Below are 110000 nucleotides of genomic sequence, written 5' to 3'. Positions count from 1 at the left end.
TGTTACTGAAGGATCAGACTAGACACTGTCAACACACAATAACCATGTTACTGAAGGATCAGACTAGACTACTGTCTGTCAACACACAATAACCATGTTACTGAAGGATCAGTCTAGATACTGTCTGTCAACACACAATAACCATGTTACTGAAGGATCAGACTAGACTACTGTCTGTCAACACACAATAACCATGTTACTGAAGGATCAGTCTAGATACTGTCTGTCAACACACAATGACCATGTTACTGAAGGATCAGTCTAGATACTGTCTGTCAACACACAATAGCCATGTTACTGAAGGATCAGACTAGACTACTGTCTGTCAACACACAATAACCATGTTACTGAAGGATCAGACTAGACTACTGTTACTGAAGGATCAGTCTGTCAACACACAATAACCATGTTACTGAAGAATCAGTCTAGATACTGTCTGTCAACACACAATAAACCTGTTACTGAAGGATCAGACTAGACACTGTCAACACACAATAACCATGTTACTGGAGGATCAGTCTAGACTACTGTCTGTCAACACACAATAACCATGTTACTGAAGAATCAGACTAGACACTGTCTGTCAACACACAATAACCATGTTACTGAAGGATCAGACTAGACACTGTCAACACACAATAACCATGTTGCTGAAGGATCAGACTAGACACTGTCAACACACAATAACCATGTTACTGAAGGATCAGTCTAGACCCTGTCTGTCAACACACAATAACCATGTTACTGAAGGATCAGTCTAGACACTGTCAACAGACAATAACCATGTTACTGAAGGATCAGTCTAGACTACTGTCTGTCAACACACAATAACCATGTTACTGAAGCATCAGACTAGATACTGTCTGTCAACACACAATAACCATGTTACTGAAGTATCAGACTAGACCCTGTCTGCCAACACACAATAACCATGTTACTGAAGGATCAAACTAGACACTGTCAACACACAATAACCATGTTACTGAAGGATCAGGCTAGACACTGTCAACACACAATAACCATGTTACTGAAGGATCAGTCTAGACACTGTCAACACACAATAACCATGTTACTGAAGGATCAGACTAGACCACTGTCTGTCAACACACAATAACCATGTTACTGAAGGATCAGTCTGGATACTGTCTGTCAACACACAATGACCATGTTACTGAAGGATCAGTCTAGATACTGTCTGTCAACACACAATGACCATGTTAATGAAGGATCAGTCTAGATACTGTCTGTCAACACACAATGACCATGTTACTGAAGGATCAGACTAGACTACTGTCTGTCAACACACAATAACCATGTTACTGAAGGATCAGACTAGACTACTGTCTGTCAACACACAATAACCATGTTACTGAAGGATCAGACTGACTACTGCCTGTCAACACACAATAACCATGTTACTGAAGGATCAAACTAGACACTGTCAACACACAATAACCATGTTACTGAAGGATCAGACTAGACTACTGTCTGTCAACACACAATAACCATGTTACTGAAGAATAAGACTAGACCACTGTCTGTCAACACACAATAACCATGTCACTGAAGGATCAGACTAGACCACTGTCTGTCAACACACAATAACCATGTTACTGAAGGATCAGTATAGACACTGTCTGTCAACACACAATAACCATGTTACTGAAGCATCAGACTAGATACTGTCTGTCAACACACAATAACCATGTTACTGAAGGATCAGTATAGACACTGTCTGTCAACACACAATGACCAGGTTACTGAAGGATCAGTCTAGATACTGTCTGTCAACACACAATAACCATGTTACTGAAGGATCAGACTAGACTACTGTCTGTCAACACACAATAACCATGTTACTGAAGGATCAGACTAGACTACTGTCTGTCAACACACAATAACCATGTTACTGAAGAATCAGTCTAGATACTGTCTGTCAACACACAATAAACCTGTTACTGAAGGATCAGACTAGACACTGTCAACACACAATAACCATGTTACTGGAGGATCAGTCTAGACTACTGTCTGTCAACACACAATAACCATGTTACTGAAGAATCAGACTAGACACTGTCTGTCAACACACAATAACCATGTTACTGAAGGATCAGACTAGACACTGTCAACACACAATAACCATGTTGCTGAAGGATCAGACTAGACACTGTCAACACACAATAACCATGTTACTGAAGGATCAGTCTAGACCCTGTCTGTCAACACACAATAACCATGTTACTGAAGGATCAGTCTAGACACTGTCAACAGACAATAACCATGTTACTGAAGGATCAGTCTAGACTACTGTCTGTCAACACACAATAACCATGTTACTGAAGGATCAGACTAGATACTGTCTGTCAACACACAATAACCATGTTACTGAAGTATCAGACTAGACCCTGTCTGCCAACACACAATAACCATGTTACTGAAGGATCAAACTAGACACTGTCAACACACAATAACCATGTTACTGAAGGATCAGGCTAGACACTGTCAACACACAATAACCATGTTACTGAAGGATCAGTCTAGACACTGTCAACACACAATAACCATGTTACTGAAGGATCAGACTAGACCACTGTCTGTCAACACACAATAACCATGTTACTGAAGGATCAGTCTGGATACTGTCTGTCAACACACAATGACCATGTTACTGAAGGATCAGTCTAGATACTGTCTGTCAACACACAATGACCATGTTAATGAAGGATCAGTCTAGATACTGTCTGTCAACACACAATGACCATGTTACTGAAGGATCAGACTAGACTACTGTCTGTCAACACACAATAACCATGTTACTGAAGGATCAGTCTAGACACTGTCTGTCAACACACAATAACCATGTTACTGAAGCATCAGACTAGATACTGTCTGTCAACACACAATAACCATGTTACTGAAGGATCAGACTAGACACTGTCAACACACAATAACCATGTTACTGAAGGATCAGACTAGACTACTGTCTGTCAACACACAATAACCATGTTACTGAAGAATAAGACTAGACCACTGTCTGTCAACACACAATAACCATGTCACTGAAGGATCAGACTAGACCACTGTCTGTCAACACACAATAACCATGTTACTGAAGGATCAGTATAGACACTGTCTGTCAACACACAATAACCATGTTACTGAAGGATCGGTCTAGACACTGTCTGTCAATTCACAATAACCATGTCACTGAAGGATCAGACTAGACCACTGTCTGTCAACACACAATAACCATGTTACTGAAGGATCAGTATAGACACTGTCTGTCAACACACAATAACCATGTTACTGAAGGATCAGTATAGACACTGTCTGTCAACACACAATAACCATGTTACTGAAGGATCAGACTAGACACTGTCTGTCAACACACAATAACCATGTTACTGAAGCATCAGACTAGATACTGTCTGTCAACACACAATAACCATGTTACTGAAGGATCAGACTAGACACTGTCAACACACAATAACCATGTTACTGAAGCATCAGACTAGACACTGTCTGTCAACACACAATAACCATGTTACTGAAGAATCAGAGGTAGGTAGTGGTGGAAAATATCAACATTGATTTTGCTTTGGAAATGGTCATGACTTTTATATCATGTTCATGCCTCTAACTCTCAATTTAGTTCGTAGCTTGTTTCCTTGAAGTATATAAATTAAGGTAAAGAGTTTGAACAGTGGAAACATGTTTATCTGAGGAGCACATGCTGTAGACATAGGAGAGATAGGAGAGGAGGAGAGGAGGAGCACTATGAGGACATACTGTAGAGATTGGAGAGGAGGAGTACTATGAGGACATACTGTAGAGATGGAAGAGGAGGAGAGGAGGAGATGAGGTGCACTATGAGGACATACTGTAGAGATGGGAGAGGAGGAGAGGAAGAGAGGAGGAGAGGAGGTGCACTATGAGGACACTGTAGAGATGGGAAAGGAGGAGAGGAGGAGAGGAGGTGCACTATGAGGACATACTGTAGAGATAGGAGAGGAGGTGCACTATGAGGACATACTGTAGAGATAGGAGAGGAGGACAGGAGGAGGACTATGAGGACATACTGTAGAGATAGGAGAGGAGGTGCACTATGAGGACATACTGTAGAGATGGGAGATGAGGAGAGGAGGAGCACTATGAGGACATACTGTAGAGATAGGAGAGGAGGTGCACTATGAGGACATACTGTAGAGATGGGAGAGGAGGAGAGGAGGAGCACTATGAGGACATACTGTAGAGATAGGAGAGGAGGAGCACTATGAAGACATACTGTAGAGCTATAGAGATAGGAGAGGAGGAGCACTATGAAGACATACTGTAGAGCTATAGAGATAGGAGAGCTGTTTGCCATGAAAAGACCTGCATTGTGAAACACACCTCTGTACCATGTTTTATAGCCTGGGGGCAGATATTTTACCCTCCACATATCTACAGCAGGCAGTTTCATGTTCACCTCTCTCTGTCTGCCTGGCTGGGAGCACCTCTCTCTGGTTGGCTGGGAGCTGGAGCTGTTATGAAAGGGTGTGCTCTGTGTTGTGAAATCTTGCAAAAGGTATAGCATTGACCACACATGTGCAAGCTGGCACTTTTACGAAACACCCAAAATGTACTGTAGGTTATAAGTAGACATGTAAGGTGTCAGGAGAAAGCTGGTGGTCCTGGGTGACAGGGTGTGTGTGTGTGTGTGTGTGAGTGTGTGTGTGTGTGTGTGTGTGTGTGTGTGTGTGTGTGTGTGTGTGTGTGTGTGTGTGTGTGTGTGTGTGTGTGTGTGTGTGTGCAGGGGAGCCTCCCTCTTCTGGGCTTTGTTAGGGCTTGTCAGAGCATTCCACCGCTCAGCTGGTCTGCACTGTATTCCCTGACGGCTGCATTCCTGCTTTTACACCCAAGAGAGAGAGAGAGAACGGGAGGATGAGAGAGGACCATAAGGTCCCTGTTAAAGACCTTGAGTCCACGCACCCGTACACACTTGGACACACACACAAACACACATGATTGTTGCTGATTACATTAGAATCATGTTGCCTTGCAAAATATGATGAAGTGGATACTGTGCTGTGTTTATGATCTGTTATACATACAGTATCTCTCTGATGATGGACCACCAGGACATTTCTCTCTCTTCTACTTGTGTCCCTCTTCTCTCTCCTATTCTCTCTCCTCTTCTCTCTTCTCCTCTCTCTCCCCTTCTCTCTCTTCTTCTATCTCATCTCTCCTCCTCCTGTCCTCTCTCCCTTCTCTCTCCTTCTATCTCATCTCTCTTCCTCCTGTCCTCTCTCTCCCCTTCGCTCTCTCCTCCTCTCTCTGCTTATCTCTCCCCTCTCTCCCCTTCTCTCTCTCCTCCTCTCTCCCCCTTCTCTCTCTCTCTCCTCTCTCCCCTTATCTCTCCCCTCTCTCCCCTTATCTCTCCCCTCTCTCCCCTTCTCTCTCCTCCTCTCTCTCCCTTCTCTCCCCTCTCTCCCCTCTCTCTCTCTCCTCCTCTCTCCCCTTATCTCTCTCCTCTCTCCTACTCCTCTCCTCTCTCTCCTCTTCTCTCTCTCCTTCTATCTCATCTCTCCCCTTCTCTCTCTCCTCCTCTCTCCCCTTATCTCTCTCCTCTCTCCTACTCCTCTCCTCTCTCTCCCCTTCTCTCTCTCTTCCTCTCTCCTACTCCTCTCCTCTCTCTCCCATTCTCTCTCTTCCTTATCTCTACCCCCCTCTCGTCCTCTCTCAAAGAGATACGGAACCTCCTCTCTCCTCCTCCTCTCCTCCCTCTCCCCTTATTTCTACTCCTCTCACCTCCTCTCTTCTATCTCCCCTCCTCCCTCTTTCCCTCACTCTTCCTCTCTCTCTTCCTCTCTCTCTTTTCTCTCTTCCTCTTCTTTATCCCCCTCTCCTCCCTCAAAGCGATACGGAACCTCCTCTCTCCTCCTCCTGTTCTCTCTCACCCCTTCTCTCTGTCCTCCTCACTCCTCTCTCTCCCCTTCTCTCTCTCCTCCCTTCTCTTTCTCTCCTCCTCTCTCCTCTCTCTCCCCTCTCCTCCTCTCCTCTCTCTCCCCTTGTCTCTCTTTCTCTCTCCTCCTCTCTGAGAGAGGATCCTCCTCTCAGGCTGACAGATACATTCTCACACAACTAGACAATTGTTTTTCATTAATTGCATTATGAAGAACATCTGAAATGTTTCATTAAAAAAAACCTGTGAGAAACTATTTTCCAAGGAATTCCTGTGAAATGTATATGAATCAATCATAAGCCTGTTGGTCTGGTTGGTTTCCTCATACTGAACTGTTGAACTGCATCATTCCATAGAGTTGGTGATGGAATCCCCACCAGTAGGGAGCCATATAACCCATGGTCTGTGTTCCATAGAGCTTGTGATGGAGCCCTACCAGTAGGGAGCCATATAACCCATGGTCTGTGTTCCATAGAGCTCTGGTCAAACGTAGTGAACTATATCGATGCGATTTGGGAAACATCCCGTGTCTGTTATGGTTCTGGGTTTTAAGAGCACAGCACGCTAGAGAGGCTCGAGCCCTATGTGAAAAGGAAAGCATTGACCAACTTTAATCAGAGGTCAGGCTGGATTGGCCTCGCCGATGACGAGTCCACAACCTGAACAACTACTGTAATAACTGACTGAGGGATATCTGTCTCTGTAACTACTGGAATAACTGACTGAGCAGTATCTGTCTCTGTAACTACTGGAATAACTGACTGAGGGATATCTGTCTCTGGAACTACTGGAATAACTGACTAAGGGGTATCTGTCTCTGGAACTACTGGAATAACTGACTGAGGAATATCTGTCTCTGTAACTACTGGAATAACTGACTGAGGGATATCTGTCTCTGTAACTACTGGAATAACTGACTGAGGGATATCTGTCTCTGTAACTACTGGAATAACTGACTGAGGGATATCTGTCTCTGTAACTACTGGAATAACTGACTGAGGGATATCTGTCTCTGGAACTACTGGAATAACTGACTGGGGATATCTGTCTCTGTAACTACTGGAATAACTGACTGAGGGATATCTGTCTCTGTAACTACTGGAATAACTGACTGAGGGATATCTGTCTCTGTAACTACTGGAATAACTGACTGAGGGATATCTGTCTCTGTAACTACTGGAATAACTGACTGAGGGATATCTGTCTCTGTAACTACTGGAATAACTGACTGAGGGATATCTGTCTCTGTAACTACTGGAATAACTGACTGAGGGATATAAGTCTCTGTAACTACTGGAATAACTGACTGAGGGGTATCTGTCTCTGTAACTACTGGAATAACTGACTGAGGGATATATGTCTCTGTAACTACTGGAATAACTGACTGAGGGATATATGTCTCTGGAACTACTGGAATAACTGACTAAGGGGTATCTGTCTCTGGAACTACTGGAATAACTGACTGAGGGATATCTGTCTCTGTAACTACTGGAATAACTGACTGAGGGATATCTGTCTCTGTAACTACTGGAATAACTGACTGAGGGATATCTGTCTCTGTAACTACTGGAATAACTGACTGAGGGATATCTGTCTCTGTAACTACTGGAATAACTGACTGAGGGATATCTGTCTCTGTAACTACTGGAATAACTGACTGAGGGATATATGTCTCTGTAACTACTGGAATAACTGACTGAGGGATATATGTCTCTGGAACTACTGGAATAACTGACTGAGGGGATATCTGTCTCTGTAACTACTGGAATAACTGACTGAGGGATATCTGTCTCTGTAACTACTGGAATAACTGACTGAGGGATATCTGTCTCTGTAACTACTGGAATAACTGACTGAGGGATATCTGTCTCTGTAACTACTGGAATAACTGACTGAGGGATATCTGTCTCTGTAACTACTGGAATAACTGACTGAGGGATATCTGTCTCTGTAACTACTGGAATAACTGACTGAGGGATATCTGTCTCTGTAACTACTGGAATAACTGACTGAGGGATATCTGTCTCTGTAACTACTGGAATAACTGACTGAGGGATATCTGTCTCTGTAACTACTGGAATAACTGACTGAGGGATATCTGTCTCTGTAACTACTGGAATAACTGACTGAGGGATATCTGTCTCTGTAACTACTGGAATAACTGACTGAGGGATATCTGTCTCTGTAACTACTGGAATAACTGACTGAGGGATATCTGTCTCTGTAACTACTGGAATAACTGACTGAGGGATATCTGTCTCTGTAACTACTGGAATAACTGACTGAGGGGGATATATGTCTCTGTAACTACTGGAATAACTGACTGAGGGATATCTGTCTCTGTAACTACTGGAATAACTGACTGAGGGATATATGTCTCTGTAACTACTGGAATAACTGACTGAGGGGTATCTGTCTCTGTAACTACTGGAATAACTGACTGAGGGATATCTGTCTCTGTAACTACTGGAATAACTGACTGAGGGGTATCTGTCTCTGTAACTACTGGAATAACTGACTGAGGGATATCTGTCTCTGTAACTACTGGAATAACTGACTGAGGGATATATGTCTCTGTAACTACTGGAATAACTGACTGAGGGATATCTGTCTCTGTAACTACTGGAATAACTGACTGAGGGATATATGTCTCTGTAACTACTGGAATAACTGACTGAGGGATATCTGTCTCTGTAACTACTGGAATAACTGACTGAGGGATATATGTCTCTGTAACTACTGGAATAACTGACTGAGGGATATATGTCTCTGTAACTACTGGAATAACTGACTGAGGGATATCTGTCTCTGTAACTACTGGAATAACTGACTGAGGGATATATGTCTCTGTAACTACTGGAATAACTGACTGAGGGATATCTGTCTCTGTAACTACTGGAATAACTGACTGAGGGATATCTGTCTCTGTAACTACTGGAATAACTGACTGAGGGGTATCTGTCTCTGTAACTACTGGAATAACTGACTGAGGGGTATATGTCTCTGTAACTACTGGAATAACTGACTGAGGGATATATGTCTCTGTAACTACTGGAATAACTGACTGAGGGATATCTGTCTCTGTAACTACTGGAATAACTGACTGAGGGATATATGTCTCTGTAACTACTGGAATAACTGACTGAGGGATATCTGTCTCTGTAACTACTGGAATAACTGACTTAGGGATATCTGTCTCTGTAACTACTGGAATAACTGACTGAGGGATATCTGTCTCTGTAACTACTGGAATAACTGACTGAGGGATATATGTCTCTGTAACTACTGGAATAACTGACTGAGGGATATATGTCTCTGTAACTACTGGAATAACTGACTGAGGGATATCTGTCTCTGTAACTACTGGAATAACTGACTGAGGGATATCTGTCTCTGTAACTACTGGAATAACTGACTGAGGGATATCTGTCTCTGTAACTACTGGAATAACTGACTGAGGGATATCTGTCTCTGTAACTACTGGAATAACTGACTGAGGGATATCTGTCTCTGTAACTACTGGAATAACTGACTGAGGGATATCTGTCTCTGTAACTACTGGAATAACTGACTGAGGGATATCTGTCTCTGTAACTACTGGAATAACTGACTGAGGGATATCTGTCTCTGTAACTACTGGAATAACTGACTGAGGGGATATCTGTCTCTGTAACTACTGGAATAACTGACTGAGGGATATCTGTCTCTGTAACTACTGGAATAACTGACTGAGGGATATCTGTCTCTGTAACTACTGGAATAACTGACTGAGGGATATCTGTCTCTGTAACTACTGGAATAACTGACTGAGGGATATCTGTCTCTGTAACTACTGGAATAACTGACTGAGGGATATCTGTCTCTGTAACTACTGGAATAACTGACTGAGGGATATCTGTCTCTGTAACTACTGGAATAACTGACTGAGGGATATCTGTCTCTGTAACTACTGGAATAACTGACTGAGGGATATCTGTCTCTGTAACTACTGGAATAACTGACTGAGGGATATATGTCTCTGTAACTACTGGAATAACTGACTGAGGGATATCTGTCTCTGTAACTACTGGAATAACTGACTGAGGGATATCTGTCTCTGTAACTACTGGAATAACTGACTGAGGGATATCTGTCTCTGTAACTACTGGAATAACTGACTGAGGGATATCTGTCTCTGTAACTACTGGAATAACTGACTGAGGGATATCTGTCTCTGTAACTACTGGAATAACTGACTGAGGGATATCTGTCTCTGTAACTACTGGAATAACTGACTGAGGGTTATCTGTCTCTGTATGTTGTCTATACCACCTCTCTCTCTCCTTCCGCTCTCACTTTCTCACTCAGAAATCCCACTGTTTCAACACACTCAATTCAAATCGATTCAAATCAAAGGTCTTTATTGGTATGGGAAACATGTTTACATTGCCAAAGCAAGTGAAATATATAATAAACAAAAGTGACAACCAATAAAAATGAACAGGACACATTACACTCACCAACGTTTCAAATGAATAGAGACCTTTCAAATGTCATATTATGTCTATGTACAGTAATTACAGTACAAGTAAAGTACAATTAATGATCTTTTTGTTTCTTCTTTGTGTTGTGTTTTCTCAGAAGTGCCAGTAGGGTTAGTGAGCATGTTAGGAACACTGAGGGAACGCTGAAGGAATTGTGACCTCATCTCTGTGAGATGGTCATCGCATTGCCCACACGTCTTTCCCTGCTGTGAATGATGAGCAGATAGACGCCTGGAAATGCAGAGTAATAACTATGTATGTACTATGACTGAGATATGTGGTTGTCTCACGTAGCTATCTGAAGACGAATGCACTAACTGGAAATCACTGTGGATGAGAGCATCAGCTAAAGGACTCAAATGTAATAGCCTCCTGTCAATGTGCAAATTACAAATGACGGACTCCTTGTTCCCAATATAGAGCCCTACCTCAGACCAGAGCTGCGTAGGGATATCTGGTCAAAAGTAGTGCACTATAAAGGGAATGGGGTTCTGAGACAGAGCCAGTGTAATTAAAATGTTTCCAAATATCATAAAATGAGGAAAGAGTATCGGGTGGGTGAGAAGAACACAGCGGGACAGAAGAAGTAACGCTTGTTTTCTTTAAAAGCTCGAGAACTGAGCTACTTCTATCCTGCTCTCTGAATTCAAACAGCCACTCATTGGACATGAGGGGACATGAGGGGACAGGAGGGGACCTGAGCAGTCCTCCAGGCTTCGGCCTGCCAGTGTGTGTCTATAAGCCAGGCTAGCTGGCTCCTTTACATCTTGGTCTCCTCTGTCCCCCCCCTCTCACTAGCCTGAATGGGGGTTTTGTTGTCATTTATAAAGCCTGAGGAAAGATAGGAGGCTGGCTCCTTTTGGAGGCCGCTCTGACCATGGTGCTGCTTGAGTGTTTCTTGGATGTCAGGGCGAACTGCTACTGAGAGGAATTAATCATGAATAAGCCTCTATTTAGCTCTTTAGTCTGGTGATGATTCAATTCAGAATATAAATCCACCATGATTCCTGTGACAAACACTGCAGGCTGAAACTCTCCCTGTGAGTTTTTAGGCTACTGAACATCTTGTATATATTAAAACATACCCTAATAAAATGTCAAAAAAATAACAAAAAAAGTATTTCTGCAAATACAGTACAACATTTCCACAGCTCCCAGTGCAGAACACAACGTCCATTATGAAAACACATGTTGGACAGTCAGTCTACCTTTGCGTAGTTGTGAGATAGTTGTCCTGTTTAAGCAGTAGCAGCAGGCCAGTCTGATGATGGATTAAATTACGGTTCATTCATTTGTGGTGAAAATGTGTCATGTGAGACAGTGAGAAGTTTGTATTTGTTTTATTTTCTTTAACCTTTATTTAACTAGACAAGCCAGTGAAGAACAAATTCTTATTTACAATGACGGCCCACACCGGCCAAACCTTAACCCGGACAACACTGGGCCAATTGTGCGCCGCCCTATGGGACTCCTAATCACGGCTGGTTGTGATACAGCCTGGAATCTAACCAGGGTCTGTAGTGATGCCTCTAGCACTGAGATGCAGTGTGTTAGACAGCTGAGCCACTCGGGCCCCAATTAGAATTAGAATGTTTCTGAACTAAAGTCATGTTCTAAACAGCTCTGAACTAGACATGAGACAAATCCTATGAGAGCTCTAACTATGAGTGTACAAGTTGTTGGGAGAAATATGTAGCTCACAAATGGTTTACTGTGCTTGTTAGACCTACTAGTTTGATTGTGCTGTTACGCATGTAGATGGTTATAACTCTGAGGAGCACGGACATTACAGCAATATGATACAAATAATGGTAGATGGAAGTGGTCAATGCATATTTATACACAAACACACACACGCATGCAGGCACACACCCACCCACCCATACATACACACCACATACACACCCCCTCACACCCACACATACATACACACCCCCTCACATACATACACACCCCTCACACCCATACACACCCCCTCACACCCACCCACACATACACACCCCTCACATACATACACACCCCCTCACACCCACACATACACACCCCCTCACACCCACACATACATACACACCCCCTCACACCCAGTCTGCAATAATACTGAACTGTTTGACCTCAGAGCAAAAATATCATGTGTAGTCAGTAAATCCCATGTGTAGTCAGTAAATATCATGTGTAGTCAGTAAATATCATGTGTAGTCAGTAAATATCATGTGTAGTCAGTAAATCTCATGTGTAGTCAGTAAATCCCATGTGTAGTCAGTAAATCCCATGTGTAGTCAGTAAATCCCATGTGTAGTCAGTAAATATCATGTGTAGTCAGTAAATATCATGTGTAGTCAGTAAATATCATGTGTAGTCAGTAAATATCATGTGTAGTCAGTAAATATCATGTGTAGTCAGTAAATATCATGTGTAGTCAGTAAATCCCATGTGTAGTCAGTAAATCCCATGTGTAGTCAGTAAATATCATGTGTAGTCAGTAAATCCCATGTGTAGTCAGTAAATCCCATGTGTAGTCAGTAAATATCATGTGTAGTCAGTAAATCCCATGTGTAGTCAGTAAATCCCATGTGTAGTCAGTAAATCCCATATGTAGTCAGTAAATCCCATGTGTAGTCAGTAAATCCCAGTCTAAGTAAATCCCATGCGTAGTCAGTAAATCCCATATGTAGTCAAAATATCATGTGTAGTCAGTAAATCCCATGTGTAGTCAGTAAATCCCATGTGTAGTCAGTAAATCCCATGTGTAGTCAGTAAATCCCATGTGTAGTCAGTAAATCCCATGTGTAGTCAGTAAATCCCATGTGTAGTCAGTAAATCCCATGTGTAGTCAGTAAATCCCATGTGTAGTCAGTAAATCCCATGATGGGTAAAATGAAGTTAAAATTGCAGACGGTTATAAAGAAAACAAATAAACAAGGCAAAATTCATCTCAATGGAAACAAGAGAATGGCGATGTATTTCTTTACAGACTGTCAGTCAGTGGGGGGTAGTAGCTCATAATGCCTTGTCATGCTAACACAACTATCAAATCTGCAGTCATTCAAAGGGGAAGTTGGGCAAGTTACGATTGACCTCTGACTAGGATATCCCCTGAGTTTACCCCACAGCGTCTGTTACAATGGGAGGAGGGAGGACTCAGTGAAGCCTCTCAGAGGGGTCTGTCTGTGACATGAAAGTGACCGGTTGAGGGGGAAGACTTTGAAGTAGCTTGTCGAGGAGATCTGTAAACAAACAGGAACTAGACCCAGGCTGTTTTTCATTCCCCTGCAATAAGAGTGGTTCAGGGGTGTGTGATGTCATCCTCCTTCATATGCTGTCTTTTTGACACCCTATCCCAAATAATATAGCCTACAGCAGTGCACTACATTTGACCAGAGACAAATAGTAAATTAGTACACATGTGCTTTTAGATTTAACCTGTGTCCTCGTGTTACAGTACAAAATTAATCTGTCTCTCAAGTGACGTGAACGTGAGTGAAAGAGTGGTGTTTGTGAGAGAGAGGGAATGCACTGCCCGGCCTTTCATTTCTTAACCTCTACAGGTCAAGAATGCTTCCTGACACTGTGGATGCCTGTGTATTTGAGATCACAGAGGAAGACACAGTTAGACAGAAAAGAGACGGCGGAGGACACAGACCCATGTCCATGCCCAGTTGGATATTATTAGGCAACTGTATCATTTTAACCACATGTAAGATTTATATATTTTTTCGTAATAATTTCACAATATAGGGGAGAACTCTATGCACCAATCCATTGTAACAATTGCATTACAGCAAAACCTAAGAAGGAAGCGCTAAATAGAATTTAACCAATGAGAGAGAAGAACAGGAGACATAGTGATTGACGTGAGCATCGCCCACTTAATTTATTGACATTTTAGATTGACGTAACGTATTCACCAATCACGTACTAATTTCTTGAAGCTACGGACCAATTACAGTAAGCCATTTAGTGAAATGGGCGTTAATGTTTCCAAGTGGCGTTCGGGGCGACCGCAGTCAGTGTATTCTTGTAGCTGACTTGTGAATGTGGCAGCGGCGAGCCAGGGAGGGGTGAACCGGTGTTTGGATTTTTATATTCAAGTAACGACAGCTAGTTTACAGTCGTAGCTTGTGATATATATTTAGAAACAACAACGGAATCACGAATTTTGTTTGGATTATTATTGTCTAACCCGAAGAGAATATGAAAAATAACATGGGGCGTTAGGGGATGTTGAAATGATTATCTGCGAGGATATATAGCTCAAGCTATTTGAATTTTTTTTCTCACTTTGGATTTATTTTACATACCGTGGGAAAACCGGACAAGCCGCCGGACAGCGGGCCGAGAGGATGGACCAGGCGAATATCCTGAGAAAGTTCATCCAAGGGGTTTGTGTTATGCGAGAAGGGGACCAGAAAGGAGAGGATAACTTCGGCAGTGACTTTATGGTGAGACCAGCCAGACATCCTTCTCCCTCTCTCGAACACACACGAGCAGTTCTAACCGGTTTCTCCGCGCTGACCGACAAATAGATGATGTGTCGACTGTTTAGCTTCGACACAATGGATTCATGAGTCTTCAGTCGACAGTGTCTCTGTCTGCGGTAGTTTTTTTGTTGTTTGTTCCTCGTGATGCTTCTTTTCGGCTTTTCCCGTGTGAACGCTCCCTGCTGGGCGGCTTGCTATGCTATCCTGGGGGCGGACGGACACATTTCTCCTGCAATTCCCTTCATACAAATCTCCAGGCTTGTCATTTTAATGCGGCCGAGCATTGTCACCTTTTAGAAATGTGCATAGTCCCTCTCTTCTAATCGGAAAGCGAAGAGTTTTTTTCAGTACAGTACTTTAACGGTATACAGTTGAATAATATAGGCGTGGGGTGCTAGGCCTCCCAAACCAGCCACCCGAGTGTAGTAATCGATGCGCTCTTGACTTTGCGTTAGCAAGAGCTAAACGTTAGCTGGTTTACCTAGCTTGTCAGGCGTGCCTGTCTAACTCACATTTCGTACCACCATGACCTAAAATCTTCATGAACATGTTTGCTGTTTTGAATATTGACAGTTTCATTGGCAGACATCGATTAAGACCAGAAAGCTTTGTCAACTTCCCACCATTGACAGGAGGCTAGCTAGCTAGCATGAGCCGAGTTGGCATTCGTGCTTTTCATCTTATTAATAGCAGCAAATTATTTGCTTGGTAGATTGCTGTATTCAATGGAAATACAAAACCGTTTATACATAGACTACCTTATTTATCAGAAATACAAACTGGAATGTGTGCATGCATACCAGACATGTCTAACAGGGTGGCTAGCTGGCTGACTTTTCCCCAGTCCCACTCCCTAGCTACTTCTTTGTCCATGACATCCGACTTCGTGTTTATCTCAATATATTGATATTGTATTCTCCACATCATATTCTTGATGTTACATAGCTGACATAATCAATCTGTATTCGTATCAATTATCTGCGAGGATTTTTGTGTTGAACAGAAAACGGGTTGGTATGTGGTGTTCTGTCTGGCCTGTCCCAGCCAGTCCGCCAGCTATGTCGGTGGGGTCTGAAATAGGGAGTTGACGGATGTTGCGCAAGGACCAGGGGCAGTGCGAAATTAGGATTGTGAAAGGAAGTGGTTTATAGCAGGGCTTCCCAAACTCTGCCCTGGCCCCCCCTCCCCCCTTCTGGGTGCAAGTTGTGGGGTTTTGCCCTAGCACTACACAGCTGATTCAAATAATCAAACTTGATGACCAAAACGTGCACCCAGGACCGAGTTTGGGAAACCCTGGTTTATAGCACGACATGCTACACATGCTCAAGGTTGTTTATAACTTTTTTAATTACAATCCTCCCATTTAAAATAGTAATGCAGTCTGAAAAGTTGTTAGCATCACTAGAAAGGTTGATTTTTAGGTTAGGCTGTCTGACATATGACCCCCACCCTCAACATGTTACCTATTTTCCCTGGAATATTTTGTTGCTTTTGTCCACTGTCACTTCTACATTCTCCCCTAGCCTTGGCCCTGTTCTATGACTGACTAGATGTTACTAACTTATCACCCAATGACTGATTGTATTGGCAACAACTAAAAATCCAATACCCTGTGTGACAGAAGCCTGTACAGTATTGACATGTTAATGTGTCTGAATAGCAGAATACCACAGTTATCCACCACATGCAAATGAATACCAACAGTGGTTTAGACTTTTTCTAAGCCTGAGGCGCTTGATAGTGGGTTGGTAGTGCACAACTTTTGGCCAGGGCCCATAGGGTTATGGTGAGCAGTAGGGGACTAGTATGTAGGAAATAGGATGCCATTTCAGGTACACCCTAGGGTAAGTTGGAGGGGCGGCTGCAGGGCCCAATTACACATGACATGCCTACTACTGTATTTAACTGCCACTAGCCTCTCCGAAAGCAGAGGTGATTTTAAGACACCAGCACACACTGGAAAGCATGGGTGTCTGGACATGGCCACAACAGTAACAATGTTTCTTTGTGAGACTGTCATGTTCAATGTCGGTTAGCATTGATTGATCCTAACAAGCACCAAGAAGAATGTAGGCTAGGGAGGCTAACTGAGCCCCTTTTATGGTATAGTGCTCGCCTGGGGTATGTGAATGTAGCTCAGCCTGGGCTATATCTTCTGGCCAATCAAAATGAACCTGAGTGAGCTCTGTCTGTCATAGCCAGGGGGCAGGAAGGACAGGGCCTGGGTTGCCACCTGAGTGAGCTCTGTCTGTCATAGCCAGGGGGCAGGAAGGAGAGGGCCTGGGTTGCCACCTGAGTGAGCTCTGTCTGTCATAGCCAGGGGGCAGGAAGGAGAGGACCTGGGTTGCCACCTGAGTGAGCTCTGTCTGTCATAGCCAGGGGGCAGGAAGGAGAGGACCTGGGTTGCCACCTGAGTGAGCTCTGTCTGTCATAGCCAGGGGTCAGGAAGGAGAGGGCCTGGGTTGCCACCTGAGTGAGCTCTGTCTGTCATAGCCAGGGGGCAGGAAGGAGAGGGTCTGGGTTGCCATTCGTGTAAAGATGACATCCAGTGCTAGAGCTGTTGTTCATCACAATATGAGGCCATTTCTGAGGCTAAGTGTGTCATTGTGTTATCTTATATTATTCACACCCAGACCCGACCCGTGTGACCGAGAGACCAAGGCCCGTTGATGTGGTCTTGACACCGAGGCCACATGACTGAGTCTCTGCCAGAGAGACACTCAAGAACATAGACCTGCCTGCCTACCTACCCACATCTGCTGCAGTGATCAGGAGACAAGAGTTCCCTGACATCTACAGCAGGGAATTCAATAGTGAGGCAGGCCACACCAAACTGGATAGAGGGGGTTAAATCTCCTACTGTCTGTCTGCAGTAGTACCACCCTCACTACCATTAAACCAGTATAGAGCTAGACAAGAGGCTATACCAACTAATAAAGCCCTGTCTGCCTGTACCACCCTAATTACCATTAAACCAGTGTAGAGCTAGACAAGAGGCTATACCAGCTAGACAAGAGGCTATACCAGCTAGGCAAGAGGCTATACCAGCTAGGCAAGAGGCTATACCAGCTAGGCAAGAGGCTATACCAGCTAGGCAAGAGGCTATACCAGCTAGGCAAGAGGCTATACCAGCTAGGCAAGAGGCTATACCAGCTAGGCAAGAGGCTATACCAGCTAGGCAGGAGGCTATACCAGCTAGGCAGCTAGGCAGAGGCTATACCAGCTAGGCAAGAGGCTATACCAGCTAGGCAAGAGCTAGGCTATACCAGCTAGGCAAGAGGCTATACCAGCTAGGCAGAGGCTATACCAGCTAGACAAGAGGCTATACCAACTAGACAAGAGGCTATACCAACTAGACAAGAGGCTATACCAACTAGACAAGAGGCTATACCAACTAGACAAGAGGCTATACCAACTAGACGAGGCTATACCAACTAGACAAGAGGCTATACCAACTAGACAAGAGGCTATACCAACTAATAAAGCCCTGTCTCTGGAAGGTGTAAGTGTGATATGAATCACTATGTTCATAGCCCTGTGAGACATGTATCCAGTCAGTTTTAAAGGGAAATGTCATGCTGAGCGGAAGGCATTTAAGGCTTGGGAAGGAAGGCCTCTTTTCAGTGGATTAGTTACAGGGAGCAGGCTAATGATGCTCTTGTTAATCTGAGTAGATTTGTTTTTCTTTGTGTGTTTGTGTACACTAACATGTCGACAGATGGATTGAGCTTTATTTTTGAGGAACTCCTGAAAAACAGGCTGCAGTTGAGCAACTACAGAGGCTGGCATCTGTGAGAAGTAGACTGGCTAGCTAGCTACTGTGTGTGAGAGATTGCATTCCGGTGACTACAGCACTTAGCACATGATTCAGGAGCTCTTGCATCCTACCCCACGTATTTGTCAAGCTCCTATCATCACACATGCAGAGCTGAGCAGGGAGGAAGCTCCCCTGTTACACACTGGTATAGAGCCCCATATTTCCCCTGCATGGAGAGCCCCATATTTCCCCTGCATGGAGAGCCCCATATTTCCCCTGCATGGAGAGCCCCATATTTCCCCTGCATGGAGAGCCCCATATTTCCCCTGCATGGAGAGCCCCATATTTCCCCTGCATGGAGAGCCCCATATTTCCCCTGCATGGAGAGCCCCATATTTCCCCTGCATGGAGAGCCCCATATTTCCCCAGCATGGAGAGCCCCATGTTTGTGCATGGAGAGCCCCATATTTCCCTGCATGGAGAGCCCCATATTTCCCCTGCATGGAGAGCCCCATGTTTCCCCTGCATGGAGAGCCCCATGTTTCCCATGTATGGAGAGCCCCATATTTCCCCTGCATGGAGAGCCCCATGTTTCCCCTGTATGGAGAGCCCCATATTTCCCTGCATGGAGAGCCCCATGTTTCCCCTGTATGGAGAGCCCCATGTTTCCCCTGTATGGAGAGCCCCATATTTCCCCTGTATGGAGAGCCCCATATTTCCCCTGTATGGAGAGCCCCATGTTTCCCCTGCATGGAGAGCCCCATATTTCCCCTGTATGGAGAGCCCCATATTTCCCCTGTATGGAGAGCCCCATATTTCCCCTGTATGGAGAGCCCCATATTTCCCCTGTATGGAGAGCCCCATATTTCCCCTCCTCCCCCTCTGTATTACTGCTCTCCTCCACGTCCTCCTCCATGTCCGCATGCTAAGTAAGCCCCCAGTCACCATGGATATAGGAAGCTGGCTAGTTAGCATAGCGATGTGCTACAGTTAGCTGTCTTTGATGTGCTCCTGGGTAATCAGCTTGATGAGGTGGAGATGACAGGGGAGGAAAGCTGCTATCCCAGCACACATATGTACACACTAGGGGTGTAACGGTTCACCAGGTATTGCGGTTTTTGGGGTCACGGTTGTCTGTCTGTTGTGACATCATTCACTACGTCCCTGGCGTTGTCTGTCTGTTGGGACATCATTCACTATGTCCCTGGCGTTGTCTGTCTGTTGGGACATCATTCACTATGTCCCTGGCGTTGTCTGTCTGTCTGTTGGGACATCATTCACTATGTCCCTGGCGTTGTCTGTCTGTCTGTTGGGACATCATTCACTATGTCCCTGGCGTTGTCTGTCTGTCTGTTGGGACATCATTCACTATGTCCCTGGCGTTGTCTGTCTGTCTGTTGGGACATCATTCACTATGTCCCTGGCGTTGTCTGTCTGTCTGTTGGGACATCATTCACTATGTCCCTGGCGTTGTCTGTCTGTCTGTTGGGACATCATTCACTATGTCCCTGGCGTTGTCTGTCTGTCTGTTGGGACATCATTCACTATGTCCCTGGCGTTGTCTGTCTGTCTGTTGGGACATCATTCACTATGTCCCTGGCGTTGTCTGTCTGTCTGTTGGGACATCATTCACTATGTCCCTGGCGTTGTCTGTCTGTCTGTTGGGACATCATTCACTATGTCCCTGGCGTTGTCTGTCTGTCTGTTGGGACATCATTCACTATGTCCCTGGCGTTGTCTGTCTGTTGGGACATCATTCACTATGTCCCTGGCGTTGTCTGTCTGTTGGGACAAGGATTGTTATGTTGGGCCTCCAACTAGAAGTCTAAAAAGGTGGACCAGTTCTGAAATGGCCCTAGGTTTAGTTTAGTATTCTCTCTGTGCGTAGTGTATTCTCTCTGTGCGTAGTGTATTCTCTCTGTGCGTAGTGTAATCTCTCTGTGCGTAGTGTGATCTCTCTGTGCGTAGTGTAATCTCTCTGTGCGTAGTGTAATCTCTCTGTGCGTAGTGTAATCTCTCTGTGCGTAGTGTAATCTCTGTGCGTAGTGTAATCTCTCTGTGCGTAGTGTAATCTCTCTGTGTGTAGTGTGATCTCTCTGTGCGTAGTGTAATCTCTCTGTGCGTAGTGTAATCTCTCTGTGCGTAGTGTAATCTCTCTGTGCGTAGTGTAATCTCTCTGTGCGTAGTGTAATCTCTCTGTGCGTAGTGTAATCTCTCTGTGCGTAGTGTAATCTCTCTGTGCGTAGTGTAATCTCTCTGTGCGTAGTGTAATCTCTCTGTGCGTAGTGTAATCTCTCTGTGCGTAGTGTAATCTCTCTGTGCGTAGTGTAATCTCTCTGTGCGTAGTGTATTCTCTCTGTGCGTAGTGTATTCTCTCTGTGCGTAGTGTATTCTCTCTGTGCGTAGTGTATTCTCTCTGTGCGTAGTGTAATCTCTCTGTGCGTAGTGTATTCTCTCTGTGCGTAGTGTAATCTCTGTCTCCATGTGAGGCGGAGGTGTGCAGTGTAAACACATGAGTGATGACAAGAAGACTGTCTGCTGGAGGTAATGCATCACCACTGCCATGATAATCTGACGCCTGCTCAGCCCTGCAGAGCCTCGCATACAAACCCATGAATATGACCTTCAGAGAAGGTGTGTCTGGGGTCGCTGTGCACGCCAGAGTATGTGTGAGGATTCTTCCTCTGTGATACTCACTACTGACTGTGAGATTATGGTAGTGACTACATGAACAGCCTTAGTGCTGAAAATAGTGCTGAGCAATTTAAACAGGCTGAAAAAAACAAAAAACATCCCAGAAATATTCCATACACACAAGCTTATTCATCTAATTTGTTTTGCACAAATTTGTTTACATCCCTGTTGGTTGTCATGTCTCCTTTGCCAAGATAATCCATCCACCTGACTGGTGTGGCATATCAAGAAGCTGATGAAACAGCATGATCATTACACAGGTGCACCTTGTGCTAGGGACAATAAAAGGCCTCTTTAAAATGTGCAGTTTTGTCACACAACACAATGCCACAGATGTTTTGAAGTTTTCAGTTAGCATGTTAACTGCAGGAATGTCCACCAGAGCTGTTGCCAGATAATTGGATGTTAATTTCTCTACCATAAACTGCCTCCAGCTTCGGTTTATAGACTTTGGCAGTACGTCCAACTGGCCTCACAACCGCAGACCACGTGTAACCACGCCAGCCCAGGGCCTCCACATCCGGCTTCTTCACCTGTGGGATCTTCTGAGGGGGGTGCTAATGAGTATTTCTGTCTGTAATAAAGCCCTTTTGTGGGGGGAAAACAAATTCTGATAGGCTGGTCCTGGCACCCCAGTGGGTTGCCCTCCGAGGCCCACCTATGGCTACAACCCTGCCCACTCACGTGGAATCCATAGATTAGGGCCTAATGAATTTGTTTCAATTGACTGATTTCCTTAAATGAACTATAACTCAATAAAATCTTTGAAATTGTTGCATGACGCGTTTTATATTTTAGTTCAGTTTACTTTCCCTTCTCTCGTAGATGTTTATCCCCCCTGGACGACTCCTGAAGTGAGATCCGGTCGGTAGTTGAGCGGGCCATGTCAAACACAATGACTGTATACACGGAGTAGACCAAACATTAAGACCTTCCTAATATTTAGTTGCACCCCCTTTTGCCCTCAGAACAGCCTCAGTTCATTGGATCATGGACTCTACAAGGTGTCAAGAGTTCTGGCCCATGTTGACTCCAATGCTTCCTACAGTTGTATCAAGTTGGCTGGATGTTTCTTAGGGTGGTGAACCATCCTTGATACACACAGGAAACTGTTGAGCGTGAAAAACCCAACAGCGTTGCAGTTCTTGACACAAACCAGTACCCCATTTTAAAGGCAGTTAAATATTTTGTCTTGTCCATTCACCCTCTGAATGGCACACATACACAATCCATGTCTCAACTGTCTCAAGGCTTAAAACTCCCTTCTTTAACCGGTCTCCTCCCCTCCATCTACACTGACTGAAGTGGATTTAACAACTGACGTCAATAAGAGATCATAGCTTTCACCTGGATTCACCTGGTCAGTCTGTCATGGAAAGAGTTCTTTGTTTTGTACACTCAGTGTATCCTGTATATCAATAAGGAGTGGGGTTGCTTGTGCATTGTTAAGCAAACCAAAGGCAGCATTAACGATAAGTAATCAAATCAATATGGAACTTCTATTTCACACCATAGCCTGCTGAATTTGCAAGTCAACTTTTCTTTCATTTGGATTTTGTCACAAATGAAAATGTGACTGACTGGACCGTGGATTGATGGTCCAGTCTTGTTTCAATGCAGAGTTGTTTGTTTACATGCCTGCTAGAGTTCCCAGCAGGTGGATAAATACCCACCGTCGTGGTACTGATGAAGCCTGAGCTGGAATGTGAAGCTAACTGAAGCTGGTGAGCTTTAGAAGACCCAGGGTAGATGAAGCTTCGTAGGATAACCCCTCTGGAAACAGGTGTTTACTTGCTGTAATGTGTGCAGATACCCGGCTATTAAAAGGGACAGGTGGCTATTTGAGACTGCGTTTGAGTTGAAGTTTTACGGTATTTCCGCTGTGCGAGTGATTAGATTTCAGTGTGTGTGGACGTCACAGCGTGTCGTTGGAAGCTTTAGTGGGATCAAAGCCGACCCATAAAGTTAGAACCGTCCCAGAGCCTGTTGGAGCTGCACGGATTCTAATCCCCAGGAAATGATGCTGTAATGCCTCTCTGTCTGTCTGACCACTTGCCCCGTGCTGCTCCGTGCTTCCTCATGATCAGAGAGAGTCTGAGATGGAGGAATGTGAACTGATTCACTAAAGTGTATTAATAGATGAATGGGTGACTAGGCCGAGGTCTGTTTGGATGTTTGTTGACCTAGTCTGAGGACAGAGTACAGTACGGGTCATCTATTTGACAAGGGAATGAGGGAGATGGAGGGAGGGAGATGGAGGGAAGGAGATGGAGGGAAGGAGATGGAGGGAAGGAGATGGAGGGAAGGAGATGGAGGGAAGGAGATGGAGGGAAGGAGATGGAGGGGAGGAGATGGAGGGGAGGAGATGGAGGGGAGGAGATGGAGGGGAGATGGAGGGGAGGAGATGGAGGGAAGGAGATGGAGGGAAGGAGATGGAGGGGAGGAGATGGAGGGAGGGAGATGGAGGGAAGGAGATGGAGGGAAGGAGATGGAGGGAAGGAGATGGAGGGAAGGAGATGGAGGGAAGGAGATGGAGGGGACCAGGCCATTAGAGACGGTCTGTGGGACCTCCAGCACCCTCTTCCTCCTGTTCTTTTCAGCACTGCTTTGATTTCTGGGCCAGTGTGTCCTCTCATGAGTTCATTCATTTCTTCTAAAACACAATAGCACACCTACTGATGCTGTGTGTTAGAGTGTATGTGTTTATTGCCTGGGGCTTTGTCTGTCTGTCTGTCTGTCTGTCTGACTGTCAGTCTAGGAGAGTCTAGGACTGCACACTGCTGCTCCCTCTCCTCCTCACTCTGTTTCCCTCCTATACTGACTGAGTGGATATTTAGCTATATTCTACTGTATAGACCTGACTGAGTGGATATTTAGCTATATTCTACTGTATAGACCTGACTGAGTGGATATTTAGATCGTATATTTAATTCTACGGTATAGAACTGAGTCTGAGTGTTTTTAGGTTGGCACTGCAGTCAAGCTGGGCTACAGGGAGAGGGAAGGAGAGAAGGGAGGATAAAGCCCCTGCACCGCTCTGGTCTGTGTGACTAACTTCCTGTGTTTGGTCTGAAAAATCCCCCCTCCTGAGAAAATGTTGACACATTCATCCTCTTTTCCTGTGCTGCTCATTCCTCCTTTCTGTTCAGCCCGCTGTGGACTCCTCACACTAGCTGGTCCCAGCTAAGAGAGGAAGCTATAAAGTCTGTCTGCTGAAGGTTCCCTTTCCTCATAGTGTTGCCCCTCCAGTCCACTGTCATGTGAGAAGTGACCATTCTAACCTCTAACCCCCGTCAATGATAGCCTAGCCCGTGTAACTCCTCTTCTCTGTATGCATCTCACTCACTCACTCACATTTATTTATACACACACACACACACACACACACACACACACACACACACAGTACCAGTCAAAAGTTTGGACACACCTACTCATTCCAGGGTTTTCTTTATTTTTGACTCTGTTCTACATTGTAGAATACTAGTGATGACATCATAACTATGAAATAACACATGGAATCATGTAGTAACCCCCAAAAAATCTGTATTGACTGACCTTCATGTCTTAAAGTAATAATGGACTGTCATCTCTCTTTGCTTATTTGAGCTGTTCTTGACATAATATGTACTTGGGTATTTCACCAAATAGGGCTATCATCTGTAAACCGCCCCTACCTTGTCACAACACAACTGATTGGCTCAAACGCATTAAGAAGGAAAGAAATGCCACAAATTAACTTTTAACAAGGCACACCTGTTAATTGAAGTGCATTCCAGGTGATTACCTCACAAAGCTGGTTGAGAGAATGCCAATAGTGTGCAAAGAGGTGATTCTTGTGATTCTTGATTCTTGCAAATTGTGGATTCTTTGAAGAATCTCAGATATACTTTGATTTGTTTTACACTTTAAAAAAAAGTTACTTAATGATTCCACATGTGTCATTTCATAGTTTTGATGTCTTCACTATTATACTACAATGTAGAAAATAGTACACATTTAGAAAAACCCTTGAATGAGTATGTGTGTTAAACTTGTGTGTGTTTGTGTCAAGTCTGTCTGTAACCAGGCCTGTAGTTGAGTGGTGTGCTCTCTGCTCTCTGTGTGTGTGTGTTAAGTCTGTCTGTAACCAGGCCTGTAGTTGAGTGGTGTGCTCTCTGCTCTCTGCTCTCTGTGTGTGTGTGTTAAGTCTGTCTGTAACCAGGCCTGTAGTTGAGTGGTGTGCTCTCTGCTCTCTGTGTGTGTGTGTGTGTGTGTTAAGTCTGTCTGTAACCAGGCCTGTAGTTGAGTGGTGTGCTCTCTGTGTCTGTGTGTGTGTGAAGTCTGTCTGTAACCAGGCCTGTAGTTGAGTGGTGTGCTCTCTGTGTGTGTGTGTGTGTGTGTGTGTGTGTGAAGTCTGTCTGTAACCAGGCCTGTAGTTGAGTGGTGTGCTCTCTGTGTGTGTGTGTGTGTGTGTGTGTGTGTGTGTGTGTTAAGTCTGTCTGTAACCAGGCCTGTAGTTGAGTGGTGTGCTCTCTGCTCTGTGTGTGTGTGTGTGTGTGTGTGTGTGTGTGTGTGTGTGTGTGTGTTAAGTCTGTCTGTAACCAGGCCTGTAGTTGAGTGGTGTGCTCTCTGTGTCTGTGTGTGTGTGTGTGTTAAGTCTGTCTGTAACCAGGCCTGTAGTTGAGTGGTGTGCTCTCTGTCTGTCTGTGTGGCCTGTGTTGAAGTCTGTCTGTAACCAGGCCTGTAGTTGAGTGGTGTGCTCTCTGTCTCTGTGTGTGTGTGTGTGTGTGTGTGTGTGTGTGAAGTCTGTCTGTAACCAGGCCTGTAGTTGAGTGGTCTGCTCTCTGCTCTCTGCTCTCTGCTCTCTGCTCTCTGCTCTTGTCTGCTGGCTCAATAATGGAACACTTTGCCCTGCGTGTCTTTTTCTTACAAACACACCAACAACATTCCTTCGTTTTATGTTGCCTCCTGCAGTACATTCCTGGAGCATAGAGGTCATGTTTCTGGCCTCACCTCCTGCTGCGATGGTCCTTCTACTGACACACACACACACACACACACACACACACACACACACACACACACAGAGAGAGAAGAACTTTGCAGATCTTCAGGGACGTTATACTTTTTCAGTCAACAGTGTAATTTAATAGTCAAATCAAATTGTATTTGCCACATGTGCTGTATGCAACAAGTGTAGACTTTACCGTGAAATGCTGAATACAACAAGTGTAGACTTTACCGTGAAATGCTGAATACAACAAGTGTAGACTTTACCGTGAAATGCTGAATACAACAAGTGTAGACTTTACCGTGAAATGCTGAATACAACAAGTGTAGACTTTACTGTGAAATGCTGAATACAACAAGTGTAGACTTTACCGTGAAATGCTGAATACAACAAGTGTAGACTTTACTGTGAAATGCTGAATACAACAAGTGTAGACTTTACCTTGAAATGCTGAATACAACAAGTGTAGACTTTACCGTGAAATGCTAAATACAACAAGTGTAGACCTTACCTTGAAATGCCAAATACAACAAGTGTAGACTTTACCGTGAAATGCTGAATACAACAAGTGTAGACTTTACCGTGAAATGCTGAATACAACAAGTGTAGACTTTGCCGTGAAATGCTGAATACAACAAGTGTAGACTTTACCGTGAAATGCTGAATACAACAAGTGTAGACTTTACTGTGAAATGCTGAATACAACAAGTGTAGACTTTACCGTGAAATGCTAAATACAACAAGTGTAGACCTTTCCCAAAATGTGCTAAAGTAGTGTAGACTTTACCGTGAAATGCTGAATACAAATAAGTGTAGACTTTAATGAAATGCTGAATACAACAAGTGTAGACTTTACCGTGAAATGCTGAATACAACAAGTGTAGACTTTACTGTGAAATGCTGAATACAACAAGTGTAGACTTTACCGTGAAATGCTAAATACAACAAGTGTAGACCTTACCTTGAAATGCTGAATACAACAAGTGTAGACTTTACTGTGAAATGCTGAATACAACAAGTGTAGACTTTACCGTGAAATGCTAAATACAACAAGTGTAGACCTTACCTTGAAATGCCAAATACAACAAGTGTAGACTTTACCGTGAAATGCTTACTTAGGAGCCCTTTCCCAACAATGTGCTTAAAGTATGAAAATTAACAAATAGATCCAAATGAAATAACACCAATAAAATAACAATGAGGCTATATGCAAAGAGTCCTGGAAACGAGTCAGTGTCCTGGGGTATAAGGTAGTTGGGGGGGTTTGATTGAGGTAATATGTACATGTAGGTAGAGGGTGAAAAGCAGGAAGTCCAGGGAGCCGTAGGATTCAACAGGATGGTTCTGTAACAATGCTTCCCTTATTCCAATCTAAATCCTTTATCTAGGAGTTTAGTGTATTCTTGTCAGGCGTTTAACTTAATCTCTCCTATTCAACCCTTCTCTCCTGTCAAAACCTGCTTACCTTTGTAGACATGCACTCCTGTGAACCTGCAGAAACGCACTCCTGTGAACCTGCAGAAACGCACTCCTGTGAACCTGCAGAAACGCACACCTGTGAACCTGCAGAAACGCACTCCTGTGAACCTGCAGAAACGCACTCCTGTGAACCTGCAGAAACGCACTCCTGTGAACCTGCAGAAACGCACTCCTGTGAACCTGCAGAAACGCACTCCTGTGAACCTGCAGAAACGCACTCCTGTGAACCTGCAGAAACGCACTCCTGTGAACCTGCAGAAACGCACTCCGGTGAACATCAAATCAAAGTTGATTTGTCACGTGCGCCGACCACAACAGGTGTAGACCTTACAGTGAAATACTTACTTACAGACTCTAACCAATAGTGCAAAAAAGGTATTAGGTGAACAATAGGTAAGTAAAGAAATAAAAACAACAGTAAAAAGACAGGCTACATACAGTGGAGAGGCTACATACAGTGGAGGGGCTACATACAGTGGAGGGGCTACATACAGGCACCGGTTAGTCAGGCTGATTGAGGTAGTATGTACATATGGTAGATATGGTTAAAGTGACTATGCATATGATATGATGAACAGAGAGTAGCAACAGTGGAAAAACAGGGGTTGGGCATATATTTGCAGAAACGACACACATGCAAAAACACATGTGTGTCGGGGGATATGTATGTGGGTGTGTGTGTGGGGGGATATGTGTGTTTGTGCATGCTTGAGTGAGACTGGGTGTGTGTGGGGGGGATATGTGTGTTTGTGCATGCTTGAGTGAGACGGTGTATGTGAAAGGAAGTCGGAATGTGTGTGCCAGAATGCCGATGTAGGTTGGTGTGTAGGTCTAAGCATGTGTACAATGCATTCTGAAAGTATTGAGGCCCCTCAACCTTTTCCACATTTTGGAACGTTACAGCCTTATTCTAAAATGGATTCAATAGTTTTTTTCCTTCCTTATCAATCTACATACAATACCCCATAATGACATCACAATAGCCCATAATGACATCACAATACCCCATAATGACATCACAATACCCCATCATGACATCACAATACCCCATAATGACATCACAATACCCCATCATGACATCACAATACCCCATCATGACATCACAATATACCCTAATGACATCACAATACACCCTAATGACAAAGCAAAAACATGTTTTTATACATTTTTGCAAATTTATAAAAATAAAACATATATTTACATAATTATTTTCATTTCTTTACATAAATGTTCGATCTGGTTTAAGTCCGGGTTCTGGCTGGGCCACTCAAGGACATTCACAGTCTTTGTGTGCTTAGGGTCGTTGTCCTGTTGGATGGTAAAACCTTCGCCCCAGTCTGAGGCCCTGAGTGCTCTGGAGCAGGTCATTGTCAAGGATCTCTCTGTACTTTGCTCTGTTCATCTTTCCCTCAATCCTGACAAGTCCCCCAGTCCCTACCGCTGAAAAACATCCCCACAGCATGATTCACTGTAGGGATGGTGCCAGGTTTCCTCCAGACGTGGCATTCAGGCCAAAGAGTTGAATCTTGGTTTCATCAGACCAGAGAATCTTGTTTCTCCTGGTCTGAGAGTCCTTTAGGAGCCTTTTGGCAACCTCCAAGTGGGTTGTCATGTGCCTTTCACTGAGGAGTGGTTTCTGTCTGGCCACTCTACCATAAAAGCCTGATTTGGTGGAGTGCTACAGAGATGGTTGTCCTTCTGGAAAGTTCTCCCATCTCCACAGAGGAACTCTGGCGCTCTGTCAGTGACCATCGGGTTCTTGGTCACCTCCCGGACCAAGGCCCTTCTCCTGCCAATTGCTCAGTTTGGCCGGGCAGCCAGCGCTAGGAAGAGTCTTGGTGGTTCCAAACTTTTTCCATTTAAGAATGATGGAGGCCACTGTGTTCTTGGCAACCTTCAATGCTGCAGACATTTTTTGGTACCCTTCCCCAGATTTGTGTCTAGACACAATATTGTCTCAGAGTTCAACAGTCAAGTCCTTCCACTTCATGACTTGGTTTTTGCTCTGACATGTACTGTCAACTGTGGGACATTATAGACAGGTGTGTGCCTTTCCAAATCAAGGCCAATCAATTGAAATTGAAAAGGATGATCAATGGAAACAGGATGCACCTCAAGTCAGTTTCTGCTATGAGACTAAAGGTTTTTTTTTATTTTTAAGACATGTGCAAACATTTCTAAAAACCTGTTTTCACTTTGTCATAAAAAATAAATAAAACAAATGATTTCACCTTTATTTAACCAGGTACTTAAGTTGAGAACAAGTTCTCATTTACAGTTGCGACCGTGCCAAGATAAAGCAAAGCAGTTCGACACACAACAACACAGTTACACATGGAGTAAAACAAACATACAGTCAATAATACAGTATAAACAAGTCTATATACGATGTGAGCAAATGAGGTGAGATAATGGAGGTAAAGGCAATAACTAGGCCATGGTGGCAATATAAATACAATATAGCAAGTAAAACACTGGAATGGTAGTTTTTCAGTGGAAGAATGTGCAAGGTAGAGAGAAATAATGGGGTGCAAAGGAGCAAAATAAATAAATAAATACAGTAGGAGGAGAGGTAGTTGTTTGGGCTAAATTATAATGGGCTATGTACAGGTGCAGTAATCTGTGAGCTGCTCTGACAGCTGGTGCTTAAAGCTAGTGAGGGAGATAAGTGTTTCCAGTTTCAGAGATTTTTGTAGTTCGTTCCAGTCATTGGCAGCAGAGAACTGGAAGGAGAGGGGGCCAAAGAAAGAATTGGTTTTGGGGGTGACCAGAGAGATATACCTGCTGGAGCGTGTGCTACAGGTGGGTGATGCTATGGTGACCAGCGAGCTGAGATAAGGCAGGGCTTTACCTAGCAGAGACCTGTAGCCAGTGGATTTGGCGACGAGTATGAAGCGAGGGCCAGCCAACGAGAGCGTACAGGTCACAGTGGTGGGTAGTATATGGGGCTTTGATGACAAAACAGATGGCACTGTGATAGACTGCATCCAATTTATTGAGTAGGGTGTTGGAGGCTATTTTGTAAATGACATCGCTCGAAGTCGAGGATTGGTAGGATGGTCAGTTTTACAAGGGTATGTTTGGCAGCATGAGTGAAGGAGGCTTTGTTGTGAAATAGTATGACTGGTGTGATCAACTGGTATTTCCATCACTGAATGACCTAAAAGGCCTTATTTCGCTATGGGATGTTTCTTCTCCCAGACAATTGTCCGGTGCAAATTTAATTTATTAGCGTTTACATTGGGGGGGCAAAATCCGTCTGTTACTGGCTAACACAAATCTTGGTGCTATAGTATGTCGTGAGAGGGCATGTGACGAGGTGCTGAGAATCTAGTCACTTTGCTGTGGAGCTGACCAGACAGGAAGTGATGTTCCGGAGGGCAGAATATCACGTCACACCAGAAAACACCCTCTACTACAGTACATCCACAGGTGTTTCCTGTGGCCTGGCTGGCACTGAGCGCTGTGAACGACCCTTCACTAACACATTGAGGTTCACACACACACACACACACACACACACACACACACACACACACACACACACACACACACACACACACACACACATCCTTCCTGTGCCCACTGCTACTCTGCCAAGTGGTATACAGTAGGTCTACAAACCTGCCTTTGTAGACCTCAGTGGAAAATCTCAGTAACCCACAGGCAACACACACTTGTCCAGCAGGCTGAGGTGTGGTCCCCTACTGATTTGCTGATGTAAGGAGAGACCCTGACTCAGGACAGTAACTACTGAGACTACTAGAATAGTTATCTAACGGAGGTCATCTTGGCTATAATGTCAAGTCAAAACAAAGTTTCTCTTTTTTTTCCTCTGCCGAGTATGTTCTGTTTTCTTCCTGGTCCCGGGGCTGCTGGGAGCTGTGCTGGAGAGGAGGATGATGGATAATTAAGCAAAGCACTGCACTTCCTCCTCTGCCCCGTGCGTGATGATGGGGACCTATGGGGACGTCAGTAATTGGTCTTCTCGCTCTACCCTGTTTCCGCCTCCCAGGTTTTTAGGGCGATTAGGGAAACCAGATTTTAGCTAGTGATGAACAGTCTTTTTTTACTGCTGTGGTGTGTGGGCTTGTGTGGGCTTAGGCCAACGCACTTACACAGTCACTCAAACACGTTCTGCTGTAGCTCAGTGATTTTCCATTGAAGCAGATGTGTGGAGAGAGAAATGTTCCAAGCTCTGGGTTGGTTATACTCCAGTAGTACAATGTGAGTTCTGAGAGTCTCCAGTCAGCACTTCACACTCGGCATGTTCTCACTGTGGCCTGCTGGGTACAGCAACACCTGACCCAGGCCCAACACTGTGGCCTGCTGGGCACAGCAACACCTGACCCAGGCCCAACACTGTGGCCTGCTGGGCACAGCAACACCTGACCCAGGCCCGACACTGGCCTGCCGGGCACAGCAACACCTCACCCAGGCCTAATGACACTGTGGCCTGCCGGGCACAGCAACACCTCACCCAGGCCTAATGACACTGTGGCCTGCCGGGCACAGCAACACCTCACCCAGGCATGACACTGTGGCCTGCCGGGCACAGCAACACCTCACCCAGGCATGACACTGTGGCCTGCCGGGCACAGCAACACCTCACCCAGGCATGACACTGTGGCCTGCTGGGCACAGCAACACCTCACCCAGGCATGACACTGTGGCCTGCCGGGCACAGCAACACCTCACCCAGGCATGACACTGTGGCCTGCCGGGCACAGCAACACCTCACCCAGGCATGACACTGTGGCCTGCCGGGCACAGCAACACCTCACCCAGGCATGACACTGTGGCCTGCCGGGCACAGCAACACCTCACCCAGGCCTAATGACACTGTGGCCTGCCAGGCACAGCAACACCTCACCCAGGCCTAATGACACTGTGGCCTGCCGGGCACAGCAACACCTCACCCAGGCCTAATGACACTGTGGCCTGCCGGGCACAGCAACACCTCACCCAGGCCTAATGACACTGTGGCCTGCCGGGCACAGCAACACCTCACCCAGGCCTAATGACACTGTGGCCTGCCGGGCACAGCAACACCTCACCCAGGCCTAATGACACTGTGGCCTGCCGGGCACAGCAACACCTCACCCAGGCCTAATGACACTGTGGCCTGCCGGGCACAGCAACACCTCACCCAGGCCTAATGACACTGTGGCCTGCCGGGCACAGCAACACCTCACCCAGGCCTAATGACACTGTGGCCTGCCGGGCACAGCAACACCTCACCCAGGCCTAATGACACTGTGGCCTGCCGGGCACAGCAACACCTCACCCAGGCCTAATGACACTGTGGCCTGCCGGGCACAGCAACACCTCACCCAGGCCTAATGACACTGTGGCCTGCCGGGCACAGCAACACCTCACCCAGGCCTAATGACAGAGGTGGAGTGTCCCACATTGTAGAATGACGCTCTTTCTCACTCACACACACACACACACACACACATACACAGACCCACTCAGACCTCACGCTTCAGGCTCCATTAGTGTGTAGACTATATGTCCTCTCCCAGTAGCTAGCACTAGGCTAGCCTGCTGATGCTAATCTGCTGACTATGTTCTCTCCCAGTAGCTAGCACTAGGCTAGCCTGCTGATGCTAACCTGCCGACTAATGTACAGTAATGTCTCTGTTAGATGTTCTGACTGGGGTAATGTTGACAATAATAATCATCATCATTATGTTTGTCCTAATGCTGCTGTTATGTTTCTGTTAGATGGTACAGCTGATGAAAGTGAGCGTAGCGTCCTGCTGGCCTCATCTGACTCTGCTGAATAGAAGCCTGCGCTAGAATGGCCTCAAATAACTGGGGAATGTCTGGGGAAACCTTATCCTGGAATCTATATGCTCTAGCCAAGTCCTCTGACTATCAAAAACTGTCTGTGACAACAATAGTCTCAACAACAATAGTCAGCCGGAGACTTGACCAAGTCAGCTAGGGAGTGGATGTGACGCTGCCTGACATAGGTTGACACGGAATGTGAAGGCAAGGGGCAGCATTCTATCTCCATGCAGACATGGGTCCTATCAAAATAGGCAACTGGGTTTTATTGACATAAAGATAATAAACGATGGTGGAAAGGTACAACACTCCATATAGGCCTGAACACTCTCCGTTTCTGTCTGGATGAAGATCAAACATAGTGGTGTTTCAGTCAACCATAACCCCATCAAACAAGTCTCCCCTCTGGACCCTGACTCACCCCAGAGAGAGAGAGCCCAGGGAGGGACTGCAGGGGGGAGACGGGGAGGGAGGTAGGGGGGAGGTCCGCATCACTTCCCCCTCTGCTTCTTGTATAGCGGTGACTTCACCAGCAGGGCTCAATTAGCCCAAATGTGGCTCTGCTGCTGCTAAATATAGTACAGTGACTCTGCCTGGAAGTACAACCCCTCTAATAATGATGCTAAAGTTGATTACAGTTCTAATAAGTGGAGAGAGAGAACAAGTTGACAATAGAGGCAGATGTGCAAGCCGTCACACACACTCCCCCATATACCTTAGTATAGAGACCGATGTAGGGCCCTTGAACATCTGAGTTACGGAAAATCTGGACGGTAACACGGAATCCAGACATTAAAACGGAATTCAACAATGTGTTGAACTTAGTAGATAATGCTAGGATATGTTATCATGTAGTCTGATATAGGACTAGGATGTATTATCATGTAGTCTGATATAGGACTAGGACGTGTAGTCTGATATAGGACTAGGACGTATTATCATGTAGTCAGCTATAGGACTAGGTCGTGTAGTCTGATATAGGACTAGGACGTATTATCATGTAGTCTGATATAAGACTAGGATGTGTAGTCTGATATAGGACTAGGATGTGTAGTCTGATATAGGACTAGGACGTGTAGTCTGATATAGGACTAGGACGTGTAGTCTGATATAGGACTAGGACGTATTATCATGTAGTCTGATATAGGACTAGGACGTGTAGTCTGATATAGGACTAGGACGTATTATCGTGTAGTCTGATATAGGACTAGGACGTATTATCATGTAGTCTGATATAGGACTAGGACATGTTATCGTGTAGTCTGATATAGGACTAGGACGTGTAGTCTGATATAGGACTAGGACGTGTAGTCTGATATAGGACTAGGACGTGTAGTCTGATATAGGACTTGGACGTATTATCATGTAGTCTGATATAGGACTAGGACATGTTATCATGTAGTCTGATATAGGACTAGGACGTGTAGTCTGATATAGGACTAGGACGTATTATCATGTAGTCAGCTATAGGACTAGGTCGTGTAGTCTGATATAGGACTAGGACGTATTATCATGTAGTCAGATATAGGACTAGGACGTGTAGTCTGATATAGGACTAGGACATGTTATCATGAAGTCTGATATAGGACTAGGACGTGTAGTCTGATATAAGACTAGGACATGTTATCATGTAGTCTGATATAGGACTAGGACGTGTAGTCTGATATAGGACTAGGACATGTTATCATGTAGTCTGATATAGGACTAGGACGTGTAGTCTGATATAGGACTAGGACATGTTATCATGTAGTCTGATATAGGACTAGGATGTGTAGTCTGATATAGGACTAGGACATGTTATCATGTAGTCTGATATAGGACTAGGACGTGTAGTCTGATATAGGACTAGGACATGTTATCATGTAGTCTGATATAGGACTAGGATGTGTAGTCTGATATAGGACTAGGACATGTTATCATGTAGTCTGATATAGGACTAGGACATGTTATCATGTAGTCTGATATAGGACTAGGACGTGTAGTCTGATATAGGACTAGGACATGTTATCATGTAGTCTGATATAGGACTAGGACGTGTAGTCTGATATAGGACTAGGACATGTTATCATGTAGTCTGACATAGACGTATAGAGGCCCATTATCAGCGACCATCATTCCTGTGTTCCAATGGCACGTTGTGTTAACTAATCCAAGTTGATCATTTTCCCAAGAAACTGAAGATCTCGTATAACTCTGTGTACTACTCCCTTCACAGAACAGCACAAACGGACTCTAACTAGAATAGAAAGAATGGGAGGCCCCGGTGCACAACTGAGCAAGAGGACAAGTACATTAGCGTCTAGTTTGAGAAACAGATGCCTCAGAAGTCCTCAACTGGCAGCTTCATTAAATAGTACCCGCAAAACACCAGTCTCAACGTCAACAGTGAAGAGGTGACTCCGGGATGCTGGCCTTCTAGGCAGAGTTCCTCTGTCCAGTCTCAATGTCAACAGTGAAGAGGCGACTCCGGGAGGCTGGCCTTCTAGGCAGAGTTCCTCTGTCCAGTCTCAACGTCAACAGTGAAGAGGCGACTCCGGGATGCTGGCCTTCGAGGCAGGGTTGCAAAGAAAAAGCCATATCTCAGACTGGCCAATAAAAAGAAAAGATTAAGATGGGCAAAATAACACAGACAGTGGACAGAGGAACTCTGCCTATAAGGCCAGCATCCCGGAGTCGCCTCTTCACTGTTGACGTTGAAGCTGCCAGTTGAGGACTTGTGAGGCGTCTGTTTCTCAAAATAGCCACTCTACTGTACTTATCCTCTTGCTCAGTTGTGCACCGGGGCCTCCCACTCCTCTTTCTATTCTGGCTAGAGCCAGTTTGTGCTGTTCTGTGAATGGAGTAGTACACAGCATTGTATGAGATCTTCAGTTCCTTGGCAATTTCTAACATGGAATAGTCTTAATTTCTCAGAACAAGAATAGACTGATGAGTTTCATAAAGTTCTTTGTTTCTGCCCGTCTTGAGCCTGTAATCGAACCCACAAATGCTGAGGCTCCAGATACTCAACTAGTCTAAATTAGGCCAGTTTTATTGCTTCTTTAAATCAGCGCAGCAGTTTTCAGCTCTGCTAACATAATTGCAAATGGGGTTTCTAATGATCAATTAGCCTTTTTAAAATGATAAACTTGGATTAGCTAACACAACATGCCGTTGGAACACAGGAGTGATGGTTGCTGATAATGGGCCTCTGTACACCTTTGTAGATATTCCATTAAAAATCTGCCGTTTCCAGCTACAATAGTTTTTTACAACATGAACAATGTCTACACTGTATTTCTGATCAATTTGATGTTATTTTAATGGACAAAATAGTGTTTTTCTTTTAAAAAACAAGGGAATTTCAGAGTGTCTCCAAACTTTTGAATGGTAGTGTATGACTGGGACATGTTATCGTCTAGTCAGATACGGGACTGGGACATGTCGTCTAGTCAGATACGGGACTGGGACATGTCGTCGTGTACTCAGATACGGGACTGGGACATGTTATCATATGGGTACAGCCAGGGTTGAGACTGTCTGTTTATATGGGGGGACAGATTGAGAGGCGTTAGTTCGGATTAAGCTGCCTGACTGAGTCCATCTGTCTCACTGTCTGTGTGGGTGTCCTCTCCTCCATCATACTACTTCCTACTGCTATATCCCCAGAGCAGGGTGATAGTCCTGACTGAGACTCCCCTGGAACACAACAGAGAGGTGTTAGTAGTTACTGAGACTTCCCTGGAACACAACAGAGAGGTGTTAGTCCTGACTGAGACTCCCCTGGAACACAACAGAGAGGTGTTAGTAGTTACTGAGACTCCCCTGGAACACAACAGAGAGGTGTTAGTTGTTACTGAGACTCCTCTGGAACACAACAGAGAGGTGTTAGTAGTTACTGAGACTCCCCTGGAACACAACAGAGAGGTGTTAGTCCTGACTGAGACTCCCCTGGAACACAACAGAGGTGTTAGTTGTTACTGAGACTACCCTGGAACACAACAGAGAGGTGTTATTAGTTACTGAGACTCCCCTGGAACACAACAGAGAGGTGTTAGTAGTTACTGAGACTCCCCTGGAACACAACAGAGAGGTGTTAGTAGTTACTGAGACTCCCCTGGAACACAACAGAGAGGTGTTAGTAGTTACTGAGACTCCCCTGGAACACAACAGAGAGGTGTTAGTAGTTACTGAGACTCCCCTGGAACACAACAGAGAGGTGTTAGTAGTTACTGAGACTCCCCTGGAACACAACAGAGAGGTGTTAGTAGTTACCGAGACTCCCCTGGAACACAACAGAGAGGTGTTAGTAGTTACTGAGACACCCCTGGAACACAACAGAGAGAGCAGGGTAACCTTCTTTCCTCCTGACTAGTAACCACATATGTGTGTGTGTGTTAGGGTTGACCTTGTGGCAAAGTGCCCACTGCTTCTGGGCTTAGCCCTTCTCCCCCAGTGTATTGTGGGTCAGTGATGGGGAAGGGCAGACTGCACTTGGAGTTAGTTTCATCTCATCTCTCTGTCGTTGGGCTCCTGAATGGTGCAGCTGCACTGTATCTCAGTGCTAAAGGTGTCACTACAGACCCTGGTTCGATTCTAGGCTGTATCACAACCGGCCATGATTGGGAGTAGGGCGGCGCACAATTAGCCCATCGTCGTCCGGGTTAGGGTTTGGCCGGGGTAGGCCATCATTGTAAATAGAAATGTGTTCTTAACTGACTTACCTAGTTAAATAAAGAATGAATAAATACCTAAAAAAACAATAAATTGTCTCTCTCTGAAAGCTGAAAGCACAGAGACATTCCACATTATGTCCTCCGCCATGTTTTTGTGTTGACACATGTACTTCTGCCCCATATAGACTTGGACTGTTGTAAGTTTGTGGTGGTTGTTTAAATCCCTGCTGTTGTCTGACTGCCTGTCAGCCTGAGGACTTCAGTCTGGGTTGTGGTACGATCAGTCTTTGGAATAGTAGCTAGTCACGTGAGATATTGATGTTATGCTGAAATAGAGAGCCAGAGAGACTGACCTATTTTTCTCTCTGTGTGTTTCTGAGTGTGTGCCTGTCTCTGTGTGTGTTTATGTGCCCACTTGCACCAAGGTGACCCAGGATGTGTGCCAAACCCCCCCCTCCCCCCGCACACACACACCCATCCTGGCTACCCGCCCACCTTCTGTAGTTTCCATGGAAACATATAGCCCCTGCTGCCAACCACCTCTGCCTTCCTACCGGAACAGAGACATCGCCTCGACCAATCAAAAAACTGAGCCAAACAGCACATGTACAAAAATAACCAATCAGACCACAGCCTGTGCTACCTACAAAGCCACATGGCTGTGAATAATTCAGGAGAAGGAAAACACAAGTAGTTACTGATTTACACACACACGCACACACAGGCGCACACACAGGCACACACAGGCACACACACACACACACAGCGATATTGGTATGTGGTTACTTATTTAGTCAGAAGGAAAGTAGGTTACCCTGCTCTCGTTCTGTCTGAGGTGGGTAAGGTGGAGAGAGATGCGAGGAAGGTGGAGAGAGATGCGAGGAAGGTGGAGAGAGATGCGAGGAAGGTGGAGAGAGATGCGAGGAAGGTGGAGAGAGATGCGAGGAAGGTGGAGAGAGATGCGAGGAAGGTGGAGAGAGATGCGAGGAAGGTGGAGAGAGATGCGAGGAAGGTGGAGAGAGATGCGAGGAAGGTGGAGAGAGATGCGAGGAAGGTGGAGAGAGATGCGAGGAAGGTGGAGAGAGATGCGGGGAAGGTGGAGAGAGATGGCGGGGAAGGTGGGAGTGAGATGGCGGGGAAGGTGGGAGTGAGATGGCGGGGAAGGTGGGAGTGAGATGGCGGGGAAGGTGGGAGTGAGATGGCGGGGAAGGTGGGAGTGAGATGGCGGGGAAGGTGGGAGTGAGATGGCGGGGAAGGTGGGAGTGAGATGGCGGGGAAGGTGGGAGTGAGATGGCGGGGAAGGTGGGAGTGAGATGGCGGGGAAGGTGGGAGAGAGATGGCGGGGAAGGTGGGAGAGAGATGGCGGGGAAGGTGGGAGAGAGATGGCGGGGAAGGTGGGAGAGAGATGGCGGGGAAGGGGGAGAGAGATGGCGGGGAAGGGGGAGAGAGATGGCGGGGAAGGGGGAGAGAGATGGCGGGGAAGGGGGAGAGAGATGGCGGGGAAGGGGGAGAGAGATGGCGGGGAAGCTGAACTATGCCACGGAGAGAGAGACTGGGCCCAGCCACGGAGAGAGAGATGGGGCCCAGCCACGGAGAGAGAGACGGGGCCCAGCCACTGAGGATGGTGGTCTGTCTCTCCAGTCTACCCTCAGGGGAGGGTCTTTGATTTTGGCAGACACAGCCTTAGGGCGTCGCCCCATCTCGCCTCGCTCCGATCCGGAGCAGAGAGGGGGATTTGGAACTGTGAAGGCGGAGGGAGGAAATTAGATGGCGAGAGGTGGGGCAGAGGGGAGCGAGTTGAGGGTGGTGGGGGGGTAGAGAGAAGCGTTGAGGGGGGGGGTAGAGAGGAGCGTTGAGGTGGGAATCGCGGAGGGGAGAGGAGGTGGGAATCAACCGAGGGAGGGTGAGTCTGCTCAGGGGGTGAGGGAGGGTGAGTCTGCTCAGGGGTTGAGAGGGGGCGTGGGAGGGTGAGTCTGCTCAGGGGGTGAGAGGGGGTGAGTGCTCAGGGGGTGAGAGGGGGTGAGTCTGCTCAGGGGGGTGAGAGGGGGCGAGGGAGGGTGAGTCTGCTCAGGGGGGTGAGAGGGGACGAGGGGTAGTGTGTGTCACTGGTCTCCCTCATTGTTGCTCGGTGGCAGAAGTATTAAAGTGGTCGTGCAGCTCACAGGAAGCTGGCCCTCACGCTCTCTCTCACAACAACACTGCCACTTCCTGTTGCACAGGGCTGAGAGGCAGGTTCAGAAAGAAAGAGGGAAGAGAGAACGAGTGAGAAAGAAAGTATTGTGGAGGAGCATTACATATTTCCCTGTCTTTCTTTTTTCCTTCTACTGACCTCGTCATTCTGTCTCTCTGCTCTTATGAGTGTCGTCTGTCAGCCGTAGCCCAGAAAGTTCTCCAGGAGCCAGACTGAGACCATGTTCGTGGAAATTGATCGACAGATAACATAATCAATTTACTGAGTTAGTTAGTTAAAAGCTCTGACGATTGTCCCTCCTTTCTCTCCTCCTCGCTCCTTCTATTCTCTCTGTCTCTCGTTTGTTTGTTCTTCTCTAGTTCCACTCGTTTCCTTTCGTACTGCGTCCTCCAATGGGCTTCTCCATAGTGTGTACTTGCGTCCTGTTCATGTGTGCACAACGTTTACGTAACCACGGAAGAGAGAGCAATAAAAAATGGTGGTCTGGCGTGGGAGCAGCAAAAGGGGGAAAAAAAACGTTTTTCTTATGACTCCACCGACAATGTTCAGATTTGTTAAAAATCTGTTTGATTTGGAACCCAATAAGAGCCTCCTTTTTATTTGCCAGGAAAAGACTTGGTTTATGAAGACGTGATTCTATAAACTGTCTGACTCGGGGGGTTTTATGCAACACAATATGATTGGATAGATTTTTCATTTTCTGTGACCAAAATAATTCAACTTTTTACAAGCCAAGCAGCTGTATGCCCCAGTAGGGGGGGGCCTAAAGCCGGGCATCGTGGGCCCAGGCAGCACAACACACATGCAGATGTATGCCCCAGTAGGGGGTATATTTGGCCTAAAGCCGGGCATCGTGGGCCCAGGCAGCACAACACACATGCAGATGTATGCCCCAGTAGGGGGGGGGTATTTGGCCTAAAGCCGGGCATCGTGGGCCCAGGCAGCACAGCACACATGCAGATGTATGCCCCAGTAGGGGGGGGTTTTTGGCCTAAAGCCGGGCATCGTGGGCCCGGGCAGCACAACACACATGCAGATGTATGCCCCAGTAGGGGGGGTATATTTGGCCTAAAGCCGGGCATCGTGGGCCCGGGCAGCACAACACACATGCAGATGTATGCCCCAGTAGGGGGTGGGGGTATATTTGGCCTAAAGCCGGGCATCGTGGGCCCGGGCAGCACAACACACATGCAGATGTATGCCCCAGTAGGGGGGGTATATTTGGCCTAAAGCCGGGCATCGTGGGCCCGGGCAGCACAACACACATGCAGATGTATGCCCCAGTAGGGGGGGGGGGTATATTTGGCCTAAAGCCGGGCATCGTGGGCCCGGGCAGCACAACACACATGCAGATGTAATGTCTAAAGCGTTTCTCTAACGGCTCTGCATTACATGACTGCAGCAATGAGAGCTGATGTGCAAAGAGACATTAAACTGGAGCTGAACTGAGCCATTCCAATACATGTCAGGATTCTGTGTTGGATCTGTAGACCTTAAGACTACGACCCAAATGGCACTCTGTCCCTTATCTAGTGCACTACTGTTAAATACAACCTGGTCAATAGTAGTGCACTACTGTTAAACACAACCTGGTCAATAGTAGTGCACTACTGTTAAACACAACCTGGTCAATAGTAGTGCACTACTGTTAAACACAACCTGGTCAATAGTAGTGCACTGTAAAGGGAATAGGATGTCATTGAGGATGCAAACTATATGTGGTTAGACAGGGTGATGGTAAGGTACCAGGAGTCTCCAGCCCAGTGGAGAGCACCCTTGGAAGGCTGTGAAGACTGCTTCCATGACAACTCATCAGAGGGTAACTCCCTGATCCCACACTGCTGCTGTACAACTCTACCTCACCCCTGTCTTACCCTGGGCTTATGGACTATACTACCTACCGCCTTACACACACACCGTTTCTAGCACACTGTGTTTTCTCATGCGCAGTGCAGTGTGGCGTGGGTGGATGGATGTGTGAGTGTGTGCATGCATGAAAATGTATACATAAATGTGTGTGTGTGTGTGTGTGGAAGAGTGCATACCTTGTGTGTTGTGATGTTGGCTGTCTCAGCCCCTGGCTCCTCTGCAGAACAGAATCAGTGTAGTGTTCTGATGAAAATGTAATCCACTTGAGACCAGAATAGATATAATGGTATTACTATATGCCTGAGAGAGCAGAGCACTGCATGGTTCTCCTCTCCAGCAAGAAGACCTGAGATAAACACAGAGTGTAGTCTTCAAGTACAGAGACATAGCAACACCTGGTAAAAACATTATCCTCTCTCTCCCTGTCCCTCTCGCTCTCTCTCTCTTTCTCCCTAGCTCTCTCTCTCACTTTCTTTCTCTCACTTTCTTTCGCTCTCTCGCTCCCTAGCTCTCTCAATTCAATTCAAGGGCTTTATTGGCATGGGACACATGTGTTAACATTGCCAAAGCAAGTGAGGTAGATAATATATAAAGTGAATATATAAAGTGAAATAAACAATAAAAATTAACAGTAAACATTACACATACAGAAGTTTCAAAACAATAAAGACATTACAAATGTCATATTATATATACAGTGTTTTAACAATGTACAAATGGTAAAGGACACAAGATAAAATAAATAAGCATAAATATGGGTTGTATTTACAATGGTGTTTGTTCTTCACTGGTTGCCCTTTTCTTGTGGCAACAGGTCACAAATCTTGCTGCTGTGATGCACACTGTGGAATTTCACTTTCTCGCTCTTTCTCTCTCTCTCTCTCTCTCTCTCTCTTTGTCTCTCTTTGTCTCTCTTTGTCTCTGTCTCTCTGTCTCTCTCTCTCTTTCTCTTTCTCTAGCTCTCTGACCTCACCTTTTTAATGCTTTCAGGCCTATTCCTTCAGTTGTCATAACCATGTATCAGTATTCTGTCAGCCAGGCCACGTGGTTAGGTGAGGTTCACCACAGCCAGCAGGTCTGTCAGTGTCAGAGAGGCTGGTGGGGTAAAAGAGCTAGCTGTCACAGGTCCTCTGCGTCTCTCTCTGCGTCTCAGAGAGAGTACAGAGATTTGTATAGTTTCTAATCTTGGTAAAGGCACCATGGCTTTAGTTTTTGTAGTTTTCATCAACTTACATCTTAATATAACCTATTTATGCTCATGTTGATTGAATATTAGGGATCAACACACTATCCCCATGTGTTTCAATGCAGGCTGGACTTAATAGGAGCAGGCTGGACTTAATAGGAGCAGGCTGGACTTAATAGGAGCAGGCTGGACTTAATAGGAGCAGGCTCCAACGCCCAGGCCCCCGCGGCTCCAACGCCCAGGCCTACTACAACACCAGAAGACCATGACAGTAGTCACAGTAGCTATTGAGTTTGTAGGCCACGGTTAGGGTAGCGTTTTCTTTTATAAAGAGGGGAAAAAGAGAGAGGATGAAGTTTCCCACAAGGTCCCGAAACCCAGCTACAGTGAAGTAGCATCCTCTTTGTTCCCAACATCCTCTTTGTTCCCAACATCCTCTTTGTTCCCAACATCCTCTTTGTTCCCAACATCCTCTTTGTTCCCAACATCCTCTTTGTTCCCAACATCCTCTCTGTTCCCAACATCCTCTCTGTTCCCAACATCCTCTCTGTTCCCAACATCCTCTCTGTTCCCAACATCCTCTGTTCCCAACATCCTCTGTTCCCAACATCCTCTCTGTTCCCAACATCCTCTCTGTTCCCAACATCCTCTCTGTTCCCAACATCCTCTCTGTTCCCAACATCCTCTCTGTTCCCAACATCCTCTCTGTTCCCAACATCCTCTCTGTTCCCAACATCCTCTCTGTTCCCAACATCCTCTCTGTTCCCAACATCCTCTCTGTTCCCAACATCCTCTCTGTTCCCAACATCCTCTCTGTTCCCAACATCCTCTCTGTTCCCAGGTCGCTACCTCAAGTGCGGCCTCGGCAGCAGTGCATGTCATGGAAAACTGGTCGCTAATTGTTAGAAAATTAGCTTCAATGTCTTTTTATTAACGTCACTAGTGATTACATCTTGTGAAGCTTCCATCAACACTCTTATACATATTTCCTAATTAGGATGTGTAGCGTCTGTACGAGTGTGTAGCGTTGACCGAATATGATTTTTCAACGCCGATACCGATTATTGGAGGACCAAAAAAAGCCGATACCGATTAATCTGAGGTTTTTACATTTTTTACATAAAAAATTAATAAAAATAATTATTTGTAATAATGACAATTACAACAATACTGAATTATATTTTAACTTAATATAAAACATCAATAAAAATCAATTTAGCCTCAAATAAAAAATGAAACATGTTCAATTTGGTTTAAATACTGCAAAAACAAAGTGTTGGAGAAGAAAGTAAAAGTGCAATATGTGCCATGTAAGAAAGCTAACGTTTGAGTTCCTTGCTCAGAACATGAGAATATATGAAAGCTGGTGGTTCCTTTTAACATGAGACTTCAATATTCCAAGGTAAGAGGTTTTAGGTTGTACTTAATATAGTATTTATAGGACTATTTTTCTCTCTACCATTTGTATTTCATATACCTTTGACTATTGGATGTTCTTATAGGTCCTTTAGTATTGCCAGTGTAACAGTATAGCTTCTGTCCCTCTCCTCGCTCCTCCCTGGGCTCGAACCAGGAACACATCAACAACAGCCACCCTCGAAGCATCGTTACCCATGCAGAGCAAGGGGAACAATTACTCCAAGTCTCAGAGCGAGTGACGTTTGAAACGCTATTAGTGCGCACCCCGCTAAATAGCTAGCCATTTCACATCGGTTACACCAGCCTAATCTCGGGAGCTGATAGGCTTGAAGCGGAGCAGCAACAGTCTATTTTCACAAATGCGCACCTCATTCGCGTGACAGGCAGGCTCCTCGTGGAGTGCAATGAGAGGCAGGTGGTAAGAGCGTTGGACTAGTTAACTGTAAGGTTGCAAGATTGAATCCCTGAGCTGACAAGGTAAAAATCTGTCGTTCTGCCCCTGAACAAGGCAGTTAACCCACTGTTCCTAGGCCGTCATTGAAAATAAGAATGTGTTCTCAACTGACTTGGCTAGTTAAATAAAGGTGTAAAATTGAAAATAATCCGCCAACTCTGTGTCCAAAAATACCGATTTCCGATTGTTAGGAAAACTTGAAATCGATTAATCGGTCGACCTCTAGTGTCTATGTACGAGTGTGTCGTTTTTATCCCTTCAGCTAATGTGCTGAAGCAGTGTCTCATTACTGCTCTGTCCCTGAGGACTCTGTGGCCTGCTAGAGTGGAGCTGAATGACACTGTAATTAATGTTGGGGGAGAGAGCCTCAGAGCGGAGCTGGGGAGAGGGCCTCAGTGCGGAGCTGGAAGCGAGCTAGGGAGAGGGCCTCAGTGCGGAGCTGGAAGCGAGCTGGGGAGAGGGCCTCAGAGCGGAGCTGGGGAGAGGGCCGGGGAGAGGGCAGAGTTGAATTAAGGCCCTCAGCTTGGAGATCAAGGGTTCTGTTGTGAGTTTGGAAGTTCCCAATGAAGCCAGAGAGAGTTGTGTGAGAAGTTCCATAGGAAGTACTGATGGGCGAGGAACCATCGTGGAGCTGCACGAAGGGGACGAGGGCATTCCTAAACTGTTAGCTACTGTATAGCATCTAGGTGGGCTGGTCTCTGCAGGGCTGTTAGAGGGTCTGGAGAAGGGGGTGTGTGAAATGTGTGGAGCGTAGTCAAATAGGATCTCTTCATGATCCCTAACCTTGTGCGTGGGCAACGGTACACTCTCTGGGAACCAGTCCTGTGACACTGAAACATGACTGGCTTGTACCACGTCCCTCTAATGTAGGGCACATGTTTCTCTTGACCATCAATCATTCATCCTATCCTACACTAAAGTTCCCTCTATACGGATGTGTTCCTAAGGGCTCCCTATTCCCTTTATAGGACTCTGGTCAAAAGTAGTGCACTCTAAATGGCTCCCTATTCCCTTTATAGGACTGGTCAAAAGTAGTGCACTATAAATGGCTCCCTATTCCCTTTATAGGACTCTGGTCAAAAGTAGTGCACTATAAATGGCTCCCTATTCCCTTTATAGGACTCTGGTCAAAAGTAGTGCACTATAAATGGTTCCCTATTCCCTTCATAGGACTCTGGTCAAAAGTAGTGCACTATAAATGGCTCCCTATTCCCTTCATAGGACTCTGGTCAAAAGTAGTGCACTATAAATGGCTCCCTATTCCCTTCATAGGACTCTGGTCAAAAGTAGTGCACTATAAATGGCTCCCTATTCCCTTTATAGGACTCTGGTCAAAAGTAGTGCACTATAAATGGTTCCCTATTCCCTTTATAGGACTCTGGTCAAAAGTAGTGCACTATAAATGAAATAGGGTGTTGTTGTGTATTCCTTCTCCACTACATGTCTCTCTATAGGAGACAGAAAAACACAGAATGAATAACATTTTCTCTCTTGTTGTTTTTTCTCCCTGCAGAGATTACGAAGATTATCGACCAAATACAGGACAGAGAAGATCTACCCCACCAACGTCGGGGAGCAGGAAGGGAATGTGAAGAAGAACCGCTATAAAGACATACTGCCCTGTATGTAATGCTGTGTGGCCAAAACTGTGTGTGTAGTGTGCTGGTTAGTGTGCTGTGTAGTGTAGTGTGCTGTGTAGTGTAGTGTGCTGTGTAGTGTAGTGTGTAGGGTAGTGTAGTGTGTAGGGTAGTGTAGTGTGTAGGGTAGTGTGCTGTGTAGGGTAGTGTGCTGTGTAGGGTAGTGTGCTGTGTAGGGTAGTGTGCTGTGTAGGGTAGTGTGCTGTGTAGGGTAGTGTGCTGTGTAGGGTAGTGTGCTGTGTAGGGTAGTGTGTTGTGTAGGGTAGTGTGTTGTGTAGGGTAGTGTGTTGTGTAGGGTAGTGTGTTGTGTAGGGTAGTGTGCTGTGTAGGGTAGTGTGCTGTGTAGGGTAGTGTGCTGTGTAGGGTAGTGTGCTGTGTAGGGTAGTGTGCTGTGTAGGGTAGTGTGCTGTGTAGGGTAGTGTGCTGTGTGTGTCCTCTCTAATGGTTCTTACAGTCAGGGGAATAGATGGATATTACTGGACAGGATCACATTAATGCTACAGGCCAGAAGAGCTCTGAGTGGACTGGACAAATAAACTCTGACCACAGCCTCTCACAACACACACATCCTCTTGGCCCTTCTTCCCCACAACATAGCATCCACTCCCCCGCCCCCCACACACACACACACACAGGCACACCTTCTCTGCACACACTTACACCTTCTCTGCCCCACCCCCCCGCATCTCTACCTGAACAATATGGAGGACACTAACCTCTTCTCTACCTGAACAACATGGAGGACACTAACCTCTTCTCTACCTGAACAATATGGAGGACACTAACCTCTTCTCTACCTGAACAATATGGAGGACACTAACCTCTTCTCTACCTGAACAACATGGAGGACACTAACCTCTTCTCTACCTGAACAACATGGAGGACACTAACCTCTTCTCTACCTGAACAATATGGAGGACACTAACCTCTTCTCTACCTGAACAACATGGAGGACATCTTACAGGACACTAACCTCTTCTCTACCTGAACAATATGGAGGACACTAACCTCTTCTCTACCTGAACAATATGGAGGACACTAACCTCTTCTCTACCTGAACAACATGGAGGACATCTTACAGGACACTAACCTCTTCTCTACCTGAACAACATGGAGGACACTAACCTCTTCTCTACCTGAACAATATGGAGGACACTAACCTCTTCTCTACCTGAACAACATGGAGGACATCTTACAGGACACTAACCTCTTCTCTACCTGAACAATATGGAGGACACTAACCTCTTCTCTACCTGAACAATATGGAGGACACTAACCTCTTCTCTACCTGAACAACATGGAGGACATCTTACAGGACACTAACCTCTTCTCTACCTGAACAATATGGAGGACACTAACCTCTTCTCTACCTGAACAACATGGAGGACATCTTACAGGACACTAACCTCTTCTCTACCTGAACAACATGGAGGACATCTTGGAGGACACTAACCTCTTCTCTACCTGAACAACATGGAGGACATCTTACAGGACACTAACCTCTTCTCTACCTGAACAACATGGAGGACATCTTACAGGACACTAACCTCTTCTCTACCTGAACAACATGGAGGACATCTTACAGGACACTAACCTCTTCTCTACCTGAACAATATGGAGGACATCTTGGAGGACACTAACCTCTGCTCTACCTGAACAACATGGAGGACATCTTACAGGACACTAACCTCTTCTCTACCTGAACAACATGAAGGACATCTTACAGGACACTAACCTCTTCTCTACCTGAACAATATGGAGGACACTAACCTCTTCTCTACCTGAACAACATGGAGGACATCTTACAGGACACTAACCTCTTCTCTACCTGAACAACATGAAGGACATCTTACAGGACACTAACCTCTGCTCTACCTGAACAACATGGAGGACACTAACCTCTTCTCTACCTGAACAACATGGAGGACATCTTACAGGACACTAACCTCTTCTCTACCTGAACAACATGGAGGACATCTTACAGGACACTAACCTCTTCTCTACCTGAACAACATGGAGGACATCTTACAGGACACTAACCTCTGCTCTACCTGAACAACATGGAGGACATCTTACAGGACACTAACCTCTTCTCTACCTGAACAACATGGAGGACATCTTACAGGACACTAACCTCTTCTCTACCTGAACAACATGGAGGACATCTTGGAGGACACTAACCTCTTCTCTACCTGAACAACATGGAGGACATCTTACAGGACACTAACCTCTTCTCTACCTGAACAACATGGAGGACATCTTACAGGACACTAACCTCTTCTCTACCTGAACAACATGGAGGACATTAACCTCTTCTCTACCTGAACAACATGGAGGACATCTTACAGGACACTAACCTCTTCTCTACCTGAACAATATGGAGGACACTAACCTCTTCTCTACCTGAACAATATGGAGGACATCTTACAGGACACTAACCTCTGCTCTACCTGAACAACATGGAGGACATCTTACAGGACACTAACCTCTTCTCTACCTGAACAATATGGAGGACATCTTACAGGACACTAACCTCTGTCATCTGAAGCCCTTCTGCCTCTTAATTCAGAACATCTTGACTCCAATCGATGGATGGATGGATGGATGGAGGCTACGGATGGATGGATGGATGGATGGAGGCTACGGATGGATGGATGATGGAGGCTACGGATGGATGGATGGAGGCTACGGACGGATGGATGGATGGATGGAGGCTACGGATGGATGGATGGATGGATGGAGGCTACGGATGGATGGATGGAGGCTACGGATGGATGGATGGATGGATGGATGGATGGATAGATGGATGGAGGCTACGGATGGATGGATGGATGGAGGCTACGGACGGATGGATGGATGGATGGATGGATGAAGGCTACGGATGGATGGATGAAGGCTACGGATGGATGGATGAAGGCTACGGATGGATGGATGAAGGCTACGGATGGATGGATGAAGGCTACGGATGGATGGATGGATGGATGGATGAAGGCTACGGATGGATGGATGAAGGCTACGGATGGATGGATGAAGGCTACGGATGGATGGATGAAGGCTACGGATGGATGGATGAAGGCTACGGATGGATGGATGGATGAAGGCTACGGATGGATGGATGGATGGATGGATGGATGAAGGCTACGGATGGATGGATGGATGGATGGGGGCTACGGATGGATGGATGGAGGCTACGGATGGAGGCTACGGATGGATGGATGGAGGCTACGGATGGAGGCTACGGATGGATGGATGGGGGCTACGGATGGATGGATGGGGGCTACGGATGGATGAATGAGACTATGGATGGATGAGACTACAGATGGATGGATGAGACTATGGATGGATGAGACTACAGATGGATGGATGGATGGAGGCTACAGATGGATCAGTCAAATATAGTGTTTATATTATTGTTGTTCAGTGCTGAAAACATTTGACATGATTTATTTGTTCTATTTACCAGCCACATCCTTTCTTTATTCCCTCCAATCTGTAGCTCTCTTTTTCTCCTGCTCCTTTCTCCTCTCCCTTCCTCTCTCCCTTCCTCTCTCTCTTCCTCTCTCTCTCTATTCAATTTAAAGGGCTTTATTGGCATGGGAAACTCTCTCTCGTGCTCTTTTCCTCTCCTATCACTCTCTTCCTCTCTCTTTCTAACTTGTATCCTCATCTCTCCCACAGTTGACCACACGAGGGTAAAGCTGACTTTAAAAACAACCAATCAGGATGCAGATTACATCAATGCCAGCTTCATCAAGGTACAGTTGACTTCCTTCACACCTCAGACCTGTGACTGCATGATGTGACCTCACCCCTCTGCCCCCCCACGGCTTACACAGCCTTTTACCTGTGTGTGTGTGTGTGTGTGTGTGTTGGGGGGTCAGAAGCGGATGTGCAGAGATAAGCTTTCAGGTCCACAAACATATCGCCAGTACGTCTTCAGTTTCACCCTGAATGTCTGTCCAGTCAGAGGTCAACACTTTAAATAGAGCAGAAGGAACGCTGAGGGATGGAGAATTGTAACACCTGGTCCACAAAATGTTGTTTTGTTTAGTAACTAGAGGCCACAGGGCCTTCCAGGTGATGGTCATGTGGAGTGTAGCATAGCAACCTGCACACTGTGTGGAAGCTAATGACACTCAGCTGTGTCACACAAGGTGATCAATTACACCCTTAAAAACTCTGAGACCTTTTCAGGCTGGCCTGAATAAAGATGTCTGAGTGTTTTCTTCCTCCCTCCTCCTCTCCCTCTCCTCCACTTCCTCCTCTTCCTCCTCCTCTTCCTCCTCTTCCTCCTCCTCTCCCTCTCCCTCTCCTCCACTTCCTCCTCTTCCTCCTCCCTCCTCCTCTCCCTCTCCTCCGCCACCTCCCTCCTCTGCTTGTCCTCTCACTAAACTAACTGTGTGTTAGTTCATCCAGCCCTCTAATATTAGTTGTGTTACCAGGGAATGGATGGTCCAGAGGCCTACATCGCTACCCAGGGTCCTCTAACCAACACTGTCATCGACTTCTGGAGAATGAACTGGGAGTACAGTGTAGCCGTGAGTCTCTCTCTCTCACACACACTGAGTCACACACACTGAGTCACACACACTGAGTCACACACACTGAGTCACACACACTGAGTCACACACACTGAGTCACACACACTGAGTCACACACACTGAGTCACACACACTGAGTCACACACACTGAGTCACACACACTGAGTCACACACACTGAGTCACACACACTGAGTCACACACACTGAGTCGCACACACACTGAGTCGCACACACACTGAGTCGCACACACACTGAGTCGCACACACACTGAGTCGCACACACACTGAGTCGCACACACACTGAGTCGCACACACACTGAGTCGCACACACACTGAGTCGCACACACACTGAGTCGCACACACACTGAGTCGCACACACACTGAGTCGCACACACACTGAGTCGCACACACACTGAGTCGCACACACACTGAGTCGCACACACACTGAGTCGCACACACACTGAGTCGCACACACTGAGTCGCACACACACTGAGTCGCACACACACTGAGTCGCACACACACACACATTGAGACACACACGGAGACGCACACACACACACATTGAGACACACAAGCACACACACACACACTGAGACACACACACACACACACACACACACACACACACACACACACACACACACTGAGACACACACACACACACACTGAGACACACACACACACACACTGAGACACACACACACACACACACTGAGACACACACACACACACACACACACACACACACACACACACTGAGACACACACACACTGAGACACACACACACACACACACACACACACACACACTGAGACACACACACACACACACACACACACACACACTATAACATGCTGTGTGTTAATGTGTTTATAACATGCTGTGTGTGTGTTAATGTGTTTATAACATCCTGTGTGTGTGTTAATGTGTTTATAACATGCTGTGTGTTAATGTGTTTATAACATGCTGTGTGTGTGTTAATGTGTTTATAACATGCTGTGTGTTAATGTGTTTATAACATGCTGTGTGTGTGTTAATGTGTTTATAACATGCTGTGTGTTTGTTAATGTGTTTATAACATGCTGTGTGTGTGTTAATGTGTTTATAACATGCTGTGTGTTAATGTGTTTATAACATGCTGTGTGTGTGTTAATGTGTTAATAACATGCTGTGTGTGTGTTAATGTGTTTATTACATGCTGTGTGTTAATGTGTTTATGTGTTCATTACATGCTGTGTGTGTTAATGTGTTTATAACATGCTGTGTGTGTGTTAATGTGTTTATAACATGCTGTGTGTTAATGTGTTTATAACATGCTGTGTGTTAATGTGTTTATAACATGCTGTGTGTGTGTTAATGTGTTTATAACATGCTGTGTGTGTGTTAATGTGTTTATAACATGCTGTGTGTGTGTTAATGTGTTTATAACATGCTGTGTGTTTGTTAATGTGTTTATAACATGCTGTGTGTGTGTTAATGTGTTCATTACATGCTGTGTGTGTGTTAATGTGTTTATAACATGCTGTGTGTGTGTTAATGTGTTTATAACATGCTGTGTGTGTGTTAATGTGTTTATAACATGCTGTGTGTGTGTTAATGTGTTTATAACATGCTGTGTGTTAATGTGTTTATAACATGCTGTGTGTGTGTTAATGTGTTTATAACATGCTGTGTGTGTTAATGTGTTTATAACATGCTGTGTGTGTGTTAATGTGTTTATAACATGCTGTGTGTTAATGTGTTTATAACATGCTGTGTGTGTGTTAATGTGTTTATAACATGCTGTGCGTCAGGTTTATTACCATGTGATGGAACAGAATACACACGTTGGAATATCCATTTCTCTAGCAGGATGTAAATTGAAAACCTTTCCGTTTCCTATGTTCCAGGTCATCGTAATGGCATGTCGAGAATTCGAGATGGGAAGGGTAAGTGTTTGGTCCTGAAGACGTCAGTATGGTATTATACTGTAGTGATATGAAAGGAACCACTTTCACTGTTGATTTGACAGGAAGAGATATTTACGTTGATAAAACTGAAGCGTTTTCATATCTCCCTCTTTCATATGTGTTTGATAGAGAGTTTCGTATGTTCTTTTGTGGTGAATGTGGTTTAGGCTTGAACCGGACCGAAAGTCTCTGAAAAGCTAACGTGTCTTTTTCCCTCTTTTCTGTTAGAAAAAGTGTGAGCGGTACTTTCCCCAGTTTGGTGATGAGCCCATGTCTTTTGGCCCGTTCAGAATCTCCTGTGTAAGTTCTCACACACACACACACTTCACACACACACACTTCACATACACACACACACACACACACTTCACACACTCACACTTCACATTCACACACACACACTTCACATACACACACACACTTCACATTCACACACACACTTCACACACACACACACGCACACACACACACACACCCCTCCATTCTATTTACTGAGCTACAGGGAGCTCATCCTCCAGCTATGCAGAGCCTCATCTTAAAGGAGAGAGTTATTTTAAAGTGTCCTCTTTAGTCCCAGCGTTCTACGGTGATGTACTTGTCCCCCAGAGACTCTGGGGTTAATGTGCTGTCCAGTATGTAAGGGCTGAGTGGGAACTACTGTGTTATTACATATGGAGTCTCTAATAGAGCCAGTCACTGTGGAAGGTCATGCTCTGGGGTTAATGTGCTGTCCAGTATGTAAGGGCTGAGTGGGAACTACTGTGTTATTACATATGGAGTCTCTAATAGAGCCAGTCACTGTGGAAGGTCATGCTCTGGGGTTAATGTGCTGTCCAGTATGTAAGGGCTGAGTGGGAACTACTGTGTTATTACATATGGAGTCTTTAATAGAGCCAGTCACTGTGGAAGGTCATGCTCTGGGGTTAATGTGCTGTCCAGTATGTAAGGGCTGAGTGGGAACTACTGTGTTATTACATATGGAGTCTATAATAGAGCCAGTCACTGTGGAAGGTCATGCTCTGGGGTTAATGTGCTGTCCAGTATGTAAGGGCTGAGTGGGAACTACTGTGTTATTACATATGGAGTCTCTAATAGAGCCAGTCACTGTGGAAGGTCATGCTCTGGGGTTAATGTGCTGTCCAGTATGTAAGGGCTGAGTGGGAACTACTTTGGCTGTGTTATTACATATGGAGTCTTTAATAGAGCCAGTCACTGTGGCTGTAGTATTCAGTGTTCATGGTAATGGAACGAGTACATTTGATACACACACACAGAGCCCAGTCAGCAGTCCTCAGTGTAACAGGCAAACAGAGGGCCAGACAGGACTGTATAAAGAGGGAGACCGTGGCCTTTGACTAACTGAAGAGACTCCGAGTGTTCTGTGTGTCCCAAGCCAATACACACAGTCAGACGTAGCTGCTGTAGAAAGGCTCATTGTAACAAGTAGACGAGGACTTGTTGTATTGTTAAACAACAAGACACCATATCAACTGATCTCAGCCACTATGGTGAGCTGTCATAGAAAATAACAATTTGTTCTTAACTGACTTCCCTATTTAAATAACGTCTCTCATATATATATATATATATATATCACACACACACACACACACACACACACACACACACACACACACACATACATAGCCGTTATTTATCCATAGCCTACGTAAGATGTCCTGTGTGTGTGTCTATCTATATATGTTTGTGTGTGTATATATATATATATCTATATAGGGAATAAATAGGGAAGTCAGTCAGTTAAGAACAAATTGTTAACCATTAACCATAACACATGTTTTCTGAGGCATTGCTTTTTGAAACTGATTAGTCCTATATATGTTGTACACCTGTTACAGTTGGGCTTAATCCTCTGTTTCTGCTGGCAGGAATCAGAACAGCCCAGAACGGACTATTTCATCAGGACCCTGACAGTGGAGCATGAGAATGTGAGTTCTCTTTTCTTCCTCACTAACATATAGAAACACAATGGCCTTTGAGTTTCATCATTCACATGACATCAATCTGTTCTTTCTCTGGAAACTCATTTCCTCTCTCACCTTCTCTTCCTCTCTCACCTTCTCTTCCTCTCTCACCTTCTCTTCCTCTCTCACCTTCTCTTCCTCTCTCACCTTCTCTTCCTCTCTCACCTTCTCTTCCTCTCTCACCTTCTCTTCCCCTCACCTTCTCTTCCCCTCTCACCTTCTCTTCCTCTCTCACCTTCTCTTCCTCTCTCACCTTCTCTTCCTCTCTCACCTTCTCTTCCTCTCTCACCTTCTCTTCCTCTCTCACCTTCTCTTCCTCTCTCACCTTCTCTTCCCTCTCTCACCTTCTCTTCTTTCCTCTCTCACCTTCTCTTCTTTCCTCTCTCACCTTCTCTTCTTTCCTCTCTCACCTTCTCTTCTTTCCTCTCTCACCTTCTCTTCTTTCCTCTCTCACCTTCTCTTCTTTCCTCTCTCACCTTCTCTTCTTTCCTCTCTCACCTTCTCTTCTTTCCTCTCTCACCTTCTCTTCTTTCCTCTCTCACCTTCTCTTCTTTCCTCTCTCACCTTCTCTTCTTTCCTCTCTCACCTTCTCTTCTTTCCTCTCTCACCTTCTCTTCTTTCCTCTCTCACCTTCTCTTCTTTCCTCTCTCACCTTCTTTCCTCTCTCACCTTCTCTTCTTTCCTCTCTCACCTTCTCTTCTTTCCTCTCTCACCTTCTCTTCTTTCCTCTCTCACCTTCTCTTCTTTCCTCTCTCACCTTCTCTTCTTTCCTCTCTCCTTCCTTCTTTCCTCTCTCACCTTCTTTTTCCTCTCTCACCTTCTCTTCTTTCCTCTCTCACCTTCTCTTCTTTCCTCTCTCACCTTCTCTTCTTTCCTCTCTCACCTTCTCTTCTTTCCTCTCTCACCTTCTCTTCTTTCCTCTCTCACCTTCTCTTCTTTCCTCTCTCACCTTCTCTTCTTTCCTCTCTCTCTCACCTTCTCTTCTTTCCTCTCTCTCACCTTCTCTTCTTTCCTCTCTCTCTCACCTTCTCTTCTTTCCTCTCTCTCTCACCTTCTTCTTTCCTCTCTCTCTCACCTTCTCTTCTTTCCTCTCTCTCTCACCTTCTCTTCTTTCCTCTCTCTCTCACCTTCTCTTCTTTCCTCTCTCTCTCACCTTCTCTTCTTTCCTCTCTCTCTCACCTTCTCTTCTTTCCTCTCTCTCTCACCTTCTCTTCTTTCCTCTCTCTCTCACCTTCTCTTCTTTCCTCTCTCTCTCACCTTCTCTTCTTTCCTCTCTCTCTCACCTTCTCTTCTTTCCTCTCTCTCTCACCTTCTCTTCTTTCCTCTCTCTCTCACCTTCTCTTCTTTCCTCTCTCTCTCACCTTCTCTTCTTTCCTCTCTCTCTCACCTTCTCTTCTTTCCTCTCTCTCTCACCTTCTCTTCTTTCCTCTCTCTCTCACCTTCTCTTCTTTCCTCTCTCTCTCACCTTCTCTTCTTTCCTCTCTCTCTCACCTTCTCTTCTTTCCTCTCTCTCTCACCTTCTCTTCTTTCCTCTCTCTCTCACCTTCTCTTCTTTCCTCTCTCTCTCACCTTCTCTTTCCTCTCTTTCTCTTCTTTCTCTCTCTCTCACCTTCTCTTCTTTCCTCTCTCTCTCACCTTCTCTTCTTTCCTCTCTCTCTCACCTTCCTCTCTCCCCCTTCCCCCCCCTACAGGAGACACGTAGGATAACCCAGTTCCATTACATCAACTGGCCAGACCATGACGTCCCCTCGTCCTTTGACTCCATCTTGGATATGATTGGTCTGATGAGAGAGTACCAGGAGCATGATGATGTACCCATCTGTATACACTGCAGGTACACACACACACACTGTGAAGCCGTCCATTTAAAGCTAGAAGCAATGGATAGAGTAGTGCAGAAACAATATCACAGGAGACACACACACACCATCACAGGAGACACACACACACACACCATCACAGGAGACACACACACACACACCATCACAGGAGACACACACACACACACACCATCACAGGAGACACACACACACACACCATCACAGGAGACACACACACACACACCATCACAGGAGACACACACACACACACCATCACAGGAGACACACACACACACACCATCACAGGAGACACACACACACACACATCACAGGAGACACACACACACACACACCATCACAGGAGACACACACACACACACACCATCACAGGAGACACACACACACACACACCATCACAGGAGACACACACACACACACACACACCATCACAGGAGACACACACACACACACACACACACACACCATCACAGGAGACACACACACACACCATCACAGGAGACACACACACACACACACCATCACAGGAGACACACACACACACACACCATCACAGGAGACACACACACACACACACCATCACAGGAGACACACACACACACACACACCATCACAGGAGACACACACACACACACCATCACAGGAGACACACACACACACACACCATCACAGGAGACACACACACACACACACCATCACAGGAGACACACACACACACACACCATCACAGGAGACACACACACACACACACCCTCACAGGAGACACACACACACACACACCATCACAGGAGACACACACACACACACCATCACAGGAGACACACACACACACCATCACAGGAGACACACACACACCATCACAGGAGACACACACACCATCACAGGAGACACACACACACACCATCACAGGAGACACACACACACACACACCATCACAGGAGACACACACACACACACACACCATCACAGGAGACACACACACACACACACACACACACCATCACAGGAGACACACACACACACACACACCATCACAGGAGACACACACACACACACACACCATCACAGGAGACACACACACACACACACACCATCACAGAAGACACACACACACACACACACACACCATCACAGGAGACACACACACACACACACACACACCATCACAGGAGACACACACACACACAAACACCATCACAGGAGACACACACACACACAAACACCATCACAGGAGACACACACACACACACACACATCACAGGAGACACACACACACACACACACCATCACAGGAGACACACACACCATCACAGGAGACACACACACACCATCACAGGAGACACACACACACACACACCATCACAGGAGACACACACACACACACACACCATCACAGGAGACACACACACATCACAGGAGACACACACACCATCACAGGAGACACACACACCATCACAGGAGACACACACACACACACACACCATCACAGGAGACACACACACCATCACAGGAGACACACACACCATCACAGGAGACACACACACACACACACCATCACAGGAGACACACACACACACACACACCATCACAGGAGACACACACACCATCACAGGAGACACACACACACACACCATCACAGGAGACACACACACACACACACCATCACAGGAGACACACACACACACACATCACAGGAGACACACACACACACACCACACCATCACAGGAGACACACACACACACACACCATCACAGGAGACACACACACACACACACATCACAGGAGACACACACACACACACCATCACAGGAGACACACACACACACACACAGGAGACACACAGACACACATCACAGGAGACACACACACACACCATCACAGGAGACACACACACACACACATCACAGGAGACACACACACACACACCATCACAGGAGACACACACACACACACACAGGAGACATCACAGGAGACACACACACACACACCATCACAGGAGACACACACACACACACCATCACAGGAGACACACACACACACACCATCACAGGAGACACACACACACACACCATCACAGGAGACACACACACACACACCATCACAGGAGACACACACACACACACCATCACAGGAGACACACACACACACACACCATCACAGGAGACACACACACACACACACACCATCACAGGAGACACACACACACACACACACACCATCACAGGAGACACACACACACACACACACACCATCACAGGAGACACACACACACACACACACCATCACAGGAGACACACACACACACACACACACATCACAGGAGACACACACACACTTGGCAGTTATCTTCAGATCACTGCTGCTCTGGAGCCACTGAAGAAGAGGTGACGTTAAGTCTGACACACACACACACAGCTGAGGAGGTCTGTGGGGGTCTCTCTCCAAACGAAAAGCTCAGCTCGTTCTATTCCCCTTTGAATTCTGGTCCTCAATGAATTAAGGTCAAGAAGTCCCTTCAGGGCCGTCGTCATTATTATCATCATCAGGCTGATTGGAGCCACATGTATGTTCCCCTACTGTCCCCAGGGATTCTCTGCTCACTACCGTGGGAGAATGTAGGGGGAGACGGGATGTTGTGGCCAGGGGGAGGGGCTTAAGGATGTTAAGTGTGTCAACATAAACTCAGCAAGAAAAGAAACGTCATCTCACTGTCAACTGCCTTTATTTTCAGCCAACTAAACATGTGTAAATATTTGTATTAACATAAGATTCAACAACTGAACAAGTTCCACCGACTCGTGACTAACAGAAATTGAATAATGTGTCCCTGAACAAGGGGGGTCGAAATGAAAAGTAACAGTCAGTATCTGGTGTGGCCACCAGCTGCATTAAGTACTGCAGTACATCTCCTCCTCATGGACTGCACCAGATTTGCCAGTTCTTGCTGTGAGATGTTACCCCACTCTTCCACCAAGGCACCTGCAAGTTCCTGGACATTTCTGGGGGGAATGTCCCCTAGCCCTCACCCTCCGATCCAACACGTCCCAGACGTGCTCAATGGGATTGAGATCCGGGCTCTTCGCTGGCCATGGCAGAACACTGACATTCCTCTTTTGCAGGAAATCACGCACAGAACGAGCAGTATGGCTGGTGGCATTGTCATGCTGGAGGGTCATGTCAGGATGAGCCTGCAGGAAGGGTACCACATGAGGGAGTTGCAATGAGAACTTGTTCTCAACTAGCCTACCTGGTTAAATAAAGGTGAAATAAAAAAATAAATAAAAAAAGGGAGGCGGATGACTTCCCTGTAACGCACAGCGTTGAGATTGCCTGCAATGACAACAAGCTCAGTCCGATGATGCTGTGACACACCGCCCCAGACCATGACGGACCCTCCACCTCCAAATCCATCCCACTCCAGAATACAGGCCTCTGTGTAACGCTCATTCCTTCAACAATAAACGCGAATCCGACCATCACCCCTGGTGAGACAAAACCGCGACTCGTCAGTGAAGAGCACTTTTTGCCAGTCCTGTCTGGTCCAGCGACGGTGGGTTCGTGCCCATAGGTGACGTTGTTGCCGGGGATGTCTGGTGAGGACCTGCCTTACAACAGGCCGAAAAAGCCCTCAGTTCAGCCTCTCTCAGCCTATTGCGGACAGTCTGAGCACTGATGGAGGGATTGTGCGTTCTGAGTGAAACTCGGGCAGTTGTTGTTGCCATCCTGTACCTGTCCCGCAGGTGTGATGTTCGGATGTACCGATCCTGTGCAGGTGTTGTTACACGTGGTCTGCCACTGCGAGGACGATCAGCTGTCCATCCTGTCTCCCTGTAGCGCTGTCTTACGTGTCTCACAGTACGGACATTGCCATGTTTTGCCCTGGCCATATCTGCAGTCTTCATGCCTCCTTGCAGCATGCCTAAGGCACGTTCACACAGATGAGTAGGGACTCTGGGCATCATTCTTTAGGGGATTTTCCAGAGTCTGTAGAAAGGCCTCTTTAGTGTCCTAATTTTTCATAACTGTGACCTTAATGGCCTACTGTCTGTAAGCTGTTAGTGTCTTCATGACCGTTCCACAGGTGCATGTTCATTAACTGTATGGGAGACAGTGTTTAAACCCTTTAAAATGAAGATCTGTGAAGTTAATTCATAAAAATCCAAATTATCTTTGAAAGACAGGGTCCTGGATAAAGGGACGTTTCTTTTATAGTTTATACAGTGAGGGGGAAAAGTATTTGATCCCCTGCCGATTCTGTATGTTTGCCCACTGACAAAGAAATGATCCGTCTTTAATTTTAATGGTAGGTTTATATGAACAGTGAGAGACAGAATAACCACAAAAAAATCCAGAAAAACGCATGTCAAAAAATGTTTTCATTGGTTTGTATTTTAATGAGGAAAATAAGTATTTGCAAAACATGACTTAGTACTTGATGGCAAAACCCTTGTTGGCAATCAGAGGTCAGACGTTTCTTGTAGTTGGCCACCAGGTTTGCACACATCTCAGGAGGGATTTTGTCCCACTCCTCTTTGCAGATCTTCTCCAAGTCATTAAGGTTTCGAGGTTGGCGTTTGGCAACTCGAACCTTCAGCTCCCTCCACAGATTTTCTATGGGGTTAAGGTCTGGAGACTGGCTAGGCCACTCCAGGACCTTAATGTGCTTCTTCTTGAGCCACTCCTTTGTTGCCTTGGCCGTGTGTTTTGGGTCATTGTCATGCTGGAATACCCATCCCAGACCCATTTTCAATGCCCTGGCTGAGGAAAGGAGGTTCTCACCCAAGATTTGACGGTACATGGCCCTGTCCATCGTCCCTTTGATGCAGTGAAGTTGTCCTGTCCCCTTAGCAGAAAAACACCCCCAAAGCATAATGTTTCCACCTCCATGTTTGACGGTGAGGATGGTGTTCTTGGGGTCATAGGCAGCATTCCTCCTACTCCAAACACAGCGAGTTGAGTTGATGCCAAAGAGCTCCATTTTGGTCTCATCTGACCACAACACTTTCACCCAGTTGTCCTCTGAATCATTCAGATGTCCATTGGCAAACTTCAGGCAGGCATGTATATGTGCTTTCTTGAGCAGGGAGACCTTGCGGGCGCTGCAGGATTTCAGTCCTTTCAGTCCTTTGCGAATAATTGCACCACCTGTTGTCACCTTCTCACCAAGCTGCTTGGCGATGGTCTTGTAGCCCATTCTAGCCTTGTGTAGGTCTACAATCTTGTCCCTGACATCATTGGAGAGCTCTTTGGTCTTGGCCATGGTGGAGAGTTTGGAATCTGATTGCTTCTGTGGACAGGTGTCTTTTATGCAGATAACAAACTGAGATTAGGAGCACTCCCTTTAAGAGTGTGCTCCCAATCTCAGTTTGTTACCTGTATAAAAGATACCTGGGAGCCAGAAGTCTTTCTGATTGAGAGGAGGTCAAATACTTATTTCCCTCATTAAAATACAAATCAATTGAAAACATTTTTGACATGTGTTTTTCTGGATTTTTTTGTTGTTATTCTGTCTCTCACTGTTCAAATAAACCTACTATTTAAAATTATAGACGGATCATTTCTTTGTCAGTAGGCAAACGTACAAAATCAGCCAGGGATCAAATACTTTTCCCCCCTCACTGTATACCGTAGCTAAGAACATACACTCTGAATGTTAGTTCCGGCTGTAAATCCACCAAGCCTAATGGAAGCTGTGAGATGTAGTCTGTGTGTCTCTGGGCTGTGCATTCTGTTTCTTTCTGATTGTTGTTGTGTGTTGACAGTGCTGGCTGTGGGAGGACAGGCGCCATCTGTGCTATAGACTACACATGGAACCTACTAAAGGCTGGGGTACGTACAATATGAAACACACACACACACACACTCAAATTGTTGCCTTTGCTGTTTCCTGGAGCACAGATAGACCACTGAGTGTGTTGTTCTTGTTGGTTTGTAGAAGATTCCAGAAGACTTCAACGTGTTCCGGCTGATTCAGGAGATGAGAACACAGAGGCATTCAGCTGTTCAGACCAAGGTAATGTGGCGTTCTGCTGTTCAGACCAAGGTAATGTGGCGTTCAGCTGTTCAGACCAAGGTAATGTGGCGTTCATACCCAGGTAATGTGGCGTTCTGCTGTTCAGACCAAGGTAATGTGGCGTTCTGCTGTTCAGACCAAGGTAATGTGGCGTTCAGCTGTTCAGACCAAGGTAATGTGGCGTTCAGCTGTTCAGACCAAGGTAATGTGGCGTTCTGCTGTTCAGACCAAGGTAATGTGGCGTTCTGCTGTTCAGACCAAGGTAATGTGGCGTTCTGCTGTTCAGACCAAGGTAATGTGGCGTTCTGCTGTTCAGACCAAGGTATTGTGGCGTTCTGCTGTTCAGACCAAGGTAATGTGGCGTTCTGTGTTGCTGTGTCTGTGTCTCCATGGTTTAATATGTATATAAGTGCTGTCTTCAGTGTTATGTGTTGCTGTGTCTGCCTCTCCATGGTTTAATATGTATATAAGTGCTGTCTTCAGTGTTATGTGTTGCTGTGTCTGCCTCTCCATGGTTTAATATGTACAGAAGTGCTGTCTTCATAGTGTTCTGTGTTGCTGTATAATCCCAGTGGGCATTAGAATGTCGTGGCCCTGCCCGTCTGTGGGGAAAACAGCCTGTGGTTACATAGATTACCTCACTGACTCCTAGCAAAAACTTGACCTTTTTCAAATGCAATTTTCTTGTTTCTTGACAAAGAGATCAATAGGAAAGAATGTTGATTTTCCCTAATTTGTAGCCGTGGTTCAGGGGAATATGGACTGAGTATCTGGGTCTTGTTATGGTTTTAATATGAAGACAAGTGTTCTGTGTTGACTTTCTGTCCACTTTCTTTCCCTTCTCTCTCCCCTCCCTCCCCTCTCTCTCTCCTCTCTCTCCTCTCTCCCCTCTCTCCCCTCTCTCCTCCCTCCCCTCTCTCCTTCCATCTCCTATAGGAACAGTATGAGTTGGTTCACAGAGCCATCTCTCAGCTCTTTGAGAAACAGCTGCAGCTCCTGGAGAGCCCCACCAACTCAGAGATCCATGGTGGCATGGTGAGAACTATCCCAACACTACCCTAACACTACCCTAACACTACACTACCACTACACATCCCCCCAACACACACATCCCCCCAACAGCTCCTCAGAGCCCCACAATGCCATGGTGAGCATATCTCTATACATTAGCCTTTTCTACATTACCACACACTTACATTACAGCACCGCCACATATTACATTACTGCACCACCACGTATAACATTACAGCACCACCACGTATAACATTACTGCACCACCACGTATAACATTACTGCACCACCATGTATAACATTACATTACAGCACCACCACGTATAACATTACAGCACCACCACGTATAACATTACAGCACCACCACGTATAACATTACTGCACCACCACGTATAACATTACTGCACCACCACGTATAACATTACAGCACCACCACGTATAACATTACTGCACCACCACGTATAACATTACAGCACCACCACGTATAACATTACTGCACCACCATGTATAACATTACATTACAGCACCACCACGTATAACATTACTGCACCACCACGTATAACATTACTGCACCACCACGTATTACATTACTGCACCACCACGTATAACATTACATTACTGCACCGCCACGTATAACATTACTGCACCACCACGTATAACATTACTGCACCACCACGTATAACATTACATTACAGCACCACCACATATAACATTACAGCACCACCGCGTCTAACATTACATTACTGCACCACCACGTATAACATTACTGCACCACCATGTATAACATTACATTACAGCACCACCACGTATAACATTACTGCACCACCACGTATAACATTACATTACTGCACCACCACGTATAACATTACATTACTGCACCGCCACGTATAACATTACTGCACCACCACGTATAACATTACTGCACCACCACGTATAACATTACTGCACCACCACGTATAACATTACAGCACCACCGCGTCTAACATTACTGCACCACCACGTATAACATTACTGCACCACCACGTATAACATTACTGCACCACCACGTATAACATTACAGCACCACCACGTATAACATTACTGCACCACCACGTATAACATTACTGCACCACCACGTATAACATTACTGCACCACCACGTATAACATTACTGCACCACCACGTATAACATTACTGCACCACCACTTAATACATTACATTACAGCACCACCATGTATAACATTACATTTCTACCTCGCACAACCCCAATACCTCCCAAATACTGGACTTCTCTACCTAGATGGCGTCACCGCTCGAACTAGACAATATTCTGGTTCTTCTTCCCCATCTCACAGCACCCCATCACACTCACTCCCCCACAACACTAAGACATGTCTGTCTCCTCTGAAGTGCTTCAGGTTCCAAATTCCTTCTCAGAAACGGCTGGCCATGTTGCCCCATTCCACCCCCCCCCCCGCTCTCTGCAATCACTCTCTCCCTCACTCACTCATTCTGTGTCACACACAAACACACTGGACACACACACAATCCCTCCCTTCCTCACACACACACACACACACACACTCTTTCTCCCTCTTAAACACACTGTACTTTTTGTCTCCAGGAAATGTTATTAACTCACAACAATAAGAGCTTCTAAACTGATTCACTGAGCAGATGGGCTGGTCAGAGAGTTCTGCGAACGCAGACTGACAGACAGACAGACAGGGCTGTGTTCTAAGAATTTGACTGGCCTCAAGGTGTGGCAGAACTGTCTGTGTTGCTCTCTTCCTCCCGCTCTCTTCCTCTCTTCCTGCTATCACAGCAGCCTGTCGAGAGGGAGTCCGGGGAAAGAAGGAAGGAGCAAGAGGGTTAGGGAAAGAAGGAATAGAATGAAGAGGGAGGGAGGGAGAGAGAGACCCTACCCATTTGCTTTAATTAGGTCCTCTCTGCCTCTCTTCTTCCCTACAGAACATCTGTCTGGCAGAACACACAGACACACACTTTCACTCTGGCCGGGATTTAATTACTGTATCACACAAACACTGACTACTCTCTCTCTCTCTCTCTCTCACACACACACACACACACACACACACACACACACACACACAGAGGACGTGTCCGAAGCTAAAGAAAGACAGGATGTTACTCCACGATGACGAACAAGAGGCCAAGCGAGAGAAAGAAAACTGACTTAGTCACACGATAAATCAAACTGTATTTGCCACCTGCGCCGAATACAACAAGTGTAGACTTTACCGTGAAATGCTGAATACAACAAGTGTAGACTTTACCGTGAAATGCCGAATACAACAAGTGTAGACTTTACCGTGAAATGCTGAATACAACAAGTGTAGACTTTACCGTGAAATGCTGAATACAAGTGTAGACTTTACCGTGAAATGCTAAATACAACAAGTGTAGACTTTACCGTGAAATGCTGAATACAACAAGTGTAGACTTTACCGCGAAATGCTGAATACAACAAGTGTAGACTTTACCGTGAAATGCTGTATACAACAAGTGTAGACTTTACCGCGAAATGCTATATTACAAGCCCTTAACCAACAGTGTAGTTCAAGAAGAAAATATTTACAAAGTAGGCTAAAATAAAAAGTAACACAATAATAATAACGAGGCTATATACAGGGGGCACCGGTACTGAGTCAGTGTGGAGGCTATATACAGGGGGTACCGGTACTGAGTCAGTGTGGAGGCTATATACAGGGGGCACTGGTACTGAGTCAGTGTGGAGGCTATATACAGGGGGCACCGGTACTGAGTCAGTGTGGAGGCTATATACAGGGGGCACTGGTACTGAGTCAGTGTGGAGGCTATATACAGGGGGCACCGGTACTGAGTCAGTGTGGAGGCTATATACAGGGGGCACCGGTACTGAGTCAGTGTGGAGGCTATATACAGGGGGCACCGGTACTGAGTCAGTGTGGAGGCTATATACAGGGGGCACCGGTACTGAGTCAGTGTGGAGGCTATATACAGGGGGCACCGGTACTGAGTCAGTGTGGAGGCTATATACAGGGGGCACTGGTACTGAGTCAGTGTGGAGGCTATATACAGGGGGCACCGGTACTGAGTCAGTGTGGAGGCTATATACAGGGGGCACTGGTACTGAGTCAGTGTGGAGGCTATATACAGGGGGCACCGGTACTGAGTCAGTGTGGAGGCTATATACAGGGGGCACTGGTACTGAGTCAGTGTGGAGGCTATATACAGGGGGCACCGGTACTGAGTCAGTGTGCAGGCTATATACAGGGGGCACCGGTACTGAGTCAGTGTGGAGGCTATATACAGGGGGCACTGGTACTGAGTCAGTGTGGAGGCTATATACAGGGGGCACCGGTACTGAGTCAGTGTGGAGGCTATATACAGGGGGCACTGGTACTGAGTCAGTGTGGAGGGGTTCAGGCTAGTTGAGGTAATCTGTTCATGTAGGTGGGGGCGAAGTGACTATGCATAGGTAACAAACAAACAGCGAGTAGCAGCAGTGTCCAAGAGGAGGGGGGGTCAATGTAAATTGTCCGGTGGCGATTTTTATGAATTGTCCAGCAGTCTAATGGCTTGGGGGTAGAAGCTGTTGAGGAGACTTTTGGTCCTAGACTTGGCACTCCGGTACCGCTTGCCGTGCGGTAGTAGAGAAAACAGTCTATAATTTGGGTGACTGGAGTCTGACAATTTTAATGGGCTTTCTTCTGACACCGCCTATTATATAGGTCCTGGATGTACTGGGCCATTCGCACAACCCACTGTAGGTCAGATGCCGAGCAGTTGCCATACCCGGTGGTGATGCAACTGGTCAGGATGCTCTCGATGGTGCAGCTGTAGAACCTTTTGAGGATCTGGGGGCCCATGCCAAATATTTCCAGTCTCCTGAGGGGGGGAAAAGGTTTTGTCGCGCCCCAACAATACTGAATGAACAATGAACACTTATTTTAACTTAATATAATACATATTATGGGCTTTTGGATGGGTGTTCTTAAGGTGATTCCAGGTTGGTATTTGTTGATTTAGCCGTTGCTGACCCCATGCTTACATCTTTATCACAAATAAGACACCTTGCTTTCCCTGGTGCCAATTCCATGTAATAGTCCCCCACTGGTGCTCTGCTTTTCTCTGTCAACTGTAAAACACACACACACGCAGCTCTGAAGTGACAATGATACTGAAGAGTCTGCCTAGGAGACAAATACTCTCAGCTGTTTGAATAAAAATTGAGTTTAAGTTACCTGTGATGAATGTTGAAAACAAAAACTGTAATTTCTATATGCAAGGAATCCTATTTTAATAATGGGCATGGTAAGAATTGACTACCAAAGTGCGAGTCATAATTCCCATGACACCTAGCAAAATCTGAAAAGCGGTTCCTTAATTTATTCCATAGGATATTTTTAGATTCACTTCAAATAAGGTCTGTGTTTCGTGTAGGCTTACACCACCTTGCCAATGTTATAACTGTGTAGATATCCATAGGACAAGGTAACTGACCAATATTGGCTAAATATAAGCCAAGATAAAAAAAAATTTGAGTGGATTTATGAAAATATTTGGACAAATGTTACCTTTTCCTAGTGAGATTTACACGGGTACCAAAACGCAGAGGCGGTTTAAGCACGAAACACAGAGCTTATTGGAAGTAGATCAAGACCTTCTCTATGGAAGACATGAACAGAGGTGGTTTAAACACAGAGCTTATTGGAAGTAGATCAAGACATTCTCTATGGAAGACATGAACAGAGGTGGTTTAAACACAGAGCTTATTGGAAGTAGATCAAGACATTCTCTATGGAAGACATGAACGGTAAAATAATGAAGGAACCCTTTTCAAGTTCAGCCGCAAGTTATTACAGGAATTATAACGCGTCGACTATTTCTCTCTAAACCATATATACCTTTGACTATTTCTCTCTAAACCATATATACCTTTGACTATTTCTCTCTAAACCATATATACCTTTGACTATTTCTCTCTAAACAATATATACCTTTGACTATTTCTCTCTAAACCATATATACCTTTGACTATTTATCTCTAAACCATATATACCTTTGACTATTTCTCTCTAAACCATATACCTTTGACTATTACGAGTCTGCTGCTGCCACCCCTCAGTCAGACTGCTCTATCAAATCATAGACTTAATTATAATAAACACACAGAAATACGAGCCTTAGGTCGAATCCGGAAACTATCACCTCGAAAACAAAAGGTTTATTCCGTTCCGTATTCTATCTAACGGGTGGCATCCATGAGTCTAAATATTCCTGTTACATTGCACAACCTTCAATGTTATGTCATATTAGTTCGCAAAGAGCCAGGTGGCCCAAACTGTTGCATATACACTGACTCAGTGTGCAAATGAACGCTAAAGAAGTGACACAATTTCACCTGGTTAATATTGCCTGCTAACCTGGATTTATTTTAGCTAAATAGGCAGGTTTAAAAATATATACTTGTGTATTGATTTTAAGAAAGGCATTGCTTTTTATGGTTAGGTACACATTGGAGCAACGACAGTCGTTGATTGATGGTTTTTTATAAGATAAGTTTAATGCTAGCTAGCAACTTACCTTGGCTTGCTGCATTCGCGTAACAGACAGTCTCCTCATGGAGTGCAATGAGAGGCAGGTGGTTAGAGCGTTGGACTAGTTATAACTGTAAAGGGTGCAAGATTGTATCCCCCGAGCTGACATGGTAAAAATCTGTTGAGGCAGAACGTTCCTAGGCCATCATTGAAAATAAGAACGTGTTCTGAACTGACTTGCCTAGTTAAATAAAGATGTAAAATGTTAAATAAATAAAAATCGGCGCCCAAAAATACCGATTTCCAATTGTTATGAAAACTTGAAATCGGACCTTATTAATCGGCCTTTCCGATTAATCGGTCGACCTCTAGTGTGTATTCTGTGTACTGTAATCATGTCTATACAGGCACATCTATAGTCCCACTGTTGGCTATGTTTAGCAACAAATGCTTTTACACATAGACTGTTTGGACACAGACTACCCAGTGTAACCTCCCTATTTAGGAACAGAAGACTGGGACAATGGCAGGACCAATAGCCACACACACCACACACACTGGCACACATGACCAGGGTGACCTGAGCTGACCTCCTTACCTCATCGTGTTCGATATAGGTTTGGACGCTGCACACAAGCCTACTGTTCAGCCAGCCCCTGGGACCATGTGTAGGAAACCCCAGTGATGTTATGAACAGGACTGGAAACCATGTTGCCTTGCTGTTATTAGAACCAGTGCAGACAGACCCAAATGATAAACGGTACATTAGCTAAAGTTTTCATTTTCTTATTTTCTTCATCCCTCTGTTTCTTCTCCTCCTCAGGACGATGGGCTCAGCCCAGAGAAAGCTGGACACCACTCAGACGAGGAGCGATGGGACACACCACCCCCCAAACCACCCCGCGTACGCAGGTACAGTACAGTGACTTCATCACGTATTCAACAACACTGTATATACTCAGCCCTGGTTGGTGTTCTAGCCTGCGGTTTGTCTGATGTGGAACCACATCATCTCAGCCTCCTGCTGAGCTCTCTGTCTCTCTCTCTGTCTGTCTCTGTCCGTCTGTGTCTCTCTCTCTCTCTGTCTCTCTCTGTCTCTCTCTCTTTCTCTCTCTTTCTCTCGCTCTGTCCCTCTCTTTCTCTCCTCTCTCTCTTTCTCTCCTCTCTCTCCTCTCTCTCTCTCTCTCTCTCTCTCCTCTCTCTCTCTCTCTCTCTGTCTCTCCTCTCTCTCTCCTCTCTCTCTCTCTCTCTCTCTCTCTCTCTCTCTCTCTCTCTCTGTCTCTCCTCTCTCTCTCCTCTCTCTCTCTCTCTCTCTGTCTCTCCTCTCTCTCTCCTCTCTCTTTCTCTTTCTCTCTTTCTCTCTCTCTCCCTCTCTCTGGCCAGTATAAAGTCAAGGGTCTCTCTCCTTCAGTCAGTCATTACTGGTTAGCCAGGTATGTTTCTAATCTTTGGAATGGGTTGTTTTGGTTCTAAAGGGAGCCAGTCAATAAGACTAAGAAAACAATGTCACGAGCTGAATTGTTCTATATATTCAGCACCATGAATGGATTCCTAGGGCTATTTATACAGGAATCCTCATCATAGGTGGGTGCTTATATTGCTCCTATTTCACACAATTGGAAGTATGTTTTTTTGCGTATCCCAACTTCCCCTGAGAAACGCTCCGACCGTTAGGCTGCCCGTCCACCCAACATTCCTCTGTGTGTGTGTGTGTGTGTGTGTGTGTGTGTGTGTGTGTGTGTTTTGACTCTGTACCGGCACCCCCTGTATACATTGTTGTTATTTCACTGCTGCTCTTTAATTACTTGTTACTTTAACTCTTATTCTTCTTCGTGTTTTCTGAAACTGCGCTGTTGGTTAGGGGCTCGTAAGGAAGCACTTCACTGTCAGGTCTACACCGGTTCTATTCAGCACATGTGACTAATACTATTTGATTTGATGTTTTGAGTGTGTATTTAGTGTGTGTGTGTGTGGGGAATGTTTTGAGTGTGTATTTAGTGTGTGTGTGTGGGGGGGTGTTTTGAGTGTGTATTTAGTGTGTGTGTGTGGGGGGGGTTGTTTTGAGTGAGTGTGTGTGTTCACCAGTGTCTAGATACGGCTGGAATTCATCAGGGACTCAAGGTCAGACACAGTGAATCATGGTCCTCACACACATTCTCAGTGTCACCCCATCACCATGTCATCACGCCCCCAAAAGTCACATCTATGGTCTGGTCTAGGACCTGTACTCAGTACTGGAGCCTCTTTCTGGGCTGGTCTAGGACCTGTACTCAGTACTGGAGACTCTTTCTGGGCTGGTCTAGGACCTGTACTCAGTACTGGAGACTCTTTCTGGGCTGGTCTCGGACCTGTACTCAGTACGTGTGACCATTGCGTGAATCAAACCCTCAGTAATGTTATTAGGAGCTCTGTGGTTGTCATCAGCACCATCTAGGTTGTTCTATGTTCTGAGCTTGTGTTCAGATCAATAGACAGGAACAGCTGTGATATTCTGCCCCCAAAGATCCCATCGTGCCCTACTCATCAACAACATACAGCGTTTTCCACCACTATCAACAGAACCCCAAATGATGTAATTTCTTGTGGAAGAATGGTGTCGCGTCCCTCCAATAGAGTTCCAGACACTTGTAGAATCTATGCCAAGGTGCATTGAAGCTGTTCTGGCTCGTGGTGCCCCAACACCCTATTAAGACACTTTATGTAAGTGTTTCCTTTATTTTGACAGTTACCTGAAGCTACTGACCGTAACAGAGATCTTCAAGCCACTTGCCTGACTGTGCTCCTAGCTGACTGTGCTCCTAGCCAGCTGACTGTGCTCCTGGCCAGCTGACTCTACTCCTGGCCAGCTGACTGTGCTCCTGGCCAGCTGACTGTGCTCCTGGCCAGCTGACTGTGCTCCTGGCCAGCTGACTGTGCTCCTGGCCAGCTGACTGTGCTCCTGGCCAGCTGACTGTGCCCAGCTGACTGTGCTCCTAGCCAGCTGACTGTGCCCAGCTGACTGTGCTCCTAGCCAGCTGACTGTGCTCCTAGCCAGCTGACTGTAGTCCTAGCCAGCTGACTGTAGTCCTAGCTAGCTGACTGTAGTCTCTCTGAGAACACACTGACTGTACTCCTAGCCAGCTGACTGTACTCCTAGCCAGCTGACTGTACTCCTAGCCAGCTGACTGTACTCCTAGCCAGTTGACTGTACTCCTAGCCAGTTGACTGTACTCCTAGCCAGCTGACTGTAGTCTCTCTGAGAACACACTGACTGTACTCCTAGCCAGCTGACTGTACTCCTAGCCAGCTGACTGTACTCCTAGCTAGCTGACTGTACTCCTAGCTAGCTGACTATGCTCCTAGCCAGCTGACTGTACTCCTAGCTAGCTGACTGTAGTCTCTCTGAGAACACACTGACTGTGCTCCTAGCTAGCTGACTGTGCTCCTAGCTAGCTGACTGTGCTCCTAGCTAGCTGACTGTGCTCCTAGCTAGCTGACTGTGCTCCTAGCTAGCTGACTGTGCTCCTAGCTAGCTGACTGTGCTCCTAGCTAGCTGACTGTGCTCCTAGCTAGCTGACTGTGCTCCTAGCTAGCTGACTGTAGTCTCTCTGAGAACACACTGACTGTACTCCTAGCTAGCTGACTGTACTCCTAGCTAGCTGACTGTACTCCTAGCTAGCTGACTGTACTCCTAGCTAGCTGACTGTACTCCTAGCTAGCTGACTGTACTCCTAGCTAGCTGACTGTACTCCTAGCTAGCTGACTGTACTCCTAGCCAGCTGACTGTACTCCTAGCCAGCTGACTGTACTCCTAGCCAGTTGACTGTACTCCTAGCCAGTTGACTGTACTCCTAGCCAGCTGACTGTAGTCTCTCTGAGAACACACTGACTGTACTCCTAGCCAGCTGACTGTACTCCTAGCCAGCTGACTGTACTCCTAGCTAGCTGACTGTACTCCTAGCTAGCTGACTATGCTCCTAGCCAGCTGACTGTACTCCTAGCTAGCTGACTGTAGTCTCTCTGAGAACACACTGACTGTGCTCCTAGCTAGCTGACTGTGCTCCTAGCTAGCTGACTGTGCTCCTAGCTAGCTGACTGTGCTCCTAGCTAGCTGACTGTGCTCCTAGCTAGCTGACTGTGCTCCTAGCTAGCTGACTGTGCTCCTAGCTAGCTGACTGTGCTCCTAGCTAGCTGACTGTGCTCCTAGCTAGCTGACTGTGCTCCTAGCTAGCTGACTGTGCTCCTAGCTAGCTGACTGTAGTCTCTCTGAGAACACACTGACTGTACTCCTAGCTAGCTGACTGTACTCCTAGCTAGCTGACTGTACTCCTAGCTAGCTGACTGTACTCCTAGCTAGCTGACTGTACTCCTAGCTAGCTGACTGTACTCCTAGCTAGCTGACTGTACTCCTAGCTAGCTGACTGTACTCCTAGCTAGCTGACTGTACTCCTAGCTAGCTGACTGTACTCCTAGCTAGCTGACTGTACTCCTAGCTAGCTGACTGTACTCCTAGCTAGCTGACTGTGCTCCTAGCTAGCTGACTGTGCTCCTAGCTAGCTGACTGTACTCCTAGCTAGCTGACTGTACTCCTAGCTAGCTGACTGTGTTCCTAGCTAGCTGACTGTAGTCTCTCTGAGAGCACACTGACTGTACTCCTAGCCAGCTGACTGTACTCCTAGCTAGCTGACTGTAGTCTCTCTGAGAACACACTGACTGTACTCCTAGCCAGCTGACTGTACTCCTAGCCAGCTGACTGTACTCCTAGCCAGCTGACTGTACTCCTAGCTAGCTGACTGTAGTCTCTCTGAGAACACACTGACTGTACTCCTAGCCAGCTGACTGTACTCCTAGCCAGCTGACTGTACTCCTAGCTAGCTGACTGTAGTCTCTCTGAGAACACACTGACTGTGTGTGTGTGCTGCTCAGTCATGTGCAGGGGATTAACCTGCGTTTGTCATTGTGATCTTTATTTGGCACACGTCCACATCCTGCTGAAAGTGTGAGAGTTCAGGAGATGGAACTTGACAGTTCACACACCTTTCTGAAGAGCTGAATGTTCCATCCCCCTGTGGTTACCATGTCACCCACTCTAGCAGACAACCTCAGTTTCCTGGAAAGAAAGGCTGGTCGACTGATCTGAGTTCCATTCAGCCAGATTCCACTGTGTTGTCACATTGGAGGTCTACCGTGGTATTACCCCTGTGTTCACGGGGTGACTGTGTTGCCCCCTGTGTTCACGGGGTGACTGTGTTGCCCCCTGTGTTCACGGGGTGACTGTGTTGCCCCCTGTGTTCACGGGGTGACTGTGTTGCCCCCTGTGTTCACGGGGTGACTGTGTTGCCCCCTGTGTTCACGGGGTGACTGTGTTGCCCCCTGTGTTCACGGGGTGACTGTGTTGCCCCCTGTGTTCACGGGGTGACTGTGTTGCCCCCTGTGTTCACGGGGTGACTGTGTTGCCCCCTGTGTTCACGGGGTGACTGTGTTGCCCCCTGTGTTCACGGGGTGACTGTGTTGCCCCCTGTGTTCACGGGGTGACTGCGTCGCCCCCTGTGTTCACGGGGTGATCTGCTCTTACGTTCTGATGTATTTCAGGTAGATTGCTGTGGTAAATCCATGGTATTATGTACGTTTGGAGAAGTTGTGTTTGATGTAGATACATGTTGTGCCCCGATATTGTAGTGTACATTGATGTCTGCCATCTAGTGGTAGAATTTTAGCATAAATTTGAAGTTTGAAATGCTATCGCTGTCTTAATTTCTCTCTCCCATTTTCTCTCCCCACCCTCGCCATCCTCCTCTCGCTCCGCCTCTTGCGTTCCCCCCCCCCCTCTCTCTCCCTCTCTCTCTCTCTCTCTCTCTCTCTCTCTCTCTCTCTCTCTCTCTCTCTCCTCTCCTCTCCTCTCCTCTCCTCTCCTCTCCTCTCCTCTCCCTCTCTCTCAGCAGTCAGTTGGAAGGGGACGTGAAAGAGGAGATCCTTCAGCCCCCAGAGCCTCGCCCGGTTCCTCCCATCCTGACCCCGTCTCCCCCCTCTGCCTTCCCCACCGTCACCAACGTACGTCAGGACAACGACCGCTACCACCCCAAGCCGGTCATCCACGTCCTGGCCTCTGCACAACAACAACAACAACAACAGCAGCAGCCCCAGAAAGCCCAACAAACCCAACTGTCCCCCGACCTGAAGGACAACTATAACAAGACATCGTTGGTCAGTGTCCCCTCAGGAGGCCCCCCTGCCCAGGCCCCCTCTCCCTCCTCCCCCTCCCCAGTGGATGGGGCAGTGCGTCTAGAGAGGAAGCTGAGTATTGAGATACAGAAGGTTCCGTTACAGGAGGGTCCTAAGAGCTTCGATGGTAACAGCAGGCTGCAAAGATCCCTTGCCTTCAAGGCCCGCTCCAACACCTCCAGTTCCTCTCTTTCTGAGGACTCAGGGGCCGACGGGGGACCCCCCAACATGACACACCAGGGCGCCTTCGGACCCCTCCCCTCCCGCCCCAACCACCTGCCCCTTAAGCGGGAGAAGGGGGGTCAGGCAGGCTGGATCAGCCCAGAGAAAGCCCCCACACCTCCAGCCCTGGTGGCTGGGTCAGAGAGCACCCCCACCTCCAATCTGACCTCTTCCCAGCCCCCCTCCTCCACCTCCACCCCTGTCAGGACTGCTCTGAGCTTCACCAATCCTCTGCACTCAGACTTCCCTGATGTGAAGGGAGATGGAGGAGGGGAGGGTTCCAGACCCTCCTGGTCCTCCAAGGCTACGGCCACGGTTACGGCGGCCCACGGCGAACACCCGCCCAGGAAGGTGTCGACCATGTCCATCGCCGAGCAACGGTCGCCGACAGAAACGGCATCAAGTACGTGGTTACGTTAGAGCTTTTACTAACTAACCTACTTCCCTAACTCTGTTGGGCTGTGGTACTACTGACTAAAACAGACTAGGGACCAGACACAGGGACAGAAGATGGGCAGGGAGTGGGGGTCAGAGCTGGGTTCAAACACTATTTGAAATCATTGCAAATACCTTATCTGTGCTTGACAGAGCTTGCCTGGGGGCAATGGATCAATTTACATCTCCAGGAAGACTAAAGAAACACTGAAAGTATGTTAAAGATTTCAAATAGTATTTGAACCCAGGTGGTCTGGCTGGGGTCCTATTATAAGGGCTGACTAAGGGTCAGTGGTTGTTGTGGTCAGCTGTAGGGTGGAGTAGCAGCTGACAGGCAGATCTAGGATCAGTTTATGGAGAGCTGGAGTCTATGTCCGTAGCCAGAGGGCACTGGCAGGCCACACTGTAATGACAGGCTGTTGAAGGCTGTCTAGACACACACACACACACACACACACACACACACACACACACACACACACACACACACACACACAAGGTATGTAGACCACAGATCTACATAAACACACAGCACTGCGAGGGACAATGGAGACTGACCAGTCCAACTGACAGTTTCAGACCACTGGCTTGCAATATAGAGTAATTATATACACACAGACTTGCTTATGGACTGCTTATGTGGAGAATTAACATTTTAATTATGTATAAAACAGATACTGTTTGGATACATTGAATATATTGTTATAAAACGTGTTAAACCATGGAACTAAAATGATTGTCTTGTAAACCACCCCCAAAAAAGTGTCAATAAACTGAATTATTTCTGTATTGTTTCTTCCAACTCTGACCTGCTATAGTCACTCATTTTCTGAACTACAGTAAATACGTAATCTGCCATTTTACCATGGTAACCCAGTCCTAGTCCGCTGTAGGATGAGGACAACACACACACACACACACACACACACATAATGGTGTCTCACTGGAGCTAATAAACTGACCACGGCACGATAGTGTCACACCACACTGTCCATGTTATTAGATGGTGTCTAGATCCATATTTCATCTGCTCCAGCAGGCCTTGGCTTAGGGTTTAGTCTAGACTCCAGCAGGCCTTGGTTTAGGCTGTAGACTCCAGCAGGCTTTGGCTTCGGGTTTAGTCTAGACTCCAGCAGGCCTTGGCTTAGGGTTTAGTCTAGACTCCAGCAGGCCTTGGTTTAGGCTGTAGACTCCAGCAGGCCTTGGTTTAGGCTGTAGACTCCAGCAGGCCTTGGCTTAGGGTTTAGTCTAGACTCCAGCAGGCCTTGGTTTAGGCTGTAGACTCCAGCAGGCCTTGGCTTAGGGTTTAGTCTGTAGACTCCAGCAGGCCTCGTTTAGGCTGTAGACTGCAGCAGGCCTCGTTTAGGCTGTAGACTGCAGCAGGCCTCGTTTAGGCTGTAGACTGCAGCAGGCCTCGTTTAGGCTGTAGACTGCAGCAGGCCTCGTTTAGGCTGTAGACTGCAGCAGGCCTCGTTTAGGCTGTAGACTGCAGCAGGCCTCGTTTAGGCTGTAGACTGCAGCAGGCCTCGTTTAGGCTGTAGACTGCAGCAGGCCTCGTTTAGGCTGTAGACTGCAGCAGGCCTCGCTTAGGCTGTAGACTGCAGCAGGCCTCGCTTAGGCTGTAGACTGCAGCAGGCCTCGCTTAGGCTGTAGACTGCAGCAGGCCTCGCTTAGGCTGTAGACTGCAGCAGGCCTCGCTTAGGCTGTAGACTGCAGCAGGCCTCGCTTAGGCTGTAGACTGCAGCAGGCCTCGCTTAGGCTGTAGACTGCAGCAGGCCTCGTTTAGGCTGTAGACTGCAGCAGGCCTCGTTTAGGCTGTAGACTGCAGCAGGCCTTGGCTTGGGGTGTAGGCTGTAGACTCCAGGCTCAAGTTGGTGTTACCATAGTATTCTGTGACAGTGAAGGGACAGAACAGGACGGTACAGGATGCTGAGTGGAGCTATGTAAAGATGGGGGGTTTTGTCTATGGGTTGTGTGGGAGGAAACAGCTTATGGTAAGTCTTAACATGAGAGGGGTAATGTAATTCTTAGGTGGGGTTATGTTGAGGGGTGATGTAACTTTTAGGTGGGGTAATGTAATTCTTAGGTGGGGTTATATTGAGGGTTAATGTAACTTTTAGTTGGGGTAATGTAATTCTTAGGTGGGGTTATATTGAGGGTTAATGTAACTTTTAGGTGGGGTAATGTAATTCTTAGGTGGGGTTATATTGAGGGTTAATATAACATTTAGGTGGGGTTATGTTGAGGGGTAATGCAACTCTTAGGTGGGGTTATGTTGAGGGTTAATGTAACTCTTAGGTGGGGTTATGTTGAGGGGTAATGTAATTCTTAGGTGGGGTTATATTGAGGGTTAATATAACTTTTAGGTGGGGTTATGTTGAGGGGTAATGCAACTCTTAGGTGGGGTTATGTTGAGAGGGGTAATGTAACTCTTAGGTGGGGTTATGTGGAGAGGGGTAATGTAACTTTTAGGTGGGGTTATGTTGAGGGGTAATGTAATTCTTAGGTGGGGTTATATTGAGGGTTAATATAACTTTTAGGTGGGGTTATGTTGAGAGGGGTAATGTAAGACTTGTCAGTCTGTTATTGGATGATTTGTTGACTGTGTGAAATGTTCTGAGTGTGAGATGAGTAAACATCTGATCATGTGTGTCTACGGGTGCTGCTGTTCATGTCTCTGAGCTCATGGCATGTGGTGCTTTCTGCCCTTCCGTGCTTGGCGGGGAGGTGTGTCTGCCTGCATGTCAGCCCATTGGAAGTGGGCCATTAGCGGTGCTCTGTGGGCCAAAGCATGGATTCATCTAACATCTGTCTGTGGTGCAAACAGGGCTGGTGTTCGGCTGCCCCACGACTGAGCTGGTTCTCAATGTAGGTTATATCCCAAACGGCTCCCTATATAGTGAACTACCTTTGACAAAAGGGTGCCTTTTGGGACACAGGCTGTAATGTACCAGGCTGTTTATTCTTTCCCCAATGAGAGATGTTGCTAGGCCTCAACAGGGTGTTTCAGACAGGAGAGATGTTGCTAGACCTCAACAGGGCGTTTCAGATGTTGCTAGGCCTCAACAGGGTGTTTCAGACAGGAGAGATGTTGCTAGACCTCAACAGGGTGTTTCAGACAGGAGAGATGTTGCTCGACCTCAACAGGGCGTTTCAGATGTTGCTAGGCCTCAACAGGGTGTTTCAGACAGGAGAGATGTTGCTAGACCTCAACAGGGTGTTTCAGACAGGAGAGATGTTGCTAGGCCTCAACAGGGTGTTTCAGACAGGAGAGATGTTGCTAGGCCTCAACAGGGCGTTTCAGACAGGAGAGATGTTGCTAGGCCTCAACAGGGTGTTTCAGACAGGAGAGATGTTGCTAGGCCTCAACAGGGTGTTTCAGACAGGAGAGATGTTGCTAGGCCTCAACAGGGTGTTTCAGACAGGAGAGATGTTGCTAGGCCTCAACAGGGCGTTTCAGACAGGAGAGATGTTGCTAGACCTCAACAGGGCGTTTCAGATGTTGCTAGGCCTCAACAGGGTGTTTCAGACAGGAGAGATGTTGCTAGGCCTCAACAGGGTGTTTCAGACAGGAGAGATGTTGCTAGGCCTCAACAGGGCGTTTCAGATGTTGCTAGGCCTCAACAGGGTGTTTCAGACAGGAGAGATGTTGCTAGACCTCAACAGGGCGTTTCAGATGTTTCTAGGCCTCAACAGGGTGTTTCAGGAAGGATGGAGGGGGGTGGAGGGGAGGAAAGGATGGAGAGGAGGAAAGGATGGAGAGGAGGAAAGGATGGAGAGGAGGAAAGGATGGAGGGGAGGAAAGGATGGAGGGGAGGAAAGGATGGAGAGGAGGAAAGGATGGAGGGGAGGAAAGGATGGAGAGGAGAGTGCTGTGAGCATGTGAGAGGTCAGGCTTGGATGAGTTGAGGCAGACTGAGCAGGCAACGTGTGTGTGTGACCGAAAGCTGGCTAGTGGCCAAGCACCAGGAGATGTTTCAGTGGGCCCTGAAAAGGGGATTGGTGGGTGGCTGGGATGGATTTGTGTTGGTGGGGGGGCAGTGCATGTGTACCAACCAACTGTGTGCACGGGTGTAAAGCCTCCTATACTGCCACGCTACACACAATGGCCTGACAATCACTTAACTGCCCAGAGATGGGATTTTGATCAAAGGCAGCTGATGGGAATCGAGCGATATCCTAATCATGATCTCAAAATCACCTGATCTCTGATTGTATGATCTCTTCGCTTGTGATTGAAACAGCTGTGATTTGATGGGAATGATTGAATGGTTTGGTGTTGATTTTGGCTCTGCTTGGCTTTGTGGCGTGTTGTCTTGGGGTGGTTATGGTTCTGAATCTGGGAGGATGTATTCTGAGCTTGTCTCTGGCTGCATCTGAAATGGTACCTTTGTCTTTACACTGCACTACTTCACCTAGGGCTCTGGCTAAAAGTAGTGCACTACTTCACCTAGGGCTCTGGCTAAAAGTAGTGCACTACTTCACCTAGGGCTCTGGCTAAAAGTAGTGCACTACTTCACCTTGGGCTCTGGCTAAAAGTAGTGCACTACTTCACCTAGGGCTCTGGCTAAAAGTAGTGCACTACTTCACCTAGGGCTCTGGCTAAAAGTAGTGCACTACTTCACATAGGGCTCTGGCTAAAAGTAGTGCACTACTTCACATAGGGCTCTGGCTAAAAGTAGTGCACTACTTCACATAGGGCTCTGGCTAAAAGTAGTGCACTACTTCACATAGGGCTCTGGCTAAAAGTAGTGCACTACTTCACATAGGGTTCTGGCTAAAAGTAGTGCACTACTTCACCTCGGGCTCTGGCTAAAAGTAGTGTACTTAATCATTAGGAATAGGGCACCATTTCAGATGTACTTGTTTCTCGCTGTCGTTTGATTGTTGATTGGCCGTCAATTTGACCTTTGACCCCTGGTAATAACCCCTGCTGTACTCTGACCTCTGACCCAGACAGTGACCAGAGTGAAGATTCCCCTCCCCCTCTACCTGAGAGAACCCCAGAGTCCTTCATTTTGGCCACAGGTGTGTTTTAACGGTCTGAGACAGGATCATCTTGATCTCCCAGTCTTGGTCTCATACATCAGGAATGGTGAGCTGTAGTAAGATGTCTGGCATCATGAGACGACAGACAAGGGAAGGTCTGCAATTTCCGACATCCTGGAGAGCCAATGTGTTGCAGGCTTTTGTTCTATCCCAACTGTAAGTTAACACATCTGATTAAAATGATCAACTAATCATAGTCTCCTATTTAAATTGTGAAAAGGGGAATTGAGTGTTTTAGACCTGTGCTGGAACAAAAACCTGCACCTCGGGCACCTTCTTCAGCCCTCCAGGACTGGCTCCACCCCTTGGTCTGCCCGCTGTCTTCTGCTGCATTGTGGTGGCTTGACACAAGAGGGTGCCAGAAACAACTCTGCAGACCTTGAACATGGATAGTTTTGCCGCCTTCTCAGTCATCTCAGTTTCAGAACTTCCAGATTACTTTTGTTATGACTGTTGTTGATGAGAGAGCACGGAAATGAAATTACGAGCTTTTTAGTTAAGTCAACTCTGATTCTCTGCGGCAGGGTAGCCTAGTGGTTAGAGCGGTGGCCTAGTAACCGGAAGGTTGCAAGTTCAAACCCCCGAGCTGACAAGGTACAAATCTGTCGTTCTGCCCCTGAACAGGCAGTTAACCCACTGTTCCTAGGCCGTTATTGAAAATAAGAATTTGTTCTTAACTGACTTGCCCAGTTAAATAAAGGTAAAATAAAATAAAAATATATCCAGTCTGTAGATGTAAGCCAGACACCACCATTTGAAAGGGGGGCGGCTCCCGAGTGGCTCAGCGGTCTAAGGCACTGCATCTCAGTGCTAGAGGCGTCACTACAGACCCTGGTTCGATTCCAGGCTGTATCACAACCGGCCGTGATTGGGAGTCCCATCGGGCGGCGCACAACTGGCCAAGCGTCGTCCGGGTTAGGGTTTGGCCGGGTTAGGGTTTGGCCGGGTTAGGGTTTGGCCGGGTTAGGGTTTGCCAGGGTAAATAAGAATTTGCTCTTAACGGACTTGCCTAGTTAAATTAAAATAAAAAAGCCTTGAAGTTGCCCAAAACAACTCCTTAGTGTTACAACTCCTTAGTGTTACAATGTCACACCAACTCCTTAGTGTTACAACTCCTTAGTGTTACAACTCCTTAGTGTTACAACTCCTTAGTGTTACAACGTCACACCAACTCCTTAGTGTTACAACGTCACACCAACTCCTTAGTGTTACAACGTCACACCAACTCCTTAGTGTTACAACGTCACACCAACTCCTTAGTGTTACAACGTCACACCAACTCCTTAGTGTTACAACGTCACACCAACTCCTTAGTGTTACAACGTCACACCAACTCCTTAGTGTTACAACGTCACACCAACTCCTTAGTGTTACAACGTCACACCAACTCCTTAGTGTTACAACGTCACACCAACTCCTTAGTGTTACAACGTCACACCAACTGATTGGCTGCCTTAGTGTTACAATTCCTTAGTGTTACAATTCCTTAGTGTTACAACTCCTTAGTGTTACAACTCCTTAGTGTTACAACGTCACACCAACTGATTGGCTGCCTTAGTGTTACAACGTCACACCAACTGATTGGCTGCCTTAGTGTTACAACGTCACACCACTCATCTTCTATTAGGGACGTACATAGAGCCAGGAGGTTTTCATCATCATGTGACCAGACCAGGAAGTATTTCAGGCCCCAGGTATAGTCTACAAGTACAACTAGGGCCCTGAGTTTTAACAGATCAGCTCAGATGGTTCTGAAACACTCCTGGTCCTACGTCTGATATCCCCAGCAGCAGTACCTGACTGACATTGATACTAGGCCCAAGGCCTAATGATGTCATAATGATGTCATTAGGCCCAAGGGCAGAGGTTGCAGGACCGCCAGATAATTAATTCTAGAGATCATATTAAGCAGAGTCCAACTGGGTCCAGCTCTGAGGGGTTAATGTTTATGGGCGTTTCCCCAGCTACAACTTGTCATCATAGCTGCGTTATTGTTACCACAGGCAGCAGGGCTACTGACTGGTTCTCAATGCAAGTTTGTTTTTATTTGTTGATGATAATGCAGTGTCACAATTACCAAGGTGGCACAAATATTGTTCATCAAATTAGCTTCTGAGTTGGTTAAGGATCTTTTTGTGCCAGCAGGGCTATGTCAAATAACCCCGCTCCGCTCAAACCAGAGTCCCACCCCTCACTGTCCACTAATGGTTCCTTTCTGAATCCCCCTCCTCGTTCAACTGTAATGAACCCCTTGCCTGCAGGGCAGCCTCAGCCCTGTGCTGCTGTGAAGGGAGGGAGGATGAATGGATGGAGCGAGACAGGGATGGAGGGCAACCTCAGCTCTGTGCTGCTGTGAAGGGAGGGAGGATGAATGGATGGAGCGAGACGGGGAAGGAGGGCAACCTCAGCTCTGTGCTGCTGTGAAGGGAGGGAGGATGAATGGATGGAGCGAGACGGGGATGGAGGGCAACCTCAGCTCTGTGCTGCTGTGAAGGGAGGGAGGATGAATGGATGAGCGAGACGGGGATGGAGAGCAGAGTTAACGTTCTCTGGAATGAACATGCTCTCATTAGATTGTGTGTTGATGTGCGGTGTGTGTTCATGACATTTATCAAATGAGAGTTTATTAGTCACATGCACACGGTCCAGTGAAACTCTTCAGCTCCAAACTCCAACATGCAGGTCAACGTTAATATAACAATAATATGAAAAGATCACAAGACGGCATATATACGTTTACAACTAGTCTTAAACACACAATGAAGACAGGAAGGGCAGGGGCAACCATTAAGAGCTGAGGAGACAGACGGGGGTTGGTCGACGGAACAGTCGTATTTGGTGCTTAAATGACCTCCAGCATGTAAGAACAGCTACAATGGAATGAATGAGGAAGTCAGGGGTACATAAAGGCTGTTGAAAAGAGACGTCTCGTGGCCAGACATGACAGACATGCTCTTGTGTCCGCAGCCTAGAAGCCTGGTACTTTGAGGCTCCCAAATATATAGAGCTACGGTGTGTCTCTGTGGAAATCTCTCTCTCTCTCTCGTCTTTTACTTTCTCTCCCTCTTTCTCTCCCTCTCTCTGTCTCTCTCTCTCTCTCTCTCCCTCTTTCTCTCTCCCTCTTTCTCTCCCTCTCTCTGTCTCTCTGTCTCTCCCTCTTTCTCTCCCTCTTTCTCTCTGTCCCTCTTTCTCTCTCCCTCTTTCTCTCCCTCTCTCTGTCTCTGTCCATCTCCAGACCCATCAGAGTTGAAGGCACCAGGACCATCAGACTGGAGTATCTCAGAGGACCAGTCAGGAAAAGGAGCAGGTTTTCCTCAGGTGAACACCATTCTCACCAGCTTTATAGAAACAAACCTCTAGACGTCTGTTCTCCAGTCCTGCTTCTGGGGACCCACGGGGTGTGCAGGGTTTAGTTCCAGCCCAGTACTAGCAGACCTGATTCAAGTCATGAAGGGCTTGATGATGGGTTGAGGTGTGTTGGTTCTAGACAGGAACAACTGCTTTAGGCTTTATATGTTCCCTTGAGATACGTCCTCCGTCTCTCCTCCATCTCTTCAGCCCTGTTATTAATCTGTGTCCTCCGTCTCTCCTCCATCATCTCTTCAGCCCTGTTATTAATCTGTGTCCTCCGTCTCTCTCCTCCATCATCTCTTCTTTAGCCCTGTTATTAATCTGTGTCCTCCGTCTCTCTCCTCCATCATCTCTTCAGCCCTGTTATTAATCTGTGTCCTCCGTCTCTCCTCCATCTCTTTAGCCCTGTTATTAATCTGTGTCCTCCGTCTCTCTCCTCCATCATCTCTTCAGCCCTGTTATTAATCTGTGTCCTCCGTCTCTCTCCTCCATCTCTTCTTTAGCCCTGTTATTAATCTGTGTCCTCCGTCTCTCCTCCATCATCTCTTCAGCCCTGTTATTAATCTGTGTCCTCCGTCTCTCTCCTCCATCATCTCTTCAGCCCTGTTATTAATCTGTGTCCTCCGTCTCTCCTCCATCTCTTTAGCCCTGTTATTAATCTGTGTCCTCCGTCTCTCTCCTCCATCATCTCTTCAGCCCTGTTATTAATCTGTGTCCTCCGTCTCTCTCCTCCATCTCTTCTTTAGCCCTGTTATTAATCTGTGTCCTCCGTCTCTCCTCCATCATCTCTTCAGCCCTGTTATTAATCTGTGTCCTCCGTCTCTCTCCTCCATCATCTCTTCAGCCCTGTTATTAATCTGTGTCCTCCTTCTCTCTCCTCCATCATCTCTTCAGCCCTGTTATTAATCTGTGTCCTCCGTCTCTCTCCTCCATCATCTCTTCACCCTGTTATTAATCTGTGTCCTCCGTCTCTCTCCTCCATCATCTCTTCAGCCCTGTTATTAATCTGTGTCCTCCGTCTCTCTCCTCCATCATCTCTTCAGCCCTGTTATTAATCTGTGTCCTCCGTCTCTCTCCTCCATCATCTCTTCAGCCCTGTTATTAATCTGTGTCCTCCTTCTCTCTCCTCCATCATCTCTTCAGCCCTGTTATTAATCTGTGTCCTCCGTCTCTCTCCTCCATCATCTCTTCACCCTGTTATTAATCTGTGTCCTCCGTCTCTCTCCTCCATCATCTCTTCAGCCCTGTTATTAATCTGTGTCCTCCGTCTCTCTCCTCCATCATCTCTTCAGCCCTGTTATTAATCTGTGTCCTCCGTCTCTCCACCATCATATCTTCAGCCCTGTTATTAATCTGTGTCCTCCGTCTCTCTCCTCCATCATCTCTTCAGCCCTGTTATTAATCTGTGTCCTCCGTCTCTCTCCTCCATCATCTCTTTAGCCCTGTTATTAATCTGTGTCCTCAGTCTCTCTCCTCCATCATCTCTTCTTTAGCCCTGTTATTAATCTGTGTCCTCCGTCTCTCTCCTCCATCATCTCTTCTTTAGCCCTGTTATTAATCTGTGTCCTCCGTCTCTCTCCTCCATCATCTCTTCTTTAGCCCTGTTATTAATCTGTGTCCTCCGTCTCTCTCCTCCATCATCTCTTCTTTAGCCCTGTTATTAATCTGTGTCCTCCGTCTCTCTCCTCCATCATCTCTTCTTCTTTAGGCCTGTTATTAATCTGTGTCCTCCGTCTCTCTCCTCCACCATCATCTCTTCAGCCCTGTTATTAATCTGTGTCCTCCGTCTCTCTCCACAGGAGCAGAGAAGTACACAGGCACAGATAGCAGAGAGAGGTAGGTGGCTCATCTCTTCAGTGTTTAGGCTAAATGATTGGCTGCCCATGCTGCCTCTGATGGCTTGAGGGGGGTGGTGGTGTGTGTGTTGTCTCTCATTACCCAACATAAGCCCTAGGATGCATCCCAAATGGAACCCTATTCCCTATATAGTGCATGGGTCCTGGTCCTAAGTAGTGCACTATGAAGGGGATAGAGTGCCATTTGGGCCTCAGTCAGTCTCAGATGTGGTTTTGTCCCTCCCTCTCAGATGGGTGATTAGGAGAGCGCAGGGGTTTGGCTGTAAAACATCAAATCACATTTTATTAGTCACATGCGCCGAATACAACAGGTGTATAACAGTGAAATGCTTACTTACGAGCCCCTAAACAACAATGCAGTTTCAAACAAATACGGAGAAGAATTAAGAGAGAAAAGTAACAAGTAATTAAAGAGCAGCAGTGAAATAACTATGGCGAGACTATATACAGGGGGGTACCGATACAGAGTCGATGTACGGGGGCACCGGTTAGTTGAGGTAGTATGTACATGTAGGTAGAGATATTATAACGACTGCATAGATGACAACAGAGTAGCAGTGGTGTAAAGAGGGGGAGGGGAATGCAAATAGTCTGGGTAGCCATTTGATTAGCTGGTCAGGAGTCTTATGGCTTGGGGGTAGAAGCTGTTTAGGAGCCTCTTGGACCTAGACTTGGCGCTCCGGTACCGCTTGCCGTGCGGCAGCAGGGAAAACAGTCTAGGACTAGGGTGGCTGGAGTCTTTGACAATTTTTAGGGCCTTCCTCTGACATAGCCTGATATATCGGTCCTGGATGGTAGGAAGCTTGGCCCCAGTGATGCACTGGGCCGTTCACACTACCCTCTGTAGTGCCTTACGGTCAAATGCCTGGTATAGAGGTCCTGGATGGTAGGAAGCTTGGCCCCAGTGATGCACTGGGCCGTTCACACTACCCTCTGTGGTGCCTTACGGTCAGATGACAAACCAGGCAGTGATGCAACCAGTCGATGGTGCAGCTGTAGAACCTTTTGATGATCTCAGGACCCCTGACACATCTTTACAGTCTCCTGAGGGGGAAACATCACTCTGTTCTGCTGTTTGATGATCAGATGGGTGATTAGGAGAGAGCAGGGGTTTGGCTGTAAGACATCACTGTTCTGATGTTCAGATGGGTGATTAGGAGAGAGCAGGGGTTTGGCTGTAAGACATCACTCTGTTCAGATGTTCAGATGGGTGATTAGGAGAGAGCAGGGGTTTGGCTGTAAGACATCACTGTTCTGATGTTCAGATGGGTGATTAGGAGAGAGCAGGGGTTTGGCTGTAAAACATCACTCTGTTCTGATGTTCAGATGGGTGATTAGGAGAGAGCAGGGGTTTGGCTGTAAGACATCACTCTGTTCAGATGGGTGATTAGGAGAGAGCAGGGGTTTGGCTGTAAGACATCACTCTGTTCAGATGGGTGATTAGGAGAGAGCAGGGGTTTGTCTGTAAGACATCACTCTGTTCAGATGGGTGATTAGGAGAGAGCAGGGGTTTGTCTGTAAGACATCACTCTGTTCAGATGGGTGATTAGGAGAGAGCAGGGGTTTGGCTGTAAAACATCACTCTGTTCTGCACAGATCTCCATGAAAATGAATCGATGTCATTAAATGATCTAAAAGGTCTGGTTTGGAGTTCTGTCTGGAAGGAGTTTTGTCTGTCTGGTCTGGAAGGAGTTTTGTCTGTCTGGTCTGGAAGGAGTTTTGTCTGTCTGGTCTGGAAGGAGTTTTGTCTGTCTGGTCTGGAAGGAGTTTTGTCTGTCTGGTCTGGAAGGAGTTTTGTCTGTCTGGTCTGGAAGGAGTTTTGTCTGTCTGGTCTGGAAGGAGTTTTGTCTGTCTGGTCTGGAAGGAGTTTTGTCTGTCTGTCTGGAAGTAGTTCTGTCAGGTCTGGAGTCGGGAGCAGAGAGACAGTCTGACTGTGTAACCTAATTACCAATGTAGTATTCATCTGACACTTCTCCAAGCTTATCTTTTAGCCTGCTTGGTTTTATTAGGTTTCCTAGTTAGTCTGCTGGAGGTGTACACTGTTCCACAAATGACCCTGAAATGATAAGACTGTAGGCATTTATTAAAGGAACAGCTGTGTGTGTGTGCTACGGTGTGTGTTACTGCGTGATAGGCAAACCTGACAGTGTGTGTGTGTGTGTTACTGCGTGACAGGGAAACCTGACACTGTGTGTGTGGTGTGTGTGTGTTACTGCGTGACAGAGAAACCTGACACTGTGTGGTGTGTGTGTGTGTGTTACTGCGTGACAGAGAAACCTGACACTATGTGTTGTGGTGTGTGTGTTACTGCGTGACAGAGAAACCTGACACTGTGTGTGTTGTGGTGTGTGTGTGTTACTGCGTGACAGAGAAACCTGACACTGTGTGTTGTGGTGTGTGTGTGTTACTGCGTGACAGAGAAACCTGACACTGTGTGTTGTGGTGTGTGTGTGTTACTGCGTGACAGAGAAACCTGACACTGTGTGTGTGTGTGTGTGTGTGTTACTGCGTGACAGAGAAACCTGACACTGTGTGTTGTGGTGTGTGTGTGTTACTGCGTGACAGAGAAACCTGACACTGTGTGTTTGTCCTAGAACCATCAGGAGAGAGGAGTAAGAAGATTTCAGATGCAGCAGGACTGGAAACATCACCTACCAACACCACAGTAGCAGACAGCACAGCAGAGAGCAAGGCTTCCTCAGAGATGGGTGAGTGAGAGGAGGAGGAGGAGGGAAAGTGATAGTAAATATGGTCATGTTGTGTCTATAGTTGTTTACTATAACTAAGGGCCCTGAGTTGTTCCTGACCAGGACAACGCTGGTCTCTAGTCATAACATATAACCACAACCAAGAACCTGAGTTGTTCCTGACCAGGACAACGCTGGTTTCTAGTCATAACATAGAACCACAACCAAGAACCTGAGTTGTTCCTGACCAGGACAACGCTGGTCTCTAGTCATAACATAGAACCACAACCAAGAACCTGAGTTGTTCCTGACCAGGACAACGCTGGTTTCTAGTCATAACATAGAACCACAACCAAGAACCTGAGTTGTTCCTGACCAGGACAACGCTGGTCTCTAGTCATAACATATAACCACAACCAAGAACCAGAATGTTTCCTGGTCAGGTGACGTGGCCTGAAAAAGACCCAAACACTTTAATCATAACACTGTTCTTCTCTTGTCTTCCAGGATACGGTAACCGCTGCACACAACCCAAAGGCCCCAGGGAGCCCCCTACACAGTGGACATGATCATGGCTTCTACCTATAGCCCCCTTCACTGCCCTCCTCCACCCTCCTCCTCGATCCTCACCGTGTCTCTTACAAGTGCCACTGTGTATGAAGGAGATGACTGGGTGCTGTCCCATCCTTGGACACTGACACCTTTTCCTAACTAATAGGGCAGATGTGAAATGGCACCCTATTCCCTATATAGTGCACTGTATATTTGGCCAGAGTCTTGTACATGTAGGTAACAGGGTGCCATTTGAGACCAAGCCTAAAACACAATCTGCAAAGCAATTTAGATAATCTACCCAGGATGCAACGGTACACCTTTCTGCTGTACTTGTGCCAGTTGCCAGGGGCTGTCTGTGTGCTGGTGCTATTAAGTGTTTCCCAAATGGAACTGCATTCCCTATATAGTGCACTACTTTTGACCAGGGACCATAGGGCTCTGGTCAAAAGTAGTGCACTACTTAGGGAATAGTGTGTCATTTGGGATGTACAATTATCTCGTTCTCTGCTGGGACCATACAAACCTGCCTTATTCCCTTTGGGGGCAAATCCTAACTTCCACTTAAGTTGAATTTTCACTTAGTCATGAAGATGTGAATGGGAGAGAATTTGTCTTAAGTCCAAGTGAGGATTTGACTCTTAGTCTGAAACAATCCGTCACATTGGATCCCGATTCATCTTTTTGTTTAGTTTTCTATTCCAGAAAAATACTTGACTTTCTTATCTTCTGTACTTTTAGACTTGTATTATGACATTACAGAAGAGGACATGTATCACTAGGGACAGAGGACTACTGTTATATTATTTTGATTTTTTTTGCTAACTTCTCGATAGCTATATATGCATTGTTTTCTACATGTACAGGGCAACTAGGTATATAATATTTAATGTGCTCCCTCTAAATATTCGTATTAACAGAAGACGTAACTAGTCTGTCCATGACACCCCTCCCTCTCCCCAATGTTCCTCCTACTGTAAATGATTTGCCCTCTTGTTCTAGCAAATATTGCAGGGTTTTGTTGTAATGACGTGTAAAGGTTTTGAATCAGCTGGACCTGGCGTAGCGCCGTCCTCTTGCTGAGATGGCAAACGGGCTCAAGATTGTGTAATAATAATCGCTCTTTTTGTAAATTCTATTCTAAAGGATATTTTTGTATATGTTGTTTCTCCTCTCTTCAGTTTCTGCCCTGCTACAACAGGGACAGTCCACTCCAGTCTGGGAGGACTTCAAGTCTCCTGGGTTTCTTTCTCTCTCGCTCCTTCTAATCAGACTAATTAAAACCCAGTGATGACATCGCCAGATGATTAGACTCTCTGGCCAATCAGAGACATGATTCAATCAATCAATGAACTAAACCAGGAGTACTTTGGCGTTCCAGGCCTGGAGTTGAATTCCCTTGGACCCTAACTGCTACCACTAGCATTTGTTTTGGAGCCCGCCTGTGCCTTTTGGAGAGTGCTGCCCCCCCCCTCCCCCCTTCTCCCATCATCATCAGCAGCAGCTGCCCCCCCTCTTCTCCCATCATCAGCAGCAGCAGCAGCACGTGTAGCGACTTGCTCAGCCGTGTTGGTTGGTCCACTCCTCTTGGAAACTGCTTGCATCCCAAATGGCACCATGTTCCCTATATAGTCCACTACTTATGAACAGACCAGACTCTGGTCAAAAGTAGTGCACTATGTAGGGAATAGGGCCCTATGGGGGCTCTGGTCAAAAATAGTGCACTATATAGGGAACATGGTGCCTTTTTGGGTCACAGACCCTCTCTGACACCCCTCCTCCCACACACCTGTTTGTATGTTACAGAAATCAATGGACCCGTCAGTAAAGACTAAAGACATCAAGTAGAACACGCTTCCTTGTTTTCCTACACTGTTTCTGAAGTCTCTAGAGGGGCTGGGGGGGTAGAGCTGGGGCTTCCTGTGTGTGTGTGGGGATTCTCTCTCTCTCTCTCTGTGTGTGTGTGGGGATTCTCTCTCTCTCTCTCTCTGTGTGTATGTGGGGGGATTCTATCTCTCTCTCTGTGTATGTGGGGGGATTCTATCTCTCTCTCTGTGTGTGTGTGTGTGTGTGGATTCTCTCTCTCTCTGTGTGTGTGTGTGTGTGTGTGTGAGGATTCTCTCTCTCTCTCTGTGTGTGTGTGAGGATTCTCTCTCTCTCTCTGTGTGTGTGTGTGTGAGGATTCTCTCTCTGTGGGTGTGTGTGGGGGATTATCTCGCTCTCTCTCTCTGTGTGGGGGGATTATCTCTCTGTGGGCGTGTGGATTCTCTCTCTGTGGGTGTGTGTGTGGGGATTCTCTCTCTCTCTGTGGGTGTGTGTGTGGGGATTCTCTCTCTCTCTGTGGGTGTGTGGATTCTCTCTCTCTCTGTGGGTGTGTGGATTCTCTCTCTCTCTCTCTGTGTGTGTGTGTGTGTGTTGTTAAACTCCCTGCCCCCGGGGGGAGGGGAGGTGGATGAGGACATGGAGTCCTCCTCCCTAGTGATCAAACATGAGCTTTATGAACGACTGAGACCATAAAGAACAAACCACACAGACACATACAGGCCCAGTGTATGTGAGATGTGAGACTGACTGCAACCCAGAGCAATGAGAGACAGTGTGTGTGTGGGGGGGAGAGAGGAGTGTGTGTGTGTGATCATGCTGTAGGTGTCCAGAGGGAAGAGTACATTCACTAACTTGTGACTTGGCAGGAAGTGAGCTCAGCTAGAGTTCTCCATCAACCTGGGGTTCCCCCCCACACACACACACGGTTCCATATAAGGTCCACTTCCATCTGGGTTTTATCCTTCATCTGTTCTAATGTGACACATTGTCTCACTGTAGGTTGGCACATATGATGCATGACAAACACTTCAATTGGAAGGGTTTTAGTGTGTTTTCAATGAAATGAGTTCCCACACACCTGGGGGTTTCCACCGCATGTTTGACACTTCCTCCCTGTGACTACAGGAGGAGTTATTGATGAGGCTTGTCACACTGACACCGACACACACTTCCTCCCTGTGACTACAGGTGGAGTTATTGATGAGGCTTGTCACACTGACACAGATACACACTTCCTCCCTGTGACTACAGGAGGAGTTATTGATGAGGCTTGTCACACCGACACACACTTCCTCCCTGTGACTACAGGTGGAGTTATTGATGAGGCTTGTCACACTGACACACACTTCCTCCCTGTGACTACAGGTGGAGTTATTGATGAGGCTTGTCATACAGACACACACTTCCTCCCTGTGACTGCAGGTGGAGTTATTGATGAGGCTTGTCACACCGACACACACTTCCTCCCTGTGACTACAGGTGGAGGAGTTATTGATGAGGCTTGTCACACCGACACACACTTCCTCCCTGTGACTACAGGTGGAGTTATTGATGAGGCTTGTCACACTGACACACACTTCCTCCCTGTGACTACAGGTGGAGTTATTGATGAGGCTTGTCATACAGACACACACTTCCTCCCTGTGACTGCAGGTGGAGTTATTGATGAGGCTTGTCACACCGACACACACTTCCTCCATGTGACTACAGGAGGAGTTATTGATGAGGCTTGTCACACCGACACACACTTCCTCCCTGTGACTGCAGGTGGAGTTATTGATGAGGCTTGTCACACTGACACAGACACACACTTCCTCCCTGTGACTACAGGAGGAGTTATTGATGAGGCTTGTCACACCGACACACACTTCCTCCCTGTGAATGCAGGGGGAGGAGTTATTGATGTTATAGATGAGGCTTGTCACACTGACACAGCTCACGTGTTCCAATTACATTACTTACACGTTTCATTTCCGTAGCTACTGGTCCCATTGAGGAAGCTCGGTTTAATGAATAAAGATATACACCTGGAATGAATTGTGTCCTGGCCAACACTCTTCTTCACTTATCTGGCTCGGGTCCTGGACTAGTCTCTCAGATACAGTGCCTTGCGAAAGTATTCGGCCCCCTTGAACTTTGCGACCTTCTGCCACATTTCAGGCTTCAAACATAAAGATATAAAACTGTATTTTTTTGTGAAGAATCAACAACAAGTGGGACACAATCATGAAGTGGAACGACATTTATTGGATATTTCAAACTTTTTAACAAACCAAAAACTGAAAAATTGGGTGTGCAAAATTATTCAGCCCCCTTAAGTTAATACTTTGTAGCGCCACCTTTTGCTGCGATTACAGCTGTAAGTCGCTTGGGGTATGTCTCTATCAGTTTTGCACATCGAGAGACTGAAATTTTTTCCCATTCCTCCTTGCAAAACAGCTCGAGCTCAGTGAGGTTGGATGGAGAGCATTTGTGAACAGCAATTTTCAGTTCTTTCCACAGATTCTCGATTGGATTCAGGTCTGGACTTTGACTTGGCCATTCTAACACCTGGATATGTTTATTTTTGAACCATTCCATTGTAGATTTTGCTTTATGTTTTGGATCATTGTCTTGTTGGAAGACAAATCACCGTCCCAGTCTCAGGTCTTTTGCAGACTCCATTAGGTTCTCTTCCAGAATGGTCCTGTATTTGGCTCCATCCATCTTCCCATCAATTTTAACCATCTTCCCTGTCCCTGCTGAAGAAAAGCAGGCCCAAACCATGATGCTGCCACCACCATCATGTTTGACAGTGGGGATGGTGTGTTCTGGGTGATGAGCTGTGTTGCTTTTACGCCAAACATAACATTTTGCATTGTTGCCAAAAAGTTCAATTTTGGTTTCATCTGACCAGAGCACCTTCTTCCACATGTTTGGTGTGTCTCCCAGGTGGCTTGTGGCAAACTTTAAACGACACTTTTTATGGATATCTTTAAGAAATGGCTTTCTTCTTGCCACTCTTCCATAAAGGCCAGATTTGTGCAATATACGACTGATTGTTGTCCTATGGACAGAGTCTCCCACCTCAGCTGTAGATCTCTGCAGTTCATCCAGAGTGATCATGGGCCTCTTGGCTGCATCTCTGATCAGTCTTCTCCTTGTATGAGCTGAAAGTTTAGAGGGACGGCCAGGTCTTGGTAGATTTGCAGTGGTCTGATACTCCTTCCATTTCAATATTATCGCTTGCACAGTGCTCCTTGGGATGTTTAGAGCTTGGGAAATCTTTTTGTATCCAAATCCGGCTTTAAACTTCTTCACAACAGTATCTCGGACCTGCCTGGTGTGTTCCTTGTTCTTCATGATGCTCTCTGCGCTTTTAACGGACCTCTGAGACTATCACAGTGCAGGTGCATTTATACTGAGACTTGATTACACACAGGTGGATTGTATTTATCATCATTAGTCATTTAGGTCAACATTGGATCATTCAGAGATCCTCACTGAACTTCTGGAGAGAGTTTGCTGCACTGAAAGTAAAGGGGCTGAATAATTTTGCACGCCCAATTTTTCAGTTTTTGATTTGTTAAAAAAGTTTGAAATATCCAATAAATGTCGTTCCACTTCATGATTGTGTCCCACTTGTTGTTGATTCTTCACAAAAAATACAGTTTTATATCTTTGTTTGAAGCCTGAAATGTGGCAGAAGGTCGCAAAGTTCAAGGGGGCCGAATACTTTCGCAAGGCACTGTAATTATTGAGAAAGCAGAGCTGTGCATTGATTTATTAATAAGTGTGCCTAGTAGTCGTGGTGCATCCTTCAACATGATCTGGTGAGAATAACACAGTTGGGAAGTGCTTTGTGGCTTAATGACACAGACACACACACACACGGTGTACAGTATCTTTAGCTACATAGCTAATCAAAAAATCAGTTTGCATCTATTGATTAACCTCATCTTGAATACCACCATATAGCGAGCTATATGCAGTAGCCTTGGTTTGTTCCAATACACTTCATATGACTGGCAGTGGTAGAATGGTCCAAGCAGCTGTTGTATGTAGCCTATGTTGTTCATGGTGTGCCAACTCCTCCCTATTGCTTGGGCAATGAAGATGGATTCCTATTTAATGCCAGAGTAGTGTTTCTGTTTCCAAAGAGAAGACGGATGTTGCAGACATGACTGGCCGTAACAGCATCCACTTGTGTCTACTTCAGTGCCTGGTTGCCACACAGTCTGTCTGCGCTGCTCTGCTTCAGTTTGAACTCTGGTTCTACAACTCGTACGTCTTAAACAGAACATAAACCGTACAGACATATATTTCACCCTGACGTGCTGAACTCAAGGCCACATATCTCTGTGATCAGGGTATCCTGTGTGTGTGTGTGTGTGTGTGTGTGTGTGTATATATATATATATATATATATATATATATATATATATATTTGCAATGGACCGATGCAGCGATGTCTTGACTGCCACTGACTGCACTCGCACATGATTTCAGAGAAGCTGATTGGTGAGAAGTGATTCAGAACACGGAGGGCGGGTATTCTCTCCGAGTATTCTATTCCTCTGTTTCAATGTTCTATGTTCTCTCGCTCTGTGGTTGAACTGGCGTTGGTGTCACCAGAAAAGGGGACTAATGCAAGGACATTTTTATTCAGCATCAGTGGCATAGCATGACTTGGTTTACCTTGAAGTAATTGCGAAGGGACTTCCTGGCTGGTCTGAGATATTCTATCGTAGGCTGTTTTTAGATTGCTAACGCACGCCACGGACAGATTTAAAGCACAAATGGGATTAAATAATACTAGTGCGTGGCTTGCTGTTCTGGACTGTCATCTCGCACTATCTGTCTGTTGCTCTGAGGGGCAAGGGGGAGGACTGTACTGTTTTCAGAATGAGTATTGAGCAAACTCTCTGGTTTCCTGTCAACTCTCATGAGAAAATAAATTGCCTCAGCAAACCTGCATGGGGCTGATTAAGTTAATTTATGATTGACCATGTAACCATGGTGAAAACCTGCCCCTGATCATCCAATAGGGTCACTGAACAAGACCTCTCAAACTAGGCATTTCACACATTAGCAGATACTTTAAAACATTGCAATGACGATGTAGTATGGCCATGAATGGCTTCATGATGCGCACATGTCCTTGATCGTCCAGTAAGGTCACTGAACAACATTCTATCCGTGTATACTTCGTAACATTGTAATTGCATGTAGCATTGGGGCCACCTGGGTCTCTTTTAACATATGTTTTATAATCACAAAGACTAACCTGGATAAATCAAGGTAAAAAAAAATGTTCCTCATCATTTGCTCTGAGAGCATTTACAGAGAAATACTCAACAATGAACACATCCAGAGAGAATCGTCAAACAGCAATGTTCCTCCCTCTGTGTGAACAGTTGGCACCTGTAAACGGCAGACAGCAGGTGAGCCTGTGTCGTGGCCAGCAGCACTAAATAGACCTTCAATCATCACCTGGAGTTTGTCAATAGATAAAAGCATGTATAAACCCCCACATCACAGCATTCACACAGAGACAGCTGGTGGTTCTGCACAGTAGCTTACTAAAACGGTATCTATGGCTGTAACAGACGGGATTTTTTTTTGTGATGGAAAAATGCAGTCAGATCTCCCTTAGGAAAGGGGTCCTCTGACCTCAATGGGACTTCAACTGTTAAATAAAAGACTGTCTGAGCAGAAGGTAAGGTTGTTCTGAGCCCAAGTTGCAGGTTTATCCGACCCAGGATGTACTGTTTTATATCTTTGATCTCATTGGAAGTCCACTTCAGTGAATAGGTCTGGCTAGGCCTATAGGAGCACGGCTTTCTGTCTCAGTGAGTGCACCACTAGACAGCCACTCCTGTCCCCCCATCTCTCTCTCCACATGAGTGCACCAGTGAGAAGTGTGTCAGCCAAAGCTAAGCCCCAGGGCCAGCCAGGGTTGAAGTGGTGCTCTGCTCTCTCTCTCTCTGCCCAGGCCATTTGCCATCCACCCAGGCTGGGTCACACACATACACAACCTTATTGGCCCAACGCTCTTTTAACCCTGGCCCAACGCTCTTTTAACCCTGGCCCAACGCTCTTTTAACCCTGGCCCAACGCTCTTAACCCTGGCCCAACGCTCTTAACCCTGGCCCAACGCTCTTAACCCTGGCCCAACGCTCTTAACCCTGGCCCAACGCTCTTAACCCTGGCCCAACGCGCTCTTAACCCTGGCCCAACGCGCTCTTAACCCTGGCCCAACGCGCTCTTAACCCTGGCCCAACGCTCTTAACCCTGGCCCAACGCTCTTTTAACCCTGGCCCAACGCTCTTTTAACCCTGGCCCAACGCGCTCTTAACCCTGGCCCAACGCGCTCTTAACCCTGGCCCAACGCTCTTAACCCTGGCCCAACGCTCTTTTAACCCTGGCCCAACGCGCTCTTAACCCTGGCCCAACGCGCTCTAACCCTGGCCCAACGCTCTTAACCCTGGCCCAACGCGCTCTTAACCCTGGCCCAACGCTCTTAACCCAACGCTCTTAACCCTGGCCCAACGCGCTCTTAACCCTGGCCCAACGCGCTCTTAACCCTGGCCCAACGCGCTCTTAACCCTGGCCCAACGCTCTTAACCCAACGCTCTTAACCCTGGCCCAACGCTCTTAACCCAACGCTCTTAACCCTGGCCCAACGCGCTCTTAACCCTGGCCCAACGCTCTTAACCCTGGCCCAACGCTCTGAACCCTGGCCCAACGCTCTGAACCCAACGCTCTTAACCCTGGCCCAACGCTCTGAACCCAACGCTCTGAACCCAACGCTCTTTTAACCCTGGCCCAACGCTCTGAACCCTGGCCCAACGCTCTGAACCCAACGCTCTTTTAACCCTGGCCCAACGCTCTTAACCCTGGCCCAACGCTCTTAACCCTGGCCCAACGCTCTTAACCCTGGCCCAACGCTCTGAACCCTGGCCCAATGCTCTGAACCCAACGCTCTTAACCCAACGCTCTTAACCCAACGCTCTTAACCCTGGCCCAACGCTCTTAACCCTGGCCCAACGCTCTTAACCCTGGCCCAACGCTCTTAACCCTGGCCCAACGCTCTGAACCCTGGCCCAACGCTCTTAACCCTGGCCCAACGCTCTGAACCCTGGCCCAACGCTCTGAACCCAACGCTCTGAACCCAACGCTCTGAACCCAACGCTCTGAACCCAACGCTCTGAACCTTGGCCCACCTGCCGCAGGTCAAAGGACCAGATGGTCAAACGATGTCGGAAGAATCAAGCGAAAGTACCAGAACACTTTCCTTGTACATTGCACAAAACTTGGCACATTGATTGTGAAAGCCTAATGGGCTATTCATTTATTAAACTGAACCTCAGTTTTAATATATTTATTAATAGAGTTTAGAGGAGCCTATAATATATTTATTTTTGGTGTTAAATCAACAGACACTAATAAAGGGGTCCCTATAAACAGATGTAAATAAATTACCTTAGGTTGACTAATGTTGTAATGTTATGAAGCCTAGGGCATATGTGTGTAATAATCTGTTGTAAATAATGAGAAAGCAGCATACCACCCTGCATACCACTGCTGGCTTGCTTCTGAAGCTAAGCAGGGTTGGTCCTGGTCCGTCCCTGGATGGGAGACCAGATGCTGCTGGAAGTGGTGTTCCTCTGGTCTAAAAAATATCCCAATGCCCCAGGGCAGTGATTGTGGGGACACTGCCCTGTGTAGGGTGTGCCGTATTTCGGATGGGACGTTAAATGGGTGTCCTGACTCTCTGCGGTCATTAAAGATCCCATGGCATTTATCGTAAGAGTAGGGGTGTTGACCCCGGTGTCCTGGCTAAATTCCCAATCTGGCCATCAAACCATCATGGTCACCTAATAATCCCCAGTTTACAATTGGCTCATTCATCTCCCTCTCCCCTGTAACTATTCCACAGGTCGTTGCTGCAAATGAGAATGTGTTCTCAGTCAATTTACCTGGTAAAATAACGGATAAATCCTCTATATATCCTCTACACAGAGTTAAGAGTGTTCTGCGGACTGTTTCCCGCGTAATGTGTCCCATTTCTCCTCGCACCAATCATTATACTCCAGACACCACCTCCAACCTGGCCTGCCTGTCAGTTAGTCACCAGACTCCGCCCCTCTATGCCTGCCTAGCACAAACAGCGGTCGGGAGAGTAAATACAGAGAGCCCCAAGATGGCGGAGTCACTGAGCTTCATTCACTTTGGTGCAGCGACCAAAAGCCCGCTCGCCAAATCTAAAGAACCGAAACTAGCGTCGGACACCCGGCCGCAGTCTTCCCGGGACATTCACCCGCCGCCGTCCAAGCGAGTCCGAAACGACGAGAAGAGCCTTAAACCTAAGAAACTAAATGTGGAAGGAGGTGCAGGGGGAGGTGGCGGCGCAGTGGAGAAGCAGCACCAGAAGCAGAGTTCAGGCAACCCGACAACATGGAGCTTCAGCCCCGTCAAGGCGAGCAGCAACCCCTCGGCGCCCCTCCAGCCTCCCATTCACACAGTGTTCAAGCAGAGCGCTTTCCTCGCCTCCCATACCAAACCACCATCCAAAAAGCCCAAGGAAAAACGAGAGAAAGAGAAGGATTTCAAGGAAAAGAAGAAACATAAACCAATCCCTGGTACTCCTGGAAATATTAGCAGCAGTCTGAGTAACGTCACTACTGTAATGAAGAAGGAGAACGGGGAGATGAAGTTGTTGCAAAAAGGTATTTTATATGAATGCGCAATTTTACGCACTAATTGGCTGGCTGGATATAACGTTACATGAATAGAACGTGTTATTGTCCATAGAAAGACAACGTCAGTGTCCATTAACCACTTAGCTTTTCAGTGCTAGTGGCTGTCGCTCTTCAGGACTATGAAGCATGTGGGGCGGACAGTGTGCGCTGTGCAGTATGACAATGTGTCCAGTCCAGAACTGCGTCTGTTATCGCGTCTTATTCCAAATAGTTGTGGTGTTATTTTGGAAAGGACCGTTTACATTTCTAATTCTAGCCACGATTGTACACAAAAGGACATTTTTTTACGGTGAAATAAAAAAATAAAAATTATCCGAGTTCCGCTGTTCTTCTCGCTTGGTTGGCTAATGGCTGCGGATTTACCCGCTCTTGAACCTGCAGAGAGAATGCACGTTCGAACGTTACAAAGTATCGAGCGTTCTTCTGCAAACTGCTACATAGCGTTCCGACGTCAGGCCACGGGTGGAAACATTATCGCACATTTTACAAACACATGTTTTTAGTTCAATTCAAACGGGAAATACAATTGATCAACCAGAGCGGAACAAATTGACGTGGTTGTATAAACAAACAACTGTAAGATCAGCATTACGCTCTGGGAGAACGTTAGAGACGTGTTGGCGAAACATTGACCGATCGTTAGGCCTACACATAAGTGGGGTTTTCATTGTAACGGGTGGTTTTAAGGCAGTGTTCAAATGACGGTTTAATAAACAATCGGCAGCCATCCACTGTTGTTTTTGTATCACCACCACGCCCCCCAAATAACACCAGAGCAGCGAGGGAGGCTGTGGAGTCAGGGAACAGCCATCTCTACCTCTGAATATTATTACATGCGTGCTGCCACTATCAACCACATGAATAGATCTGTCTCAAACTGTCATTCTAACACACAGGATGTTAATTCATACCGTTTAGTTTGGATCCAGTCTTTTAGGACTAATTCATTTCTTACATTTGACCAATGTGGGAGAAATGAAGACTGGGTATTATAAAACGCCCCCTCCCCCCTCCCCAGGGCATTAGAGGGACCTTGTGACAGATACTTAAAACGGGATCAAATACATATTTCAGCCTTCTAGTTCGATGTATAACAGGATGATTACAAGTTGGCCTAAAAAAATATACATTCAAGTTTATATTCTATGTTAATTTAAAGTTCAAAATAACATTTATAATGATGTATTTCAAGGTAATTTAAATTTTAAAATAACATTCTATTCCAAGTTCACCTGGAGTTCATTCTCAGTAATTAAATAGCAGGCCTTCTGCATTGCTGTTGGATTCCAAGTTCAGGCTGGTGTTTGGCTCCATTGAGATAAGCAGGTGTGAGCTGGTAGGACAGAAGGCTGTTGAGAGGGAGAGATGTGAAAGCTGGAGGACTTGAACTCAAGTCAAGCAAAGAGAGAGAGAGAGAGACGGGCTATTCCAGGGTAAGAGTGTTGCTTAGACACATTTTAAAGTGAAAAATCTGGATGTCAAATTTAAACAAATAATTCACCTCTATGCACAAGGACTACATTTAACAATGTCCATGGAACATTTCACAAGAACACATTTACTTGAACAACAGGGCAGATGCAGTGTTGGATAACAGAATGACGGTTTGCTGTTGGTGCCATCATTCTGTTACCAAACAGTACATCTGCATTGCTTGCTGTTTGGCGTTTCAGACTGGGGTTCTGTATTGCACTTTGTAACATCGGCTGATATAAAAAGGGCTTCATGAATACATTTTTGCTTTTATCTGACCTGTTCTCTCACACACATCCAACACGTCTTTGGCAGGTAAGAGCACCAACACTTATAGTAATTCCTATGACCCTGGTGGAATGTCCCGAATGTTGATTGTCTATTTATTGAATTTCTGAATGTTATATAATATCATTGGTTTTAGGTGCTGTTTTAGGCTGGTAAAATCCCCAGTAGGGAGTAATATTTTTAGGTGCTGTTTTAGGCTGGTAAAATCCCCAGTAGGGAGTAATATTTTAGGTGCTGTTTTAGGCTGGTAAAATCCCCAGTAGGGAGTAATATTTTAGGTGCTGTTTTAGGTTGGTAAAATCCCCAGTAGGGAGTAATATTTTAGGTGCTGTTTTAGGCTGGTAAAATCCCCAGTAGGGAGTAATATTTTAGGTGCTGTTTTAGGCTGATAAAATCCCCAGTAGGGAGTAATATTTTAGGTGCTGTTTTAGGCTGATAAAATCCCCAGTAGGGAGTAATATTTTAGGTGCTGTTTTAGGCTGATAAAATCCCCAGTAGGGAGTAATATTTTAGGTGCTGTTTTAGGCTGATAAAATCCCCAGTAGGGAGTAATATTTTAGGTGCTGTTTTAGGCTGGTAAAATCCCCAGTAGGGAGTAATATTTTAGGTGCTGTTTTAGGCTGATAAAATCCCCAGTAGGGAGTAATATTTTAGGTGCTGTTTTAGGCTGATAAAATCCCCAGTAGGGAGTAATATTTTAGGTGCTGTTTTAGGCTGATAAAATCCCCAGTAGGGAGTAATATTTTAGGTGCTGTTTTAGGCTGATAAAATCCCCAGTAGGGAGTAATATTTTAGGTGCTGTTTTAGGCTGATAAAATCCCCAGTAGAGAGTAATATTTTAGGTGCTGTTTTAGGCTGATAAAATCCCCAGTAGGGAGTAATATTTTAGGTGCTGTTTTAGGCTGATAAAATCCCCAGTAGGGAGTAATATTTTAGGTGCTGTTTTAGGCTGGTAAAATCCCCAGTAGGGAGTAATATTTTAGGTGCTGTTTTAGGCTGGTAAAATCCCCAGTAGGGAGTAATGAGTCACTTATTATTTTATATGAATGAGTAACAAGTTATTGAACAATCGGAAGCCTCATGCTGTGCAATACTGTTACTTCTCCCTTTTGGCTGCAAAACATTTAGGCCCAACGTTTGAATTTGTAGCTTGCACACATTCCAGTGGCGTGACACAGTGTCAGATTTAAGGGTTTGTACTGGAAGACCTTAGTAAACATGCCTTGTGTTTACATGTCTTCTACCGCCTGTTGACTCCCCCCTCCCCTTGTATTATTTGTATTTCTTTTACTGACATTGTGGAACTGTGGACTGGATATATATATATATATTTCACACCAGGGTCACATTCTTTTTCTCTGCGTTGTTGGGAAAGTGCTCATAAATAAGCATTTCACTGTGAGGTCTACTACACCTGTTGTATTCAGCATTTCACTGTAAGGTCTACTACACCTGTTGTATTCAGCAGTTCACTGTAAGGTCTACTACACCTGTTGTATTCAGCAGTTCACTGTAAGGTCTACTACACCTGTTGTATTCAGCATTTCACTGTAAGGTCTACTACACCTGTTGTATTCAGCATTTCACTGTAAGATCTACTACACCTGTTGTATTCAGCATTTCACTGTAAGGTCTACTACACCTGTTGTATTCAGCATTTCACTGTAAGGTCTACTACACCTGTTGTATTCAGCATTTCACTGTAAGATCTACTACACCTGTTGTATTCAGCATTTCACTGTAAGATCTACTACACCTGTTGTATTCAGCATTTCACTGTAAGATCTACTACACCTGTTGTATTCAGCATTTCACTGTAAGATCTACTACACCTGTTGTATTCAGCATTTCACTGTAAGGTCTACTCCTGTTGTATTCAGCATTTCACTGTAAAGTCTACTACACCTGTTGTATTCAGCATTTCACTGTAAGGTCTACTACACCTGTTGTATTCAGCATTTCGCTGTGAGGTCTACTACACCTGTTGTATTCAGCATTTCGCTGTGAGGTCTACTACACCTGTTGTATTCAGCATTTCACTGTGAGGTCTACTACACCTGTTGTATTCAGCATTTCACTGTGAGGTCTACTACACCTGTTGTATTCAGCATTTCACTGTAAGGTCTACTACACCTGTTGTATTCAGCATTTCACTGTAAGATCTACTACACCTGTTGTATTCAGCATTTCACTGTAAGATCTACTACACCTGTTGTATTCAGCATTTCACTGTAAGGTCTACTACACCTGTTGTATTCAGCATTTCACTGTAAGATCTACTACACCTGTTGTATTCAGCATTTCACTGTAAGATCTACTACACCTGTTGTATTCAGCATTTCACTGTAAGGTCTACTCCTGTTGTATTCAGCATTTCACTGTAAAGTCTACTACACCTGTTGTATTCAGCATTTCACTGTAAGGTCTACTACACCTGTTGTATTCAGCATTTCGCTGTGAGGTCTACTACACCTGTTGTATTCAGCATTTCACTGTGAGGTCTACTACACCTGTTGTATTCAGCATTTCACTGTGAGGTCTACTACACCTGTTGTATTCAGCATTTCACTGTGAGGTCTACTACACCTGTTGTATTCAGCATTTCACTGTGAGGTCTACTACACCTGTTGTATTCAGCATTTCGCTGTGAGGTCTACTACACCTGTTGTATTCAGCAGTTCACTGTAAGGTCTACTACACCTGTTGTATTCAGCATTTCGCTGTGAGGTCTACTACACCTGTTGTATTCAGCATTTCGCTGTGAGGTCTACTACACCTGTTGTATTCAGCATTTCACTGTAAGATCTACTACACCTGTTGTATTCAGCATTTCACTGTAAGGTCTACTACACCTGTTGTATTCAGCATTTCGCTGTGAGGTCTACTACACCTGTTGTATTCAGCATTTCGCTGTGAGGTCTACTACACCTGTTGTATTCAGCATTTCACTGTAAGTTCTACTACACCTGTTGTATTCAGCATTTCGCTGTAAGGTCTACTACACCTGTTGTATTCAGCATTTCGCTGTGAGGTCTACTACACCTGTTGTATTCAGCAGTTCACTGTAAGGTCTACACCTGTTGTATTCAGCAGTTCACTGTAAGGTCTACACCTGTTGTATTCAGCAGTTCACTGTGAGGTCTACACCTGTTGTATTCAGCATTTCGCTGTGAGGTCTACTACACCTGTTGTATTCAGCATTTCGCTGTGAGGTCTACTACACCTGTTGTATTCAGCATTTCGCTGTGAGGTCTACTACACCTGTTGTATTCAGCATTTCGCTGTGAGGTCTACTACACCTGTTGTATTCAGCATTTCGCTGTGAGGTCTACTACACCTGTTGTATTCAGCATTTCGCTGTGAGGTCTACTACACCTGCTGTATTCAGCATTTCGCTGTGAGGTCTACTACACCTGTTGTATTCAGCATTTCGCTGTGAGGTCTACTACACCTGTTGTATTCAGCATTTCGCTGTGAGGTCTACTACACCTGTTGTATTCAGCATTTCGCTGTGAGGTCTACTACACCTGTTGTATTCAGCATTTCGCTGTGAGGTCTACTACACCTGTTGTATTCAGCATTTCGCTGTAAGGTCTACTACACCTGTTGTATTCAGCATTTTGCTGTGAGGTCTACTACACCTGTTGTATTCAGCATTTCGCTGTGAGGTCTACCACACCTGTTGTATTCAGCATTTTGCTGTGAGGTCTACCACACCTGTTGTATTCAGCTCATGCAACGAATAACATTTGATTTGACTCGGCAGAAGCGTATGTGAGGAGTCCATGTGTACATAGTCCTGTAGAGCTGTTTGGTGAACTATTGAAGTATTTATCAGTCTTATGGCTCGGGGGAAGAAGCTGTTCAGGGTCCTGTTGGTTCCAGACTTGCTGCTGTCTTGGGGAAGCATGTATAGTTCCCTCGTAGTAACTTGTCTCTACAGTTCCTCTGAGTGTTCCACTTCCCTCGTGGTAACTTGTCTCTTCAGTTCCTCTGAGTGTTCCACTTCCCTCGCGGTAACTTGTCTCTTCAGTTCCTCTGAGTGTTCCACTTCCCTCGCGGTAACTTGTCTCTTCAGTTCCTCTGAGTGTTCCACTTCCCTCGCGGTAACTTGTCTCTTCAGTTCCTCTGAGTGTTCCACTTCCCTCATGGTAACTTGTCTCTTCAGTTCCTCTGAGTGTTCCACTTCCCTCGTGGTAACTTGTCTCTTCAGTTCCTCTGAGTGTTCCCCTGTAGATGTGATGAGGACAGGTACGGTGTCATTACTGACTTACTGTGAAGGCTTACTACTGTTTCTGCCTTTTTGTCTTTATAATTGGATTTTACCTTTATGTTTCGGGGCCCTTTTCTCCACTGAGCTTCTCACCTACGACGTGTTCATAAATGGCCTAGATTATCATCATTTTCATATAATACTATTTTGATCATGTTCATTGCAGTTTGACATTTTTACTGCAGTTCCTGTAAATTGGCATTAATACTCTTCGACCTGCCGTTTGTGAAACTGTCCCATAATGCCGAGCTGTATAATCATTCTAGCTACCGATCAAGTAGTCATCAGAGTGATGCCACTAATTACGTTGTCCTGTGTGTTTTTAACAGCTGAAAATCTTAAGAGATCGCATTTCAGCGACGTCCTTAAATTGCTTTCCTCAGATGTCAGCGATGGCCTGTCTTGTGAAAAAGTCTGTCTTTGTGAGAACCTGTCGTCCTTCAGACTGGAAAGCAGTTGGGAATCAGTCAATTACAGAGTCCGTCTGCGTCCCAAATGACACCCTATACCCTGCATTACTCTTGACCAGGGCCATTAGGGAATATGGTTCCATATGTAGGGAATAGGGTGCCATTTCTGCATTACTCTTGACCAGGGCCATTAGGGAATAGGGTTCCATATGTAGGGAATAGGGTGCCATTTCTGCATTACTCTAGACCAGGGCCATTGGGGAATAGGGTGTCATTTCTGCATTACTCTTGACCAGGGCCATTAGGGAATAGGGTGCCATATCTAGGGAATAGGGTGCCATTTCTGCATTACTCTTGACCAGGGCCATTTGGGAATAGGGTTCCATATGTAGGGAATAGGGTGCCATTTCTGCATTATTCTAGACCGGGGCCATTAGGGAATAGGGTTCCATATGTAGGGAATAGGGTGCCATTTCTGCATTATTCTAGACCGGGGCCATTAGGGAATAGGGTTCCATATGTAGGGAATAGGGTGCCATTTCTGCATTACTCTAGACCGGGGCCATTTGGCACCCTATTCCCATTCTCATTTAGGATGCAGGCTGAATTACTGTGGAGAGTGAGTCTTTCTACTGTACCATAACCTGCCCCTCTCCTGAAATGACCCTCAAGGCCTCACCCTAACTTCTCTCTGTCTTCCCCTCTCTTTCAGACCACACCAGTAAGGACAAGACGAAGAAGAAGAAGAAACACAAAGTGATGAATGAGATCAAGAGGGAGAACGGAGAGGTGAAGCTCCTTCAGAAAGGTATGTTGATAATGATGTGACATGGTTGTTTCAAATGGCCCCTGTTTAGTGTACCACTGTTGACCAGAGCTCAGTATAGAGAGTAGCTACATTCAGGGTTTCCTTCTTACTGTTGTACAGGCAGGGTGCCTCCCCTAGAGCATCAGAACTGGAAACTGGTTAGGGACAGGAGTTTTACTTTACCTCATCACCTGACCAGGATAAACTCCAGACCCGAGTTAGCCGTATACCTTGGACCCAGAGTATTTCCTTGGCTGGGCTAGGCTATAACCAGGGCCCAGAGTATGTCCTTGGCAGGGCTATAACCAGGGCCCAGAGTATGTCCTTGACAGGGCTATAACCAGGGCCCAGAGTATGTCCTTGACAGGGCTATAACCAGGGCCCAGAGTATGGCCTAAGCAGGGCTATAACCAGGGCCCAGAGTATGTCCTTGGCAGGGCTATAACCAGGGCCCAGAGTATGTCCTTGGCAGGGCTATAACCAGGGCCCAGAGTATGTCCTTGGCAGGGCTATAACCAGGGCCCAGAGTATGTCCTTGGCTGGGCTAGGCTATAACCAGGGCCCAGAGTATGTCCTTGGCTGGGCTATAACCAGGGCCCAGAGTGGCAGGGCTGTAACCAGGGCCCAGAGTGGCAGGGCAGGGCTGTAACCAGGGCCCAGAGTGGCAGGGCAGAGCTGTAACCAGGGCCCAGAGTGGCAGGGCAGGGCTGTAACCAGGGCCCAGAGTGGCAGGGCTGGGCTGTAACCAGGGCCCAGAGTGGCAGGGCTAGAACCAGGGTCCAAAATACTCAGCCTGTGACTAAAGCCTTTAACTGGAACAGCTGCTGAAGCGATGGTTCTGGCTCAGGCAGAGAGTTGGCTGATCCCTAATGGCACGCTATTCCCTTTATAGTGCTTCTGACCAGGGTAGTGCACTATATAGGGAATAGGGTGCTATTTGGGAGGGAGGGGTCCTGAGAGTAGGCTGTGTTCACTGGATGGTTCAGTCACACAAACAGACTCCTGTTCTCTAATTCAGAGTTTAGCTGAGACAGATGGCTGTCTTATGATTCCCCTTCTATCTCTCTCTCTCTCTCTCCATCTCTCTGTCTCCCTCTCTCTCTCTCTCTCTCCATCTCTCTGTCTCTCTCTCTCTCTCGGTCTCTCTCTCTCTCTTATTCATAGTTGTGTAATAGCAATAATGATGTAATAATTGTGCTATATTATCAGTGGTAGCTGCATCTGTCTTTTAACTAGCAGCGTGCCCTCTCCTCAACCTGCTTTTAAATAGGCTGTAATGACTGGTGTGGTGGGAATGAACTGCCAAGACCCTGCTGCCATTTTCCTGACCTTACACAATGCCCATGACATGATCCAGCGAGTCGGGCAGGGTGCCGGGCAGGGTGTCGGGCAGGGTGCCGGGCAGCCAGAGTTTTATTTATTTAGACTGTTAGAGTGGCTTCCCATGTCTGTAAAACGATCACTCAATGTCCAGACAGCTAGTCAGTCAGGCAGCCAGTCAGTGGTGGAGTCAGAGGGAAGCCTCCCAGCCAGTCAGTCGGTGGTGGAGTCAGAGGGAAGCCTCCCAGCCAGCCAGTCAGTGGTGGAGTCAGAGGGAAGCCTCCCAGCCAGCCAGTCAGTGGTGGAGTCAGAGGGAAGCCTCCCAGCCAGTCAGTCGGTGTTGGAGTCAGAGGGAAGCCTCCCAGCCAGCCAGTCAGCGGGTGTTGGAGTCAGAGGGAAGCCTCCCAGCCACTCAGTCAGTGGTGGAGTCAGAGGGAAGCCTCCCAGCCAGCCAGTCAGTGGTGGAGTCAGAGGGAAGCCTCCCAGCCAGTCAGTCGGTGGTGGAGTCAGAGGGAAGCCTCCCAGCCAGTCAGTCGGTGGTGGAGTCAGAGGGAAGCCTCCCAGCCACTCAG

General features: G+C 46.4%; 2 protein-coding genes across 4 annotated transcripts; both read left to right on the top strand.

Moving 5' to 3' along the window:
* Positions 1 to 14473: 14473 nt before the first annotated feature.
* On the top strand, positions 14474 to 92138 carry ptpn12 (protein tyrosine phosphatase non-receptor type 12). Of its 3 annotated transcripts, none has more exons than XM_042315743.1 (18): positions 14474 to 14906; positions 46952 to 47060; positions 50754 to 50830; positions 51518 to 51613; positions 53507 to 53545; positions 53795 to 53866; positions 55456 to 55515; positions 57243 to 57385; positions 63153 to 63219; positions 63326 to 63403; positions 64340 to 64438; positions 70759 to 70847; positions 75857 to 76761; positions 81750 to 81821; positions 85078 to 85160; positions 86993 to 87029; positions 89644 to 89757; positions 90244 to 92138. In XM_042315743.1, exons 1-18 carry the CDS (start codon positions 14808 to 14810, stop codon positions 90303 to 90305), a joined length of 2301 nt encoding a protein of 766 aa, XP_042171677.1. In that variant the 5' UTR covers positions 14474 to 14807; the 3' UTR covers positions 90306 to 92138. The 3 variants fall into 3 exon arrangements, with proteins under 3 accessions (XP_042171677.1, XP_042171676.1, XP_042171678.1); XM_042315742.1 differs by having other exon boundaries at positions 75854 to 76761; XM_042315744.1 differs by lacking the exon at positions 81750 to 81821 and having other exon boundaries at positions 75854 to 76761.
* Positions 92139 to 100242: 8104 nt separating this feature from the next.
* Positions 100243 to 108315, top strand: LOC112239739 (lysine-specific demethylase RSBN1L-like). Its single transcript, XM_042315745.1, has 2 exons — positions 100243 to 100823; positions 108013 to 108315. The coding sequence occupies exons 1-2, from the start codon at positions 100298 to 100300 to the stop codon at positions 108126 to 108128; spliced, it is 642 nt and encodes a 213-aa protein (XP_042171679.1). The 5' UTR covers positions 100243 to 100297; the 3' UTR covers positions 108129 to 108315.
* Positions 108316 to 110000: the final 1685 nt, after the last annotated feature.

This window comes from Oncorhynchus tshawytscha, unplaced genomic scaffold, assembly GCF_018296145.1.
Source record: "Oncorhynchus tshawytscha isolate Ot180627B unplaced genomic scaffold, Otsh_v2.0 Un_contig_298_pilon_pilon, whole genome shotgun sequence".
Classification (NCBI taxonomy): Eukaryota; Metazoa; Chordata; class Actinopteri; order Salmoniformes; family Salmonidae; genus Oncorhynchus; species Oncorhynchus tshawytscha.
Note: the sequence above shows the minus strand (reverse complement) of the source record. Positions and strands in the feature narration are given on the sequence as shown.

What these genes read in the sequence shown, in the direction of transcription:
- ptpn12 (XM_042315742.1), top strand. Translation starts at nt 14,808, where the DNA reads ATGGACCAGGCGAATATCCTGAGAAAGTTCATCCAAGGGGTTTGTGTT. An exon ending in CTATAAAGACATACTGCCCT is followed by an intron (nt 47,061 to 50,753) that starts GTATGTAATGCT and finishes TCTCTCCCACAG; the next exon opens with TTGACCACACGAGGGTAAAG. An exon ending in GGCACAGATAGCAGAGAGAG is followed by an intron (nt 87,030 to 89,643) that starts GTAGGTGGCTCA and finishes TGTTTGTCCTAG; the next exon opens with AACCATCAGGAGAGAGGAGT.
- LOC112239739 (XM_042315745.1), top strand. Translation starts at nt 100,298, where the DNA reads ATGGCGGAGTCACTGAGCTTCATTCACTTTGGTGCAGCGACCAAAAGC. An exon ending in GATGAAGTTGTTGCAAAAAG is followed by an intron (nt 100,824 to 108,012) that starts GTATTTTATATG and finishes CCTCTCTTTCAG; the next exon opens with ACCACACCAGTAAGGACAAG.